Source organism: Cucumis melo, chromosome 8 (assembly GCF_025177605.1).
Source record: "Cucumis melo cultivar AY chromosome 8, USDA_Cmelo_AY_1.0, whole genome shotgun sequence".
In the NCBI taxonomy this organism is placed as follows: domain Eukaryota; kingdom Viridiplantae; phylum Streptophyta; class Magnoliopsida; order Cucurbitales; family Cucurbitaceae; genus Cucumis; species Cucumis melo.
Genome location: NC_066864.1, coordinates 8,031,616 through 8,172,263, shown reverse-complemented (window position 1 = coordinate 8,172,263; position 140,648 = coordinate 8,031,616). Strand labels below are relative to the sequence as shown.

The 140,648-nt window shown below is 31.8% G+C and overlaps 18 protein-coding genes and 3 non-coding genes across 31 annotated transcripts; 12 read left to right on the top strand and 9 right to left on the bottom strand.

The window, feature by feature from the left end:
* Positions 1–1,027: 1,027 nt before the first annotated feature.
* On the top strand, positions 1,028–1,562 carry LOC103500907 (protein SMALL AUXIN UP-REGULATED RNA 54). Its single transcript, XM_008464360.3, has one exon. It carries the CDS (start codon positions 1,111–1,113, stop codon positions 1,516–1,518), a length of 408 nt encoding a protein of 135 aa, XP_008462582.1. The 5' UTR covers positions 1,028–1,110; the 3' UTR covers positions 1,519–1,562.
* Positions 1,563–4,027: 2,465 nt separating this feature from the next.
* LOC103500908 (protein ORANGE-LIKE, chloroplastic) lies at positions 4,028–9,074 on the bottom strand. Its single transcript, XM_008464361.3, has 8 exons — positions 8,516–9,074; positions 8,173–8,290; positions 7,934–8,053; positions 7,312–7,398; positions 6,465–6,541; positions 6,232–6,359; positions 5,127–5,263; positions 4,028–4,313 (listed from the first exon to the last, which is right to left on the bottom strand). Exons 1-8 carry the CDS (start codon positions 8,743–8,745, stop codon positions 4,236–4,238), a joined length of 975 nt encoding a protein of 324 aa, XP_008462583.1. The 5' UTR covers positions 8,746–9,074; the 3' UTR covers positions 4,028–4,235.
* A 3,400-nt stretch (positions 9,075–12,474) lies between these two features.
* Positions 12,475–19,255, bottom strand: LOC103500910 (uncharacterized). Of its 5 annotated transcripts, none has more exons than XM_008464364.3 (10): positions 18,977–19,255; positions 18,310–18,551; positions 17,490–17,912; positions 16,782–16,929; positions 16,396–16,706; positions 14,740–15,671; positions 14,280–14,623; positions 13,861–14,124; positions 13,559–13,764; positions 12,475–13,368 (listed from the first exon to the last, which is right to left on the bottom strand). In XM_008464364.3, the coding sequence occupies exons 1-10, from the start codon at positions 18,987–18,989 to the stop codon at positions 12,649–12,651; spliced, it is 3,603 nt and encodes a 1,200-aa protein (XP_008462586.1). In that variant the 5' UTR covers positions 18,990–19,255; the 3' UTR covers positions 12,475–12,648. The 5 variants fall into 5 exon arrangements, with proteins under 5 accessions (XP_008462586.1, XP_008462587.1, XP_008462585.1 ...); XM_008464365.3 differs by having other exon boundaries at positions 18,310–18,500; XM_051089093.1 differs by having other exon boundaries at positions 12,916–13,094; positions 13,189–13,368; positions 18,310–19,214.
* Positions 19,256–19,368: 113 nt separating this feature from the next.
* LOC103500909 (uncharacterized) lies at positions 19,369–20,987 on the bottom strand. Its single transcript, XM_008464362.3, has 3 exons — positions 20,515–20,987; positions 20,369–20,422; positions 19,369–19,749 (listed from the first exon to the last, which is right to left on the bottom strand). The coding sequence occupies exons 1-3, from the start codon at positions 20,830–20,832 to the stop codon at positions 19,516–19,518; spliced, it is 606 nt and encodes a 201-aa protein (XP_008462584.1). The 5' UTR covers positions 20,833–20,987; the 3' UTR covers positions 19,369–19,515.
* Positions 20,988–22,940: 1,953 nt separating this feature from the next.
* Positions 22,941–29,491, bottom strand: LOC103500911 (sorting nexin 1). The gene is made up of 11 exons (XM_008464367.3): positions 29,325–29,491; positions 29,008–29,188; positions 27,718–27,853; positions 26,631–26,764; positions 26,161–26,235; positions 25,031–25,190; positions 24,775–24,908; positions 24,444–24,512; positions 23,963–24,042; positions 23,644–23,704; positions 22,941–23,561 (listed from the first exon to the last, which is right to left on the bottom strand). Exons 2-11 carry the CDS (start codon positions 29,149–29,151, stop codon positions 23,352–23,354), a joined length of 1,203 nt encoding a protein of 400 aa, XP_008462589.1. The 5' UTR covers positions 29,152–29,188; positions 29,325–29,491; the 3' UTR covers positions 22,941–23,351.
* Positions 29,492–32,106: 2,615 nt separating this feature from the next.
* Positions 32,107–37,779, top strand: LOC103500913 (NAC domain-containing protein 90-like). The gene is made up of 3 exons (XM_008464368.3): positions 32,107–35,671; positions 36,269–36,564; positions 37,140–37,779. The coding sequence occupies exons 1-3, from the start codon at positions 35,500–35,502 to the stop codon at positions 37,476–37,478; spliced, it is 807 nt and encodes a 268-aa protein (XP_008462590.2). The 5' UTR covers positions 32,107–35,499; the 3' UTR covers positions 37,479–37,779.
* On the top strand, positions 32,617–32,712 carry LOC127150788 (small nucleolar RNA Z266). Its single transcript, XR_007823369.1, has one exon. It is a non-coding gene; the product is annotated as a small nucleolar RNA Z266 (small nucleolar RNA).
* LOC127150789 (small nucleolar RNA Z267) lies at positions 33,058–33,129 on the top strand. The gene has a single exon (XR_007823370.1). It is a non-coding gene; the product is annotated as a small nucleolar RNA Z267 (small nucleolar RNA).
* Positions 33,261–33,345, top strand: LOC127150791 (small nucleolar RNA R44/J54/Z268 family). The gene has a single exon (XR_007823372.1). It is a non-coding gene; the product is annotated as a small nucleolar RNA R44/J54/Z268 family (small nucleolar RNA).
* A 4,692-nt stretch (positions 37,780–42,471) lies between the features above and the next one.
* Positions 42,472–45,197, top strand: LOC103500974 (NAC domain-containing protein 90-like). Its single transcript, XM_008464449.3, has 3 exons — positions 42,472–42,678; positions 43,633–43,979; positions 44,719–45,197. Exons 1-3 carry the CDS (start codon positions 42,507–42,509, stop codon positions 45,070–45,072), a joined length of 873 nt encoding a protein of 290 aa, XP_008462671.2. The 5' UTR covers positions 42,472–42,506; the 3' UTR covers positions 45,073–45,197.
* A 3,304-nt stretch (positions 45,198–48,501) lies between these two features.
* Positions 48,502–52,063, bottom strand: LOC103500914 (vacuolar protein sorting-associated protein 55 homolog). The gene is made up of 5 exons (XM_008464370.3): positions 51,874–52,063; positions 50,955–51,006; positions 49,736–49,775; positions 49,581–49,665; positions 48,502–48,889 (listed from the first exon to the last, which is right to left on the bottom strand). The coding sequence occupies exons 2-5, from the start codon at positions 50,985–50,987 to the stop codon at positions 48,706–48,708; spliced, it is 342 nt and encodes a 113-aa protein (XP_008462592.1). The 5' UTR covers positions 50,988–51,006; positions 51,874–52,063; the 3' UTR covers positions 48,502–48,705.
* A 2,540-nt stretch (positions 52,064–54,603) lies between these two features.
* On the top strand, positions 54,604–68,304 carry LOC103500915 (probable UDP-N-acetylglucosamine--peptide N-acetylglucosaminyltransferase SPINDLY). Of its 3 annotated transcripts, none has more exons than XM_008464374.3 (18): positions 54,604–55,239; positions 55,489–56,054; positions 57,644–57,805; positions 57,910–58,085; positions 58,229–58,304; positions 58,827–58,955; positions 59,130–59,249; positions 59,361–59,429; positions 59,525–59,606; positions 60,623–60,717; positions 61,706–61,770; positions 62,325–62,523; positions 63,180–63,374; positions 64,328–64,422; positions 64,581–64,716; positions 64,853–65,070; positions 65,912–66,039; positions 67,164–67,536. In XM_008464374.3, exons 2-18 carry the CDS (start codon positions 55,644–55,646, stop codon positions 67,244–67,246), a joined length of 2,439 nt encoding a protein of 812 aa, XP_008462596.1. In that variant the 5' UTR covers positions 54,604–55,239; positions 55,489–55,643; the 3' UTR covers positions 67,247–67,536. The 3 variants fall into 3 exon arrangements, with proteins under 3 accessions (XP_008462596.1, XP_008462595.1, XP_008462594.1); XM_008464373.3 differs by having other exon boundaries at positions 54,606–55,239; positions 55,494–56,054; positions 67,470–68,304; XM_008464372.3 differs by having other exon boundaries at positions 54,606–55,239; positions 67,470–68,304.
* Positions 68,305–70,180: 1,876 nt separating this feature from the next.
* LOC103500916 (casparian strip membrane protein 1) lies at positions 70,181–72,502 on the top strand. Its single transcript, XM_008464375.3, has 3 exons — positions 70,181–70,829; positions 71,060–71,183; positions 71,958–72,502. The coding sequence occupies exons 1-3, from the start codon at positions 70,543–70,545 to the stop codon at positions 72,174–72,176; spliced, it is 630 nt and encodes a 209-aa protein (XP_008462597.1). The 5' UTR covers positions 70,181–70,542; the 3' UTR covers positions 72,177–72,502.
* Positions 72,503–75,003: 2,501 nt separating this feature from the next.
* On the top strand, positions 75,004–82,219 carry LOC103500917 (mRNA-decapping enzyme-like protein). The gene is made up of 8 exons (XM_008464376.3): positions 75,004–75,506; positions 75,755–75,795; positions 75,940–75,989; positions 76,496–76,640; positions 78,147–78,203; positions 79,546–79,669; positions 80,697–81,170; positions 81,895–82,219. The coding sequence occupies exons 1-8, from the start codon at positions 75,348–75,350 to the stop codon at positions 81,949–81,951; spliced, it is 1,107 nt and encodes a 368-aa protein (XP_008462598.1). The 5' UTR covers positions 75,004–75,347; the 3' UTR covers positions 81,952–82,219.
* A 2,767-nt stretch (positions 82,220–84,986) lies between these two features.
* Positions 84,987–99,667, top strand: LOC103500920 (uncharacterized). Its single transcript, XM_008464379.3, has 19 exons — positions 84,987–85,366; positions 86,200–86,677; positions 87,576–87,667; positions 88,726–88,890; positions 88,973–89,366; positions 90,243–90,361; positions 90,443–90,515; positions 90,625–90,845; positions 90,954–90,998; positions 92,441–92,534; positions 93,399–93,590; positions 94,552–94,655; positions 94,795–94,867; positions 96,357–96,503; positions 97,070–97,195; positions 98,168–98,338; positions 99,054–99,113; positions 99,211–99,378; positions 99,479–99,667. Exons 1-18 carry the CDS (start codon positions 85,326–85,328, stop codon positions 99,328–99,330), a joined length of 2,715 nt encoding a protein of 904 aa, XP_008462601.1. The 5' UTR covers positions 84,987–85,325; the 3' UTR covers positions 99,331–99,378; positions 99,479–99,667.
* Positions 99,309–102,851, bottom strand: LOC103500919 (protein trichome birefringence-like 8). Its single transcript, XM_008464378.3, has 4 exons — positions 102,095–102,851; positions 100,278–100,667; positions 99,850–100,008; positions 99,309–99,735 (listed from the first exon to the last, which is right to left on the bottom strand). The coding sequence occupies exons 1-4, from the start codon at positions 102,508–102,510 to the stop codon at positions 99,411–99,413; spliced, it is 1,290 nt and encodes a 429-aa protein (XP_008462600.2). The 5' UTR covers positions 102,511–102,851; the 3' UTR covers positions 99,309–99,410.
* Positions 102,852–103,221: 370 nt separating this feature from the next.
* On the bottom strand, positions 103,222–106,186 carry LOC103500918 (uncharacterized). The gene is made up of 2 exons (XM_017047397.2): positions 105,928–106,186; positions 103,222–103,535 (listed from the first exon to the last, which is right to left on the bottom strand). Exon 1 carries the CDS (start codon positions 106,134–106,136, stop codon positions 105,948–105,950), a length of 189 nt encoding a protein of 62 aa, XP_016902886.1. The 5' UTR covers positions 106,137–106,186; the 3' UTR covers positions 103,222–103,535; positions 105,928–105,947.
* Positions 106,187–110,006: 3,820 nt separating this feature from the next.
* LOC103500922 (putative pentatricopeptide repeat-containing protein At5g37570) lies at positions 110,007–115,587 on the top strand. 5 transcript variants are annotated; one of them, XM_051089090.1, is made up of 5 exons: positions 110,007–112,088; positions 112,842–113,097; positions 113,629–113,987; positions 114,732–115,363; positions 115,442–115,587. In XM_051089090.1, the coding sequence occupies exon 1, from the start codon at positions 110,163–110,165 to the stop codon at positions 111,882–111,884; it is 1,722 nt and encodes a 573-aa protein (XP_050945047.1). In that variant the 5' UTR covers positions 110,007–110,162; the 3' UTR covers positions 111,885–112,088; positions 112,842–113,097; positions 113,629–113,987; positions 114,732–115,363; positions 115,442–115,587. The 5 variants fall into 5 exon arrangements, with proteins under 5 accessions (XP_050945047.1, XP_050945046.1, XP_050945045.1 ...); XM_051089089.1 differs by having other exon boundaries at positions 114,732–115,587; XM_051089088.1 differs by lacking the exon at positions 113,629–113,987 and having other exon boundaries at positions 114,732–115,587.
* Positions 112,791–115,351, bottom strand: LOC103500921 (IAA-amino acid hydrolase ILR1). The gene is made up of 5 exons (XM_008464381.3): positions 114,962–115,351; positions 114,058–114,183; positions 113,645–113,956; positions 113,306–113,434; positions 112,791–113,221 (listed from the first exon to the last, which is right to left on the bottom strand). Exons 1-5 carry the CDS (start codon positions 115,349–115,351, stop codon positions 112,856–112,858), a joined length of 1,323 nt encoding a protein of 440 aa, XP_008462603.1. The 3' UTR covers positions 112,791–112,855.
* Positions 115,588–119,224: 3,637 nt separating the features above from the next.
* Positions 119,225–120,437, bottom strand: LOC103500923 (short chain aldehyde dehydrogenase 1-like). Its single transcript, XM_008464383.3, has 2 exons — positions 120,227–120,437; positions 119,225–120,141 (listed from the first exon to the last, which is right to left on the bottom strand). The coding sequence occupies exons 1-2, from the start codon at positions 120,253–120,255 to the stop codon at positions 119,331–119,333; spliced, it is 840 nt and encodes a 279-aa protein (XP_008462605.1). The 5' UTR covers positions 120,256–120,437; the 3' UTR covers positions 119,225–119,330.
* A 17,131-nt stretch (positions 120,438–137,568) lies between these two features.
* LOC103500924 (protein GL2-INTERACTING REPRESSOR 1) lies at positions 137,569–138,510 on the top strand. The gene is made up of 2 exons (XM_008464384.3): positions 137,569–137,729; positions 137,826–138,510. The coding sequence occupies exon 2, from the start codon at positions 137,849–137,851 to the stop codon at positions 138,182–138,184; it is 336 nt and encodes a 111-aa protein (XP_008462606.2). The 5' UTR covers positions 137,569–137,729; positions 137,826–137,848; the 3' UTR covers positions 138,185–138,510.
* The last annotated feature ends 2,138 nt before the right edge of the window (positions 138,511–140,648 follow it).

Below are 140,648 nucleotides of genomic sequence, written 5' to 3'. Positions count from 1 at the left end.
AATATGTTTTTGAAGCTTCATCTTCGTCATTACTATCATTTGTTTTACCTTAAAAGTCTCTAATATTAATGAAAAGTAGTAGTCAATAACATAACTTGATAAATATAAGGTATACTATAGTTTGATTTCTCACATATATTGTCAAGTTGTCAACCAATATGCTATTGATTTTTTTTTTTGTTGACAAATTACAAGAATTATTCCTAAAATTAAATATGGTGATAGTTACACTTACACGCTCAAACTTCCAATAACTGTAGTTGAACTCCTAAATTTGTAGAAGTATTAAAATTGGACCATAAAACGTACAAAAATAGTAAAAGCTAGACATACAAGTGATGGAAAACAAATCCTCAAGCTTATATAATCGATACAATATGTAAGTTTGAAGGTGCAATTAAAAATTTTGGATAAGTTTGAGGACTTAGCTCTTACCTTTGAAAGTTTAAGAATATAATCACAACTACCACCATGTTTTACGGTTGATTTTAACAAATTGCATAAAAATCTTTAAAGTTCAAAATTTAATCCATCCATCAATTTTTGTAAGTTAGTGAAAAAAGTTATTAAACCAATGAGATATAGAACCTATATATATAATTGTAAATCCATTTCTAAAATACAACTATAATCATGATTATATCCTTAATTTTTTTTTTTTTTAATTTAGCATTCAAAATTTGTTAAAATTAGACTTTAAAACTTCAAATTTTATAATTTGAGATTTATTATAGGATTAAAGGTTGAAATTTTAAATTTATAAAAAATAAAATAAAATTTGATATTTAGAACGAAAAGTTTGAAGTGTATAATTATAAATATAGAAGGTAGTTAGAGTTTGTTTTGTTGTTGGTAATTTACACATTAAATCAAAGCATAGAATTGGAATAATTGAGACTCAATGAGTAACCGTCAAAGTCAATAGTCCAATCTCTGTTTTTTTTTTTTTTTTCTTTTTTTCAAATACTTTTTATTCCTCTACCCGCCTCCTTCATTTTTGTATAAATTCCTTTTTCAGATCCTCCATTTTCTCCATCTCCATGGATTTATAGCTTCATCTTAACAAAACCCTAACCCTAATCACCTCTCCTCTTTCTTCCTTCACAAAAAATGCTAGCCAAGAAAATGGTCTCCTTCAAGAAACTCGCCAAGAAAGTGAAGGCCGTCCGAGTCGGAACCGACAGCGAACATTCGCACAACGAATGTTTGCTCACTGATCGCTTGGAATTAACGGAAGATCATGACTCTAATTCTCCGTCATCTCCGACCTCAACGCCCACCGGCTACTTCGCGATCTACGTCGGCGACGAACGCCAGCGCTTCGTCGTTCCGACGAGTTTCCTGTCGCATCCGCTCTTCAGGATGGTGCTCGATAAAGCGTACAGAGAGTTCGGATTCGAACAGAGGAATGCGCTTGTGGTTCCTTGTAGTGTCTCTGCTTTTGAAGAAATTGTTAGCGCTGTTGAATGCTGCAATGGCAGATTCGATTTCGGTGAGATTGTTGAGGAGTTTCTATAGAACAGATGCAATGGCTAAGGAATATGAGTTCGTTAGAGTTTGAATCTCGTTTGATCCTTTCGGTTGTGAAATTCACGTCGATTTTTGTTGCAATATGCCGATGAGGAGGATGCGATGCGATGCGATTTAATTCGATTCGATTGAATTCGGCCGATTTTACTATTCGATTGGGTGTGGTATGTGAATCTCTTCATCTGAAAATTCAGATTCATATACGATTCGATTCGATGATCCATTTTTCGTCGAAAGTTGTAAAATCAGAGCTGTAATTATGGGATGAAATTGAATTTGTAATTAGTAATTTTACATTTATGTATGAATGTGATTGGTTTAGGTGATTTATTAAAAGTTGTTCAAGTGTTTTTCATGGCAGCTGGCAATGGAGAGAGTAAACGAAGATTACGAGGAATGAACGAACAAGAAAGATGTTAGATTTTTCCATTCTCCATTTTTGGCTATACTTATATAACTTCTCCGAGGTCGCAATTTATTTTACCTAAGTAATTAGAAAACAAAACACACAAATTAACTCACAAATTAGAAAAAAAGAGACATTAAGTTGGTGACCAAACTAAAACTTAAAGTTATGGGCGACAAATAATTGATTATTATAATCCTATGTTATTATAGTTTTGTAATAGGTAATAGTATAAATTCATATATATCCGATCATTTAGAAAAAAAAATCCCAACAACAAGTTAGAAGAAAACTTTTTTTTTTTTTTTATCTTTTTCAAAAATAATATCAGAGATTGATAGATGGAAACGATGACCTAATTTATTATAAGCTAGTATCTAATGATCTAGATTTTGAAAACAATGAGATTTTCATTCTCTCAATTACACTCCTTTATTGCTTTCTCCTTCCCCAACAACAATAGAAGCACAAGAAATCTTCACATCTTTATTCCTCGATAAACAATTGCTAAATAGATAAAAACCCATGTAATCGTGATGAATGAGAAACTGAATCTATGAATGGGCACTAAAAAGCTAAAGCCAAATATTACGCACAGTTTTTTCATTTTTGAAATTGAGGTAAATACTTTGTCTTAGTTTTTTCATTTTTTAAATTGATGTAAATACTTTTGACTTTTTTATATTTTCGAAAAGATCCGTCAGAAATACCATTTAGTTTCTTAAACAAAAGAATGAGACAAACCAAAATGAGGCGTAGTAGTAGCTGGCAGTATTTGGCTTTTTACATTGCGAAGAAAAGTCAAAGTACAGAGAACCAAGAGAAACAAAAATCAATCAATCAATCAATCAAAACTGTGTATATTCTTTTTTACATGAAATGTTCTCCAAATTTCAATGAAATGTTGAGACACTCAAAAGACTCATAACTAGGGTGTCATTTTTTTTCACAATGTACAAAGAAAATTTGAGTCACCAAAATCAAATAACCTACATAGATTAAAAGGTAGGTTCTTCCATTATTTCACATTAATGGTAACGAAACAAAAGAATTAAATCTTCCAAACATTGTCTTATCTTGAATTGAAGATAACGTTTTTAAAGAAAATTTTTGGATTTAATACCCTTATATTTTTTTAAAAGACATATTTACAAAAATAAATTTTCACGGGGGAAAGACTATTTGCAAAAACGGGAGTCCAACCTTAAAGGAGGAAGTGTGACAATAAATAATCCCACAAGGACTTTACTAGTTAAAATATTTTAAGGTTGACATTAATGATGTAACCACCTCCTTATAATTTTTTAGAAATGGTGGCTGATTAATAAAATTAATAGTTGCTTACATGTTGGTTTTGATAGTTATTGTCTTATTGATAACAATCATTGAATGACATGCATTTTACTTTGTTCTTATATATTAAATTACCTTCTTTTTTTTTTAATCAATATTGAATTATATTTTAAGTCAATTCCATTTTAAACTTAAAATAATAGATAAATTTTCTGCAAGTGTCCACAATAACTTGAACTAAACCTTTACATTATTATTTGCAATCACTATTAAGCCTTGGGGTGGTTTATTATATATATATATATATATATATATATATATTGTTGTCATATTACAAAGGAATTGAAATTTCTTTAAAATATTCAAATCTTCACTTCTAAAATTCAGTTATTGTATATAAATTGTTATAAACATATTAAATACGAAATATTTAATTTAAGTTCCTATAAATGAATGAAGCAGCAATTCCTTTGAGAAATAGAAATTTTATGATTTGATAATGCATCTTTTAGAAGCAGATCCATTTATTCTTTTTAATATGTTCAACGTGTGAAGCATTTTCATGAAACTCAGAGAAACCAAAAAAATTATTATCATCATTGTTTTTTCGGTCCAAGAATGTTGTTTGATATTAGAGATCCCACCCCTTTTTAAGAATCAACTCTTTTCTATTAGTAACATAAATAGTCTAAATTAAAAATGCTTAAAATAAAAATGCCAAATAATTATATATTAAAGCATTACAAAGGTTTAATCAATTCTAATAAACACTTTTTTTACTTTGGGAGATTCGAACAGTTTGGTTTAAAGCCGATATTATAAGTATTATGTTGGATATGCTCATTTTGACAATGTTTCTTGGTTCTAAAGTGCTACCTTACCAACATTTCTACCTTTATATATATGTATCTATGTATATATATATCAAATCCAATATTTAAGTGACAAACACGAAAGGAAACTTTGGAAGAAAAAAAAAGTTGCAATGCAAATGACAAGTTTAACCTTAGTCAAATGGGTCGAATCTTGGGTCATGCTCACTTGCCATCAACATCCCCGTGCAAAGACATGTTGGGCACATTACCTGAATCAACATGTAAGTTACCATAAATATAACAAACATACACATGAGTTAACGTACATATAACAAACTCAACCATACAACACTTATGAAAGACTTATATTCATAAATCAATGGAAGAAATTATTCAATGAGGCCACTACAATCTGACTGACAATTTTTTCCATTAGATAAATGAGCAAGAAGAACCTCGAATTTATACCCAATGGTCACTAGAGGCATACTGATTTTTTAATCCATATCAAACAATTATTATGAGACAGACACTATCATGTCAGCCTTTTGAAACAACTTTTCTTTAGAAGCAAGCTAACAAGTAACCCAACACTACAAAATCAAATATTTGACACCAAAACAAGAAACCAACTCAAGGTGAGAGATATGAGGGTGATGGATCTTTGCTCGTCTATAGTTTTGTAAGCTTCTATAAGCCAAATGGTCATGTTGACGGTTAGTACGAGTAAAGAAAACCCCTCTAAGTATTTAGGCCACAAACTTGACGTCATCGACAAAGAAAGCCACCTTCTAGTTATTTCTATTGTGTTCATTGATTTCTTCTCCATAATAATTAAAATATGTACTAGATTTATATCAAGTTGTACAAAAAGAAAACGCTCATTAATGATCATATAAACATTAGATTTAAAAAGAAAAAAGAAGAAGAAGAAGAAGAAGAAGAAGAAGAAGAAGAAAGAAGATGTAAGACATTAGCCAAAAGTTTTAAAAATTATACTTCCAAGTTGTTTTCAAAAGCGATATAGGTAATCTCAACGACTCTTGAATTAATAAAGAATAATTATGATTAAAACTTTGTACCTTTCCTGCACCGGAACAATTGAGACATCTTTGAGTTTTGGGCACTCGTAAAGGGCGGCTAGAAGAAGCAGATAGTGAGATGGGGTCAACATTTAAGCATACGCCACTGGAAGAACATCGAGCACAAGCCAGATACCCTGTCCATAATAAATAAGATTATGAAGGGATGGTTAAAATCTTTTAAGCTAAGGAAAACAATATGGAATTGGTTAACGGACAAAATTAACTTTGCCTACTGTTAATATGTCCTTGACCCTCAAACTTTCGGCATCTAATAGATCATTAAACTTTCAAGTTTGTTTATCAAGCTTTTTGACAAATTTGATATTTTATAGAATTCACATATCTCCAAGATAAAATTAGATGTGAGTTCAGTTAAACATAAAATTCAAATCTATATCTAATAGATCAATTAATTTTTTTTTTTAATATGTTAAGAACCTAACAGATACAAAATTGAAAGTTCAAGAGTCTATTAGATATTTTAAAAGTTCAATGATTAATTAAATACAAAATTGCAAATGTACGCTCAAAAACCTATTAGGCACTTTTGGAAGCTAGAGACCAAGTAGACATGAAACCAGGGTTCAAAAATTAAACAAGGAAAATATTATAGTTAAAACTTTGAAGGTTGTTCAGTTTCAATTCCTATACTTTCACTTGTCCAAATTTAGCCCCCGTAAGTCCTATGAATCTTAAATTTAGTCCCTCAAAATTAAATTTTAGCAAAATTTAGTAAATAATAATAATAATTTTCATGAATAGCATGTGAATATATTTTATGCATTACAGAAATCTTAAAAAGAGAAGAAAAACTCTTGTTGTGAACTAAATTTAAAAATTTATGGAAAGTATAGAGATTAAAATTTGACAATTACGAATTAAAATTGAACAAACTTAAAATTACCAAAACGGTATTTTAATAACTTTAAATTGGGACGAACATAAATTTAAACTTGGATATAAGATCTTTAAATTGAATTGAGAATGTGATTTTATCATACTACAGGAGAATAACAAACATTCGATTCCAAAAGTTCAAAATTAAACTATGAATTGGGCAGCAAAACTAATATATATAGGATCGCTTTAAATTAGAACATACCAGTTCCATGACAATATTTACACCTTTTTTTCTCTTGTTGCTCAACATTGTTAGCTTCAATTAACATCAAGGCCGAAATGACACCTACCGCTCCACCTGAAAATGACGCCACTATGGGATCCACTTGACTGAAATTGAGATTCAAAAAAGGGAAATTGAAGCAAACACGAGAAACAAACGTCGAATTAGCAACAGAATTCAAATTTGGAAAGAAACTGGATTTCACGAAATACCTTAATTGCATAGGCAAATGCATGTTGCGGATGAAATCTTCGTACGAAGTGCCGCCTAATCCCAATTTTAGCTCCAGCTGCCATGGGAAGGATTTTTTCACCAACATTAGATGGTCGGAGGCTCGGAACCACAAATAGATAACCGTCAAATGTAGAAATTTATTGAGCATGATCATCAAGACTTCAATAAGTTAGTTATGCTTTAATTGAAAAAAAGAAATTTCATCACCATCATTCAGAATCGATATCCTACCTTATTCTCCTGAAGCAGTTAATCAGTAAATATTAAATCTATCCAACCCAACTTGTAGCTCGCATGGTAAAGCATACAATATCTGATAAATATCCACTCTCAAGTCCCACATATGAAGAGTTCCTAATAGAAGATATTAAGATACCTTATACTCGATCAAAATCATGTTCTATTATGATTCATATTCTCACGAATCTTAAAAAAAGGGTCATCGTCATCCAAGTATATGTTTTATAATACAAATAAAATCTCTCTATTATTCTCAAGCTCAAAGATTGCGTCCAATGAGGAAAAATATTTTCTGGTTCAGTTTTGATATAAAACTCAAGAAACTACTATTCTCCAAAGAATACCAAAAACATCCATAAAACTAACAATCACAGCTAATAAATCATGCTGGTTTTTAAATTCAAGAAAGACATTTTTGTTTCGTTATTCTGTTTCATCTCTTCATTAACTTTTTGGGCTGGAGTCGAGAAGCAAATAAGAAACAACAACCCACATACAAGGGCAATACGCCATCAACAAGTCTAGAACAATCCGCCAGGGTGAAGAACAAGAGCCAAAAGAAGAGGATGTAAGAAATCAACTTACAGTTGGGGCAATAAAGCCACCAAATACAATTATTCCCCATATAACTGACAAGCTGGTTAAATATTGCTGCTTCAACGTCTTAGGTGTCTGCAAAGGAGGAAGGGAAAAAATCACTTTAGTCAAATATGAATAGATAAAACCCATCAATAAATGACCCTGAGTAACTAAACACAAAAGAGAGAGTGCATCATATAAGACCTTTTTCAGACTTGTTCACAACTGGATAGTAAACACAACTTTAAGTTCTTATGGGAATATAAAAGTAGGTTTCAGTTTTTCCTTCCAAACTATGACAGCAATCATCTAAATTATTTGTGCTGGTTTTAAGTAACAGTCAGGCACTAGCCTAGCATCTTTATTAGTGAAGCCATCTTCTGTAGGATGAGAATGTTTAGATCAAGTTCTCAATGTAGTAATGATCCTGAGCTTCCTGACGCTGGTAGAAAAAACAGCATACAGTGTTTCCTAACAAACGTTGTGCTGCTAGCCTGCCATAACTCAACCCTTGACTTACGAGTCAGAGATTTGAATCTCTCAAACCCCACATTTTCTTCAACTCAAAAAAGAAAAAGAAAATAACTCAATATGTCGTGCTTATACGATAGATAATTTTGCCACTTACCACGTGGGGAAGAAAAGGAATAGATGATGGAATTTCAGGCATTTCATACGCCTCTTCATTGTCATTCTCATCGATAGCTTTTAGATTCTTCAAGCGTTGTTGAATTCGTAATCTTCTAACCTAACCACCGTTCACAAATAATAATTTAGAACTGATAATTCTATCCATTAGGCGATAGCTTTACGCACAAATTACAAGGGAGAAAAAATTGAAGGATCCACTTCCATTTAAAACCTAACCTCTTCCATTAGAAGAAAAATTTTATTACGACGACTCCTTATGTTGTCTTGAATTTCCTGGAATTGCATCTGAACAAAATCCTGAACGGTCTCCGGTCCTTCTATGATACAAAAGTTACTGAAAAGCAGCAACAGAAAAAGAAAATCAATAAATTCCAACACGCACACATGAATTTCATCTACACAGACACCATAAAATAAATCAAACGAACTCCACAAGTAAACCAGTAGCTTCTTCGTAAAATGTTCTTTTCAACTCTCTGTAGATTCACAACCAATTACACATTTCATAGTCGCCAACAAACTTCAACTCCTCAACAACTACTAAACCCGAAAAACTAACCTGGGAGTGTTATCACTATCAGAGGGAACTGAAGCCGACGCGCCATCGGACGAAGAAGCGCAGATGCGCAGCGATCGTCGGGAAGTATTCCTAGAGGATGCATAGAGGGATTTGCAGCATCCATAGTCGATGGATAAGAAAATTGAAGCTCTGCAATGGCGAGAGGGCTTGAAATGTGAAATTGGGAGGGGAAAATGAGAGGAAGGAGCGAAGGTAGAAGGTAGAGACATCGAAAACAGCAAAAGAGAGAGATTAGGAGAGAAGAAAGGGAATTTCGAGGGAGAATTGGAAGAAAAAAGAAGGGGATAGGGCTGATGCGATTGTAAGGATTTAGTTTTGAGAATCGTTTGCCATTCTTGTGCCTACCTAACACTAACGGTTCCCACTTTCCATTTTTTTGTCTTTGCCGAAGAAGAAGATTGAGAGGATTGGCTTAACTGCAGACATTGAGATAGTTTCACTGAACTTAAGCCTCGTTGTGTGGCCGATTGGTTTTTTTTTTTTTTTTTTTTTTTCATTTCTATGTAATTTCTATAAATTTCAAAATTTCATATTGTTTTTGAGATGATACGTTAAAATTTCAAGTCTATTTGTATATATACTATCGAGGTGAACCAAGTTAATTCGAGCTCTTGCTTGCACGCTAGCTCGTTTTTTCTCTAATTTTCTAACTCAATCCAACAAACACAACATTTAACCAAATCCAATCCTTATAGTCTGGGTTGGATAAATTGGGGTGGTCTGGTTATCGGTTTTTTTAATACTCCTATGGTTTGGGTAAATCGAAGTGGTCGGGTTACTGGTTTTTTTAATACTCCTACTCAAAATTTTCGACGAAAATATCCCTAAAATATTGATTTTGACGGATTATCTCTCGAAGATTTATAAAAGAAAAATAATAATAATAATAATTTTAAATTTCTAAATAAATATTTTATAAATCTTAAATATGTCTATTATTTATATCATACTTACATTAGTAACAATTTATTATCTTATGAAATTTTCTACAATATAATGGAAATATCAATTTGATTTTAAACTATTAGAAACAGAAAATTATTGATATTGACGTATATTCAACTTGATGGAAAGCATATATTCACTGTGAAAAACAGAAACAAAGTTTTACTCTAATTGCATTTACAAAAATTTAAAGATTAACATGCATAATCTATCCTAATTAAACGAAATTAGGAATTATCGAAAACATAGCTTTGTAGTTTCCTTAATCCTCCTAATCTCCTCACACACTTGAAGGTGTGACTACAATTAAAGTTGACCTGCTATTCTTCAGACTTAGAATTGGATTTTGGGACTCGTTCTATGAAGGAAGTTTGAGAAAAAGATGAAATTTGGAGGGAGAGATAGGGTTGAGAATTTTTAGAAGATAGAATTTTTTAAAAATAATTTTGTAAAAACAAAATTAACAAAATTGTCAAAAGTTTTCACAAATTTGAAAAAAACACATATTTATAAGCAAATTACATGCAAAAATGCATGTAATTTGTTTATAAAATCTCAACAACTAATATTTCACTGATATTTAGTGAAACTTAGTGGGCTAAGTGTTTACATCTCATGTAGCCACTTATCCCACTAAGTGTTAGTGGAAAAATCCAACATTTTGTTCAAAGGCATTTTGGTCATTTGACCATTAAAGTTAAAATCAAATTGTGACTATTAAAGTCAAAGTCAAACTTTGACTTGTTTTAGTCAAAAGTCAACATTTTGACTTTTTATCATTTTGTTCGTCTTGACTAATTTTGACCTCCGAGCATGAATCCGCATTCATTTTCTGAAATTCAAATCATATTTGAATATAAAGTCGGTCAAAATTTGATTTTTCAAAGTCAAAAGTCAACATTTTGACTTTTTACAGGTTTGATCATTTCCATCAATTCCGAGATTCTGAATATGAATCTGTATTCATATTTTTAACATTTCAATCACATTTAAACATAAAGCTCTATCAAACATATATAGCCGACGACTATATCAAATATATTTGTCGGTTTCTGTCTCTTTATCTAATTCGAACAATTTGAATTATTCCAACGTATTGTTATAAGTTAATTCTGTATGAGCTAGTAGGGGAACCTAATGGACCTATATATCATGAGCTTCAACGATCCGAGATTAATTGGCTAAACTCTTTTAAATCGAGCTAATCAACATTCGTTAACTAATGGGTCATTCCACTAAAATCTCGTAGTTGCACTCTCCTCACTATAGATATATTTCTGTTCATCTGATATAACAATGATCAGTAAGTTAATCCTTCGCAGGTTGTTCGTAACCTCAGTTGGGTCAAAGTACCGTTTTATCCTCGAGATTACATATTGTTTCTTAAGTCTTACTGATCCACTATTAAACAATTGGTTTAAGGTAAAATCTATAAACTGAATGCCTCTCGAGCCAATGAGAGGGTGGGGGTCCTTGTTCAAGACTTGAATTCAGTCCTTAAGGAAACAATCTATCTACTAACCCAAAAAACGGGTAGAAGTGAATTTCGCCTTGCACCCTATGTCTATAGTTATCCACTCGCTCTTACCCTTGAAATGGGAGGCTTGTTTTGCCAGCGTAGTTGGCTATCCACTTGGTCAGCATCATTGGTAGGAGTGAATCCACCTTGCACCCTATGTCTATATCTATCCACTCGGTCTTACCCTTGAAATTGGAGGCTTGTTGGACCAGCGTTGTTGGCTATCTCCTTGTTGGGCCAACGTCGTTGGTAGGAGTGAATTCTACTTTGCACCCTATGTCTATATCTATCCACTCAGCCTTACCCTTGAAATGGAAGACTTGTTGGGCCAGCGTCGTTGAGCTACCCTCACCCATGCAGATCTAAGGATAATACCGTTTGAACAGAAGTTCATAGTTAGCCTAGGATTAAGATTAAGTTACCTAGGTCATAAAAGATTGAAATAGTCAGTTTTATATAGTCAACAGTGTTATAACTTAAAAGTGACTATTTCATGGTTCAAATGTTATATAAACTCTTTACATAGGATACCCCACTTCCATGTCTCTACATGAACGAATTAAAATCACATCGTTTGTACTAATTATAAAGCGGGTCGCATTCATAATGTTTTCAAAATAAGACGTTTAACTTTATTCATACATTGTAGACCGTTTGGGCTATATATTCGAAATTGATCCACGTTTATGTCTCTATGTAAAGTTTTAAGTCTATACTAGATAGCCTCTAGACTTTATTTTACTTAGATTAAAGATTATAGTATTCTAATTTCACAAATAAGTTTTCAATAACCAATTTATTGAGTATAATATTATTTAAACTCCAAACTATGAGTTTTATGATAAAAATTCCAACCGAGCTGACCTAAGAACATGGAGGATGAATTTGATTTAATCTCCCATCCCACACATGATAAAAAGAAGTCGCATCAAATGTCAATATCTGTAAAAGGTTAAACACGGATAAAAATTGAAAACTCAAGCTATTGTTTACTATTAATATATTTATTGTGTATATTATATTAGAGGAATGTTATCTTATTATTATTTTTTATATTTTATAAATTCTTTTACAATATAATAGAGAATATTGATTCATGTTGAAAAATGTATGTTGGTGACTTTTTTTAGAACCGTTTCGGTGAAAAATTAATACCATGAATTTAATATAAGCATTTTCCATTTATAAATTCGTTTTCATGTTGAGGAAATTGAAAATGAATCTTATATTGGCTTCGGATAGGTTTATCACCGTCCGTTTTTCTTAGGACTCCCGCTTTACACCGTTTCTCTCTAAACAAGAATTGCTGGTCCCATTTTTATCAAATTAAATGATATATTATTTTCTAAGAATATAAATTTACATATAAGCAAATGCACATTGTTTTCTGTATCATTTAATTTTTCTTTCCTTTTAACTTTGAAATATCCCAATTCATTTTTGGTTGCATCCATACATATAACAAGATAAAATCTTTTAACAAAAAATGAAATTCTATATTCAAAAAATAAAATCTTTTAACAAACCACGTCATTTTCTAGTTCAATAATAGGTGGAGTGAAGATTCAAACTTCCGACATCTTCACTATTATTGTAATGTCTTGATTGGATAAGCAACATTTAAGATGGCTTTACACGTTGAAAATTTTCAAGTGAAGAATGGAAACAATAACAAAACAAAAAGACATAAGAACATCCAAGTAATGACCCAAGGGGAAAACCAAGTAGCAAAGCCCCCATACTCATCATGAGGATCTTCACTCCAAGACAATGCCTCCCCCCTACTGCATCTCTTTTTGGCTTCACCAGTGATTGCACCTTCATTTTCAGCTAATTTAATATGTGACACGATGTGAGGGAATACTTCTTTACAAGACTTCTCTCCAATCAACAGATCGGAATGGCCATAACCATTCACAACCACCCTTTCATGTCTGAATTTTGGCTGATGCAACTTCATGTACTTGTTGGCCAGAAAGGAAGTGAGAGGACTTACCAGAAGACTCCTTCCACCTGATATGTATAGCGTTGGAAATGCCATTCTCTCTGGATGTATCAAGTAATTGTTATTCCCTTTGTCGTCAACGATGAAACCTGCTTTGCAAATTTTTCTGAGGTGAGGAAATGCTGCCATGGGGAGCACTGTGGAGCTTTCCTTGTTCAACCAGTGATGAACAGAAGGACTCACATTTTCGTGCCAAAATGTGTTGCCAAATATGCCGGAGAAGACTTCACATTCATTGCACGTGCACCTCTCATATCGTGGTAACAAATAGGCTATCAATTTTAGGAGCTGGTGCCTTCTGCTGATACTAGATGTTCCCAAGAGAGGGAGAATCTTGTTCTTGCCAAGTATAGCCATGGAGATCTGCATATAAGATTCAAAAAGCGCCAAAATATACTTACTTAGTCTTTCATTGACCCAAAGATCGATGAAAGTGAGAGTTGTCTAATTAAGATGTGTAGTCTAGACATCTTTCGGATCCTAATCAATCACATTTTGACACTCTTATTCAGAAAAGTAAGAACTCGAGCGAATATTAGAAAGTTGTACTCACTGGGACCACAGGAAGCCACATTTTGACCATCGACAATAAGGTTAGCACGAAAAACATTGAAGAGTTGGTACAAGAGAGAGAGGCCACACAAGAACTAGAGACATGTCCTCCCATGAGAGAAATGTGTGATGCCAACCCTCCAACACAATGTGCAACAACGTGTACTTTTCTGCACGACCCATCCATTTCTAGGATCTTGTTGATTGCTGCAGAAATAAATGAAAGACAAAAAAGCTCAATGAAAACAAAGTAATGTTGGTACTGAAAAAATCCGAGCAGTTAATTTTTTCTGAACATATTACCAGCAGGGATGTCAAATCTGCCAACATCTGCTATTGTGAAGTCATTAGAAGGATTTAGAGGGTGTAATCTAGATTGCAATAGCCAAACATCGTGCCCTTCTCCAAGTAAAGTTCTAGCTAAATCAATGGGTTCTGTTGGTAGATAGTAACTCTCTGTTGAATAGCCATTAATCAGGATAACTGGATTACGTTGTTTTCCTTCTCGAACCCTCGATGGATATTGGGCACAGCTAAACTTTGTGCAACTAATGGTAATTCCATCTTCTGCACAATGCATACGACAATGGCTGAGACTAGTTGAAAATCAAAGCAAGACAAAGAAATGAACATTGACATCTTAAAAACGGTAATTAATATTTTCTTCCAGGAAGTCTTTTCAAGTTTCAGTACTGCACAAAGCCATTAACCTTAGTTAGTACCTGTTGTTATTTCAATACGAGAAGTATATCCACAAAGGTTTTCTAAGAACCCCATTGGTGTTGAGTTTTTGTATGTCAACCGTGGTATCTGTAAGATATAGGTTCTCACAAAAGTTTTTAACAAAAGACTAATGAATTGTCCTCTCTTTTTTCCCTTAAGGCTTAAGAAACTCTTGAGAAGTTCTAAAATTGAGATGCTAAGTTCCCCTTCTAAAATGGAAACATCATTCATCGAATGGTTTTCTGAAACCTTTTCAATTCTCACTTGCAGAGTTGTTGTCTCTCGCCAAGCATATAAACCAAAGAGATAAGGATTCAAGGTCTTCTTCCCCTTCAGAATATATCTGCATTTTAACTTTTTAGAATAAAATATAGTTCTACAGGGCATAACAATGTTATCCATAATATAGATGATAAGTGGTATGGAAGTAGAATACATCAAACAAACTTAAACTCCCACCTTGCACCAGAAGAAGCTGCAAGGAGAAGATCATAAGTCATATACTGAGTGAAGGGAGTTCTGCAACCAGTATCACACAAATTGACTTCCCCGTCGATAATGTATAGGTTGTCCTTCTCAATGCCCCGAAATTCGACATATCCACCAACCTTTCCTCTAAGAAGTGGATGACATTCTCCAAGACTTTCTTTTGATTGATTGAAATCTTTCCAACTCTCAGGGTTCATCTTCATTATGAGAAAAATGGCACAAGGCATTCCGCCCACATAACCCTTCATGGTTTCTTTAACCATGACTATTGATCTCTGGGATCTATTTGTATTTGTTTTAGGCGTAGAATGCTTGTTATCATTGATAGCAGAAAGCTCAATGCCACGTTGGCACTCGTACTTGAGAATATCACTCACAAGATGCTTGCTTACATGTTCAGAAACAATTGTGATTGTAAAAGACGGGTTTACACCAACAGAACGTGGAATTAATGAAGCGTCGCAAACATAGAGTCCTGGATGCACAGAAGCAGGATTCTGGAGATCAAAAACCTGACCACTGGCATTGCAAACACCACGAGAAGGATCAGATGCCACATTGCACCCACCTAAATGATGAACTGATGTGCTTCGGTACCTTGGAATGAAAAGAACTCCCCCTAACTTTTTTGTGATTCTTTGGAAGACATTTACTTTTTGTGGTAGTAAAGAATCAAGTGGTGGAAAGAAAGAAACTTTATCTGTGTCCCTCTGCAACATAATTTTCCCATCGCCCTTGTCATAACCCATTGCGTTTAGAACAATTGCTTGGCTGGCTTTGAAGCTTAGGACTTGTTTCAACTTATCTAAAATTCCATGAAAGAACCAGTAGCCATTGGGCCATCCATAAGTGGTAACGCCTTTAAAAAGCAGGTTAGGATAAGCCGAAGGAAGCACTGCACTCTATGGCACAAGGAAAAAGAATTCAGTTAAAACTCAACAGAGCAATTTTTACAACTCAAAAGGACATTTTATGAACATAAATCAACCATTTGAATTTAAAATAAAAAAAGGACAAAAAATCCAAGCATGCAGGAAAAAAGTAAACGTTATTTGGGCTCAATGTCATTCATAGGAAAAGAAGTAATATTTAAGAGCAAACTATGGTTAACGGTTCGGTATCTCATCGCAAATTATAACTATAGTGGATGCCTTTTTCAATCAATTCAATGGCTCATCATTATAATACAGGATGTCTTCTCCAATAAGCCATCGTTCTTTTTGTAGATCTGCGAGAATGGTGAGTGAGCAACCAATTATCTTGACATGCCCAAGCGACTTGAGAGGCAATCCTTAAATAACTAGTTTCCAGGAAAGACGGGTGATCTATCAATTATTTTGGCATGCCTGTGAGAGGTAAGGCAATCCTAAAACCCTTAGTTTCTACTTTCTAGAAACATTGGTTCAAAAAGATCATAAATTATCGATAAACGGAAAAATTTTCAAGTTTTTATAGGAGATCCCTAGATTACTCTCGTGCAAGTCATTTGCTAATTGGTTACTTAGACCAGACTATCCAGTTTTCTCCATCCCCATTCATGGCAAATGAAGTTAACGATATCCTTAAGGACCTTTCCAAAGGAGCTAAAAGGGATTGGATATTATCATCATATTTATAGAATTCTACCTCCAATGATCTAAAGCCCAATATTTCCAGGTGAGAATCGAGCTTTTGCATGTAAAGACATTTATGCACCTGAATTGTGAATCCCAATGAAGAAGTGTACGAAGAAGAGATAGACGGTCCTGGCCGTTCATGAAAAGCTTTTTTCCATAGCTGCTCTCTAGATAACCCATAACCATTCAAGGGTGCAGGACTCCCAGCAAGGTAGGCCACAGCATTTCCATTACAGCTAAATCCGCAGCCAAGTGCTTCAGAAACTTTTAGTCCTCTCATTTGAGACCGAAAGAGTATCTCAGTTGTACCAAAAACTCCAGCTGAGAAGAAAAGATTAAAATGTAAGTAATCGTAAAAAGTCTTTCAAGTAATCAAATATCTTGCTTCTTCCTTACCCGAAAGGATTACAAAATCACAGGCTATAAAGTCAATCTCATTCAAGTAAACAGACCATCTTCTTTTTTGGGAGGTTCTGCCTTCTTGGTTAGGTGAATTTTTTACGACATACTGAACCTGACACGTAGTATGAACAACACATCCTGCCTACGAAAAGGAAAAGGACAGATTTCAATCATAGTGCTAATGATACATAAAACATGTTGTCTAGACATTATCCCATCAAACATGAGTAAATTCCTTGTTTAGAAAATTGAACAATGATGTAATGAAAAGAAAAGTCAGTGATTAAACAATTGACTTCAATTCCATGTCAGCCGAGCAACACTTGTGGTATTGCCAAACCTACATAATACAACTATTAAAAGTAGTTACATCCTAGGAGTTAGATGGTAGAAGAACAAGCTTGCAGGGGAATAAGACGAGCACAATGAAATGAATAGAATAGGTGTTAAGTAAAGGGGAAAGGGGGAGCCACTGCACACATTAGTACTTCGCAGAAGTTAATCATTGCTAGTCTTGTTGTATTTCAATGATCAATATAATTTTTGGTATAAAAGTTCCGGAAATCCTTCTTGTAACTTTTATTGATCAGCAATCTTCTATCTTATCAAAAGAAAAGCTCTTATGTACATGACACGTATTAAATGTACATACACATATATATGAGGGTGGATTTAGTAAATGAAATGCAGTGGAAAAAGTACCTGGATGGCTGTCAGTAAATAATTTTTGTCGGTTGAACTCTTGGCATTGTAAGGACATCCAGCAAGGCAATTTCCACAAGCTAAGCAGTTACCCCGCTGTTGGATTTTCCTTGAATTAGACAGTGATTCCTCAAGATCGAAGTTAATGCTAAGATTCAGCGAAGACTCAAAACATCCTTCAATCTCTTCGTCAACAATTTCATCTAAAACTTTGGCCGAAGGAAACTTGATGGGAATACTTTGAACCTTCAACATGGCTGTTGCAGCAGATTCACAGAAATTCCAATCCCTTTCCCATTCTTTTGGCCAGTTTGGATCCCTTCTAACAAGAACCGGGGTTGGAACCATCACTCCAGCATTCACTAGCGAACCTCCCCCTAGCCCACAGGCTACAGTAGCTATAGAATCATTTTGTTCGAATACCTAAAATTCAAAACATTTTATAAATATTCAATTACAAACTAATTAGTTTCTGTAGATGTAATGTATGATCTGGTTTAACTTTAAGCAACTCCTTTAGATAGTGATTGTCCCATAACTATATACAGATGTATAATAAGCAATAACTTCAAAGCCACTCTTTCAATATATCCAAATAATTAAAAGTTGCATTGCATGGCACTGCACATCTCTGGTTTTTCATGAGATCGTAAAATAAAAAATTTAATCATGATTACTTCATGACTCCCTAAAATATCATAAACTTGATTCATATCCTTATGTATGCATCATATATGCATACAAGTCATTTTCTTCATACTCACTCTGAATCTCAAAGGAACAACAATAGAATAACACTTAATAGTACGAACATAATTACCTGAAATAATGCATCTTTGGGACCAAAGCTTATGCCTAAATTGCGATTTTCCATCCTCACAGCCGAAGTTATGTTCATGCTGTCAGTAACGAAATCCTGAGATTCCCATTTGCGGCCTTTCTCAAGTAAACAAACTTTTATTCCTGCCATAGACATCCGACATGCAGCAACAGAACCACCATATCCTGACCCTATAACAATTGCATCGAAACCATTCTCCACTTCATCACCACGCATCACATCTGCAGTTTTCAGTTCTTCCATTTCTTTAGGTTAAGAAAGTTGTGAAAAGTTCATTCCAATGGTCTATTTAAGTATGCCATAGAAAGCAGATAAAACAGAAAAGAATGTTCATATTTATTGCAGTTGGTAAACTATATAGGCCCCCTTTGGTAACCAATTTGCTTTTTTATTTTTATTTTTGAAAATTAAGCCTATTTCTTTTCCATGTCTTACAAAGATTTACATCTTTCTCAATGGTTGAATTTTTAGCCAAATTCCAAAAATAAAAACAACTTTTTGAAAGCTACTTTTTTTAGTTTTCAAATTTTGGCTTAATTTTTTAAACCATTGGTAGAATGTAGTTTACAAAGGAAGAAAGTTGAAGGTGTAAGTAGTGTTTATAGGCTTAATCTTCACAAACAAAAACAAAAAGTAAAATGGTTACCAAATGGGACCATAAATGGCTGCTCGTAGCTGTCGTCATTTTTCCCCTTCTAAGCACGTTGTTCTCGTTTTCTGCCTTGGCAGGGAGTGCAATGGCCAACACCAACACAACAGCTAACTTTAATTTCAGTGTGAATAAACCAAATACTGATACTTCAAACAAACTTCCTTGTTTTTAGCTTTCTTGATGGCATGTTTCCCATGTCTCCATCAACAATTTGTGGATATTCCAAAAGTGGAAAGCAAGTGTTGTGCATTCTAGATCAGTAGAGGACAACTGAAAGGTCAGCATTATGCTGTCATGCTGTTTTTATTTAAGAGGATCTTATATCGTAGTTTTCTGAATGAGACTAAAGCCATAAGAAATAATTTTCTAAATCAAGCCACATTGAATTAGGACATGAACATATATATATATATATATATATATATATGAGAGCCAGATCATACATTGAAGTGAACCTTCACTGACAGTCATTTACATTACCTAATGACAGAAGAAAAGATAAGTTTGTTTCATTTACATAAACAAATATTAACTCATACTCTAGAAATTTCAACTGATTTTTTCAAAGCACCCAAAAGACTCCTCATAATTCTCGGTTCACCAGGAGGTGACTGGTCCTTTAAGCGTCCATTTCTTATGGCCCGAAAAATTGGACTAGTACTGGCAGTAGCAGGGAAAACCAAGCAATCTATATACACGAGAACTTCTGTCTTTCCGTCTCCAATTGTGATAAAACCAAGTCTAACTCCACTGGGTATTTTGTCAACCTGTTTGATTTTCATGAAAAATAAGTTCCCGCTAGAGCTTTTGCTGAGAAAGGTAATCAACTTATTATGTACGAAAACTCCCCATATCTTATGCATAGCAAATATTAAGAACGTGTAGACCAAAATAAAGCAAAGCCTTGTCTAGTTGTTAATTTCACAGTTCAAAATTATAAGGTGTAAATGTATTTGTCTCATTGCGCTAGGCAATGCTAATCAAGAGTCGCTCTGTAATTCTATTCACAAGAGAACAATTATTAGGATGATTATATCGTCATATAAATACATATAAAGAATCCATAAAACAGAAAGAACAAAAAGAACAGCTTTTGAACTTTTTTTTCTTTTTTGACCTATTACTCAATCCGGTCCTAAAATGTCCTGTTGTTTGGGTTTTGTCAATATTAAATCCAGTCAACTTCCTGCTCCTAGTTTTATATCGGCATTACCAAAGAGCCTCTTGGCTTTTCGTTGGCGACAGTATTCTCTTATGTAAAATTGGCCGGCATCATTAACTATGATCGAGCATGATGACGTCTAGCTTCCTTACAGAACCTCTAACATTACTTTATCGTTTAAAAATTGTAATCAGTAACCCACGTAATGCAAGCCCATTACTCACCTTCAATGGCACTGGAAGTGGCAAGTTAGCTCCCTGGCAAAGACTATTGGCCCACTGTTGCAATCCAAACAGCCAAGAAATCATTTACCTAGTATACCCTTCATGGGTTATTGAAGTAGGGAAAAGGGGAGAAAATTTTGACCTACTTGAAAGAGTAAGACCTGAAACCTAGCAATGTCAGTGTCCAAAGGCAATTTCATAGTCCCAAGGGATACTCCATCTTCAGGGTCATCTTCTGAGGGCACAATGTCGTTGTTCTCATCCGAAGACTTGGGCACCAGATTGGAAATCCTGTGGCATGGACCTGAGAATTGGGAGAAAGTGGAGATTTGGCGATGCCGCGTGTTCGAAGCGAAGAAAACCAGTGACGGATTATGAGACGGCATTGGAGAGAGAACACATGGGCGAGAATTGACATTTGGGTGACGAAAGAATTGGTTTGTTGAATAAGAAATGGCGTCCATTGATGGATTTGATTACGAAGAAGCAACAGGGAAAAGGAGCTGAGAGAAAGATAAGGAAGATGATTGGAAATTAGGAGAAGATAGTGTTTCAGCTATGGGTTTGACGGTTGGTCGGTATTTTTCTTTTTTCTTTTTTCTTTTTTTGAGAAAATATGAAGATGAACGGACTGTGCAAATATTCTAAACTAATAAAATTTGTAAATTCTACACACAAAATTTCATTTTGTTACAGAAATTTTTTAATCTAACAAGAAATTAATAAGTTAGGATTGTTCAAATAAATTGACAATCCCGGACTAACCGTTGGCTTGGTTTAGTTACTATTTTAGATTGGATTGTCGAATCTTTTTTATGTTTCTTCGGATTTGGTTGAGTTCGGATGATATTTTTAAAAATTTAGATCAACTCAATTCAATTCAATCTGAATTTCTAATATTATTAAAATATAAAAAATTGCAATCAGATAACAAAAAAGAAACAACGAATATGACAAGTAATTAATGGTATCAGACGACTATTAAAGTATTATCCGTTTTTAAATTTACTACTTTTGCAATTTAGAAAATGTAGAAACATAAATCCTATTATCATAAATTTTTTTTACTATTTTTGCAAATGTCCTTCATAATATAGGGAATATTATTATGCAGCTTGTAATAGATATATGGATTTTGATATTTAATATTTGAGTTTTAGAAAAACTTAGTTATTAATATGTATCATTGATAAATTTAAGTATTTTAAGTTAATAAAAAATATATTTAAAAACTATAAATAAATAATCCAAACACTCGACTCATAATTGTAAGGATTGGATTAGATTTAAAATTTTATTTGTGTTATTTGGATTGCCAATTTGACTAATAAAAAATTTCAAGTCGATAAAGAAATCCTAACCCAACTCAACTTATTTAGACCGTAGCAATGGGAAATGACATTTGGCATTATACCCTAGGTTGGAGTCCTAGTACTTCCATTAGTTGCACTAAAAAATAATGTTAAAAGATATAGTTGGAAAACAAGGAAAAATAACCATTTAGATCTTTAGGTATGTTTGGGGGTAGGGTTTTAGGGGAAAAAGGATTAGGAAATTGGGTCAGAGTGTGTTTGGCCCAATGATTATGATAAAGGGGATTTATAATCCCTAAATAACCCCATCTTATTCTATTTTTACTTTTTTACAACGCAACATTACCCTACCCAAATAATCTAATAAAAAATTTATTATTGTTTTTTAAATTACTACAATCATAACTCTTCCCCAAACACATATTATCATACCACTACTATCATAATCCCTCATCCAAACACATACTATCATAACACTACCTTTCATATTTTTTCTCCCAAACACATATTCTCATAAGACTACCAATAATAATCTTTTCCCCAAATACATATTATCATACCACTAGGATTATCATAATCTTAGGATTATTATAATCTTTTTCCTCCATTAACTATTTCTATTTAGTTCTCATATGGGTTTCGTTTTATATTTTATAAGACTAGAATTTAAAAAAACACCTATGTTTTGATAACTAATTTTAAACAAAAAAAATTGTTTTTAAAAATTAAAAAGAAAAATAGAAAATAGAAAAAAAAAACTTTCATAAAAATACCAAATGGTTTTTGTTTTTAATAATAATAATTTAAAAACAAAATCTATAAAACAAAAAAAAAATATTACTAAATGCAACCTAAAAATTTCATTAGATTGACTCAATCCTCGTCAATTAAATATTTTTACTTCATATATGAAAAAAAAAATATCTATAGAGAAATTATTGTAAGTGGTAAAACTATGATAGACTTTTCGATAAAACGTGAAACTTTATATTACAAATATTTTGATTCACTTCTCTATATTTGAAAATGTCCCTCATTCTTACGTATTCATCTACTAATTCAAATAAATTATAGTTTTAAGTATCTCCCAACTTAGTTGTGATATTACATGGAAAAAAAAATTTAAGTACCACCAACGTTACATTAAACTCAAAACTTTATGAATTATCTAAGAACTTTATATGACACAACCTCTTATCTAGTTGAGCTCACTTGCAAAAGAAAGAAAAAAAAAATTCACCAATAAAAATCCCAATGGATTAAAAGGAAAAAAAGAAAAGAATTAGCTATTTTGTTCAATCCTATCTTGTCAAAGACATCCACATATACAGACCAAAAACCAAATTGAACCCATAAAGCTCACTTCATCATTTCAAGTATCAAAGGCTATTGAACTATTTAGGTAAAAGGAAAATAGCAGAGTGAACCCACCACGGCAGAGAATAAACAGTGTGAAGAATGATAGCAAGTGAAGTGTGATGGAATTTGATATGCTAAAGATGTCTAAGACTACAACTCCATATTTAGATCTGTACAGAAGAAGATGGAAAACCAGAAGAGAACACACAGCCAAGACAGCATTATATAGGTGTTGCTTTCATTACTAGAATGCCTTCGTCTGCCATTCGAGATGACTATCAAAGGTCGTTGCTGTAGCAGGACGTAATTGTTCAGGAAACCGAGAGAGCCTCGAGCTTGGGAAGGAGACTTCGCCATGCATCGGCAACCCCATTTGCTAAGCGTGCCTGTCCTTTTGCAAATTCATGGAAAGCAAGCCCCATGTCTAGTGTTTTCTGTTCCTGGAATCTTATGGTCTCTTGATTCATTAGTGCTACTATTGTCTCAAATCTTTTTGTTGCTTCCTCACTTGCTGCCTTCAACTGTACAACGAAACTACTTCTAATTAGAACAAGATTCTGTTTTCTGCGTAGTAACCATTTATGTTCATAGAAATTCATATACCTCTTTGTACTCCACCTCAGCCTCAGATGCTTTATCGGATCTCATTAGCATGAGTTTGTCTCTGCAGACCATTGAACTTATACTCTAAATTTCTTATAAAAAATCAATCTACAAGCTAAATCAAACATTCCAAAAGTCTGAAGAATCTACGGAGGACTTAAAGAAAAGGTAAAAAAATATTCAATACTAGTACGATAAGCAGATAGAACTCCTGAATGAATTTTAGGGGAAAATTAAACACAGGACGTTGTGCTAGCCTGTTATTATAATAACATAAGTGAAAACAAATGAAAATAGGGATGAGTTGTCGGATGCATACAGATTTATCTCTTTCAGCCTTGTTGTTTCGGCAAGTTCACATTGCTGCCTGAAGGCATTGGCTCTCTCGGCTATGGTGGCCTGTTTCAAACAAAGAAAATAAGTCTTATCATGGACATATACCAAGCAAACACAAACTTACGTTAATCAATTCCACAGAAAATACATAGACAAGCTGACAATAGGAAGGTACCCGTACTCCAAAACAAATCATTTCAGCCCCTGCATGAAAAAGAAATCTAATTTTGAACCCAACTTGTACCAGCATCACGGGAACATACACTGATGCTTATGGTAACCAAGTCCAACTAAACTTTTAAGAGTACAGTATAAGGATTCAGAAAGTTATGCCACAAGCTTGAAAGTTGAATGAGTCAATTTCAAAAATCAACACAAAGGGAGGAGGAAAATTTTAGAACTCAAGGACATAGTTGTACAACCCATATCCTGTTCAAGTAAGGTAGTGAGAGGTGGGGAAATACCTTAATAGATTGAACGGTTCGAACATAATCTTTCAAGGGTTCCTCAAAATTCATCAGAAGTTGGTGAGCCTGCAGATATTCATCAATATAAGTACTATAACAAACTCTAGCTCCTCCATGCCAAAATTCAAATTTCCAAATACTGAATTTAAGTGGTTCAATATTTCAAAGATCACTCTCCTGGGAAATGAGCTTTCAAGAATTTCTGAAAGAATCTTTTCAAATCAATTTGATTTTATTAAAAGCGAACTTTATTTGTTACCTAACGTGGTAGGTTTTAGAAGAAACACTTTAGGTCATCAAGAAGTTATGCGAACACACTCAAATATACCTCTTTTTGCAACTTAATTGACAACATCTCTGATTTAGCTCCCATTTCTGAGAACCCCTTCCCAACAGCATTTTCTTCACAAGCACCAAGAAGTTTTGCAGCCTTTCCAAAATCCGATAACGCCTGTCCCAACTCTAATGCACAAGCAGAAACAAGCAGACATTATTCATTTGTTTTCTAATGAAATGAAGTAGTAATGAAAACATAAATTACAAATGCCAGCTAAAATTAAGCAATCTCGAAGATTTCCATATACCTCTATGCCTTTTCACGAGTCGATATGCATGCTTCTGGGCTTCAGTTAAGTGGTTTTCAAGCTCAAAGATGTAGTGTTTTAGCTTTTCATATTCAGGATTTGATTCTTCAACTGGTTTTTCTTTTCCAAGAACAATGTCACTCACTTTAGACTGTACATCCTGTTAATAACCATTTTTTTGGTGGGGAGAAAAACAGTATGATCAAATCATATGTGGATAGAAAAAACTAATGGAAAATAAAACCTCCCACATAGTCAAAGAAATTATATAAATCTCTCTAACAAGATAATAGCAGAGAAGACACATACCCGTTGAAGTTTTTTAGTTAAGTATGGACGACATCATAATATATTGAGAAAATACCTCTACCTCTTGATAAACTTTAAAAACGACAATTACATCACTGCTATCAAGGAGAAACTAGAACATGCAAACTACATTTTTGTTCTTAAAGGCACGATTAGAGGCCATCTAGGATACAAATTCCCCAAAATCAGCCGGATCACATAGGCTTGAAGGTCTGAAAAAGCCTGCTCCAAGATCTTCTATAGAAAGAGCATATGAATATTATTTCCTATTGAACTTCCATTTATTATCTTAGCATCTCAGTGAAACCAGAACTTGCATCTAGTAGAGCTAATCTAATTCAGATTTTTTTTTTTTTAAAAGAAGTTTCCAAGAATAATTTTTTTTCAAAGAAGTGACCCATCAGAAGATTTAATATGGATCCGCATCCCAGAGAGAGAGAGGTGTTCAGATTAAAAAAGAAGAGGAAGCAAAATAGTCAAACAGATAGATATTTATGCCATCAAAGGAAAGAATTGGGAGCAAACAAAAGTCAGAAATTTAGAATTTTTTTTATTTTCTTTCTCCCCTCTACGACTACAAGAGAGCTTTTAAGCAATCTCCATTTTTAAACTTGCATCTACAGGACATTTATCTTAACTCGATAGCAGTCATTGCTGCTATACTCACCTTATGGATAGATACAAAACGTTTGTGTCTCTAGAGTCTGGCAGTACTTCCCTTTTGAATAGAAATAAAGTTTCTTTTTCTCATTAAAACACACAGGAAGTAACAATAAAATCTTGCAAGGTGTATTTTGCCTCCACCACAACACTTATCTTACCTTGAACATTTGCATTAAATCAGCTGGCTTTTTCTTGAAAATTCCAGAGTCATGAGACCTCAACCTCTCCATGGTCTGCTCATAAGATAATATATGTGTGTCAGCTTAATGAAACTTCTTACTTTATTATCAGAAGATGGGCAGTATAACATTAATATGTGTTAGGTATCGAAACACAAACTATGGGAAACTAACATATAGCAATATCGAGAAGAAACAACAATAAAAACAAGTCATTTGAGGTATGTTCACCCTCCATTTTGAGATCTCCCTCAAACCTAATTCACTTACCAAATGCCTAACTCCCTCCTTCCTTGCTCCCTCTATTCATAACCAAACTCCACAACCACCTCTCTAGCTCATTACTAATACGCCCTTCTAATATCCCTAATTAGATTCCTAATAATACGAGGAACAGATAAAAAATATAAAAGGATGTAGCATATAACAAGGAAGTTCATGAACATAACCTCTTCTTCCGCCTGTAAGAAGGTTCTCAAATCCTCACTCTTCTGAAGCTCGTGGTGTGAAGCTATCCGATTTACAAATATATCCAAAGCTTGACGCCTCATTTCAATAAATTCAGCACTAAAACGAAATTTCTCTGCAGCACAAAAACTGAACTTATTTGAAATATTAATCGTAAATGTTTAACCGCATCAAATCTAGCTCATTTTTCTAATCGCTTTAGATGATCTGACAATGAAAGAAGAAAAACAGTTATCAATTTCAAATCTAGATCTTAAATCTTCTCTGAGTGCATGTATTTATAGAACAATCAACAAAAAAACCTTCGATGTCAAGTTCATAGAGTGTATGCCATGCAAACCAATACTACTTCAGCAAAAGGAGTACTAAGTAACCCAACTCAACAAAATGGGTAGTTGACATCTGAACACATTGCTCAAACATATTCTGGAACATATGCAAGTTCTAGTGGGGATATATGGGGAGTATTGGTAGGGTAGTATGAAAACCATAGTGGTGATTACAACCTAAATCACATTATTTGTTAATTTTTTAATACAAACATCTTAAATAACCTGCCACTGATCAGCTTTTCTCTAAGTCTTTTACTTTATATCTACAAAACATCTCTAAAAATGTTTCGAAATGACTGCTGAGTAATATGAGCCAGCCAAAAAAAAAAAGAAAGCAAGGCTACTACCAGGTTTTGGACATAACATAACTAGAAATCAAGATGCCCTTGCCTCTCCCTATACTGTCTCGCCTTCTTGCTTCCTTACTTACCTCTTGTATTATGTGTCGTTACTTGTTAGCATGTTAAACAACTAAAGTACACATATCCGAGTTTGTCCAAGCTAATTAATAGTCCAACAAAAACACTCTACTTTTTATGCTTCCAAGCATTTATAGACCTCGCCAACTACGAAAACGGGAAGGAAAATAAATATTGTCAAAGGAAAATATTTATCTACGAAAAGCAAGTTGGAAATACTATATTAGCATAAAACGGGAAATACAAAAATCATTTAGCAACACCAGCCGCAAAATAATGAAATGTGTGATGGAAAGGGAAACTTATAAACTTCTTACCTACAGCATTTTTCTCTGGAAGAGAAGGAATAAAAATGCCTTTATACTTCTCAAAAAGCCGGTCATGTAACCAAACAAAATCATTGTATCGCCGAATGACAATCTTCTCTGGACCTTGGTATTCAGGAAAATTAGTCTGCCAATACAAATTATAATAAGTGATCTGTTGATCAATCATTGTACATATTAAAAATAAAATAAAGCTAAAAATATATATACTATTTACACATGCAAAAGGAAAGCTTTTTGCAATATGAGTTAATCCTAGTTAATCGGTCACCTCACTGCAAAAATTTATCTGATGAATTTTTCTCTAGACAGGAACTCAAGGACCTATAGAATAGATCCTATCCAAGTAAGGTCGTATTTTTCTCTAGACGAGAGTACAAACAGATGGGATTCTCACATGTATATGAGATCACATACATTATATGAATTTTGTAACCTATTGAAAATTACCTAGTACGCAGCTGAGTTTTTTCCCCAAAACCTGAAAACCTTAGTAATTTTGTTTTAACATCTTGTTTCTTAAATAGGAAATACTTGGCAACCTTATTCCAAAATAACAATTGTTTTGTTGAGGACTGAGGTGGCGAACAAAAATGATCTTTTGAAGTAAAGATTTCCTGTCATGAAAAGAAATTTCTCTTTAAGATACAATTTCAACCCTTCAAATTACTGGCAGAATCCTTCTTCCTCATTTAGCGAGACAACTTCATGCCCCTTAAATTGCACTCTGATAGCAAATATGCTCTTCTTTTATTTTCCACCATGTACAGAACTTTTTCTTATTTACATCAATTTGTCCTCAGAGCTGCCTATCAGGCCTTACAACTTCCCACAAAAGGACATCCCAGCTCATTCTATTTAAAATGTCAGGATCAATCGTATCATCGTACATCGGTTTTGAAGCTCAAAATTACACGTTTACTTAGATGATAGCATTAATATCCAATCTGCATTCCTTTTTTTTTTTTTAATTAACGTTTCTAAATACCAAGCAAAACTACGGCCGAAATCAAACGAATCGGTCTCTTCCAGTTTCTTAGTTAAGTACACAATTACCATTCTTCAGTTCATATCACAGACAAAATTCACATAATTTTACATAGTTGGCAGTGAAATGAACACGAAAACCGCCAGCAGTTAGATGGCAAGTAAAAAATCTCGTGACAAGGTAACTTGAAACATGTACAACATCAATAATTTCCATCAAATGGAGCAAAATAAACAAATAATCAAAGAAGCGGTCAAAGAAGCATGGAAAATCAATTCTGAATGCAAAAATACCTTTGTGATGACTCGGTATGAGATATAAGCTTGAACCCCATTTCCCAATTTGACAGGATCAGTCACCGAAACTGACAGATAAGGCTGGGAAGACGGAGATCTAGGGCTAAGCGATGAACCCGGCAAACTTCTTTCCTGCTCCATGCTTCTATACCCCACTAAACAATGCGAAATCCAAAATCTAAAAGAAAAGATGAACGACCACGTTAAATTTCTCGCAGGTAATAGCAGAAACGATCATGGAAGACGTGGATGATGATTGATCGGGAAGGATAATAGTCCACTCCACGTTTAAGAGTCGGATCGGCGTGGCTTACCAATGTTGCTGCTGTTTCTAGTTCCCTGATTCCTATGCCATTAATTGAAGCTTATACAACATAACTAAATGAGGGGAATTGCCAATTTTTGGACAAATAAGTGGAAATTTAAGCTGATTTCTACGTTTTTTTTAGCTTCAAGTTAAAGTTTTCTTTTGTAAGGATAACCTCCGTTGGTTGTATTGTTTTTTAACTTGCTTTCCAAAAATATGATATATAACCCTTCCCATTCATTTTAGGACGTTTTTCGCCTTCAAATGTCTATAGCAGACAATTTGAAATTTTGACTCCGATAGTAAATCGTCTCTAATTGAATGACATGTTCCAACGCGACATCAAGATAATGCTTCACTAAATGCGTTAGACTCGCTTAGTCCTCCTATCATTAGCAGTTGTTTGCGGCAACACCTATTAAGATGTGAAGCTCATACTGGGCCGTGTCATCGAGTTAGAAACGATCTACCATCGAGTTCAAAATTTTAAATCGACCACGATGGGCCTTTGAAGGTGAAGACGCCCTATGACATAAGTAGAATGTTCAAAAAACAATAGGCTTTGATCACGTTTTTTGTATAAGCAAAACTTGGACATTGGGGAGATGGTGTCCATGAAGTTTTCTGCTTTTTTTTTTTTTTTTTTTTTGTGTTTTTCTCTTTTTATATTTGAAATTCAAGATGGACTTCTTTTTATTACTTATAAAAGTAGAATTTAATGTATACATATATTTTAGTTTGAAAACGAACAAGTATGAAACTTTTTGATTACTTAGATGGTCATCAAATTTAACCAAAGTTAATCGCATCGATGATTTGTTGGAAGTGATAATCAAACTTAGTCGCCAAAGAGAATTATTGAACTTAGTCACTATAGGTAGTTTTCGTCAAAATTGACAAAGTTAGTTGTCACGGTAATCACAAAAATTGGTTGCATGGGTGGTTTTGTTGTTAAAGTTGGATGTGCCATGTTCAGTGTGGTCTTCGCTAAAGCCAGGCACTAGAGTGATTAATAGAAAATGGTCATCGAAGTTAGTTGTTAATATTGGAGATATTAAAAACATTAGAGGAAGAGTCGTTTTAATTATTGAATTGCAAGTAATCTTACAATAATAAAACAAATACCATAATAACCAATACTCACCATTATTTCACACATATCCAAAATGCTCAGTGGACTATAATCCACCACCTACTGGTATTCCTAAAAATGAGATCCAATCGATCAAACCCAACTTCGGTTGAAACTAAAAAGATAGGTGAAAAGACAAAAATGATAACCTTCACAAACATTGCTAGCTTGCAACCAATTAACTCATTAAGAGTGAAAAAACTATACTTGAATACGATACAAAATTCAGTCGTGATTTAAAAGCATATTACATTAAACAAACTGAAAAACAATAACAAACTTAAATTAAAATATAATCTTCTTCTATATACAATCACTACAATAAAAGTATCAACCTAGAGGTTCTTTTAATCCAAACTTGAGAAATCTAATATACGAATACAAAAAAATAAAATACGAGCACAAAGTTATTATTGCAATTGATGGGTCTAAAACAGAATTGCAGTGAATAAAATCACCAAAAAAGTGTTTGATGTTTTTTTTTTTAGTCAAGTCGAATTGAAAATTACTCTATGAGAGAGTAATTTAGAGAATTTACGCAAGTAAAGAGGTGATAGATTCAAAGATATTTATTAGAAAAATATAGGCTTTCTAAGAGTAAATAATTTAGTTTTTTTTTTAATAATTGCAAATGTAGCAATTATATTCAAAATAATTAAATATATAACAACCTTTTAAAAAAAATTGAAAATATAGCAAAATCTGTCAAAATCTAAGAATGATAGGAGTCTATCACTGGTAGACCACGTAACAAATGTTGATCTATCAACGATAGAAGTCTATCACCGATAGACTTTACTATATTTACAATTTTTTAAAAATATTGTTTCATACTTAATAATTATTTTAAAAATTCATAGGGATAGTTGTAAATGTAGCAATTATATTCAAAATAATTAAGTATATAGAAACATTTTAAAAAAATTGTAAATATAGCAAATCAGTCAAATCTATCAATGATAGGAGTCTATCACTAATAGATCTAGATCATGTAGCAAATGTTGATCTATCATCGATAAACCACAAGAGTCTATCAACGATAGAAGTCTACTACTGAAAGACTTTGCTATATTTGCAATTTTTTAAAAATATTGTTACATACACAATAATTATTCTAAAAATTGCTAACTATTATAATTATCCAAATTCGTACCCATTATAATTGCCCATTTTTTTTGGGATAGTCGCAAATATAGTAATTATATTTAAAATAATTAAGTATATAGCAACATTTTAAAAAATTGCAAATGTAGCAAAATTTATCAAAATCTATCAATGATAGGAGTCTATCACCTGATAGACTATGTAACAAATTGGTCTATCACCGATAAACTATAGGAGTCTATCACCGATAGATTTTGCTATATTTATGATTTTTTTAAAATAATGCTACATAGTTAATAATTATTTTAAAAATTATTATCTATTCTAATTACTTTTTTTTTTCCTTACCCCACCAAATTTAACCGAGGTTGGATGACCAACGTCTATGGAGTAGACAATATCGGAAACCCATTCGCATATCTTACCCATAAATGGGCTCAATTTTGTAGCGAGGCCCACCAATATTGTTCAATAATCAGAGGCCCACAAAAGACAGGTGCATATCATTCCCATACAAGTCTATAAAACCCACTCCCATCTCCCACCATTTCAACTTTCTAGGGTTTATCTGTTTCTTACAGCCCCCATGTCTACTTCCTCTTCTAGGGTTCGTTTTTCATTGTTGTATTTTTATTCTGCATCTGTTTTTTTTGGTTCATTTCCATGTCTAATTTATTTGCGCAGCCCTTAAGATCGCCTTCCTCTGTGTGAAATGGAAGCGTCTCGAGTCATAGCTGCGCTACAGCGAATACTCTTTTCGGAGAATTCCACCAGGGTTTTCCTTTTGGAATTCTCTTCGTTTCCCACTTGATCTCGATCTCGAGGCATTTGTAATCCGCCTTTGGATCTCCTACTGGTTGTCTGAAACTCCAACGATTTGGCTTTTCTGCTCATTCGTTAGTTTATTTTCAGACAAGTTGAGTTTCAGATCCTTATGGATGTTGTCTATGCCTCACTCTACGGTGGGTTACATTTCGTATTCGCTTTTTGCGATATTTGTATTTCGTTTTGTTCTTGTTCACGTTGCTTTCTTTTTCACGCGCTCGACAATATGGATATTAATTCATGGCAAGGATGATGATTCAATTAGATGTGTGAAAGGATTATTCCTTTCTGAACTTAACTTTTTGAGGCATTTTCAATTGTCTGACTTGCTCGAGTTTTATCTTTTCTCATAGTTCGTTACTCTTGTCTGGAACTACCGTAGCGTGTCTTCTTTTTTCCAACTAGTCTTGGGAAAACCATACGTAATTATCACAATTGCTACTGTTTATATAATGTAAATCATATCAGCATGCTATTCATCTTAGGGATTATTTTTGCTCATTGTTTGTTTTTGATTTAGTTTCCGACGTTTCTATAGAAGCTGATTTAGTTAATTTTGTAGACCTTTGCAATAAATTCAACATAACATGTTTCTAAACTGAATGCCGCAAGTATTTTGTTGGCACTATACTTATTCGATAAATGATTTTTTTCATCTTACTTCAATTGTTCATGCTGCCTGCTGCCGGTGATGGTGTTAAATATACTTTGAGAAGAATTTCAGTGAAAAAATTTTGATCTGAGGCATCGAGGCTTTTTTGTCCATTCTTGTCTGTTTAAGTATTCGAGTTTTGTTCTTAATGTTTATTCCATGTATTGTTACTCTCGTTTTCTTTCTGTTTTTATTCTTTTAATTTACTTACTATCAAGTAATTTTAGAATAGTGCATATGATGATAAAATAGACAGGGACATCAGCACTCTGTATGAGGATGATGATTTGTCGATGGGAATCTCTCTGATGCACTATATTATTTATTTTTTATTTTATTTTATTTTATTTGGCCGATGATGCATATTTAATGCACGTATTATCAGAGTAAGAGATGATGATACTAAAGAATTGTCACTACCTCTGAGGCCCTGATTCAGTATAATTTTCCCCTGTTTCGTCTAAGTCATCTTACAACTTCTGCAAAAAGAACGAAAAATTAGTATTAGGTCAACGGGTTTTGATCAAAGTAGATTGATCGATTCCACTTAATTGCGAATTGCGTCTTTTATACTTGAGCCTGATGATTGTTTACAAGAACGGAGATTCGAATGGTGCTTTTTGTTGAAGCTTGGCTTTATGTTTGGCTCCAAAAGCGCTGCATGTGACAGATCCTACAAAACTTCAAATGAAGGCTTTGCATCCTTAGCTCCTAATTGTTCTGATGTGAAAAAATTAACTTCCTCTATTTTTTCTTTATTAAAATGAGTCCTATAATTGGATTGTTTCATAAACTGAATGAAATGAAACCCAAATAAACATAAATCTAACATATCTAATGAATAAAATTTTGATAATGTCCAAGGATTTGTTCACGAGTAAAATGTATTTTTTAAGGTTAACTTTGCATTTATATATTGAAAAGAAACGAAACTGTTAATGTAATATTTAAGAAAAGTAAGATTTTCAAGTTCTTCTAGAGATTAGCTATGAAGAAAAAGAGAGGGATTGGATGATTAGACAAACAAAATAAATATCTAATCCTAAGATTATTTTACTTGACTATATTAGATTCTTCGAATGTAAAGTGAATAATTTTTAAAGGAATCGTAAAATGTAAAAAATTGACAAAATATTTATATATTTTTTCTATTAGGGATAACATTGGGTTTGAATGATTGTGTTATCGGGAAAATTAAATGGTGTCTGATCTTGCTAAAAAATTGGGTAAGAAAATGTGGAATAATTTTATTGATATGTGATATTTAAAGAATCTCGAGGAGTAAATGAAATAGTTTCAAATAATGCTCAAAATATGGTCGAGGATCGTATTGACCATAGTAGAATTGACGAGTAAAATGAAATAACCTTACTAAAAATTAAATGATTTTGGCCATGCAATATTTTCGGAGAAAAATGTTGAAAATCAGAAGTAGAGGAAAGAGAAGTAACGAAGTACATTTTGAATCTTTTGAAAATATTTTATTGGCTTTATGGATTTCTATTTTTTAACCTTCAACGACAAATCTGAAAAGTTATTTAATTATTTTAAGTGTTTCTTATTTTTTTGTTTTCTGAGATTTATGGATAAATCTGAAGATCATGAAAATAGCTTATTGAAATATTTAATAGCAAATTTAAAAATGATGAAATTATCTTTTTTTTTTGTTTATTTTGTAAGTGTATTTATGTAAATTATCTGTGAACAGTTTCTTAAAAGTAAATTGCAATTATATACAGATATTGTTTTGTTAGGGTTATATGATCATATTGTTAATTTGTTATCGAAATAAAGTATTGTATAGCTATTGTTGTAAATTTTGTTCCAACAATTATAAATTGTAAAAAATATAAATTAAAATTGAGGACATATAAATTAGTCAATTTTAAATATATCATGGATTTTCGAATATGAAATAAAGTTTAATGGTGAGTGTAATTTTATTTTAAATGTTAAATATGACTCAAATAATTTGGTTGAGTTATAGTGTCATCTGCTTCCATATGCATCCGATTAAAAGAATCAAAGGATTATAGTATTAGAAATCAAATTTCAGACACGTATGTCAAAATGTTTGTGGAATAATAGGTTACAATTCATGTTGTAGAATGTCGCAACAAAGGCTTAAAAATTTCCAAATACTTTCTGTCATATTATTTTATTATTGCTTCCCCAACTGTACTCCAAACAACAACACATACTTATACAAACCATTCAATACGTTGTAACACTAAACATTTTCCATGTCTGAGTTGACTTGTTTGATTTATTTTCCCCCATTTTTTTTATTTCTTCTTTTTTTTGTACGTAATTTGCAATCACACACCGGGTTTCAAGCATTTGTTACTTGAAAGATCCCTTTGCTTTTCTTTTCTACTAATTAAATTTAGTACTCAGCTTGAAGAAAGACAATTTTTCATAAAAGAAGAATTAGAAGTAGAAGATCGGGAAGAAGAAGAAGAAGAAAGAATGGAAGGTTATACTTTGCCACCTGGGTTTAGATTTTACCCAACAGAAGAAGAGCTTGTTTCATTTTATTTGTATCATAAGCTTGAAGGTGGAAGACAGTATTTTAATGGTGTTGTTGATCAAATCATACCTATTTTGGATATATATCACTTCAATCCTTGGGATCTTCCACGTAATTATTCTACTTTTTTATCCTCTCATCTCTACTACTATATCTTTTGCTCTCTTCATCTTTCAATCCTTGAGTTGTTTTGTGTGATCTGTTAGAGGAAAATATATTGCAATTAGGTAAGCATGAACAAATATTGTTTTAGAAATTAGTATAGTAAAGTGATTTTGAAACCGTGAAAATCACTTTTTTTTCACACCTATATATTTGAAAAATAATCTTAAATTAATAATTAAAACATTTTTCTTTCTTGTTTGGTCTTTAATTATTGATTATCAAGTATTTTTTATATTTAATCATGTCATTTGTCATTTTTTATTTTGAGATTTAGAAAAGCAAAAGCGCATCATACAATAAACTCTTCTTTTTATATCTAATAATCTTCTTTATTATTACAAGCCCCTCTCTCTCTCTATCATCTCAAGGATGTATCTAACGTATATTTAGTAAATCATGTAAATCATGTACGAGTGACAAAATAGTGATTTTAATCATTTTAGAAAGTCAATTAAATCACTCTAATTTTGATGATTAACGAGATCACTCGGTTTGTAGGGATATATATAGATATATTGTATGTGTGTGTGTTTTTGTTGGTAGAATTTGCTGGGGAGGTGTGCAAGAGAGACGAAGAGCAATGGTTTTTCTTCATACCAAGGCAAGAAAGTGAAGCAAGAGGAGGAAGACCAAAGAGAGTGACAAGCAGTGGATATTGGAAAGCAACTGGCTCACCAACATATGTTTACTCTTCAAACAATCATAGAAGCATTGGAATTAAAAGGTCTATGGTTTTCTACAATGGAAGAGCTCCCAAAGGAACCAAAACTCAATGGAAAATGAATGAATATAAACTCGTTGCCGCGGAACAACCTTTTCCTTCTACCACAATTCCTAAGGTCTTGATCTCTCTAACCCTAGCTACCCCTACCTAAATATACATATACATATATATATACACACTTAAAATGTTTTTCATTTACTTAGATGTATCTTTTCTGGTCGTACTCCGACCACAAGATCTGATTAATTAAGTATGTTATGATTTGGGTTTATGAATCCTTATACGTTTCAATATTATTACTTTCAAGAGTACTATAGTTTATTTTTAGTTTCTATACTTTAAAAGCATTTCTAGCAAGATTTTTTAAACTTTCCAGGCGTGTTGTTTATTATTTCATTCATATACTTTTAAGTAAATGTCTTATATTAGTATATAAGCTTATAATTGTATTTGCGGTAATCCTTAGACCATGGGATGCAACTAGCTAATTTTGAGGGTGTAACTCTTAAATAATACAAATGACCTTGGTATGTCATGTGTGAAAATGTTCTTTAATACAACAAGACTTATAACAAATAAAAGTTTAAAGAATTGTATATTATAGAGAATACATACGATTAAAAAAATTCAGTTCAAGAACCCAACTTTCATGCATGGTTATTAATCTCCATGCATATACTTGGCATGCAGTTGAGCTTGTGTCGGATTTACAAGAAATCAAAGACAGTGAGAGCATTCGATAGAAGACCGCCACTACCGCAAGTGGAGGCTCCAATTCCGACTGAGCTACGAGCAACAACAACGTCTCAACAGAACGATATTGCTGGTGATCAATTTGTAGATGATGACCAGAAGTTATTATCTAATCCGCCATTAATGGCAACCGAGAGACCGAGCTCGCCGGAGTCTTTTTCCTCTGGAGATGACCATGGAGAATCGTCAACCAACAACAACGACAATGGGCAGGTGAAGATGGAAGTTGATAATAATGAGCTTGTGTGGGATTGGAACCATTTGAACTGGCTCTAGATAGTAGTCTTCAACTCCAAGGAAAAGGATAGAATTGACATTGAAGAGGAAACTTTAATCCTAGAAGTCAAATACCAATTTTAATTATCATAAAGTACTCTTTATATATTTATGAACTATCATAGACTATACACATTTATATATTTACGTGAGGACCGACATGACCATAGTTTATTGGTCTTCTTAAGTTACTATATATATATATATTATCTATATTTGAAGGGTTATTGTACTGATCAGCATAGTTTAGACTCATTATCCTATGGATACTCGAGGTCATATATATTTTGCATTTTTACCCTAATTTTTACTCATTTTTATCGTTTGTGTTGAACTTAAAACAGAAAATATAGATCTCTTTTGGTATAAATAGTTTGTATCTTTTTTAAATATCAAGCTTATGAACACCACTTCTATTTGTTGATTTCTTTGTTACTCTGACTTTTTGTTAAATATAATTTTTAAAATCGAAAACTCTAACAACTAAAGAGTGTAATTAAGGTTTTGAAATAATTTAGTCAACCACTTGAAACAATGAGAAAACAAAATGTACAATCTTAAAAAAACGATAATATATAGAAAATAGAGTATATATTCAATGGGATATGATAAGCTTCTCAAAATGGAACCACGGCTACAAATAATATTTTATCACTAGGTTTAAATTAGTGTTAAAATAATTAGGCTAAGTATGTATTTTAATTGATCCCCAAAATGTTTAAATTTTCTTCTTTTTGCTCGGTTAAGTCTAAAAGTTTCGATTTAGTTATATATGTCTTAACATATTATTCAATTTGTAATGTTTTCGGCCGTGAATATAAATAAAAAGCAAATTATTGGCATGAAACTTAATTAAGAAGAAAACATTAAGGCACAATAGTCAACATTATTTCTATAATTTCTTCGATACTTAGGGGAAAGGTTACAACTTTTTTATTATCCCAAAGTATTTAAAAGTTTAATTAATAAAGAGATCCGTAGTTCACGTATAGTAGCTAAATTATTAGAAAGAAATATAGTGAGACACTTCTAGAATTAAAAAAATTATGTATATATAATACATCTTTCCAAATTTAGAACCAAACTCGTAAATAACATATTATAAACTACTATAAATTAGGTTTTTGAGCAAATAATTTGATCCAATTGTCATAATAAAGACATATAACATTGTCCAATTTGTTTTTAAATTTAATTCGGGAAGCATGCCAAATTTTTATTAATCCCAAATACAATTATTTTAATAAATGATTTGTAATTGATTCCAAAATTTCTTATTCAACCAGGACAATTAAAATAAATACTCGAACAACGAGATTTTAATTTCAAGAGAATTTTTTAAAAGTCTAAAGTAATATATTTATGAAAATTAAGGGTTTAATTGATATATATAATTATAAAATTCATAAACCCTTCCTCAAGATGTCAAAATATAATGTCAACAAAAACTTACCTCAACTGTCATTATTGCACGGTTCCAAGACGAAAAAGATCTTTGACTAAAAAAAATCAAAATATAATTAAGGAGAAAAAATTACCAACTTAAATTAATACAATTATTACTTCAAAATTTTAAATAATAAAAACTCTCTCACGAAGTTTGTCTTTGATTGGTTGAAGTACATTATGAAGAAGTGGCATTGAATTGATATGTTGGGAAAGTCCTCTTTGCCTTGTTGCCCCCGTCAAGGAAATGTCTTAGAAACTTCTTTGTCACATCAAACTTGAGAATCCATCGAATCCCTTCTTCATTCACTTGTAACTTCTCTTCATTGTCTTTTCTTTTACATACGTCATTATCAGTATTACACATTTTTCACTTTATGTTTGTGCATTAAATTCTTGCTGGGATGCAAATATTTTCACATATTTAAAATATTCGAAACTAACATAAAAAGTAAATAAATTGATTTTTCTATTGTACCATAAGAAGCCGATGCATTAAAGGCAAAATATAGACAATTTTCTTACGACATGCGAGATTGATCATACAAACACTATGTCGATTGCGATACTTATTTCGACAACAAGTATTGTTTATGCGAGAATAGTATTTTAATAATAAACCTTTTAACTTATTATTTCTCGTATATTATAGCTTGTTTTAAAGGTAAATATTTAATTATTTACTGACATTTTATGATTTATTATAAATATTTATATAATTATAGTATTTGAGACTTCAACATTACTCTATAATTTAATTAAATTAAAATATATGTGTAAATAAAATTATTATTATTATTATTATTATTATTATTATTAACCACATTTTGAAAGAATATGTCAATTGACATTTTATTTAATAATATTTAATTTTGAGAACCAAATTCCTGTCTAGTAAAAAGTTAAGTCAAGGTCAAAAGTAGAAATAAATTTCTGTTTCCCAAAATATATAATTCATATTTAGAGTTTTTTAAGTAAAAAATATGTAGAGAATTCAAAGCTATATATATATTAATTCAACTGTGCTTAGTTTGATTTCTATTTTTCAAATTAACTGTTAGACTCATAATTATGTTCAAAAATGAAATTTCTAATCCATAATTAAAAGGAAAATTTTTTCGTCCAATTCCACTATATTCTATATTGTGTTTTATGTACACAGTTAAAGACCTAAATGAACTAATTAATTAAATTTAGTGAAAACTTGACATGCATCATCTTCTTCAAGATTAGAGGTTTGATTTTTTATTTAAAATTGAAAATGAAAAAGTGAAGGGCGCAGTCGTTGTGCTTTGTTTAATTTCTTATCATCTAAATATATTTAACATGTATTATAGATATCTACATTTGTGTATATCGTAAATATGTCGATTTATTTTATTCTATTAACAAATGCTCATTTATTAATAAAATTAATTCAAATTACAACAAAAATTGTTGTATTAAAAAAGTTCATTTATATTTATTTATAATTTTATACCAATAATATCACGTAATACTTTCGGAAAATGGTAAAAAAGTATCAAAGTATACAATATTTTACCCTTAAATTTTGGTTTCTGCTTTTAGTTTGTTTTTTCTATTAATATTATTTTTGAAAAAACCTGTAAGTTTTAACGTGTGAAGTTTATTTTTACTTTAGTAAGAAGCTTTTTGTGGACTTTGGCACTTCATAGAAACCTCTTTATATGAAATCTACGTGATCACTAATCAAATTTGATCTTTTTGAAAATATATTTAGATAATTTCTTGTTGTCACTTTTGTTCTTTTTCTAATTAACAATAATAGTCCAAAAAAATTATATATTTTTATTTTTAGTTATGATCAATTATCAATATATATTATTAAAAAAACCCATGAAATCTATGACCCAAATTCTATTTTTTTTAATCTAATTTTATTTTTATTTGTGCATGATGAATATTATGTGTTTGAGTTGACAATTTTTCCAAAAAATAAAAAAGGGAAAGTTAGTTTACTTATTTATTTATTTTGGAAATAAACTTCATTTTGACTCACTTTATGTACATGTTTTTAGAAATGAAAAAAAAAAAAAAAACTATTTGTATTTTGTAATTTGACTTCTTAGTGGTATTTATGAATAATCACATAGACAACTCTTTTTTGTTGCACCCTTTATAAACCTATCCCAAAAAAGATATGTTCTTTATTTCTTAATATTGAAAATTAAAGAAAATAGGAATTTTACAATTTTAAAATATTATATGTCGAAAAAATAATGCTAGATACTCAATATATATATCATTACATTTTTTCCTCAAACTTGAAAAGAGTTATAGCAACCCTCTCTCTCTATATATATTATTCCACACAAATATCTCAGCCTCAGTCACATGCACTTTTTATATTAGTAGTGATGTGCATGTGAAGTTTTATAAATTTATTTGAGTACGTATAGGAGAAAAAAAGTAACAAATGATTATAATTAATATATTTAAGTAGACTTAAAATTATGAAATTTGAAAAGGAAAAAAGACAGTGATTATATTATGCATATATGTATCAATCTATATGGTTATTCTAAGCAACACCCATATACATGAGATAAACCTCTAAATAATTTCAACGAAGTGTAACAAAGAATGAGACTATTTGTTCAAATATATTTCTATCAATGTAGATGATATGATCGTGATCTTTCGAACCTATGGTTTACATCAAACTCATACACAAAATATAAGTAGAATATTTGTAAATGAAAAATATGGTGCAATTTTTCGCTCATGTAAATGTTCCTACCATTAGATTGTAACGTTTCATATTTGTAGTATAGACCACACTCGTACATACAAGAAATTACACCACATTTGTGTATAACTATATTGACCTAAATAGTAGGTAATAGTGGCAAAGGACAAAAATAGAAAATTATAAAGAGTTGTTAGTGTAAATTTTAACCTTGTTTCCCATATGCTCAATCGCATGTCGTGTGTGCGCATGCGACTGAATTTGAATTTAATATAATTGTTGTACAAATTTTAACCTTTTCCTCTTCTTTTTTATTTAGATAATTAATTATTTGAGAAAATTATGTAGCTTCCATTTTGTTTACTAATTTTGTACCTTAGTTAAATTTTAGTCACGTGGAAAGTAGAGTTTGGACACTTAAAATTTAAATTGTTGATCAAACGGATCACAATAAAATAGATAATTAAACCGACTTCATATGTATCTAATAATGAAATGATAGGATAGTAATACATTACTTTTTTAGACAACACATCTCTAATTCATGGGACCTAGTTTTAGTTTGATATTTGAGAAAGAAAAAAACAAAAAAAAAATTTGGTTCGTATTCAAAAAGCTTGGAAACTTCAAAGAAATACCTAAACCCTAATTTTAATTTCCTCCTCACATTTCTTTAGGTAATTTGCTCTATATAAAATAATATTCTCTCTTTCCTTATCCATATAACTCCATATCTCTTTAATTCACCTCCATATATATATATATATATATATATATATATATATATATGATAATTGGTTAAAGTTTTAGAAGTGCATTTATTATTATATTATAAGAGAAAAAGAGTGTGTGATAGAGAGAGAGAGAGAGAAATGGAGAATTATTTGATTCCTGGATTTAGGTTTTACCCAACTGAAGAAGAATTGATTTCATTTTATTTGCAAAAGAAGCTTGAAGACGATGGAAGTGATGATTTGAAACAATTGATGGATCAAATCGTACCTATTTTGGATATTTATGACTTCAATCCTTGGGATCTTCCACGTATTTATTTTTATTATTTTTCTCCATCTCATCTCATATCATATTATTATATGTGTGTTCATATCCCTTTTTTTCGTCAATGATCTTTTTTTAATTTCATATTTGTTCAAGTGATTATTATATTTGGGAAGACGTTGTATGTTTTTTTTTAGATAATTAAAATGGTTAACTCAAAGAAAGAAATTTAGAATATATATTAAATTGTATGGATTTGCAAGTAATAATGAAGGTTTCTAGTGTATGGTATGGAAAAAAATTTACTCTATGTTGAAAATTTGTATACTCATTAGAGTTGTGATTAAGAACACAAAGTGAATGCATCCTTATTAGTATGGTCGTATAGTTAATTAGTTAGAGTCGTCATTTTTTCATATAAATTTAGGGTTTGTTGAGAGCCAAGCTTTTTGATTGCTCTAAACCTAGAAGTTTAAATTTATTAGGTTTGGAAAAAACCCATTACGGAAATTATTATAACATCTTTTGATAATTTATATTTTTTTTTCGTCTGTATTTTTAAAAAATAAGCTTTACAATATCTAATTCAACCCTACAGTTTTTTTTTATTTTTTTTGTATTACCTACTTTATATACATATATTTTCAAATAAACCAACAAACAATTTTTTTGGAAAACGCTAAGAATATATATCATTTTTGAAAATTTGGTAATCCTTCCAATGTGTTTTTCTAAGAAAGTTGAAAAATTCTTACCAATTAAAAACAAACATAAATTTTGAAAACAGAAAACATAAATCATTTGCAAAGACGACGAAGAAAAGGAAATTGTAAAGTGTAAGTACATTATTAACAACTATGAAATTTTAACTAGGGAGATGATAAAATTTGAGAGTTTCTTAATTAAAACGAGTTCTACTTTGATACCATGTTGTTTAAATTAATTAACGAGATTAAATGACTAACCCTAAGGGTAACGAGTGGTTTCGTTTAATTGCAGAGTATGCTGGAGAAGTGTGTCAGAGAGATGAAGAGCAATGGTTTTACTTCATACCAAGGCAAGAGAGTGAAGCAAGAGGAGGAAGACCAAAGAGATTAACAAGCAATGGATATTGGAAAGCAACAGGTTCTCCAAGCCATGTTTATTGTTCAAACAATAAAAGCATTGGAGTTAAAAGAACTATGGTTTTCTACAAGGGAAGAGCTCCCAATGGAACCAAAACTGAATGGAAGATGAATGAATATAAAGCCATTGTTCATCATGGTTTCATCAACGATAGTCAACCAGAACATCACTCAGCTTCTGATCCTAATCCTTCTTCCTTTGACACCACTCCTACTATCCGAGTAACTAAGTTTTCAGTTTGATGCTTAATAGGTCGTATTTTCGACGTATTAAAAAAGGTTAAAATTAAAATGGTTGATTTATTATTAATCTTAAATCTTTAATTTTGTTTTAATAAAATTTTAATTAAAAAAATTTTAGTTTTAAATTTATAATTTTGAAAGTTTTGTGGACTAAAAATTGATAGTCAAGGAAGCTAAGAATTTATTTATTGAACATGGTGAGGTTTTTTCTCCCTTAAATTCAGTTTGCTTGATTTTTCATTTTTCATTTTTTAGTTTTTTAAATCTTAACCAAAGTGGGGTATTTTCAAATATAACAAAGTAAAACTCAAAAGGTTTACAAAATATAGTAAAATCTTAAATTTCTATCGATGATAGATATTATAGACACAATGGTCTATTAGAGAATTTATTGATACGGATAGAGATGTATATCAAAATATAGCAATTTTTTAGATTCTATCAACGATTGACATTAGCGTTTATTTTATATATATATATATTTTATAAATATTTTTATCAATTTTATTTTTTGCAATATTTTTTTTTATTATTTTGTTTGATTAATATGTATTGTGCTCTCCTATATCGTACTTTCTACATTCTTTCGGTGGTTTCAATTTGATTTCAAGGAATTAGGTATACTATATATATATATATATATATATAGTAAATACAAAAGTTAGGTATACGTTCATATTTACTTTTATGATAACATGTTTAATTTATTATATGGCAGCTGAGACAAGAGTTCAGTTTGTGTAGAATCTACAAGAAATCCAAAACGTTTCGGTCATTTGATCGACGACCACGACCTCACGAACCGAGGACGATGGTTCAGTTCGCCCTAAGCACTCAAGCAGCGACGACTGAGCCATCGAGTTTCACCAATGAGCCTAACCCGGTTACCTCAACCGCTCCGTTAACAGCAACAATAAGCTCACTGGGCAGCTCTTCTTCAGGCGACCGAGTCGGGAAGTCTTCCCGAACGACAGCAGAGACCAGTAATGTTAATAATGAGGTGAAGCTTGTAGTGCCTATGGAGGCTGCTTATGAGCCGATGTGGGATTGGGAGCAGTTGAATTGGTTCTGAAAAAAATGACTATATATTATGGTATGGTTTTATATAAGCATATTAAAAATAACATAAAGGTAGCTGCTGAAGTAAATATAATTTTCAATTTAGAATTGTGTGTTTTCTATCCTTAATACCACAAACCTATTATATATATATATGGCTGAAATAAATATATTTATCTACTAAAATGTTTGTAACACCAAAATGTAAGTGTAGTCAGTGGATCTATATATTATATTGTATTAAAAGATGAAAAACGATCTAGTTTAAAAAGATATCTTGACTAAAATATATACATATATACATACATATCAAAGTCATTACAAGGCTCAAATCCTCTCATTCCCATATTGAAAGAAATTTATAGATATATAACTTTCTCTCTTGCTCGAATGAATTTATATAGAGTTCATAAGACATTCCGAGTCATTGTGTACCACATTTTTGTAACCCTAAGTTAGTCGAAAATATATTTTATATACAACGAAAAGTTATACGCAAATTACACGATCTTTGGAGATTTAAATTTTTGACTTTTTTTTATTGGAGTTATAAAAGTAAGATATGTTTAGGAGAAAACATAAAATATAAAACGTGAAAGGAATGCAAAGAGACTGTAGCCAAGTATATCGCTTTATAAAGAAATTAATGTACAATCGTTCATTTGAAGTATGCATCCATACGTACACATTTATATATATATTTTTAGTTGATAGGTACACAATTGTGTAGAATAATATTACTTTTGGAGGGTCTTTTTAGCTTTTATGTTCTTCTTTGGAAGGAGAGTTTTATGATCTTGTTGTTATTGTCAATGATAGACAATTGATCGTCAATCGCCGATGTGAATTCATCGGAAAACATCTCTACTATTACGTCAATTTTTATCTTTCATTAATAAATTAAGATAACTAAAAAAGATATAATATGAAAGATGACTTCGATGTCAAAGTCACACGATCAACTATTTTTTAGTTATACAGTGATACAATTAATTATAAGAAGAATGACTAGGGTTTGGATTTGATCTAAATTATTGGCCCAAGATACAGTCTTTTTAATTATATCTTAGACCTTTTTTTTATTCTTTCTCTAGGTTTTGATTTGGTCTATCATAGCATTATTTGGTATAATTTTTTTATTATGATTTGACATCTTAAGTTTAGGGGGACAATCTTTAAAAAATATTTGTTCTCCTTGAAATTAATTTCAAAAGCATTTGTTTAATTTTAAATATCATACGATTATTTTAAAAACGAAATAATTTTAAAAAACGAAATATTTTTAAATATAGTAAAATTAGTTCAAATTATTTAAAAAACAATAAAATTAACGTTATTCTATCACTAACACTATGCTATATTTGTAAATGGTTTTTAAGAGCTTTACCATTTAAAATAATTATCTTAAAACAATGATCTATTACAATTATTTTTAAAAATTCATGTACTAAAATATTACTTTTTGAACTCTCCCCAACGTACATCAAATATATATATATATATATATATATATATATATATATATATATATATTAATAATTTGATGACTAAGAGATACGACTTTAAAATTTTAATAACGTACCAATCGCACATATTCCTCAAAATTGAGGACAAATAAAAAGTTGTTTTCTCTCAATAATATTTAAAAATAGACAAACAAAATAAATATTAGAAATTGAGAATTAAAAAAAAAAAAAAAGGAAAATAGTGTCTTCACACTTTAACTCGAAGTCAATTTGGTCGTGTGGTGTATAATAGACGTAAAAAAACAAAAATATATTGTTGGCATTTTTCCACTAGAAAGTCTTGTGACTTTCCTACACATAAAAATGGCAAATGAAATTAGTACAATTCCTCTATTCTTTTCATCGACTCCTCTTTTCTTTTTTCCCTTCTTTTTAACTCAATTATTGCTCTCTTCACTTTTCATTCATTCTAGCTTCTTTCATTCTCTCTCTCTCTCTCTGGCTTTTCTCGTTTATTTATTTGCTTTCTAATATTAGAAAATTGAAATTTAACAAGGAATTGACTCATAAACCAAAATTCAAGTAAAAACTTTACATTCGTCGTCGTGTTGGAAAATGTTAGTTGTAGAACAAAGGATTTAAATATTTGATCAACCTCCCCGAATATCTCTACAATGGTATGATATTGTCCACTTTAAGTATACACTTCTAAAAGGCCTCATACCAATGGAGTTGTCCTCACTTATATACCCAAGATCATTCCTTTATTTAACCAATGTGGGACTATGGTCGGATTCACAATCCTCCCCTCAAACGAGTCCCACATTACAATCCTCCTCCCATCGAACAAATTACCACGATCCTCCCTCAAATAGTCATCCCATCCACCAAGCTCTATGAGCTAACTCCTCTTTGTGGAGCACCCCCGCCCATTCAATAGAGTCTAACCATGGATCTCATCACGACCTACTTTTGAGACTTTCGAGGCTTTACTACATCTTTGTTTGAGGATTATATATGGTTAAGTTAGAGGCATCACTCTGATACCAAATGAAATATGGACAGATTAAATGATATATGACTGCTGGAATATAAGGTTCTAACCAAGTTCGATGAAGATACATATACATATTGACTATATATTATGGTATTAATCACAAAAACACTAAGTATTGAATACATAGTTATGACTAGAGTAACAACACTTTACACTTTTGTTAAAGTACTGTACTAGAACTATTTCAACAGAACTGGATTATGATATAACATCATAACTAATCAAGAATTTGAAGCATAAACTTCAGTTGACTGGAAGTTTTCTTCCACTCCGAAGAACCTTTTGTGCTAGGTATTTAGGTATTTTTTTCTTAATTTTCACGCACACCCTCTAATATATACAAGATCTTAACTACTTTGAGCCATCTTTTAAGAAAAGAATCTTAACCAATATCTTAACCAATTTGTTAAGTAAAATAATATACAAAAATAAAAGAAGACCATTTTGTTAACAAATACTAATTGTATGTTTAGATTACATTTTCAAATGTTTAATTTTTAAAAAGTTAAGTTATTTTGAAAAAATTAGAGTGTTCGTAAATTACTTAAAAACATTCTTTTCTTTTCTTAGGTATGCCAAACGAATCCAAAAGCATGCTGAGTGTTTAATTTTAACAATCATAGGCTATGTTATTTTGTATCTCCTTTAAACTGTTCGGTTCAAATATTCATAAACATCATCATATTAACACACAAACTAGACGTCACATAATAATAATTAATCTGTTAAAAATTAAAATAGTGACAAGAACCATAAAATAGTTATTTATTGAAACTTCAAGACAAATAAACATGTGAAAGGAATCAAAATAAATAGAGGTTTTGAAAGTTCAAACCGCAGAATATACTCTTAAAATTAGTATTGCCTAAGCCTTTCACTTAACACAAATTTCGTTGGACATAACAAGAAAAGAAGGGGGTTAAAAAAGATAACTATTATCATACATTAGATTGATTTACATATGAGAAACTTCGAGCTCGGTTTCTTTTCTCCTGGGCAAGTTTCTTCTTGTTATACAATGTCTCGTGTCGATTGTGTTCAAAAGACGAGGATTAAAATTTAACAAAGGAAGGTTTTATAATCATCGGCATCAAATCTGCTTCACTATATTGGTCTGGAATTATCACCAATCATCTTCAAGGCTAACACGGTGGAAGCACAACACAGTGCAAACAAATATGAAGAAGGAAACGAATTCTATGAACATGGCTCCTGTGTCGATCATATGAGCATGCCTCAGGATAATAGGAATTGCCAAACTCCCGACAGTTGAGGCGCCCGTCAAGAACTTAGCAGCACCTATCCATCTAGAAGTTGCAGGGACAAGTACATGTGCCGAAAAGAAATGTAAAAAGTTAGGATATGAAAGTAAGGATTGGTATTCAATCTTTCCACACATTTGTAAGCACAACGATACGAACTTCTAAATGAAATGTCTAAAAGTAATAGATGTGAGTTTATGCAGGATGTTTGGTTGTATGGACAAAAGTGCTTTTGAAAATTTTCTGAGGCACTTTGAAATGAATACTCAGAAAATGTTTTATCCAAAAATACCTCATAAAGTGTTCAGCTAGAAAGTCTTAGCTTGATTTTTTGTGCACAAACCATTAAGACATATTTACAACATAAAGCTGAGTAGACAGAAAAATGAGACAAGGACAATGGAAAAATCCAGTTAAAGTGACAACATCACTTTTGGAGAATTTGGTAGATGAGGTAAGTGTTCAACAATTACTCTTATACTAAGGCAATTCAACAATTCCCATGATAACGAAGAGATATTTTACTCAATAATGTGAATATTGGACACAAGTGACAATACCAAGAGGTATAATGAAAACTATTGATATATTTGTAACAAGAACAACATATTTCTCAAAAACCACAACACAAGCATATCTAGATCACATGGATGGTGTATAATAAAGAAAACATCTGTAAGGTTACTTAATTTAATTAAAGAAAACATATTTTCAATATATATACTCAAGTACTCACCCTCCACCATCTCGGCTAATCAGAAACTGTGTGGACCCACCTCCAAAAAATAAACAAGGCATTGGAACAAGCACGTACATCAAAGCTGCAGAGAAATCGTGATTGGTACTCATTAAAAGTAATCTATGAGCAAAAAAAACAAACTTGGTGCTCACCTGATAACAAAGGCCACCAATTGTTGTATAGTGCACAAGCCTGCCATGATGATAACAAAAACAGATGAAAAACAAATCATATAGGGTTTGCAACTTCTCTCCTTCATAGAACTTCTTTTGATAGAAGTCTGTTCAAAATTTTAACAGTTACATCAAGAGTATTAAAAAGAATCCATCCTAAGAGAACCGTGGTGGCAGCAATAACAGGTTTATTAATAATGGGACAAATGCCTTCTAAAGTTCAAGCATCGATACCCTGCATGCTTATGATGATGGAAGCTCTTTACGGGGATCCTCCCAAGAAAAGAGTCTTTAATTGGCGTCAGGTGACTATGAGAACGGGTTAGTGCTCATTTTGCAAGGTCAATTGCTGAGCCTTTAATATGGTTGTTGGTTTCTTCAAATTTAACAGGTCTCTCAGTTTTAAGACTAAAGTCCCTTAAATTCACTACGGATTTGAGTAGGCGTATAATCCTGTTCTGAATGATTGAATGAAACTACAAGATCCTCCAACAACTTCTTTGAATTGTGCTATGCATCTATAACCTAAAGCATAATGCCTGGAATCTCTAAGGTGACTTTTACAATTCCAATCCCCAACTGCTTACAAATTAGTCCTACAGGTTGCTATTCTACAAACATATTCTGGATCTTTATGTGTTTCTTATCCTGAACCAACCTTTGGCATCAAAACATGTCACAAGGTTTGGCAAGAGATCAAAGAGTAATGTATCGTCGCTTGTCATATGAGTGGCTATCCTTTTTCTTACATTGTAAATCCAAAAATATGTATAAAGGTAATTGATAGGTAGATTAAATAAATGTATGTTGTTCAACCTAACCTCTTTAGGAAGACCAGAAACAAGATCATAAAACATGCATTAATTACAAAACTGATGTATTTTTTGGATTAAATACTATTAACTACATATTTCTTTCTGCCAATTGAATTTCTTTAAAATTTTCAATTTTTCCTAAAAATGGAAAGCCTTAAATGAATTTCTAGTTAAGGATCTATATTCTATGCCTTTCAGCTTCTTGTTAGTGGTTAAATTTGCACGATACAATCACTCCATATACAAATCATAAACTAATTATAATTTTTTTTTAAAAGAAAAAACATGTGAAAAAAAATCATTCATCTGTGCCCAACTTATGTCAAACACCAAAAAGAGTACTATAATATCAGCAAGATACACAAGTGCACAATAAAACATACCAGTATCTGTAGCAAGATGCTAGATGAAAACATAAACGCAAGCCCAGCTAACCTGCATGGCCAGGGGGTATTTTTTAGATTTCTTTCCATAAAGTTAAACACCAGAATACAGAACTATAGTTACAAAGTAAAAGTATTGATAAATTGAACTCACACTGCAAATATGAGATCCATCCATGTACACCAAACAGCAAGAAGCACCAGCCAACGAAGATATAGAACATTAGTTAACATTAAACGAAAGAAAAATCTAAAAGCCAAATTAAGCAACAAATTAACCAAATTGATCTAATTTTGCAGCTTATTATATATAAGTTTATCTACTCTCACAGACAGACTCACGCTTTGCACTCAGATAAACTCAATTCAGGCTGATGGATTCATTTTCAATCCTATACCCTATATAAAGGGTGTTTTCATTTTCTTGCTCCATATATCTTGTAATTATCTATGTAGGAATAAAGTATGCAAACGAAACAGACGCCACTTCTCCCCCCATCTTAACAAAAACTAAGAACACCAATGGAAATTCAACAAAAAAATTGAGATCAATGAAAATTTCTCCCAGACCAGCCTTTCTTATACAGACACGATTTTCCCCATGTCCACAACTTCATTCAAATTCGACCAACCTCGACGTTTTCTTACATGCAGAAAGGAGATAAAAGATTAAATCCCGAACAATTGCCCAATAAACTAAAACTGTTATTCCCTCAAATCCCTCGTTTAGTAATAGCTGGGAACAACTGAATTGTTAGTCAACGAAAAACCCATCATTCGAAAACCTGGTATAAAACTAAGCTAAGCCACATGTTTACATAGAAAATCTAAAGCGCTCGTCCCCAAAATCGACAAGAACATTAGACCCATCAAAATAATTGAGTGGAGTAAAATTATGAGGGGAATTAGGAAACTGTACCTTCCAATGTCATCGCCATTATAACAAGCTTGAAGTTCCTGGCGCAGTGATGCGTGATGATTCTTGCCCTTAATCGCGACGAAGAAGGCAAGATTTAAGCTGTGACCGGATAATTTTCTTTCCCTTTCTTTGGGATACTTTTGGTATATTTGAAGGCCGCTTATGAATAGAATGTGGCACGCTTTACACTTTGATTACCAATAGATGTTTTTATGGTTTAGAAGGGAAACATGTCATTTAGGTTTTAGATCTTGGTTTTCATTTTATCACTAAATTTCAAAATATTATTTGTTTAGGGGCGAATTTTGCATTAACATTGATTCATAGGGGATATGATTTTTAATATTATAGATTTGAGGTTTGATTTCTCATCTCTAATCATACTCGAATAGTACATACTTTTGCATGATGCAATATTTATACCTTTAACTTTTATTCAATCTTTATACTTTAACTTTGAAACAACTAAGTTAGATCTAAACTCAAAATATTACATAACATTTTGAGACGATGAAATTCTACTCCAAATACTTTTCAAAACTACTTCTCAAACTTTGATGTGACATTTAGCAATATTGATATAAATAGTTAATAATCGACACACGTACACGTATATGGGAAAGTCTATTATTTTGATTTATTTTATTATGTATGAAAATGTCTCTATTTTAAGATAGACATAGTTATAGTTTTTAAAAAACATATAGTAAAAAGTAAATTAATAATTACTAAACTGATATCTCATTAGGTATGTCTAGCTTATAGTTCTTGAGAACATTTAAAATACGAGCTTCTCTTGTTCAACCACAATCAAGGTGGGAGAAGGGCTCTCAATACATTTATATAAACTCTCCCATGCAAATATGAGTTTTTAAAACCTTATTTCAAATATTTTGTTTTCCCTACCCCTAATCAACCCTTCTTAATCGTTTGTTCTAAGAAAACCATACATTTCATAGTTACAAAGCCCTTTACCAAATTTATTGGATGGTTTTGGTCGAGTATTTAAGAAAAAAAGTCATTTTAAGTATAAATTGGATTGAGAGATTTGAACCTGTGACATATTGTCAATAAGAACATATGCCATAAACTCATGTGTGGCGTTTGGTTGGGTATTTAGAGCGTAGTAAACAAATTTTGATATTTTAAACGTTGAAATGTGAAAAAAAATTAATCATGTAGATTAAACTGATGGTTAGAAATGGTTGATTTGGATTGAAACCATCAAATTATATTATGTTTCGTATACAAATTTAACATATGCAAGTATTAAATTCGTAGTTTTTTCTATTTGAATAAGTTAATCTTTGATTTTGAACAAGTGACGATCGTTGAGTTAAATTTAACAAATATTTTAAATTTGTATTTATTTTGCATCACGAGATTCTACAAAGCTGTTAGCATGTAAATAGCAAATTCATCTCAAATCGAAGTACTTTCATTATTTTTATCTAAATAATGAGTTGGAGAATTTTGCCAAATTCAAGTAGTTGAAAGTAAAATCAGTAGTTGAAACAGTCGGTTTGGTGCTTGCAGTTGCAGCTTGAGCAAAACAAATCAGCTATCTTCGTTACAACGCTTATGCTTAACATGCCCTTTCCCACCTCATACTCAAACCAACGAATATCAAGTTTTTCTTTTACCTTCTTCCTTTTTGTACTCTCAAACATGTGTTTAAATGGCAACTTTATAACCTAAATCTATAAAAAAAAAAGGGAATGATATGTGGGAAAAGGAAAGAAGTGGATGAGTACGAAAATGTAGCTGTCTTTATTCTTATTGGTCATAACACACCAAGCCACCATCTTTCTCAAGCTAACATTTCAAATTCACCATTTCTCTTAACCTAAAGGACCCAAAAAGGCAATTTAACTTTTTTCTCCTTATATCTTAGCAAGTACGTTTCTATTTTACAATATATCGTCATAAATACGAATACAATTATTAAAATTTATTTCTTCATCTATAAATATATATACATGTCATACATGAAATGAAAGAATTTGAATTACAATAATAGATAAAAAGAACGTACATTTTAATCAAATTAACTGAACTAAAGAGAAAAAACCTTAAATTGTGTATCATTATATCACATTAGAAAATCAATCTCCTCGTATTTATAAGTGTTTTGTAAATTTGTCTTTTTTTTTTTTTTAATTTATAAAACGAGTCTTACTTTATCAATCATTTTATTGAACATATAAATTTGTTTTTTTTTTCCTTTTACTTTATCGACTATTTTATTGAATGTGCCTATAGCTTATAGAAGAGCATGTACAATGATTTTTACTTTGCCTACCACAAATAAAAGTAAGTTGATTTTTCATAATTTTATCTAAAAAGGATAATTTAATCCAATAAATTGAAAAAAAAAATCAAATATTACCTTTGTATGCAAATTTTCTATACTCTTCTATTTGACGAGGAGTGACATGTGACATTCATGATATATTTATATTTTATGCATTTTTTTCACCATGCATAGAAATATAAATAAATTAATAAATAATTTTTAAATATAATAAAATAAATAAATATGATTTTGATAAACCAAAATTTGCTTTTAAGGTTTAAACCAAACATCAATTATTATAGAAAAAGACGAACAACAATAGCAATTATGAAACAAATAGCAGATTAAAGGATAAAAAGGCATAAAACATGAAACTTAACCTAATATTTATTAAAAGAAAATATATGAATTTCTTACATTGTGGAAAACGAAATAATATGAAAACTAAATTAGGAAGAGAGAGAGAGAGAGAGAGAGAGGAAAATGATCGTGAATTTACAAAACATAGATAAAGGAAGTGGAGATTAGCGTGAATTGCAAAATTATCGGGGAAGGAGGAGGAGAAAGAAAGAAAGAACACAACCGAAAGCCATATCATATCTGATTCCCTAATTTCTCTAATCTGTTGGTTTGGATGTTATTAAGAATTAAGAAGAAGATTCTAAATTTTTTCAATTAACCGACGGATTTTTGGGGGCTATATCGAATCATCATTTGCCTTTTCGGAGAGAGAGAGAGTAGCAGAGCAGCAGAGCAGCAGGAGCAGGACCTCGCTACTTCTCGGCCTTGCTCCTTTTCTTCGCCATTTTCATTGCAAACCCAGCTCTCTCTCTCTCTTTATCTCTCTCTCTCTCTCTCTCTTCCTGTTACTTGGGTTGCCTTTTTCCTTCCTCTTCTCCATACCCACTTCTCCATTTTGTTGATTCTATTAGTGGGCTTGACGAAGAGGAGGGGGATTTTAAGCAGCTTCCGCTATTAGTGGATTAGTTTGTCGGTTCTTGTTCTTTGCCGTCAATGTTTAACTGGGTTTCATGATATTGAACTCGCAGGTGGAGGATTGAACATTTCGTGTAAGTTCCAACTTTTCTTTTTGACTCTTTGGTATTGGTTATGTATTATTGATCGACCCATTTTTTTGTTTTAAATTTTCTATGTTGCCTTGCTCTTCGTTTGATTAGTTAGTTGGGTTTAAGGTTTTCGGGGGTTTTATTCCTCTGTGTAGTGAATTTTGTTTCTGGGTATTGGGGGTTGTGTAGGATATTGTTGTTTTTATGATTGCACTCAAATAATAGGGTTTTCGGGTGTGTTTTCTGTGATAGGTTAGGGTCAAGAAGCTTCGGACTTGGTGGAGTGGGTTCTATCTTAGAGCCATAATAGGGTCTGTTTGCTAAGTTAGTTTTGGAGGCTTCAACGATGGAGTTTGTTACCAATGGTGATTGTTGATATTGTAATCTGAGTTTTCTGTTTGGCATAAATGGAGTGGACTGAAAAAGACGTCAGCAGTGGAAAGGAGGTGGTCCCTGTGAGAGAAAATGGTTTCTTGCAGGGATCACAGTCTTCCTCCAAATCGAGTTCATCTCTGGTGAGTATTGATTCAGATGAGAAGAAGGTTGAAGGAAAGGATGGTCTCTTCTTTGCCAACATTCTTCGGTCAAGAAACAAATTTTCAGATGCTCTTGTCCTATACGAGAAAGTATTAGAGCAAGATGGTGATAACTTGGAAGCTCATATTGGCAAAGGAATATGCCTTCAAATGCAAAACATGATCAAGCCTGCGTTTGAAAGTTTTGCAGAAGCCATCAGGTTGGATCCACAGAATGCTTGCGCCTTTACACATTGTGGTATTCTATATAAGGAGGAAGGTCGTCTCGTGGAGGCTGCTGAGGTATGCTTTGAAACTTAACATCTTTAAGATACATAACTTAACTCCCCATGTTAGAGCTATAAAGTGAAGTTCATTTGAAACCTATTAACGTGGCACCTGATTTCCCTTAAGTCCATTATTACTTGCTAATCTGTAATTGAAGTGTCAATTCCTTCATTCCTGACTTTATATTCAGAAAAATACCACATTTACACGTGTACTTTGGAAATGCTTTTGTAGTAATTGATTTTTCATGGAAACATCTGAAGTCTGAATGGCTTATTGGAGTGTTCTTTTAGAGATTAGAGAAGGCTACTTGCTGTTGACATGTTTATTTTTTGGTTTGATACTGTTACATGGTGCTTTATTGCACATTGATTCATTACAATGTTTGGTCACTTTATTTCCTTTGACTTCTCTCAATGTCTTTTTAATTAGCCTGGAAAAGTGACTGGTAGAGATTTGAAAATTTCCAGGAGGTGGTCTAATTGATTTTAGCCTATTAGAAAATCTTCCGTATTGATTGCTTCATTCTTCATTTAAATTTATTTGGCTTCATTCCTCATCTTTTGCCTCTTATTAGTAATAGAAATAAAGTAAAAACTCCTAACACCGAAAGTTGAATTACAAGAAACTTTCCTATTAACCATCATGGGTTAGCCTAATGGGGAAAATGAGACATAGTCTCAATAAATGACTAAGAGGTCAATTGTTCAATCCATGATGGCCACATACCTAGGAATTAATTTCCTACGAGCATATCAAAAAGAAAAAAAAAAAGAAAGTCTTATTTGAAATCGACAAAGAAAGACTAATTAAAAAATGTGTTTATATTTACACCAATACATAGCATGAAAGAGAAACAATTCCATAAATTAACCTACGGTACAAAAAGAATCCACGAATATTCTTACGTTCCTCTTGTCTTGCCTCAAAGAAACCTAAGGAAGGCCTTGTTTAGCAAGCCACAAGATCTTCTTCGCACCTTGGAAGGGATGCCCTACAAAAACGGAGGCAAGAATGCAAGAATATCATAAATGTTGTTAAGTAATGTCAAGAAGCATCCAAAAACATCAAAGACCATCCAACTCGCTGGATAGGCTTATTAGAAAGTTGCCTTTGTTGGTTGGACCATGTTCTTTGGACAAAATTTTGAAAATGTTACTCAAAGAAGGAGAAAGATGTTGTTAAGCAAGGCCAAGAATGCATAATATACCAAGAAGGATAAAGATGGAAATGAGGCTCATGCCTTTGAAGTAGATTCATTGTATTAATGGAAGTTGAATGAAGACGAAGATCCCATAGAAAGGTTTCTATCTTTTTGGGATAAACATCTATTCTAATCATCCACATAAAGGTTACTCGAAGTACTATCAGAGGCATCCACAAAATCTCCCGTGAGGGATTTTTGCTGACTAAGGTCTTGCTTTCTTGAGTATAGAATCTTTCTTGATTTTCTTTAATTATTACTTTTTGAATTGTTTTTTACTTCATAAAATCATTATGATTTGTTGCACTATTCTTTGTGGCATCACTAGCATGACAAAGATGATCGGTTAAAATCATATGTTAACTTTGTTGCAAATTCTTGATTAACTTGTTTTGGACAGTCGTATCAAAAGGCTTTGAGAGTAGACCCTTCTTACAGACCAGCTGCTGAATGCCTAGCAGTTGTTTTGACTGACCTTGGGACCAGCTTAAAGCTTAGTGGTAATAGTCAAGATGGAATTCAGAAGTACTATGAAGCCCTCAAGATAGATCCACACTATGCTGTAATCTTTGACCTGATCCTATTCTTCCTTCTGGGCATCTACCTTTTAAATTGTACCCTGCATAAAGTTATGTTCTTATACTTTTACTTTCTATGCAACTGCAGCCTGCATATTATAATCTTGGGGTTGTCTATTCTGAGATGATGCAATATGACACAGCCCTTAGTTGCTATGAGAAAGCTGCATTTGAGAGACCCATGTATGCTGAAGCATATTGCAACATGGGCGTAATATATAAAAACCGTGGAGACTTAGAGTCAGCTATTGCCTGTTATGAGAGGTAGTCCTACCCTTTCAGTTGTCTGATGCTGTCCTTGATTTCCCTCTGCTATTTCTTTGTTTAATTTTTTCTAAGATCTCAGGTATTTGTGTTTGTTTAATGCTGATTGTACATCTTTCTGATTCATTGCTCTTGGGTGTCAGGTGCCTAGCCGTTTCACCAAATTTTGAGATTGCAAAGAACAACATGGCAATTGCCTTAACAGATTTAGGAACAAAGGTTGTCTTCATTGCTTTATTATGGAGTAAATGTTCTTATCCTTTCTATTCTTGTAGCTACTCTGCACTTTTGTTCGATTGGAGAAGTTTACTGCAAGTTTGTAACTCCTTTGGCTTGAGATTCTCTCCCTTATGTAAAATTCATACATTAATGAAATTTGTTTCTTATCCAAAAAAAGAGAGTGAGAGGCATGATATTATCACGATGTAATCCAACGGCTTGTGATTTGGCTGCCAATCTAAAAATAAAATAAAAATCCGCAGACAAAGTTGATGAACTTGAATAGGTTCTGTCGTACGATAAGTTCTTTTTTGTCCTATTAAAATTATCATCTAGCTTTAAATTTGCTAGTACCAAGGAAAATCAATTAATATTTATATGTTCTTTCCCCTCTTCTTTCTCTATATTAGGAGTTAGAAGAAGCTCTAGAGCTACCAGTTTTATTTATTTTTAAAATGTAATTTATATTTCCCCTGAGATTTTGTTGAGGGTTTCATATTATGAATCTAATTTTATTTTCAGGTTAAACTGGAAGGAGATATAAACCAGGGTGTAGCATATTATAAGAGAGCTCTGTATTACAATTGGCATTATGCTGATGCTATGTACAATCTTGGGGTTGCATATGGTGAAATGCTTAAGTTTGACATGGTTAGTTCTTGTGGAGGACAAGTTCCTTTTGATTCCCTGCCTAGTGTTTCTTTTGAATGCAGATATGCATGCCCTTTCCAACCATATCTCTCTCTCCCTTCCACACAATCCCCTGTTTTTTAATTATTTGTTAATTGAAAATTTTGTGAACTTTTAATCTCTTTGGCTCTGCAGGCTATTGTCTTCTATGAGCTAGCTTTCCATTTCAATCCTCATTGTGCGGAGGCATGTAATAATTTAGGGGTTATATATAAGGATCAGGACAACCTGGACAAAGCTGTAGAATGTTATCAAGTACGGTTATGTGTTTCCCTAGTTATCCTCTTGATTTTTTCCTTCTCTTATATGAATTTTTATAATGTTGACATTGTGGATTTTCTATCATTTCTATGTCTTTCTTTTCAGCTTGCGTTATCAATAAAGCCCAACTTTTCTCAGTCATTGAACAATCTTGGTGTTGTCTACACGGTCCAGGTGCTTTTTCTAACTCTTGAGTCTTGACTGATAGTAGCATATTAGTTGAACTTTTACTTGGGATGCTAAATTCATAAAATTGCAATTATAATCAGGGGAAAATGGATGCTGCAGCAAGCATGATTGAAAAAGCTATCCTTGCCAATCCAACTTATGCAGAAGCTTACAATAACTTAGGTCCCTTCTGAACTTTTTCTCTGTTATGTACAATTTAATCCTTGAATGCACACATGCAAAATGTGCAGCTCTGTGATGTTAATGTGCCGGAACTTTCCATCCTCATTTATCTTGATTAGGCCTTGTAAATTGCTTTATGTGGATTGTGATTTTTTATTATCATTAATTAAGGTTTGTAATTCACCATGCACATGTTTATGAATTGTATATTTTATATAGCATCGGTGGTTTTTCTTTTCCAGATAGTTACTGGAAAGTATCCCAAGCTTGAAAATCTTAATAATGCTCAAGGATTTAATAAAGCTCTTAATTTTGTATAACATTTCTTATTATACATAATGTGATTGAGGAAGAAACGTGTTCTAGTCGAATTTTTAGCTGCCTCAACACTTTTTTTGCTGCATACCGCATCTTATTGTTTAGTTTCAGATCGGGCTCTTTTTAATTAATTCACCTAGAAAAATGATATTCATTTGGTTCGAGCAAATCAAGGCAAAGCTTGGATGAAACTGGAAAAATTAGTATAGAATGTTAAGGAAATGGTTGTAGTAGTTGAATTTTTGAACAAGAAGCAAAACTTTCATCGAAATAATGAAAAGGTCGTACTAATTGAGTTACAAAAAAGAAAAAGAAAACGCAGCTGGATAATTTTTCTTCTTGTGGCCATTGATTTACAGTCTAGATTTAGATTATCTAGTTTATTTATTTGTTTGTTGAAGAATTAGTATTATTTATTTCTTTTCTAAAGATGCACTAATCCTGAGATAAAACATTATCCATTCACTTTTTTCTTCTGCTCTGTACTGTTTCTCTGTGTCTAATTCTATCCTTGTCTTTCTTTATTCTCTAAAACATTTTCAAGTTAAATTATTTATGAACAAGAATAGTAGAGTTCTTTCTCTCTCTTTGTGGTATGCATGCTCCATTATATCTTGTTTGTAAACCCCCTCCCCCACAAATATATATATATATATAGATCTATACAGAAAAATAACCATTTGATTACTCGGGTACAGGTGTTTTGCATAGGGATGCTGGGAATATTACCATGGCAGTTGATGCATATGAGCGTTGCCTTAAAATAGACCCCGACTCCCGGAATGCTGGCCAGGTAGTTCTTTATTCATTTTGATGTTCCAATTGGGTATCTAGTGAGTCTTATGTCCTTTTTCTTTTAAAAAGCCTTGTAGGGTTGGCTTGTGCCTTTTACATCTTTCAAAGTTTTTCTTGTGTTTAGGTTACAGTCTACGACTCTACATAGATGACAAAGTTTGGTGTTCGGAGTCTTTGTGTTTTTCATGCAGTTCTTGCTATATTCATCTCATTACTTCCACTGCATTTCTTCCCTTTTCCATCACAATTATCTCCCAACCTAGATCTGGGAGAGTGATTGCGTTTTTTTTGTTATTTTTTCTTTCGTAAGAAATAGAAAACCTCTCATTCCAAAAGATTGAGGAGAACAGGCCAACGGGACCAGATATTCCTTCCATACAAACTTACAAAAAAGAAAAAACCTTTTAATCTATGTTAATGAGGAAGGTTGAGTAATTACAAAAATTCTGATGGTTACTCCAATTTGAGGCTTTGAATTATACAAGAATCCAAAATCGTAAGTTGATGTGGTAAGAGAAGTGAATGTCGTTCCTTGTTCACAATGTTATGTCAAATGCTATACTTGACTAGTATTTTAGTAGAAACAGATTTTCATTAGGAATAAACCCAAGTGCCTGAAATTGGAGTTTCAAAAAAGTTATCTATTTGGAAAAATGTAAGGTTATACTGTCATCAGGAAATGTCGATATGCATTTATGCCTATTCATACCCATTAAAAGGGCACTGTTTAAGAAGGTTTTGCAAATTCTGGGGAAAAGTTTGCTTCTCATTCTAGAAGGGCTAATTTATCCTCAAGCAAAACTGGGTTGGAAGACTGCATTGATTAGGTGTTTGGAGTACACCACTTATTTTATATTTCCATTTGTTGCAAAGGACATATTGAATTATGATCATTAGTCCTTGAATAAAAATTTTGTTCTGATTTCTAATTCTGTACTACTTCCTTAAACAACGATCTCTTACCTGTTCATTTCTTGTTCTCACAGAACCGATTGCTTGCTATGAACTACATTGATGAAGGGCATGAAGATAAACTTTATGAGGCTCACAGGTTTCAGATGGTTCCTTTACCCTAACCTCTACACTAACCAATCTTGCGCGCATGCATAACTTGGTTTTGAAACTGTTTTGATTTTATTTTCTTTTATTTTTTGCTGTTTCATAATTTTCTTAATATTCCTATAAAACAAATCAAAGCTTGTTTGACTGAATCAAAATGTAAGTTCATGAGAGCTTATGTCCAAAGTAGACAATATCATACCATCGTAGAAGGTGTTTCTTCTTATTAAAAAGAAAGTTAACGTTCTTTTTTTCTTTATAATATTCTTATTGATCTTTTTTTAAACAAAGAAAAAAAATTAATTGGAATCACTTGTCATTGATATCAATTACGGTGATATTAATAAAAAAGAAGAATTTTATCTGTTAATAATTACAAAAATACCTTGATTTAGTGATGAAGGAATACAAAAAATGATAGAACAAAAGTTGACGAAGGAATACAAAAGAAGAATTGTCACTTACATGTTGATGTCAATTGTTTTCTTTAGCTTTGATGTTAACTTGAGGTTTGATTGTTAACTAAGCTTGTTGGTAATTATATAGGGATTGGGGCAGGCGATTTATGAGGCTGTATCCACAGTATACATCATGGGATAACCCTAAAGATCCAGAGCGTCCACTTGTCATTGGCTATGTGTCTCCCGATTATTTTACTCATTCAGTGTCGTATTTCGTTGAAGCCCCTTTAGTTCATCATGATTATGCAAATTACAAAGTTGTTATCTATTCAGCTGTTGTGAAGGTATACAGTTACAATGTTGTGAGTTTTTGTTATAATGCTTGATTATATATATATATATTTCTTGTCACTTTGCATCATATATATTTTTTTATCAAAGCATTTCTCCTTACTAGGTTATTGGTGCTAATAGAGTTAACAGATCAGTTTTGTATTTTTGGAAGTTATTTGCTTTTCTGTTTAATTGTTATAAGTTTTGTGGTTTCCTTTACCTCTATAAATTAGCCCTGTACTCATTCATTAGTTGATGTGAAGAATACTTTGGCAATTTGCAGAAGATTATAACAACTGGTACTAAAAGTAATTTTTCTTTACATTCCAACTACTATCAAGCTGAATCAGAAATATTACGAAGCTTAGAAGTTCACAAATTCTTCCAATTTCTTCTCTTGTAAACATAGCCATGATTGCCAACCTCTAATGTTTGTACATTCAAAGTTCTCATTAACGTGACTTGAAATTTAATAAGCCTCCTAGACCTGTCGCTTATGATTACATTAATTCTTCAATCTACATATTGGTAATAACTCTGCCGAGTATCATTAATGTTACCTGTCTTTTCATTCTTGTTTCCTGGAAGTTTATACAAGAGAACGGTCCATTACCTGCTATTTTCACTGCTCCAGTTACAATACCGATTCCTTCATCTAATTTTACAGGCAGATGCAAAAACTATTAGGTTTCGAGACAAAGTCTTAAAACATGGTGGGGTTTGGAGGGATATATATGGAATTGATGAAAAGAAGGTTGCAAGCATGGTCAGGGAAGACAAAGTTGATATCTTGGTGGAGCTTACTGGCCATACAGCTAATAACAAGTTAGGGATGATGGCATGTAGACCTGCCCCTGTGCAGGTATGCTGAAAGATATATTTCTTGTTCTCTAATCTTTCTTTGGTGGACAATTTCTTCATTAGCTTGCATTAATGTTGGGTTTGGAACAGCTAACAGTTACATTCTGGTGTCCTGCTGTTTAAAATTGTTGTCTATATATTGTCGAATGTAATTTTGTCATTGGCATTGTGCCCCAGTGTCTACCATTGTCTAACAGATGGTGCGTGCACTGAGGTTAACAAATTTCCTTTACAGATGCTTTTGGCATTTGTCCTTGTCTTGGTGTCATGTTCATATTTTATACTGTCCTGGTCCTGTAGCAACCTAGTGCTCACATTTATTATTGAATGATTGACAAGTGTTCATGCTTAAAGATTAGGATCCAAATTGATCTGCTGGAGGCTCGTAAGAAGCTTAAAGAAAACTATTTAGGTTTTATTTTAGTGGAGAAGGGCACCAGGCGTAAACTATGTCTTCAAGGTTTTCTTTTGGTTATAATGATTTGGGCGGCTATGGAGATGCTTGAAATCTTGTGAACCAGCGTTTCTATAATTGGTTTTATATGATGCTAGAAGAGTTGTGGGAAGCTTGGACAAATCTTTTAGTCTTTGAACTGACTACCCTTTTTTACTTTTTTTTATTTTTCTCTTGGGCTCCCTTTTGGCAAAAAATTGAATGACACTACCATTTGGTTTTTTGTGTTTTTTGTTTTTTGATACAAAACCTGGGAATGTATTAAAGAACCTCATGATAACCTAATGATAAAGGGAAGGAGAAGAGACCTCCCGCCCATAAAACCTAAATTGGTTTCTTTTTCCAAAAGAAAAAAAATGCATGGATGGATATTTATACCTCAAGTCTCCGCTTTTATTATTGCATATTTCTTACCTAGTCTTAAAATTTTCCAGTTTCTAGTTGTTCATATGTTCTAATATTTAGTTAACTTTTGATGCACGGTGCTGGGTTTCATTTAGGTAACCTGGATTGGCTACCCAAACACTACTGGCTTGCCCACTATTGATTACCGGATTACAGATGCACTGACAGATCCTCCCAATACAAAACAGAAGTAGGTCACTTGCATCTACTAATTTAAGGACAAAACATGTGGAGTTGTTTTGTTTTACATCAATTATGTGTGTTATCATCTTGTTTGACATCAATTATGTGTTTTATCATGTTGTTTGACATCAATTATATGTGTTATCATGCCCTTATTTATCACAGGCATGTTGAGGAGTTAGTTAGGTTGCCAGAATGCTTCCTTTGCTATACACCTTCTCCTGAGGCTGGTTCTGTGTCCAGTGCTCCAGCCCTTTCTAATGGCTTCATCACATTTGGTAGCTTCAATAATCTTGCAAAGGTAAAGATTAACGGTAATTGTGCATACAAGCACGAAACCCCCCCTTTGATCATTTCTTTGAAGAGAGCTGCAACCATACAATTTCCGAACAGTTGTTAATCTGTGTTCTAATGATTTGGCCATTGCCTCTCATTAGATAACGCCTAAAGTTTTACAAGTTTGGGCAAGGATTCTATGCGCCATACCAAATTCTAGACTTGTGGTGAAGTGTAAGCCTTTCTGTTGTGATAGTGTGAGGCAAAGATTTCTTTCAACCTTGGAGCAGCTTGGTTTAGAATCGCAACGGGTTGATCTTCTTCCTCTTATTCTTCTGAACCATGACCATATGCAGGCCTACTCCTTAATGGATATAAGGTAAGATTTGAGATGATCTAACGTGGTTTGATTTTTCTCCCTTTTTGGTTAAGTTATATTGTTGAGTTGAGTATGAAGCATGAAATAGGACGTGATACAACATGATTATGACAATACATTTATTTTTTTTTTAAAAAAATCATAATATGGACACCTTGGGGAAATGTAGATTAGATTCTTTTGGTTTCATTTATATTTTTGCTGGTTCATTTGATGAGATGATATGATATTAAAAACAAAAATTAAACATAAAATGTAGGTGTTAAAAAGCATAATCAGAAGGAACTAGTAATTTTTTGGATATTTCGTTCAATCAATGAAATAATTTTACATTTACTGCTGCTAGACTTTTCTCTCTCTCCGAGGAATTAATTGGGCTTTCAATTAACTCAATAAAGACAGGTATCTGAAATCCTTTTTCCAAAGACTGAACTTTACGAGGATGGCTGCATGGAATAGCAATCTTCGTGCAAACTCTGTTCCTTTAATGCGTTCTTAAACATTTGTAACTCTCTTCTTGCTCAATTAAAGCGGGTGATTTCTTTTCAAATACATCAGTCAGTAATCTCATTTAGAAACTGTTGGGCTAAAGAAAAATGCAGTCTTTGACAATTTATATGAATGTTTGGACTATTTCCTTGGAAGAATTTATATTAAATACCCTCGAGTTTAATTAGTAATAATTGTATTTGACGTCTGTTTCTGTACGAAGAATTGACAAGAGAGAGGAGGTGATCAATGCTCGTGGTTGTTGTTGCATCTAGGATCTCAGATTTAACGATACAGTTTTTTCCTTGTCTTCTATGAGTTCTTTAAAAATTCTTATTTGTACTTCGTGCAGTTTGGATACCTTTCCATATGCTGGAACCACAACTACGTGTGAATCGTTGTATATGGGAGTTCCATGTGTAACAATGGCTGGATCCGTTCATGCTCACAATGTTGGTGTTAGTCTTCTCAGCAAAGTTGGTAGGCCTTTTATTTTTTGTTGCTCTGTTATTTAAATTTGTATCCTTTCATTTTTGTTTGCAAGATCTAACAAATTGAACAGAGAGAGAATCTTAAATGCAGTGGAACTCGCTTGTTGCTCTTTGTAAAATTAAGTTATAGTTCCAAAATAGAGAGTAGGAAGAAGCAGACAAAATGAATTGAATCCTGAAAACCCTTCCATTCTTTACCTTTATCTTGCAAAATTCTGAGATCTCTCTCCCGATTTCCCAAAATGTGGCACACAGTGCAGACACCTAAACTGCTCCGATCTTAGGATTAAAGGGGGCCCAATAAAGGAGTAGTTCCAAATAGAAACATCTCTTTTTTCGAAACACTAGTCAAAGTTCTTTTATGTATACTCCATAACCTCTTAGAATATTGGGAAGAAAGGTAAAGATTATTTCAATCTTCAGTATCCTTGTTATGCCGGAATGTCAACAAAATGGGTTCTTTCCTTCAAATTCTGTCTACTGTATTCAGCCCCACTCTGAAAGGTTCATAGAAGTCGTTTGCTTCCCGTATATAAAATTCAGCCCCACTCTTCAAAGAATAACTTAAGTTGACATGAATTTTATATACGAGACTAACTCAATTTTATGAATGAAATTACTAAAAAGGAGTTGGAGGAGTTATAAGAAACTTCCCCCACTTTTCACATGGATTTTTTTAGATAAGAAAATTCGAGGAATGAAATATCCAGATTGTTACAAAATGAGCCCATAATAGGATAACAAAAAGAAAAAAGAAAGAAAGAAAACCGTAGGCATAAGGCTAAAGAGTTATTTCTTTTAACGTGGATGTTAAAGAGTAATTACAGAAACCTCTCTTGTTCTTAGTATAATACTCTTGTACTTTGAGCTAAAGACTCTTTTATTAATAATAATTTAAGAGCCTTGTCTCCATTAAAAAAAAAGAGTAATTACAGAAACCTTAGGCATAAGGTTCCATGGTCGGTCTTCTCCCCTGTAATTTAGAGATCCTTCTATTCCCTTCCAATCGGGTTTGCCAAATTACCGCATAAAAAATGTATATCCACATATTCTTCTTTTTCTCTCTGAACCTCTGACTTGAAAATTTTTTATTACTGGTTGGGCGCTCACTAGGTGATGGTAGAAGGAAAAGGCTGAAGATAATGCTCCAAAGATGGGTAGGAAAAAGGCGCAAAACAGAAAGAGACGATAGATAGCCTCCCAGTCCCATTGTTTTGGACTTAAGTAGAAGTTGGAATTTTTCTTTTAAACATTGTAATTAGTGCTAAAAACTGAGGGACCGTAACATTAAATCGCAACTACGTAGATAGATTCAGAACATCTTGTTGCTTTCTCAAGTCTATATGGTCAATCCTAATCTGAATAATTGCAATCTGACGCCATAAATTAATATTTGACATTTTGCATGTTTCTAACCAGGTCTAGGACACCTTGTTGCTAAAAATGAGGAAGAATATGTAAAGTTGGCATTGCAGCTAGCATCTGATGTAACTGCACTTTCTAATTTAAGAATGAGTCTTCGGAATCTTATGTCCAAGTCTCCCGTTTGTGATGGGCCAAATTTCATCCTTGGTTTGGAGTCCACATATCGTAAAATGTGGCATAGGTACTGTAAAGGAGATGTGCCATCATTGAGGCGCATGGAAAGTGTACAAGAGCGAGAACTTATAGAAGAGACGATTACAACAACGGAATCAAACATTACTGCCTTGAAGGAGAGCCCGGCATCTACCCAATCCAATGGACACTGTCCTGTTTCCTCCGACGTCCTCGATCATTCCCCTTGTGGAGAAAATGGCGATCCATTGCCTCCAACCAAAAAACCAGGAAAGCTCAATTGAAACATGAATTAGCAATTGTGGAGTTCTTTTACAAACTCTACAGGAGGAGGCAAACCAGTGTTTGTTTTAGGTAATGGTAACATTGGTCAAGAATTCCAGCATCACTGAGGTTCCAAATGGTCAATATCTTCAACTTTTGCCTGGAGAAAAATAGAGATTTGGTAACTTACTGCTAGAATTTCTGCTAGAAATAGTTGTACTGCATTTTTTCGCCCACCGAATCATAGAAAATTAGGTGTCATTTGTATATCGTAGAGGTTTTTCTTTTCTTTAGCAATGGTTGCTGTGAAAATGTCTAATGGCTTGTCAGAGGAAGTGTCTGGTTGGGAACATTATAGAGTGTCTTATTAACCCTTCCTTGTGCTGTTATTGGAGATGCATTTTCCATGGAAGAAAGAAAATTAATGAGTTAATTAGGTGTAAGATCTTTCAGAATTGTAGATATGATTGGCTTTGGTGGGTTGGAACAGTGGTTTTATGGGAATGTTTGCATATGAAGTGATTGTTTGCAGCAATTGATGGCTTGTGAGTCACTGACTATGGAACATTCCTATCTTGGTTAAGTGGAATTAAACGGCATCTATCAATTAAAGATTTTTCTTCACTGATTACCAAAATTAACTGACTAGTATAAGTTGGTTTAATTTTGAGCTTAGACGTTCAAATGTGTTCAAGACTACATAAAAAATCCATCCTTGCGCGTGTTTTACAATAGGAAAAACAAAGTCTATTTTTAAAGGTTAAATTAGGAAAAGTACTCTTGGTACTTTTAGAAGTCGTAATACTATTTACTAACTTTAATTGAGACATAAAATGATGTGATAGTTCCTTTGAACGGAAGCTTAATTCGTGTCTTTTGAGGTTGTTGCTTCCGTTTAATGTTTTGGATTTTTATTTAAAATTTTAGAAGAATTTTAAGTTTGAAATATTTACGAAAGTTCAGGTTCGACAAAGTTTATTTTTTTTATTTGATCAAAATTTTTTAGTTCATCTTTTTCTTTAATTAAAATTTTAATTCAGTCATCATAGACCTTCCTCATTTATCAAAATGGGTCAAAGAAACTATTGATTTTTTTAATTCAGTCATTCTTGTTTGCTCATGTTTTCACACATTTCTCGAAAGAAACTTTTAAATTCTTGGTCAAATTTTTTTAAAAGGATAGGTTTGCAATTGATTTCAAATGAATAATATTTGGTTGCATCATGTTACAAAAATACTTTATGCAGTCTACTTTACAAGTTAGCCCTTTGACAACTGTTTCTTTTTTTCGAAAAAATATATATTTTAAAGGCACATTTGATTTTAATTTAAAAATAAAAAGCTTGTGTTTGGTAATATTCATTATTCTAGATAGTGTGAAAAAAACAATTTAATATGGCAAATTATTATTATTATTATTATTAGTTATTTTGTTATTGTTATTAGAGGAAAGGAAAACTGTGGAGAGAGATTGGAGGATGAATAAAAAAGAAATAAATAACTTCCAACAAGATAAAAGAAATGAAATCCTATGCTGAAAAGGAAAATATGACAATTTTGTAGAATTAATGTTTGTACGACAGGTTAAATTAGTGGTTTATTGATGTTTAAATATGTTTATGTTAATTTTTGTTACTGTTGGTTTGTAAAATTAACTCTTAATTAAAAATTTGACAAGAGATACTCAACTTTGAGAAAAAGAAATAGTAAGTTTTAGTGTGTAATGTGTACATGTAATTTGTTTTTTAAAATTGAGCTACGTTGAAGGTTAGTTTTTTAAAATTGTTTTCAAGTATAACAAGATCGTGTGTACGAATTTTTTCTATTAATGATATATTGGAGTAAGCTATTATTTGTATTACGATAGCCCCTATTGGTAGTCTATTTTACGATAGATTGTTATATTTGTATTACATTTGCATAGATTTTCAGCGTTTTTTGTATTTTTTTTAAATTAAAAATGAATCTTCAAACTAAATGGACTAAACTATTGGAAAAGAAAATGTTAAAAATGATAAATTGACAAAATATTTATACTTGATGATAAAATTGTGTGTAGTTTGTTTTTATTGTTTAGTGAACTTTCATTGTAAAATGTAAATATTTTGTTTTTCATTATTTAAAAAACTCTAAAAAAATTTATAAACGATAAATTAGCTAAAATATTTATAAAATTTTAAATATAATTAATGATACTATATTACTAAAAGGCCCATAAAAAATACTTAACATGCATTTATTTTTTTTAAAAAAAAGTATAAAGTATCATTTACAAATTGACCAAACCATATAAATAAACAAAACCAACTTCCAAGTTGCAATATGAAATTTGAAAACTAAAAAAAGTACATGTAATCTTATATTCATATATTGGATTAGCTAACTATTTCCTCAAACTCATTTTCCCCATCATCATCATCCAACTCTTTCTTCCCAATCAACTCTGTTTCTTCAAACCCACAAAATGGAGAAGGTTTCAATCAACAACTCCCTCCACTTCATCTGCTCCAACCCACCAACAATCAAACCCCCAATTTCTCCTCTCTATTTAAATCCCTACTCTCTTCATCCTTCCCATCACTCACAATTCCCTTCAATCAATCCTCAACACATTTCTCTCAATCCCCATTACGCTTCCTCACCTTCTTAATTCTCTCTCAACATTCCAAAAATGAAGACCGGCGAATCCACCGCCATTGACATTGCCCCCGAGACCAACAACAGTGGCCCAATTGGGAAGAAGAAGAGCACGACCCCGTTGCTGGCCGCCCCGGTGCCGGACAGGGGAACCCACCGGATGAAACGTGGGCTTGCGATATTTGACTTCGTTCTGAGAATCGGCGTTCTTGCGTCGGCGTTGGCGGCCGCCGCCGCTATGGGTACTAGTGAACAAACGTTGCCGTTTTTTACTCAATTCTTCCAGTTCGAGGCCAGCTACGATGATTTGCCTACTTTCCAGTTCGGTTATCTCCTTTTTCTTTTAAGCATATGATATAAAATTCTCCATTCTTATTTTAAAAAATAAAATAGCTCGATGAAATTTTACTTATAACGGCTACATACATGGATAGATTACTATCATTTATTAGTTAGTGTAATAAACTATAGTAATTTATGAGTGTCTAGTACAGTTAGATAAATGTGTTTTTCATTCGATACTATTGTCCTAATTGAATTGAAATTTTCAGGTTTTTTGTGGTGGCAATGGCCGTAGTTGCGGGATATGTGGTTTTGTCAATTCCATTCTCAATTGTTTGTATTATTCGTCCCCATGCTGCTGGGCCTCGCGTTCTTTTGTTGATTCTAGACTCGGTATGTAATGGTTTAATTTTTATCATAGATTTTAAATAGATATTTTTAAATTTATAATAATTTCTCAATTTTAAAACTAAAGTCATTGGTTTAACTTTAAACTTTTATTAATTCATGTGTCGGTGAAAATAAAATTGGTTTAAAACTTGATCTACATCAAGTTTTTAGATTTTGCAAAACTATCTAATCAGAATTTGTCTCTTCCTACATCTTTTGTAAATATTTTACAGATGATATGCATAAAGATAAGTACACATCAAGATGCATCTAAAATATTAGTTTTATTAAAATTTAGTGATTTTTTGAAGATTTGTTAAGTTAGAGGTGAATTAACGAAACATAATAATCATATAGAAATTGTTACATTTATCTACATCTAAAGTATAATCGTTAAGATGAGAACAAATTTATTCATGTTGTTTCACATTAGCCTCCTTTTATACGATTGCTTTTTGATATGGAGATATGTCTTTTACCATAACAACATCCTTCTCCCAAGAGGCGAGGAGGCAGTTTAGCTCCGTTTCTTTATTTGCCTTAAAAAAACCTACAATTCAATCAAATTAAGAGTTCAGGGTCAAATTTAACAAAAAAAAAAATTGTTTCTAAAAAATAATACTTATAAACAGGAGTGAAATAAAGAGTTATAAATGCTCTTTCTTTTGATTAAACAGGCAACAATTACCCCAAAATACATCAAAGAAAAAACATTTTTGTTTAGAATCAAAACCCAAAGTAGATATTGAAGAAAAAAGAGTCGGTATTATTTTGTAGGTGGCTTTGACTTTGAACACAGCAGCAGCAGGGGCAGCAGCAGCAGTGGTATCTCTAGCACACAGTGGGAATTCAAGCACAAATTGGTTAGCAATATGCAACCAGTTTGGTGATTTTTGTCAACAAGCGAGTGGCGCTGTGGTTGGCTCTTTTGCTGCTGTCTTGCTCTTTCTTTTACTCATCTTGTTCTCTGCTTTGTCTCTCAAAAATAGCCATTGATATCATTCTTCTTCTTCTTCTTCTTCTTCTTCTTCTTGCAGAAGCTTTTCAAAAAGTTTAAGCTTTTGTACACTTTTTCCATTTGCTTTGCTTTGTGTTTATTCCCATTTTATGCATCCATCCATTTGGGTTGTGTTTTTTTTTTTTTTCTTTTTCTTGTTTTGTTGGGAAAAGGGTTAAGGAAATCATTCTTATGTAACTTTTTTTTTTTTAAAAGGTTGTTGTTGGGTTTTACTTGCCTAAGATGATGAATTGAAAAGTTGTGTTATTATACATTGTATACTTGTTCGTATATAAATATATATATGTTTACAAGGTTGTGATTCTTCCTTTGTGTTGGATTTTGGATGTGGAATGTAATCAAATTTAGATCAGCACATATATATAATAGTGCTTGACTTGACACAGATAAGTAATGACTTTTTTTAAAGAACAAATTAGCAATGAATTCATATAATTATTAACCGATGAATTAACATATTTGTATTATGCTTATTTTTTTTTATAAGTTCAGTCAAATTCTTTAGACATTATCAAAATTTTGAACAAGAGTTGTGTTGTTTTATTTGAGACATCGAATGTTGTTCAATTGAGAATAGTTTTCAATTGTACTAACATTTATATATTTTGAGGTCTTTTTGGTAATAGGTTTACTTATGTCCATGTTTGCGACTTCTTTTTGTAGTTCCCGGGCATAGTATTCTCTACTTTATCAAAAAATCTTCTCTATACCTAATTTGTTCTTGTTTTAACTTATTTTCTTTTCAAATATTCATAAATGTATACGCACACATGAATTGACTTTTGGTACATTGCTAGTCCTCGTTCTAAATCCTAGCTCTTTTCATTTTATTGTGAATATTTAATACTTTGTCACCAATAGAAACATTTAGATCGAACTTTTGGATATTTCTTATATCTATAAATATATTATTAAAATTAGATAATTCTTTTTTTTAAAAAAAAAAATACTATTGGATGGTAGCTACCAGGAAGTACATGGGGCCAAGAAAACAAAGTGAATCCAAAATCCAAACATGACAATGACTCACATCTCAAGCATCAACAATTCAACTAAATGATTCTGATGTGATATAATTTTGAAAGTGTTAGTATAATATAGATTGATTATTAAAATTTTGAAAATTTTGTGATTTGTTCACTACACAATTATTCAACCACAACTATTATTTAACAAATTTTGCTTTTAATATATATTTTTTCTGTAATTCGTCGCAGACCGCAACAAAATAGGTAGAATTCGAGATTCACTTAAATATTACTCTGTCATTATAGAATCAGTTGAAAGATACTTAGATATATTATGCATTGCACCAATCTTATTTTTCTGTAACTGACGCAACTATGTAACCAGATTTTGCTTTACCACATTATTTTTTCATTAGACTATTTTTCAAATATAGCAAAATGAATCAAAATATTTATAAAATAACAATGTCTATCTATTACCATGTATCATAATAGATAAATATAGACTACTATTTATATCTATCGTAACAAACATAAATAATAAGTAGTTTATTGTGGTATTATATTTGATTGCGATAATTTTATATATTCATAAATATTATCAAAGTTTATGTTATTTAAAATAACTTTCATTTTTCTTATTCCTTTTATAAATAATTTTTGTTGGGTAGTTGAGAGGATGCTTTTGGCTTCCGCAATGCTACTCTGTTCCAATACTATAAAAAAACATAAAAATCCAATTTCAAATTATATACTTTTCTAATTTTAGCAATTTTCTATTATAATATTAATCAAATAGATGAGGTAAACTTGAAGAAGCTAAAAATCATATTCTAAGGTCTGATTTGATGACAATTTTATCATATATACATACACTCACATTGCATTTATTTTCATATCTTTTCGCTTTCTTAAAAATCCACTTGAATTTAGCCAATTTTTAAATGTAAAATAAATCTAAAGAATATAAAAAAGTTTTCCATCTTTAAAATTAAACTTCAATTTTTAGACGGTTTTAAAAGAAGGAATACATAACACATAAAAGTCTATTATATAAATGAATGTAGTTTTGAAAAAGTAATATATTTATTAAAGCAACTAAAATCTAGGAAAAGGTAACAATTTAAATATAAAATATAATTAAACTAAAAGCTTGAGATGTCAAATTACACATAAATTTATTTCTAAAAAAAAAAAAAAAAAGCTAAAACTACTTTAGATTTTTCAATCCAAACTTTAATAGTATCAATAAAATATATGAACTTGAATTGTGCATTGGTGGAAGTTAAACCACTGCAGTTCTTTTTATTAAAAGAAAAAAGAAAAAGAAATAAAGAAAATTAAACTAAAAACTATGAAGTTTTATGTATTTATTTTTGTAAAACTTTTTTATAACCTATAAAGTTTATCTTCAATATATGCATATTTTAAAAGAAAAACAACCCTTCCAACAAATAAATAAAGTAAAACAACATATATATATATATATATATATATATATATATATATATATATATATATATATAAGAGAGAGAGAGAGATTACTAAATAAATAATATGTTGGATCTAACCTAGTTTAATTTGTAAGTATTTAAATGTTCAAAATTTTCAGCAAAATAAGCTTAAGTTAAAATATTTGGTTGTGATGTTTAGAACCTCATCTCTACTAGAACTAAAAAAGACTTCGTGGTTGAAAAGCTAAAAGAAAGATATCAGTCAAATTTTTCTTTAAAACTAACCTAAAAATTAAGACAAACTATACAAAATTTGGGTAATATGTAGGGTTTTGCTTTTATTATATATATATAAAGACCAAATGAAAAAGAAAAAGTAAGGAAGAAGAAAAACCTAATTTGGACAAGAGAAAATAAGCAAAATCATAAATCTTTTTATTGAAAAAATTGAGATAAAGGATTAGAACGGAGAAGAAAAATAGTGTTGAAATTTTGTTGATGTAGGGAAACTGGAAAATCGAGAGAATTGTTGATGATCTATATAATTCAGCCGCCCACTTTCCATCTTCATCAGATTTCTCTCGTGTCGTTGCCTTCAACAAGCTGCTCTCGTTTTTCTCTTTAACCGCTGTCACTTTCCCGGGAAAAAAAAAACGAGAAAAAGGGCAGAGAAAGTTGAAGAAATCCAAGGGTTTTAGATAACGAAAGTCTCCTCCGTTGGTTGAAGATGACTCAATCCGGAAAGTTGATGCCGAATCTCGATCAGCAGAGCACCAAAATGCTTAATCTTACTGTTTTGCAGAGAATAGATCCTTTCATTGAAGAGATTTTAATCACCGCTGCCCATGTGACATTCTACGAGTTTAATATCGAAACCAATCAATGGGTTAGTCTCAAATTTTGCTATTTCGTTGTCGTTTGGGTTTTATTCGTAGCGCAAATGTTGGGTAGTGGTATTTAAGATCTTGTGTTTTTAATTCCTTTTCGATCTGTTTGGGTGAATGAAATCTACTTGGTAATTTCACTCGTCGATTTTTTTAATCCTATAATCTCTCCTCCTTGCTAATGTTAAATGGTTCATCTGGTTGTTTTATAATATTCTCGACTTAATCTCGTTTTTTTTAATGGTTGTAGAGTCGCAAGGATGTAGAAGGATCTCTTTTCGTAGTGAAGAGGTTTTCCATCATTTTTCTTTTTATCTTTCTTTCTATCACTTTTAATAAATTTAAATTTCTGGGTAAAGGTTTGTTTTGTTGTTACGGCTTTAGAGATTTTTTTGAATTCCCTAATTTTAATATACCTTTTTTTTTTTTTTCAAGAAATGCTCAACCTCGCTTCCAATTCATTGTGATGAACCGACGGAACACAGGTTAGTAATGAAATTATTGTTAACTTTAGAGAGTTCAATGGTTACTTTATTAGAAAAAAGAATTCTCAGTGTAGTCATTATATCTTGCAGAGCTAATTGCTAAACATGGTGGATTTTTTTGAAACTCTTGTTACATTGTACTACGTATTGGAAGACATATCAGATTATTGTGCTGGCCACAAATAACTTGCAACAGATTTTAAGATCAGCACATATATTATCATGGGAGTTGAGATCGAGTTTATATGAACTTTCTTATTTTTTCATTGTAGTGAAAAGTGTTAGTTATTTCTGTGTGAACATGCAAGTTGAATTTTTAATAGGCACCTAATAAGTGAATTTTGCATCTTGGATGCTGTAAACTGCATTACCCATTTTGTTCTTAACGAGATTTGAACTCCTAATTTTGTTGAATGAAATTTACACGCGATCATTATAGATAACATTGAATTGAACTGTTGTACTCTCAAGCCGTAGCTTCTGATATGTCCATTTATTTCATCCAGATAATCTAGTGGAGAATCTTCTTGGGGATTTTGAATATGAAGTGCAAGCTCCTTATTTGTTGTACCGGAATGCTGCTCAAGAAGTTAATGGCATTTGGTTTTACAATCCACGGGAATGCGAGGATGTCGCAAACCTCTTCAGCAGGTATGATACCTTTTATATTCATTGATATTTTGTTAGTTTGACTATGGTTATCATCATCAAACTAGCATATGAAGTTTGGATTTTGTGAAAATTTTATCAATTAGACCACTGTTATGATCTATATTCTTTGGAGGAAATGAAACTTTTCGTGGAGGGAAAGTAACAGAAAGAAAATTCAGGGAGATAAAGGCAGCCCCCTGCCAGAGAGAAAATTGCCAGAAAAATTTAAGATAATTAAGTGGATGGCGTGGTTACATGAATCTTTGAGTTTAGCACTCCAACAAGGATGTGTGCTGTACATTGTAAATTATCTAAAATGATTACAGAAGTCTATATCTCCTGTCGGGGAACATATTGCTTCTTTTGGTTCGAATAAAGCATGTGCAGAGGAGGAATATCCCAGCATTTCTCTACGGTATTCTGGCTTGACTATGAAGCTCAATCCAATGACTTGGAGGAGCTCTGAAACAAAAAAAAACTAGTATCTCTATGTTACCCCAACCTCCTCAGAGAAGTTGTTTTACATATTTAGACCTCTATGAATAAATTGGCATCCCAAAAAAATTCTATTTTTGCAAATTTGCGTAGTTAGGGCATTACCTTATGAGCTATGGTGTTGTTCTTGAAAGTATGTATGAGGCTTGTTTGTTATTTATAACCAATGCTATAGCTTTGAACATAAGTCTTTGCCTCTTCTTCCTTCAATTGACTTTTCAAGCTTAGCCTTTTCTAACCTCATCACATTCTTGAAGTTATTTAGCTGATTTTGGGATATATCATTCTCTCAAAGGCTGTCGTTGCACTTAAAAGTTTTTGGCTTAAATTGGATAGGTTGGCTACTAGTTCACTGTGTTTGGTAGGTGGGTGGTTATTTCACGGTTCGGGCCTTTCAGAGTTGCAGGCTGTAACCACTGGTTCCTCTTTTTGAGCCCTCGACATTTACAAAGTTGCAAAACTTGTGACTTTTCTGAAGGAGAAAGAGAATGGCTCTAATTCTTTAAACTCTTCAAAACATGTTGCCTTTATTCAAGTTTCTTAAAAGATAGCTTGGAGGATATGTCACGAGATGTTTTGTTGTGGATGAGGGTGGATGGGTTAGACACAGACCTAGTTCATTGGGCTATTGTGTCAGTTGGCGAAGGGAACTTGAGGAAAAAGAACTATGGTGCTTGACACCTTACCCACACACACACATTTACTCCCTACTAATCTCATTGTTCTATATGATTATTATTATTATTTTGGGATGGGGGGTGGTGGTGGTGGCAAAAAGAAGTGTTCTGTGGTTTCCTTTGCATAGTTTCTTTACCTAAGCAAAACCTTTTTTCCTCATGGCGCATACTACTCACCTCCATGGCTTGGACATTGAGTCTCTTCTTCACCTTTTGTATGAATTTTCTCTTGTTAAAATATTTTAACTTTGACCTTCGTTGTATGGTCAAGAAATTTAATAGAGATATTTTATGGTTTCTTACTTGAGATGTACTCATGCCTTTCATTTTGCAGGATACTTAATGCATTCTCGAAGGTTCCTTTAAAGTCCAAAGTTTCTTCAAGCAAGGGGTAACAACAATGCTTATTATATTAATATCAAACAAATTTTGTATGAGATTGAAGCTTTAGTGAGTTTCTAGGGCGTTGAGTTGACTACTATAATTCTAGGTTATTATAGTTTGTGGGTTAATATTAGTTTGGGCTATAATAGTTTATGTTTGAGGTGCCAACTATTTTCTTCTAGATTATAATAGTCTTCGTTTGATGTGTAAACTATTTTAGTTTGGTTAGGAAATAGTGAACACTATAACGAAAATGAAAAGAAATGATGAGTAGAAAATTGATGCAGCGGAAAAGGTATATAGGCCAAGTGCATAGCTGAACAAGCAAAATTCATCCCAAAGAAGAGAGAGTGCTCTCTAAAGAACAACATTCTATATTAAAATGTTGATAAAAGCTTCCTAATACAACCGTAAATTGGCTATTAGCCTTACCAGCAAAATAACATAATTAACCAATTAAACACTAATTAATCTAGATTAATAACTAAACTAGATATTAATTAAAAAATATACTAATTATCCTATGATTCTCCTCATAAAAAATAGTAAACATTGTAACCGTGAGAGATTCAAAATATTAATGTTGTAGCTACTTGTTGGTTATATTGTTGGAAACACCAACTACTATGATTGGAGCCCCAAACATGGAATAGACTTTTATAGCCCACTTCACCCCTTTGAAGTTGGGGGCCTAAACACCCTTTAGTTTCTACATTTGTACAGTGATTACCTTTTGGCCACTCTTCTGTATGCATGCCATTTACTTGTTGTATGAATTATTGTATCTTTGTTGATTGAAGCCACGGCATGTTACTCACAAAAATAATAAACGGGTCATATCATTTTACCTGCTTATGTGATTGGAATTTGGATTACTGGAAAGCATTTTTATTTTCCAAATTAATACCAACCTTCAATAAGATAAATGAAAGAATGTAAGAGGCCAATGGAAAATGAGCATATGCAGCTAACTACAAAAGAAAGAACGTTATGGGGAAAAAAGCTGCTATGGTTGAGAAAGTGACATGGAATAACCACTGAACCCTTAGCTTACAAACATCCAAAGGGAGGTGATGAACTCTACCATAATCCCATTTTTCCTCAACGGTTTTCAAGTAATAAATTGAAGAATTGAAGCTCCTGCTCCCAAAGGGAGGGTGGCCTATTGGTTTTGGAGTTCTCTGTTATTTGATCATGTTATCAAGCACAAACAGTGTCATGCTTTATCTGTGGGGCTGGATATAGTTAGTGCATCATTGTTTCTGATTCCGTTAGATATTTTTGAGTTCTTGATATAAACTAATTTGCTACTTTCCTTGTAACTCTCTTTTATTTATTTTCCTACCCAGTGATTTTGAGGAGCTTGAGGCAGTGCCAACAATGTCAGTGATTGAAGGTCCATTGGAGCCCTCGGCACCGCCCTCGACTGTCACTGATCCCCCCGAAGATCCATCCTTCGTGAACTTCTTTAGTGTTAGTGCTCTACCTTTGTCTTCCTAGTCTTCCCCCTTATTTATTTTAGTTGCTTTTTTGGTGGGAATATTTTAGCTTGATTTTCATGGACTTAATGTTTTATCTTTATATTATGGAACTTGTGCTACTGTTAGCCTTTTCTTGTCAACCTTGTTTGTATATTGTACAAATTAAGTGCTTTTGTGAAGCCGGAACTAACTCTCGTCTTTAGTTAAATGTATGAGAGATAAGAAGGAAAATATGAGATGACCAAATTCTGATGAAAATTTATTTTACTGAATGAAAAATCTTCCGACCGTGAAACAGAACCTAATTATTGTTCTGACATAGAGATGTCTACTGTCTCTTCAATAATTGAACTTCGGGGGTCAAATGGTTGCAAATGGTAACAAATAAGTTTAGGGGTTAGTGTTTCACCTTAGACCTAGAAATATATCAGCTGGTCTATTAATTGGCTTTAGAATTGCTTGTCTGAACACAAGTATTAGGGTAGTGATCAGACTTACATAAAGTTCTAATTCATATTTAAAATTCATTTTCTGGCTAATTTTTCTTGTCTCCCTAATTGTTCCATAGGTTAGTCAATTGCAAATAGGAGTCTAAGACTATTATCTTCTAGGTTTTCTTTAGCACAGAAGCCTGCAAACTATATAATAATAATTATTATTATATTGTTCCTTTTGTTTTAGTATCCTATTAAAATGTATGGCTAAACTTATCGACTTAATACTCATAATTCTATTGCTTTTTTTTTCCCTTTTAAATATGATGCTAAATATGTATGTCTCTCTCCCTTGCTGCTGTTCTTGTACTTACTCTCACCTCTAAGTGAAAATTGTATTTCTCTTTACATACGTATTGCCCCAACCAAGGTAATAAATTTATGTCGAATGACATTTATGGAAATGAAATCCTTTCTTGCCTTGTATTGAAAATTTATGTGGTCATGCCTTTACATTCTGACGAGCTTTCCTTTGTGCTCATTGTGGTCAATGGCATTTGATTGACCTTGATGTTATTTATGCAGGCGGCTATGAATATTGGAAGCAATGCTCCAAATATACCGGATTCAAGGCAGCCATATCATCCTTCTCCTATTAACCCTCCATCTTTGCTTGCTCCTAATCTTGTATCAGCTCCTGCACTGGCTCCACAGCCATCTTTTCCTATTGCAGCTTCAACTACGCTAACCTCTCCTTATGGACCATCTGACCCAAACAATGGCACTAATCAGGTCACTAATCTTGTGAAGCCCTCTTCTTTCTTTCCACCACCATCTTTCTCATCTGCACCAATGAGACCCACTTTGCCCTTATCCATGCCTATGCCTACCCTTCATCCTCCACTTAATTTACAAAGCCCATATGGGACACCAATGCTCCAGCCATTTCCACCACCTAATCCACCGCCTTCACTTACACCTGGTTCTGCTCCTGCTCTCAATGATGGGCCTGTTATTAGCAGGGACAAAGTTCGCGATGCACTTCTGATGCTTGTTCAGGTATCTAATATTATGACCATAGTTTTCGCTCGTTCAGCTCTAGAAGATTATGCTTTTGTATGATTTGTCTGCAAGCTACCTATGTTAGGATCAAGGATATTCTCCAGATAGTTTTGAAAAGCCTCGGATCCTCTCGTCAAGCCAAGCTCAAACAAAATAAAACTCTCTGTCCTCTTCCCTAATTCATGTCTACTGCCTACTAACAATTCCTCCTAACAACTCTGGTTGACTTTGACCTACTCACTAATTAATGATACTCTCAGGCTCAGCAATATCTTAAAAGAGAAAAACCATAATTGCGGTGCAAATTGGAACTGATTGTATTCTTATAGATCCTCCATCATTACTGTTTCTGTGTTCTGTCTAATGACCAACAATTTCAACGTTTTGAAATACATGGTCAAAGCAGTTTCCTTGAGAAAGTGTCTACAAAAGAGAAATTGTGTCGTTCCATTACACCCATAGAACAAATTGTGAATTCCTCTCGCTCTCGGTTAAGGAACTTTCCAATTTGAAGGGTGAATGATTTACATTTGTTGCATGTCCTTCCCCCCCCCCCCCCCCCCCCCCCCCCCCCCCAAAAAAAAAAAAAAAAAATTGTTTTGTACAACTCTGTTGTCCATTATCCAGTTAAGTCACACACGACATGAGTTTATGTGTTATAGAAACTATTATAATTCTGAGATGTGCTGGCTGACCTGTGTAAATACTGATGATGTGTTAGGATGATCAATTTATCGATAAGTTCTACCAAGCGCTGCTGAAGATGCACCATTCTTGAGTAACTTCAAGGGCCAAGAGGCGGGTTTCATTGAGTTCAAATGTGTGTGAATTAGATGTGTACATAACTCACTCTGAATTATGTCTAAAATTAGTGGTTCCTCCAGTGTAGAGTCTGTTCAGTGTAAAATTAAAAAGAGTTTCGGAGGTTCTTAAGCTTCCTTTTTTTGATTTGAGGTATTGGTGACAGAAACTCATGGCATGATGATATGCAATGCCCTCTTTCAGTTTGGTACTTTTATGCCACTCCTAAATTTGGTTCAGGTTTAGCAACTTTTGCTTCCTCCATCCAAGTTTTGTTGTTTCCAGGATTTCTCTTTCTGGTTATTGTTTTTTCGTCGTAAGATGAGTCTTTCTTGTTTTGGGAACTTTACATACTGTTTTGGTTTTCTTTTACCCATTTTAATCTAACTGTATTTTTGTAATTTTGGTCATTTGTCTGGTTTTTATTTAGATGATGTGGGGTTTGTAAAGTTATACTTAAAGATTAGGTAACTTGAAAAAACCACACTTATGGTGGAAGTCACAATCATCCCTCAACTTTCTATTGCATAAATTGTTAGTTCTAATTATTTATAGAATTGTTGAAATTGTACTCTTAAACTTACCTAATTGTGGAAATTGTGAAAATGGCATACATTTTAAGGTTTGATTTTTATTATTTGAAAATTGTGAAAATGGCATACATTTTAAGGTTTGATTTTTATTATTTGAGGGTTTATTTTTTACAACTGTTGTGAGTTTGGAGTTGATTTTTACAACGGAAAGTAATTGTAAAAGTGGATTTGTAATTTGTCCTTGTAACCAACCTCTATTTCTCGTTTAAATACTACCTTATTAAAAAAAAAAAAGATCTAATCTTGAAGCATGAAATTCTATTCCCTCCTTTTTATTTAAATAATCAAATAAACATGAATGCTATATGAGTGTTAAAAAGATAAGTGATGGTTTAGAAATACTGTTTTCAACTATTTTAGTGGGTTTTTAAATATTCAAATTCAGGGGTTGTTTGTGATGAAATAAGAAAAAAATGTTTTTAAAAAGTACATTTTTATTTAAATATTTTTTCTAAAAACTTTTTGAAAGAAAAATACATGTGTGTTTGGCAATTTTATTTTTTCAAATGTATTTTTAGACAAAAAATTTGTTTGATTTGTGATAGAGTTAAAAATTTATATTTATATAGAATTTGTCCATGGAGATTTTGATAGAAGTCAATAATCATAGAGGTGGTTTGAGACATTCACCGTAAAATGATAATTAGAAGTTGACGAGAATTGTAATTACAAAAAAAAAAAAAAATAGTTGTTGGCAGTTGGTCGATAACAGACATAGAAAAGCGACTGACAAAAGTTGACCGGTAAGGGTTACTATAAAACAATTGACAAAAATAAGCCAACAACGGTCACAAATAAATGACCAACTTAGGGACATTAAGTACACCGAATTTATTTTTCTAAAAGTTGATTTTAGGTATTTATCGTAAACGAAATTATTCTATAAATTCACTCTTTCAAAATTAATTTTAGGGGTTTCAAACACATGATATTTTTTTCAAAACAAATTATTTCTTAATTTAATCAATTGATAATCTAATCCAAACACACACTTAGTCATCTTATTTGTTATTGATGTTGAACTTTAACTTTAGAAAAAATGAATGGAAAATTTTTATGTACATGCAATAAAGTCCAAAACAAAAATAGACAACTAAAATAATACTTATACATATATACATTTATATTAGCTATAAAGTAGAGGTGTATATGAGTTGAGTTTGGCCGTATTAATTTTAAAATTTAAATTTGATTATTAATCTAATTTTTTCTTTAACAAAATTTCCTTACAGCACATGACTGAAACTAAATCTTATAATAAGTTCAAATGATAACAAACACATATCGTAGCGATCTTAAAAGAAAAACATTAAACAAAAGACAAAGAATACACACACACACACACACATTTTCGTTAAATTTGATAGAAAAAAGAAATGCAACTTTATATCCAACTTTAGATAAATGTCGGGCACTCCACTTCTTGGATATTATCCTTACCAAATAAAATTCCTTTTAATAAAAATATGGAAAACCTATAAAAATATTTGTAGTTTGGATTAAAAATATCCAACTTTTAAAAGTTTTAAAATTAAACTTTAAATTTTCAAAAAAATAAAAATTTGGATAAAAACATACTTCAAAACTATTGATAAATTTCATGATGGAAGTCGGAGCCACACCTTCCCGTATATACTTAAAAAAAGCTTTTAAGCAAATATTCTTATCGACTTACTTTTACAACAAATGTCTTAGATACCTAACATAAACACCAAACTTTTAAATTACATTATAAAATTCCACCAAATTTCATTCAATTCCAAAATAAAAAATTCTCCCTAAAACATACTAAAACAACAATTAGTTAAATAAAAAATATATTTATCTTATAATCATTTAATGTTTCTATTCTTCTCATTGGAGTTAATACATTTTACTAAAGTATGCCGTTTTATTTATTTGTATTGAACGAGAAGAAAAAACATAAAAAAAATAGAGAAGTAAGACGATATTAACAACCTAAGCTATATAACAACATACTTTTTAAAGCTTAATAATATATTTTAAAGTATTGAAAGTTTAAAGGGATTTTGAAAGAACACGTGTGCTAATAATTAAATACATATTTTTTATTTAATTTAATATTATTTTAGCAGAATTATGTTAGATTTGTATGTTTTAACTCAGATTTGTTGTGTTTTATTTTAGTTAATAATAAAATTGATATATAATTTGAATAAATATTTTTTTATTCTTTATAATTATATGAAACTTTTTAATTTCTTATTTATTTTTATTTTTAAAACTTTTAGTTAATAACTCAAATTGATATATAATTTGAATGAGTATTTTTTTTTATAATTGACATAAAAAAAAAAAGAAAAAAAGAAAAAAAAGAAATTAAGTTAGGACCAAAATTGGTTAGGTTGTATTTGTATGGGTTTGCGCGCCGATGAGAAATTGTAAAAATGGAAAAAAAGAAAACAAAAGAGGCTGAGAGAGTGTTGTGTTGTGAAGGTTGTGGCTATGGATAACGGAAAAAGCTTGGTTTGGCTGAATTCTCCTCTCAACAATTACTATTCAAAAGATAACGCCATTTTCCTTACACTTAATTCAATTCAATCCTGTGTCCATTCCCTTCTCCACGTATACGGATAATTCCTCACTCGCCACGCCACCTTCACTTTTTCCCCTTCTATTATTCTTCAAGATTCTCCCTTTTCATGTTTCTGAAACCACCTCAACTCCTCCCTTCTTCTTCTTCTTCTTCTTCTTCTTCTTCTTCTTCTTCTTCTTACACTCTACTTATCGCTTGCTTATGGCATTTGAATTGCAGGGCACTAGCTTCCTTCCCTCAAGGTATTATGATCTTATCATCATCATCATTTGATTCCATTGTCTTTCTTTTGTTTTTTAAGAAAATGTTGTTTTTTTGTTTGACTTACTATTTGTTTCTTAGTTATTTCTCTGTTGGGTTTGTTATTTTTATTGAGATTAGGGTTTTTATCTTGTGGGTTGCTACTGTTATCCGTTTTTTTTTATTTGCTCGTTATGTTTGATTGTTGGGCTAATTGATGAAGTGGAAGATGTTCTTTGGAAATCTTAAATGGGTGTTGCGTTTTGGGTTGAATTATATATATTTATATTAGTTTGCTTCAACCCGTGGCTTCTTTTTTTAATCATGTTCCTTTTTCAGTTTCTATTGTTTAACAATAGTTGATGGAATACAGGGATGGGATTTAAAAAAAAAAAAAATTAGATGAGGGGCGTGGTCTCAGTGATAGTTGAATGGATCAGAAATGAATGGGCAGACGATCAAGTTTGATAACCTACCTAATTGGTCGTTACGTTGCGATTATTATTATTTTAAATTCAACAACATTTCGAGTTAAAGAGCTTTTTGGTCGAAAGCATATGTTTAATCCCATTAAACTGGGTTATTGGTTGTCAGTTTATAATTTCATCGACTAATGTTCAAGACAAAGACTTAAACATATTCCTAAGTGGACAAAATGCTCAAATTACACGAGTGAAATATGTAACTTAGTCTTAGTCCCTTTGTTGTTTGGTATTGTGTGATACATATATTTGTATCAAGAAAATTCTAGAAAAAACTTCCTGATGTCGTTGAATAATTTACGTGCTTTTTATCCTTTCTTTTCTCGGCTCACTTTTTTGTCTCATGTCTTCAGTTCCTCAACTCCAAGGCTTCCACATAATTCATCTCGGACTTATTTTTCATGTAAAAAAGCTGCCCAGTTGGACGGCCTACTAAGGAGCTGGGGTAATTCAAGGAAGAGATGCCTTATAAGAGCTGTTTTCTCGGAAAAAAGTTACAGTAATCTTAATCATAGTTCCGCAGGCTTTAGGAAAAGCTATTTACAGCTTTGCAGAAAAAGAAACCTCTCACCCCTTGCTGCAGATGAGAGTGTAACTGTCAATGGGAGTCCCCAAGCAAGCACCAGTTCTGATGTTGGAAAAATGAGGATCAGATTAGATGACTCACGGAAACAAGATTATAGTGATGGCCTTGTCCAATTCTTGCATGATGCTGCAAGGAATTTTGAGTTGGCTATTAAAGAACACAGTGCGTCCTCAAAAATGAGTTGGTTTTCAACAGCCTGGCTTGGTATAGACAGAAATGCATGGATTAAGGCGCTTTCCTATCAGGTAATAACTAATAACTTGACCAATACTCTTCCAACTAACTTTTGCTTGACCTTCACCTTCCTCTTCTCTTTCCCTTTTCATTTTCTTGCAGCAGTAGTAAATAACATCTCTTATTATCCTAATGAGCTATACCTGATAATACAGCATCTTATCCAAGAGCTAAGAAATAAGGACCCAACCTACAGAGGTTGCAATTATGAATATTTGATGACATTGATATGACTAAAAAATTCAGACACAAATGTAGCAAAGACAAGCAAGACATACAGATAGATATATGTATTTTTAATTATAAACGAATATCTTCCTCTTCTTTTGTACGTCTCCTTAGATAATGAAAAGTATGTCTCTTATCTATATATATGTATGCAAAGGCTTCCCTATCGATGCATTTTCACATCCCACAGTGTTGGCATACCAATTAGCCCCATTCATCTTTGGTGCTAGAGCAAGCGCCCAATCAATGAGCTATTACACACCATTTCAAGGGTAGAAGTGATCTCAAGTTACATACACCTTGGGGAAAAGCACATGTTGCTATAGAATTATGGATAAAGCTTTTGTTTCAGAAAAGATACATTGGGCTATTGGAGGGTTTTAAGGAAAATGTCTTCCCCAACTTATTTATCTCACACTAATTCCAATTTGTAGCTGGGAACTTTCTTGTGGGTGTTCAGTGTTATTATTGTTTAATCGGGTTGTAAGCACAGTGCTCCTGATGTTATCTCCATGCTACTTGCATGATAGTTTAGTCATTTAGATATCTTGCCTCGTATGGTCAGCCAAGTTGTAATTTGTATAGCATTAACTTTAAATTAGCAGCTGAACTATTTTGATATCATTAGGTATCTCATTGTCAAACATTATTTCTGTTACCTAAAGGGAGTATTATTTACAGGCCTCTGTGTATTCTTTGTTGCAAGCAGCTAGTGAAATTTCATCTCGAGGTGATAGTAGAGACAGAGACGTGAATGTTTTTGTTGAGAGGAGGTAATAAATTCTGGTCTTTTTGTTAGATTTTCGTTGTTGTTTGCTTGGAGGAGGTAATAAATTCTGGTATTTTTGTTAGATTTTTGTTGTTGTTTGCTTGTGTGTGTGTGTGTGTGTGTGTGTGTGTGTGTTTTTTAAGAAATAAGAAATTTGTGTTGATAAAAAAAGAACAGCCAAGAGACGGGTAGAGAACCCCCACCCAATTACTTACAAAAAACCTTTTGGTCTAAAAAAACATAAGAAAATTGTAGGACTGTAAAGAAGCGCTCTAATTCTTGAAGGCATTAATTTCTTTCTTTCTACGTGTAAAGAAGTGCTCTAATTCAACCCCACAAAATCTTAGCTTTTCTCGAAAAGACATCCCACAAACATTCAGTCAACCAATCTTCTATTTGAAGAAACATAACAAAATGCCAGATTTCATAAATTGTTGATTCTACGCTCTAGTCTCAAAAGAAAATGAATAAGTAGATGATATACGGCCTCCTCATTTCTTAGACAGAAAATTCACACCAAGGGGAAGAGGGCCTAATCAAATAAACAAAACAAAAGCATTAGATAATTTCAGAATTTGGATTGCTCGATCTCTTATGAGAAAAAAGCTTCATCCACCCTTAATGAGGGTTCGTTGTTGGCCTGATACTTTCTTATTCGACCCTTCTTTGGCCTTTTCTCCTCTCCACTGTCACAGTTTTCTTCTGCATGTCTATGGTTGCGTCGGTTTGGTGTTCGTGGATGTGCTTTAGTTTGATGTTCCTTGGATTGATGTTTTGTTTGGTCTCTCTATTTTTTGTGGGGTTTTCACATCTCTCTTTTTTTTTTTTTTGGGATTGTGGGGTTCTCGCATCAACAATCCATTTTACATATCTCTCTCTCTCTCTCTCTCATCCTTTTTGTCGTTCCCTTCCCTTTTGGTATCATTGGTTCATCTTGATGGGGTCGCTCTGTTGGTTCATCTTGTATTTGAGTTATTGTTGTATTCTTTGTTTGTAATATTTGGATGTTTCATTTATCAATAAATCAGTTTAATGTAAAAGATTGTTACTTTCCTTTTGCAGTTTACTACGCCAGTCTGCTCCTTTGGAGAGTTTAATCAGAGATCAACTATTAGCCAAGCAACCGGAAGCTTATGATTGGTTTTGGTCTCAGCAAATCCCAGTGGTGACAACATCATTTGTGAATAATTTTGAACGTGATCCACGTTTTGCTGCTGCAACTGCATTGTATGTATCACTTTAATTGGTCCCTGAATGTTTCTGACTTTTTTGGTATGTGAAGGAATCATGCCAAATTTATTTGCTTTAGGGATGGTAGAGGATTAACCGTGGACCCTGGCAATACAAGTGACACATCACTCCTCATGCTTGCACTGGCTTGTCTTGCTGCTATCACGAAACTTGGGCCAGCAAAAGTTTCTTGCCCACAGTTTTTTTCAATAATTCCAGAGATATCTGGTAGATTGATGGACATGCTGGTAGAGTATGTTCCTATATCTGAAGCTTTTCAATCCATAAAGAGCATTGGTATGCGTCGAGAATTCCTTGTTCATTTTGGTTCTCGAGCAGCTGCTTGCAGAGTGAAAAATGACTGGGGTGCAGAAGAAGTAATTTTCTGGGTTGATCTTGTACAGAAGCAGCTACAGCAAGCTATAGATAGAGAAAGAATATGGTCCAGATTAACAACATCAGAAAGTATCGAGGTCCACATTAATTTTTTAACCTTGGAAATTTTAGAGCAACTCTTATATCTTACCCCTACTAAAGTTGCCTTACTGAATTTTATTACAGTTTTTTGGCGTATATAAACCGACTAGTTAGAGAAAGAATATGGTCTAGATGAATGTAATATTATCAATCAGAACTGAAGAGTATTGAGGTCAGCATGTAAGTTGGGACTGGAACTTCCATGTAGATAACTTATTGAGCTTAAAGTTGAAGAAAGAAGATGTTATTGGAAGTAATGTTAATATAAATTCATTCGATTAACACATTATCTAATAGCTGTAAGTTGATTCTATCCCACCTTTAACTTCCCCTACAGCTGACGCTACACTACTAGATATTGTGTACCTGAATTTGCTAGTCAACTGGATTAGCATGGAATTAAATTCCGGGAGTCTTGAGTGAAAAAGTTTTCCTGGACTTCGATTTTTATTGGACTAGAAATGATTATTTGTTGCAAATGTTACAAAAGGAATGAAGGTTTGGAATATTGAGTACTTAGAACGATGACTTCATAACTTAAAGTGTTGTCTCCAGAAGGATCAATCATATATTTTATAGAGGAACAAAACATTTTGTTCTTTATTGATAATATAACTAATTTCAGTTACTGAATTTTTAAACTGTTCTCTAATAAAAAAAAAGAATTTTTAAACTGTTCCATCCATATCAACGATTCCTCTTGGATGAATCCACAAAAAAAAAAAAAAAAAAAAAAAAAAAAAAAAAAAAAAGTATTCAATTTTTTTGATTAAGTTGGGGGAATGTGTTTTATTTTCTGCCATGTTTTCTTATTTTTGTAACTTTGAACCACATTTTAGATGTGAATGGAAGCTTGTATTAACTTAATGCAGGTTTTGGAGAAAGATTTGGCTATATTTGGATTCTTTATAGCCTTGGGAAGAAGCACACAGTCTTTTCTATCTGCTAATGGATTTGATGTTGTAGATGATTCTCTTGGAAGCTTCATTAGGTACACGTCGAGGATATCTCAAAATATATGGTTCTGGTTTTCAAGTCTTGGTTGTGCATATGGCTTTTTGTTCTAATGCAGGTACCTTATAGGGGGAAGCGTCTTATACTATCCTCACCTTTCATCAATAAGTTCGTATCAATTATACGTGGAGGTCAGTACTCATCTCACTCATTCTATAGAAAGACAATTCTGATTCGTTATTAATTTATGTTCATAAAACAAGTTTATCAAGGGCTTAAGATAAAATTTGAACTCTTCAGGTAGTCTGTGAAGAGCTGGACTGGCTTCCATTTTACCCAAGCAACCCTGGCTACTTAAAACCATCTCATGGCCATGTGAGCAAAAGAGAAGGTCCTCCAAATGTTGAAGCGATCCCGCAAGCATTAGATGTTTGTGCTCATTGGATTGAGTGCTTCATCAAGTATAGTAAATGGCTGGAGAATCCTTCAAATGTAAAGGCGGCAAAATTCCTCTCCGTAGGGTAATCAAACTCTCTTTCTCTCTTTTCCCAAGGGCATGACTGATATGGAATCTCATCAGTCAGTTGCATTTGGATCATGTTACTTATACCAAATCTTTTGAATGTTAGGCATACCAAGTTAATGGAGTGCATGGAAGAACAGGGTATTCTGAAGTAAGTTGTCATCTCCTCTCTCTTGGTTATACACATGTACGATCGCACAAATATAAACTGATACTTGGACAATTTGAGACGTAGGTTAGTCCCAACACTTCGCAAAATAGATAGCTTATGACTGGACTCTTTACGGTTAACACCATTCCCTACCTCTATCAGCTTGTCATCTCTCAGTTCCCCAAAGGAAATTCACTCTCACCTTCAGTTTTTCTTTCACCCAGTAATTTTCACGAAGAGAAAGGCGTTTTCCTTTAATTTTTGTTGGATGAAAATGGTATCCTTAATAATTTGAAATGTTTATTATGATTTAAAACCGTGTTTGGAAAAATAAAGTCTTCCTAATTATATATCACTAACACTCCACCTCACGTGAGTTTGAAATATTTGAAAGGCTCAACAAGTGAAAATTAATTTTTAATTGGGGAGGAAACAACAATGCAGGGGCTTGAACACAAAACTTCCATGGACCACCTGCTCTGATGCCATATTAAACTATCAATTCACCCAAAAGCTTAAGTTAGTGATTGAAACCAAATTTAATTATATATCACTAACATTATTATTTTCAAACAAGAACCATCTTTGGTTGATCTAGTGGTAAAAAAGGAGACGTAGCCTCAATAACTAACTAAAAAGTAATGGGTTCAATCTATGGTGGCCACTTACCTACAAATTAATTTCCTATGAGTTTTCTTGACTCCCAAATATTGTAGTGGCAGGTGGATTGTCCCATGAGATTAATTGAGGTGCGTGTAAGCTCACTTGAACACTCACAAATATAAAACAAAAAAAAAAAATGAAACTTTTCATCGAAGAAAAACGAATATGCTCAAGAGATACAAGCTCCAAAAAGGAGCAAAACAAAGAACACAATATAGCAAAAATTTATAAGAAAGTATTTTACGTCCTTGGAGAAATCGTTTCTCATAAAAGTAAGTACGCATTGTAAGAACAAATAAAGCATAGGTAAAGAACACCCATAGAAAAACTGGGGCACTACAAAGTAGCCAAGACAGAATAAGACTTCAAAAATTATCTGAGAATGGAACACCGCTTCAAGACTCCTAGAGACAAAACACTTCCTCCAACAGATAAACCTAATAAATGTTGGGAAAGGAATTGCAAAGTGAAGGAGAAAGACTTCCAATGAAGGCCAAACTTGCAACTCAAAGGATTTGGAGCTTTGAATGTGAATGAAGCTTGAAACTGAACCCAAAACCATCCCCTAATCAATTGACTTGAGATTTTCAAGAAAATTTGAAATATCAACTTATAGAATGATAAGACTGTCACTTCTTGATGCAATTACTTTGTCTTTCACTTTTTTGCATCTCCTCGTCTGTTTTTAGTTTTTATTTTCAGGAACTAATAACTCTGTATTCATTGGAACTTTAGACTTTTGTGTTTTACCTTTCTAACCTACCGAAAATGTCTTTCAGGAATGAGATGCTTGAGAGAAATACCAATATTTCTGTTGAAAAGACTGGATCGAGTACTTCAACAACTGAGTGTGAAACTGAATCCTTTGACAAGGTCTTCTTTTGAGTATACTATATATTGCTTTTTCCATTTCAAATACAATGTTTTAACACGGTCATGTCCCATGTCAATTTTAAGTTTAACTGCATTCCTTCTCTTTCGATTACTCATTGGATCATCTTTTTTTAATGAAACGACTTTCACTCAGTCTCCATATTGTTTTGATGATAAACTAAGCTTTCGCAGAGCGAAAATAATAGGATGCAGTCATGAAAGTCATTTCATCGTCAATGAAATTGTTTATCTGTTAAAAAATGGTTAAGGACTGTACATCTAATAGTCTATAGGGAGTGGAAAACAGAACTGCAACTATATTATAAGATTTGGCAATCATAAATGAACCAGAATTGTCTTTCTATGGAATACATTCATTAAAATCCAGATTAAAATGTTAGTATTGTTTGTCATTTTGAGTTTTGATGATCTGACTACTTCTAAGGGTTCCTTTTTTCCATTTGTTTGCTGGGAACTTGTTCTTTATAACAAGTACAGATGTACTTGTTTTTTGTTTAGATCCTAGTGTATATGGTGCTTATCTTATCAGGAGTTCCTACCCTTTCTTTTCCACGTGTTGACCTACATGCAGTGTTTTGTATATAAGAATATAAATATTGTATTGCAACGCATATGCTTTTGGAGAAAAATTGTTTTGATAGGTTAGCTCTTCATTTATTCATATTATATTATTCTTGCCTTTTCTAATCTTTTCAATTGGCATAATGGTTTCAAGAATTTATTGCCAGATATTTAATGAAAAGAAGTGATGAATTATAATTTATGATATTTGCCTATCCTAAATTTTACGTTTGGGTTTTCTGTTTTTTTCTTGGACTTTACTGGATGCTTCTGATAATTCAGGCTTTGGAAAGTGTTGAAGAAGCATTGAAACGCCTTGAACAGTTGCTTCAAGAACTGCACGTATCAAGTACAAATTCTGGAAGAGAACATTTAAAAGCCGCTTGTTCAGACCTTGAAAAAATAAGGAAACTAAAGAAAGAAGCTGAATTTCTGGAGGCATCTTTCAGAGCAAAAGCAGCTTTTCTTCAGCAGGTATTCTATTGCCTCATTGATTTCTGGCACGCTCTTGAACTTAATGGTAAAAGATCAGTATTCGAAGTTATGTTTGGTGGATTATCCTGCAATAATACTGAGATAGACGATCCATGCTAATATATTGTGTCTTTGTTAGACTAAATCTGGTTGGATGGAAGAGTGAGAGCACTCATGCTCAAGTGTTAGAATCCAAAATACAAATTTATGTCATATATATGTGCGTACATCAAATAAGTTAGGTTTGACAATCTAAGTTTTCTTTCCTGTTGCTTAGAATTAGTGGACTTGATCCATGGAAAGATTTACCCTAACTGTCTTTCCTTTTCTATTCTACTATTTATTTTTCCCTTTGTATCTTTTGTTCATATGAGAGAATAATAAGAAAGTCGGATCGTGGTTTTTTTCCTGGTACTCGGGTTTCCACGTAACTCGGATGTCTATTTACTTTTACCACTTTTAATAATTTATCGTATTCCTCAAATCTTGGTGTCCACAAGGTATCTGAAGATTGGAGAGGCGCACTGATTGCAGCATGAGTATATTACCTTTTTAATCAGCTTTGCATAACAATGACATATGTTTAGTGAGTGCTCATTCTCTAGTCTACAAAAAACTTTCGGTTAAATTAAGGTTGGTGGATGTACAAAGGTAACTGGGAAAAAAATAGTTCAAAGTATGTCATAACAGGCCTGAACTCATGAATGTCATTCACAAATTCATCAAAGTCTGCAAAAACTAGAACCTTATTCTTACTGTTAAGCTTGCTAGAGTTTGTAATGTCGATCTCACATATTTTCTTTGCAGTACATCATTTCTTTCATGTGGTTTTAATTGTGTCAAAGATGATATGTCTCTCTAATTCATTCATTCTCTGTTATCATATCTGCTCCGTGTAATAGATGTTAACAGAACCTTACTTTCTGACACGTTATTAATGATCATCTGTACTTGATTCCAGGAAGATGATGAAAGTCTTGCACAATCTTCCAGTAGCAGCCAACATGAATATCTGAAAGGAAAAAGTAAAAAGAGGGCCAAGACAGTTATCAATAAGAGCAACAGGCAAGAACATCCTGCCTGTATTGAAGAAGCTTCATTGAATGACTGCGATTTTGTTTTTTCTTTCTTCATCAGCAGTTGAGTTTTCCTTTCTTCGTTGCTTTTATCTTATTTAAAGTAACAAAACTTTCGTTTTTGGCAGATCTCGTAGACTATGGAACTTCTTGGTCCCTTCCACTTGGCAACCTGATCCCGAGTTAGGCCTTGATGGATCAGTATGTCTCCTTTTATTTATTATTATTTTCTAATCTCGTTCCATTTCTTACATTCATCCGACTATATTGCTTTTGTGTTTTTATGATTACAATATCGTCATTGTTATTCCATAAAACACAAACATTTTTACACCAAATTTGTTTAGGCAGAAGTAGCATAACATGTATTTTATTCTGTGCATTGTACTATTAGTTCATATATTTGTTACCTTAATTGTGGTATTATTATGTTTATATAATGCTCGTGTGTATATTTCTTGTCGTTCATAGTATGTAAATTCCTGCGTTCCTTCAGTAGTATAGATTATATTTTTTTTTTGAAATGAAGACAAACTTCTTTATTAATAATATAAACTCAAAGTACAAGAGAGATATACATCGAGTGTAATAAAGAAGCCTAAAGAGATCAGAAAGTGCACCTGGACATTTCAATACTATAGATTATAATTAATTTATAAATTTTCTTTTGACAATAATCTGGAAGAAGAAGTAGAATCATCTCTAGTTGTTTGAACTGCTGGTCTGTAATTCCTCCTCTTGATCGATGTATCACAATTGTTATCTCAACCACGTCTCTTTATTGTGTATTTCCTCATGACCCTTAGAACCCTACGAAAGTTATTTGTGAAGAATTGAGGTTGGAAGGAATGAAGTTCCGTCAGTTAACAATGTACCAAGTTCCATTTTCAAAAGATTGAGGAATGCGATTTTCCAATTTCCTGTTATAGAATGAGTACGGGCCTCATTTTCCATCTTCCTTGCTCTCTCTAGATTCCTCACCAAAACTTGCTGGAAAAATTATTTGTCTTCAGTCATAACAGAAGATTGTTTATACTTCCAAATTGCCCTGAAAATGAATCAAACTAGAAGAGGTCAGATAGAGGCTGTGGGGTGAGACGTGGGACGTGGGAGTGGATAAGACGTTTAGGATAAAGCCACTCTTTAATTTTTAATCAACTTCTTGTTTCTATAAAGAGGTATTAATATTTCCCCTACCTAGTGTGCTATTTAAGTTAGAAAATAGTTTTCTCGTCCCTAAAAACAGATATAGTTCTTCTTACATACAATTTCTCAAGAATGTGTGAGCTTCTGATGTGATTTATCTCAATAAAAAAATGTTTATTTTAATTTAGACGCACTTGCCTTTTTTTCTTTTGAGAAAAATGGATCTAGAATTTCAAACATGGAGTTAGCTTACTAGAGCTGCTTACTTAGATGGGACGAAGTCAAATAAAACTCTATTTTCTTTAATACCATCAAAAGAGAAATACAATCAGCTTAAGTAGGCAGCTAACTGAAAACAGCTTGTGACTAACAAAGAATAATAACTAAAGAACTCACAAGAAGTGAACACAAAGGGCTCTCTAACTAACCCTAATCCCAACAGAACTTAAAGATTATACAAGAATTACAAAGAAAGTCAAGATCTCCAAGACTGACTAAAGATGTAAATCATGTGCTTTATTGAAGTACCATTTTACATATGCAGGAAGACATCATTGGACGCCACACTTCTGATGTAGGTATAACGAACACAGAGTTGAATGAGTTCCATCGTTTTGAACTTCTCAGAAATGAGCTAATGGAACTTGAAAAACGGGTACAGAGAAGCTCTGAAGAATCAGAAACTGATGAGGTGCGTTATTAAATATGCCTTACACATCTTAATTCATATGCCATTGAGGTGATGACTTCTCCACTTCCCTTAAAATTAGACGGTCAGAAAAGTTTCTCAGGAACTGAGAAGCTAGATTGTTTTTTTTGTCGCTTTATTTTTATTTTCTGGCAATTTCTATGCACAAATTTGGGCTTGCAACTACAATAACCATACACACTCTCATGACTTGCTATAGCGATAAGCATTTCCCTAGATGAGTAACAGAGACTATAAAGTAAAAACTTTCGGCTCAACTAAATAGGGCTGAACGAAATGTTATCCATAATCAACTGGACATTATTGACACCGTTTCTGTTAATTGAATTCTTTCTCATTAGACTCTAATTTAAATATTTTTTAAACAATTCAAGTAAGTAAATTTTCCTAGTTCTTCAATCATATCCACATTATTTACTTTCCCTCTTCAGAAGCTAAAAATAACAAACACGTCAAGAAATCTAGGCTTTCATGAAATTTGATTTATTTTTTATTTTTATTATTTATTAATTTATCTTTTAGTTTTACACATTTCTTTCCTTCTCCAGGATCTAAAGGATGCAGATGATACTGGAAGTACTTTCCGGAATTCTGAGAACAGTCAACTAGTGCAGATTCAGAAGAAAGACAATATCATTGAAAAATCTATTGACAAGCTAAAGGAAACTGGCACGGTATGAGTTCATACAAACTTTTAACTTTAAATTAGCTACTTTGAGATGTACTCATTTCATTATAGTCCTTTGTACGTCTTTTAATGTCTGCTTTGATTTGACGGTTTCTTACACAATGATTTGTGCCGTATTAGATGGCATAGTCGTCTTTGGACAAGTTATGCTCATATTAATGGTACAAAATGATCAGTCATGAATCTCATTTGTTAACCATTTTCATGAAATATAGGATTTCTTAGCTTGATTAGATTTCTTGTTTTCTTTCAAGCATCAAGTTATTAAAGGCTTAGGGCCTCTTGACTTGGCCATTGATAATCTAATGATTGCCTCTGGTTTAAGAAAGTGGGAATGCAAGTGAATTTACTCCAGTTGAGCCATTTTTACGTGGATCAACTAATTTTATTATACTATAGTTTAATCTCTTCCTTTTCAGTATCTGTCTCTGCCTACGCATTCCGGAGTGTTGTAACGTTTGTGTAATGTCTATTTGCTAGCAAGTCCCTCAACATCGTTCAATTTTTTCTGTTGTCATTGACTGATAGTAATTCCTATCTCATTCTTCTTTTCATGGTGGGTGACCATCCTTGATATTAAAAGATTTTGGATTATATGCATGACTCACATAAGGTATTCCTTCCCTTTCCTTGTTCTGTGAATGAAGCTCTTGGTTGTTACTTATGTTGCTCATTGCAGCCTATAAAATGGTAAATGATTCATGGTTGCTACCTACCATCTCAATGTTTTGGGAGTCGATGAATATTAACTTTATCAACATAAAATATTTTATGGAATGCTTCAAGTAAACCTGAACCATCAACCTGCACCAGTTGTCACCATCTAGCCTTAGCCACTTATTTTTATATTTTTACCCACTCGCCTTTTCTCTTGTCATGGTGTTCTGGTATGATTGATTGGTTTCTCTACCTCTGCATTTGAAAAATGTAATTAATGGAGGGAGCGTTTGATTGGCAGGATGTATGGCAAGGCACTCAACTCTTGGCCATTGATGTTGCTGCTGCTATGGGATTGCTTAGGAGGGTCCTGATTGGAGATGAGTTAACTGGGAAAGAAAAGAAAGCCCTACGAAGAACCCTAACTGACCTGGCATCCGTTGTTCCAATTGGTGTATTGATGCTGCTTCCAGTACGTTTCAATGCTCTACATATTTAGATTAGCTTTCATGGTTGGTAATTGGTATGATTAGTTTCTCTCCCCGTCACTAATCAAAATAATCTGTTTACATCCTGATCACATGATTTGGTGGGTTATATACATATATATAATATTTATATATAAAGGGAAAGCTTACTTCTAACAACTACACGAGGTGTTCCATCTAGAAAGTAATGTAGAATATCTAGTGGAGAATACTTAGAAAAACAACTCCAGGAGAATTCTACAATAACAAACTTTCTCCAAGCCATGATTGTCGCAAGATAGCCTTCACATAAATGATTCTGATCCTCCCACTTGAACAATGTATCCATTGATAAGGGGAATCTGATGATATAAATATCTGAGAACGTTCTACTCAAACCCTCTTAAGCCGGGTTTTGTTAACTTGTGTCAATTTAGTCAGCAATGTGAACCTATTAGGCATACCCACCATTACTCTTTCACCCACTCTGAGACGGGAACTGTATAGAACAGACCATAGCAATTTTGGCTCCCTTGATAGTGATTTTGGCAGCACTCACCTTGCACTTAGAATTCCCCCAGTTTGTAAATTCTTTTTGGTCGTGTTTGTAGTATGTTATTGGAGGAAAAGCAGCATCCTTTAAAGAACTGTTAGAAACATGGTTGATTGATTTTACAAGCTTGGTTATATTTTTGTGACTTCATTTACTTATATTTCCAGGTTACAGCAGTTGGACATGCAGCTATGCTGGCTGCTATCCAGAGATATGTTCCATCCTTGGTATGGCTTCCAAAGTGCTCAACAGTTCCACTCCTGGAATTAATTTTCAATGCTAGTGTGTATGAACAATGAAACTAATATTCTCAATCTAATACAGATACCATCTACATATGGACAAGAAAGGTTGAACCTCTTGAGGCAGCTTGAGAAAGTCAAGGAAATGAAAACTAGTGAAGCGAACTCAGATGAAAACACTGAAGAAGAAGAAGTGGAGTGAAGCAACTTGCATTTGTATGGCTATGGGAACTAGAGTTCTAAACATGAGGTTGGTTATCTTTCTTTTTGACGTACTTAGCACTACTTTCTGAATCCATTTGATAATAGATGAGCATAAACAAGTTCATTCCACGTATCTGGTACTCCAGGCAGGCACCAGTGACTACAATCTTGTGGAGCATCATCTGGTGTGCCGGGCTCACGATTCTTTGAAGGGTGACCATCCTTTCTGAATTCTGTTAGATATGTAATATTCAAGAACTGAATTTTATGCTTTACAGTATCCATTTGTTTGATTACATTTGAAATGAAAATGTTGTTTTCTGGTTCGTCCTCCAGTTTCGTGTAGTCTCTTTCGGGCTCTTTGTCAGTGTTACAGTGACCACCTTCACTCCATGTCCCACCCCTGCAAGTTTCTACGTCAAAAGATTGTTTCACAAAGCTACTAACCATGAACAAAATTCATTCATCTGGTCTTACCATGAACAACAATAGGTTTCATTGACAATATATAACTTACCTGTAATGAACAGGGGAATAGCTGCGAAAGAAAACACGAGTTCTGTTTGGATCCAATTCTTCCTCCACCCATCGCTTCCATGTCTGTAATGACCTCCGAAATGCTTCCATTACATCCATACTCATATTCAACCTCCCCCCTTCTTGGAAATAGTAACCCCTGAAACAAAAATGGATGTTACTTTTTCTTTTCCCGTTTATGGATAGAAAGGTAGGTCTACAAGTCTTTAAGTTAGCTTGATGTAGTAGTCTGATCAAATATTTACCTCCAAGTCGAAAACCATTTGGATTAACTACTTTTTAAGTGTTTGAAGATATATATATTTTTTTATTTAGAACAAACGTTAATGACGTGTTCCAAATAAAGTTGTTATTTGACTGGTTTGGAAAATTTGGCTCAAGAGCATTTTGAGATTAGGAAACTCTTACATTTTAAAGATCTTGTACTTATTCCACCAGTGACCATCATTGAAAACTAAGACATCTGCACCAACCCATCGTTTGGAATACCAATGCAACTCATCAACTCGAATGCTGGCATTAACTTGAGTTGATGAGTTTGGAGGAGGTCGACCAATGACAACCAGATAAGGAACTCTATAATATTCAACTGTAAGATTGTATTCCTGAAATCGCATGGTGAGAAATCCTTTGTGTTTGTTTATTGGCTTCCCATTTTCTTCATATATTGTTGAAATGTTTGAAACTCCCTGTGTTAGCATGCATAGTAGTGACTCCCACTGGTTTCGTCCGATTGAATCGCCAACAAACACGATCCTTCTGTTTCGACTTCTCTCTAATAATTCACTTGCATTGAATCTAAGGTTGTGGAAGAAGACAATAGCAATAAATTTAGATACATTCAAAGAGTTATTGATAGTGACCATCTAGAATATAAATATCTTATGCGATTTTAAAATTGGTTAAAATTATTTGTCTAAAAAACGATTAAACCAACACGAACATTCGCAATTGCATTTATGAAAGGATAATAATAATAATTATTATTATAATGATAATCCAAATGGCTTAGTGAACTTACATTTTTAAAAATAAATTAATGTATACACTGTGTAACGGCACGTTTGTCTTTCCTCTTGTAGGTTTCATTTGATTATTAAAAGTTAAGATTATGATGGAGTTTATTCAATTTGTTGCTCATGCTAAATTTCAAAATTTGAAATAGTAATTGTATTTTTTATTATGATCATATTTTTTTTAAAATTTGGCTATTAGTTCAAATTTTAGCTTAAGACATTAAGATGATTTCTAACAATATTATGAAAGTCAACCACCTAGAATGTTAATAGCTTATACAATTTTTTTTGAAAAAAAGAAGATCATTGGTTAAAATAATTAGTCCCTAAAGATTAATTGACATACATGCCTACAAACATGGGTGTGCGTGCATATATATATACCAACTTGAACATTTGCAATCATAGATATGAAAAAAGAAAACTAATTCATCGAAGTTTGACGAAGGATGAAAATCAAGTCCAATAAAAAATTATGAAAAAACAAACAAGTACAAAATAAGCTGTTATTAATTTACTTTCAATGGAATGTAATGTAGTAAATAAAATTAATGTTTAAATTGAGTGTTTTGAGCTGTATTGTTATAAAAAATTTAATATGTTTCAGTAGTTTTCATTTGCAATCTAACACCTCATTGCATTCCAACTTTCCAAATACTCCTAGAAAACAATCTATTTGAATCTCTCTTGAGAATTGTTTTAGAAAGTTGAAAATCACAACAGAAAATCTAGATTTTCCATATTCATCCAATTATTTGGTAAGCTCCCATAAAATTACCCTTTTTGGTTCCGCAACCCTTCTTCATTATTTTGGAAAGAGATGGAGAAAAAGAAATTGCCTTCCCTACCTTATTTTTCCAATTATATTTACTTTTTAAAATCTGAACACTTTTGTACATAAAGGACAAAAAAAGTGCCGTATAAAAAATCCATACTCCCAAATGAATTTGAAGGTTTACTCCAAATTTTTACTTTTTTAGAAGTTGCACGTCTTTTGGAAACTCATTATCATACCAATTTGTTTCGTACATGTCGTTCAGATTTACGTAAAAGGGTAACTTTTCTATGTTACCGATTGTTTTTTTTTTTTTTCTTTTTTCTTTAGACAATTTCCTAAGGGTTTTAAAAGAATTGTATAAAAAGAGAGGGAAAAAAAATCCATGCAAGAACTTCAAGAACAAGAAACTTATAAGCAAATATAATTCATACCTTGGGAGATTGCAACCTTCAGGCTGCCACCGCCACTTCCGGTAACCTTCATCTTTCCGACCATTTTGGGTACACCGGAATCCTGGATCAACAAAGGGACAATTCTCAGTGTAAGAGTGGAATGGATAATTTTCATCCCAAACCCATTTGCCATAGGAGTAATCGCAAGGTCTCGGCAATGACGGCGACAGGGACGGTGATGAGGCCGGGATGTTTTGGGGGAAAATTTGGGAGAAAAAGTGATGGAAACGTGAAAGATCATAATATTGGTAATTGGAAGGAGTGGTGGAGAAGTTGAAGATAAAAACGGAAGAAACAGAGAGGATTAAAAAGGAAAGCGCAAAACAGAGAGGTTTGCTAATGGGGAAAGAAAGAAAAAGAAAGGGTCTTTGATGAAATTCAGTTTGGAGATCCATTGGAAGAGGAAGAATGAAGGACTTTATATTTGAAAGGAAATGAAAATAGAAACAAAAAAAGGTTATAGAGTAAAACTAGGAAGGAGGGAGAGGAATATATGCATGGCCAAATATAATTGAGGAGATTCATCAAATGACTTTTTCCATATAGGAAAATAATTATAAAAAGAAAAAAAAAATCATTTTAAATGACAGGTATTTTGCTTTACATTATTATATAAATAATATAGCCTTTTGTGTAATTTGTAATTTGTAATTTGTAAAATGTCAAACGTAACTAACAATGTCCTTTTAAGAGAAACAAGGAATTAGAATTATCGTCCGTTACCAAATTCATATCAATAATATAATAAATCTTAACATAGGAACTGACATAAAAAACTGGTGTACTATATTTTTATAAGACATTTTCTCATTGATGAAGAATTGTGTGCATTGTGGGTGATAATAATTTGAGTCACTTGAGACTTAAGAAAGTGGTAGTTTTTATTTGATAAAACTTCAATAATTTAATAACTCTATGGAAGGGTTTATCACCCGAGAAAATCATTCAAGAATGTTGGTAAAGCATGCTATTGACAATTTTATATCGTTAGATGCAAGAGAGAAAAACAAAGAATCAGAATTATAGATCAATGTTAACGATGCATCAAGCTATAATCACATCGAGCCTTTTGAATGTACAAATATTGCTTACTATGGCCAAGCCTATTGAGCTAGCTTAAGCTAGTTTTCTTATTGAACTGATCAAATAATGGTAGTTAGGTACAAACTAAATATCTCAACAAAAAGAAAAGATATTCAATAATTGAAGTTAAGTAATACAAAAGAGTTTGCAAAACTATACACGAGAACAACTCAATTCACATACGATTGTATTCTTGATCCTAAAAGAAAATCCTAAAAGGTGACAAAAAGAAATGAAGAGGTAATTGAGGCATATAAGGCTCCGTTCCAAGATGTCTCTCCAATGGTTGCTTTGCATCTCCTCTTTCCGAGAGGCCTCAGAGTCAACTAAATACATCCTGAAGATCGCATATAGAGTTATGTTATGGCGCCTAGCACTCGGGAAACTCAGTTCCATATTAAAACTTCATACTTTTGTATTATTGTTCTTCAAAGTTAGATATTCTTTGTTAACCTATATAAAGACTAAAATCATAAATACCTACCCTAAAACTTTCTATAAACTAAGCAAAACAAGTTTTACAGATAAAAGTATGAACATCTGACTGTCAAATAATCTTCTCAAACTAAATACTTTGCTAGTGATTACTCATTAAGTAAAAGAAAACAAAAAGTCGTGCAACATATAAGGCTCGACGAAGACTATAATACAAAAATCAAAAGGAAAAAGGAAAAGAAAAATCTCAACTAGAAGCATATTTCACCCATCCCATTGAAGTTTCGTGTGGGTGTAGTGTTACAACCTACTTCAGAAATATACGTAGTTCAGTTTAATCTATACATACAGAAGAGTCACTTAATCACTAATGAACTCTACCCACCTTTCTATCAAGTTGTATGCCAAATAACCGTAAAGCAGAACAAGTATCCCAAACAAATTCTTTCTTTTAAAACAATGGCTTAACATAAATCCATGGCAAAAGCCCTTGCTCTTGATGGTCCATTCTCTACTAGTCTACTTATTTGTAATATCTAAACTTCAAATGATTGTTTTAATTAATCAAATGATGGTAGCTCTTTCTACCTTTGTTGTTGTTCAAATTTTCTTTTTCATACTCCTCTGAACCTCCTTTTATTTGCATGATTCCTTATTTCAAAATCATGCAAAGAAAGGTTACTGAAACATTACCTCAGTATCTAAGTTCACTTACGAATCACAGAACCTTGAAGTTGTAGCAAACGTTCAATTTTAAACTTAGGAGGAAGAAATTGCCAACATAGAAAACATGGAAGCTTCAAAACCAGCCTTTGGCTAGGTGATTTTCCATGGAGTACGATGCTTTGTGGTGTCAAGTTCTTATGAGTAAGTATGGTCTACAACCCTTTTGAGTGGGTGCTCAAGGCCGTACCAAATGTTTTGATAAAAACCAATGAAAGGTTTAGGACACCGACTTCCTTCCCGTCCTTGGAGGCACTCGAGTATAGCTTGATTACTAGGCCTTATTGTAACTATGATTTTGGTGTGATCTTGTTGAATTGGAGTTGCTTTATGTGATCAGTTCTTGGGCTCTCTTTTTTGTTGAGCTTGCTTTCAGTATGGCCCTCGTAATTCCTTCTTTCCCACAATGCAAACTAAATTTCTAAAGATTCTATCTGAATTTTATTTTCAACATTTCTTATGGAGTCTGCTTCAGTACTTAGTTTTACCTTGTCGCCATAGATAGCACATCTTGACGAAGAATTGAATTGAATTTGAAAGGAGAAGCTTAGTCATACAAAGTTCCTCAAATGGAAGGTTGCGATTTTTCAAAAACACTTGTTGGAGCTTGCGGTCATCTACTCCAACTTCTATAGGTAACTCGATGTTCACACCATTGCTTGATGTTAATGTATGAGATCTTCCGTGAACTTTGTAAGTATGTCATTTGTTATGGTTTGCGGAATCGCTTCTCTGTTGTTTGTTAATTTATCATTTAGGAGTTTAGTTTATATCCTTTGAGTATTAGTATCTTTTCATATTTTCAATGAAATGATTAGTCTCTTGTTAAAAAATGAAAACTCCGATTTCTAACAAACAAACGAAAACGAAGACCATGAGACTCATCTAAAAACTGTTCTTATCTTAGTAGAACAATCGGGACAACATGTATTTCAACTTGATGGTCAGGCTATCATCCTTGAATGGCAAACTGGAAGAAATGTATGTGGAACTAACAAAAGGATATATAGTGAAAGGGAAGAAAGGTAAATTTAATAACCTTAACAAGACCAAGGAAGCCCTTCCCCTAGGTCAGAAATTGTGACCTAGGGGATCAAAGCCACTCCATAGTTTCATGCTCCCGTTCTTGAAGTGGGGAAATCAGAGGATCTTAGGTGTACAAAATTGGATTCCTACGGAAATGAGGTCTTACAAATTGATCGTCGATCATATACAGTAATTGGCTCTCAAGTACTGAGATCGTTTTGTTCAACGATTAAACCCAAAGACCAAGTCGAGCACCGGAGAAACAGAGATGAACTACACCGACAACGAAATTGATTGAATTCGCTGTGTTCGGAAACGAGAAGTAAAAAGATGGCACGGTAAGACGGACACTAAAAAACGTCCGATTCGTATAGAAGAAAGAAAACAAATCAAGATTAAGACACTTCCAATCCTTTCTACAAACTCGTCAAATTGCCAAAGAATCAAGAACGATTTAGTAAATTACAGTAATCATCCACAAATATGATGGACTCCTGAGAGAAAAATTGAAACTCTGATAGAATGAGGTGAGATTGAATGCTGACCGGAAACAAGTAGATGCACATTAACCGTCGTGACGCTTCCTCAAACGCTCCCTGACAAAATCATCACGAGCTTTGGTTCGAGCTTGCTGAGGGCCGATGTTGAGGTAAGAGAGGTGAGCTCCGGCGGCGAAGAGGGAAACTCCGACGATGAAGAAGCAGGCGCTAGTTCTTAGCTGACCGCGAGGGAGAGGGTTCAGCCACAGTCCCATCTTTCCTCAATAGTTGCACTTCGCCGCTAAACATCGCTATTCCTTAAGAAGGTTTCCTTGTCAAAAAAATAAAAATAAAACAACAAAAAAATATTCTTGAAAAGAAATTGCTATTAACTATTAAATTTTTATTAATAGCAATTTCTTTTCGGAAATATTTTTTGCTTCTTATTTAATTTTCACTTTCAAATATCTTTAAAAAAAAAATCATTTTTTCACTTAAGTTTTTAGATTATTACTTAGTATGTATTTATTTTAATTAATTTTAAAGCCAAGTTACAAAACAACTTTTTTTTCATTGTGACAAACTTTTCTAACATCTTTTAGTTTTCATTTGTTAAAATTTCTCTAATAAATCATAATACTTTAGACTATAGAGTCGTTATTTTGAAAAGAAAAAAAAACATACATTTGATTTTAATAGATCTTATATTTAGGAGAGTTATTCTTAGATTCAAGTATAATAACTAAAATTTCAAAATATAATTATAATATTTAAGATATATTTACAAGGCTAAGAATAATTTTGTTTTGTATTATTTTATTAGATGGTGTCCTTGTATATAATTTCTAGATCAACCACTCACAATATGATATATGTGATATAACATTAATATAATATTTCTTTTAACATATATGCATGTAAGATCTATTGGATATAAATTTTAAATGATAAGAATTTGTGAAGTATATAGTAAAAAGATTTTAATGATCTATCGTACATATTAAAGTTTCTAACCCATATATAGAAACAACCGTTACCTAAACTTTTAATTTTATTTGAAAATTGTGTCTCTAACTTAAAATTATTGCTATACGATTGGTAGAGTTAGCTTAATATTGATGCAGAGGGTAAAAGAAGAAAGAAAAAAAAATATTGGTAGTTATTTTAAGTTCAATGGAAAATTTGACGAAGTTATTTAACATCACTATGAAGTCAATAAAATTAGCACTCACCTTGTTATATAAAAAAAATTAAATATTAAGTCGAATGATAATTTTTAAATATAATAAAATAAACTAAAATATTTTTAAAATATTACAAATCTATGGTTGTTTATGATGAATTGAAATTGTACTGTATTTTATAAATATTTTTAACAATTTTATAAATATTTTTAACAATTAGCACTCAATCCAAATGCTAATAGAAATAAAAGTAAGCAGTAAATGTATAGAACCATAACAATAAAAAAATTATAATGGCATAAATGATAAGATAATCCCTTACCTCATCCGCCAACCACCGGCGACACATAAACAAGTCTCTGAAAAAAACCTTCGATTTTTTCCCATGAAAGGTTTCACGCACCTCATCCTCTATACGCTTGTCTGTAATCCAAGCTCGAAGTCTATCTAAATTGACGTCAAGTATTTTGTGCATAGGATCATAAACAATTGATTAAGGCTGAGAGGTTCTGGTGGTTGATGTCACAGACCGTTTAGGTAGAGTTGTGAATGGGGTTGATAGGTAAACACTTGCACGCTTCCTACGGGCGGGCCGAACGTGTGGTCCTTGAGTGAGAAATGGTTCTATCTCTGTGACGTCGTCATCGTCAACGACATCTATTGGCTCCTCTAAACCAATATCAACCTTCTTCTCCAACACATCTTCGTTGCCCTATGGAAGCTCATAATGTATTAGTGTGGATAATGATAGAAATTAAACATCAATATTAGCAAGAACATGGAACCAAACCTTCTTTTTAAGTTCAATGTGTTCATCCTCCTTTGGCATCCTCAACCAATTAGGGGTACCGCCTGTATCAACATCTTCGGTCTTAGCATCATCCACTTCTTTACTTTCTAATGTATGATCTACTAAGCCTTCAGACACCTTGCGGTCCCCTTCGTCATCCTATGAAACCTCAAAATGAATTAGCGAGAACATGCAACTTAACGAATGAGTAATTACCAAATATGAAACAACTAACGTCAATACACTTAACAGTTTCATTCCTAACCTTTCTTTGAAGTCCAATGTGCTTCAATATGGTTGACATCATGCCCTTCAATTCGCCAATATCTGATTTTATACTATTAAGCTGCCCTTCAACAACCGCTACTCGATCTTGGAGATTCCGAATAGCCTTTTTTATCTTAGTCTTGGACTTCTATTTCTTACTCTTTTTGAAGTCATCTTCATCATTAACAACTTCTCTTACTCTTTTTGAACCACCATTCTTCGACTGAATAATGGTAGATGAGCGGAAGTTTTCAAAAAGTTCACCTAAAGCAATTTTCAACTGCTCCTCTTCAGGTGTCATCTCAATGACCGCCTTAATTATAAACTGCAAATAGAAAAAGGCAAATGTATTTAGGACAAAGAAATAAGCACAAAATCACGCGATCCTTAAGTAAATTACTATTGCTTGCTACTTACCATTGGCGAGTCAAACACCTGGCTTATAGTTTGGGACTTTGGTGATTGTTGGCACACCCACCTCAGCATTCGTGGTATGGCATGATCGTTTACTTTATCTACACCACATCCAATGATGGTTGGTATAGACTCATATGCCCAAACCTATTTGACATTTGACAAACAAGTTTAGGAAGTGCCACAAGATATATATAGATATATAAACAAGTGGTTTCACAATCGTTTGAAAACAACTAAACGATCGTTTAAAATAACTAAACGATCGTTTAATTTTAAATGTATGCATAAGTTTTGAAGTAATAAGTAAGAAGTCACATACCTGTAATGCATGCGGAAATCCATTGATAGTATATTTTTTTGTCTGTGTTGATTTCTTCTTTCCCTTGGCATATTGCTTGTCCAAGGCTCTTTTCAAGGCACTTAACGTGCCTACAAAAACAATCCGACCCCAATCATAATTATTAAATGTATTCCAATCATCAGCAATATTGAAAAAACCAATGTCGACTTTGGTTCGCCTATCTTTTCCCAACAAAGATATCTCTATAAAGTAGACTAAAGCTAATTTCACAATATCATCGTCATCACCCTCGTATTCTAAAAATATATCCTCTAAGTCGCTAACATAAATACACTCCTTGTCTTTGAAAAAATTCTCCAACAGTCGACTATTCCCAACCAACTGAATATAGTCCTCTTTAGGACTCCATAGTCCAGTTATGATGTTAAACTCTCTCCTACCGAAAGTACAAACAACGCCCCCTAGTAAGAAACTTATAGAATCCTTTCCTTCATCTTCCACCTCCCTTAACAGTAAGTAGTGAATGAGTGGCCCATTAAAGACAATATTTAGGTCTAAAAAGTGCCCAAACTTTGTTTTCCTAAATAAGGCTAATTGATCGGGTTTGAGTTTGGTCTTAATATTATGTGCTGTTTTTTCTAAATGAGACAAACAACTTACTAGGGAATAAAAATGATGGGAAGGATTAATCTTGTACAAGGGTCCGTCGGTCGATGTCGATGTCATGATTGAAGCCTGAAGAAAAAGGAACAAATTCCAGCAAATAAGTCGATTCTAAAACCAAACATTTACAGCAAATATATTGAAAATGGGTTACAGATAAAACTCACTGAAATAAGCGAAAACGCTCAAAGTTGATTCTTAGGTTCGAAAAGGAGAAGCGACGAAATGCACTGGAGGACCGACGACAGATGAACAATCAGAGTATTTTCGAAGAGCAGAGCGGGAAATTTCAAAAGCCAACAAAAGGAGATGTTTTTTTACTTCAGGTGTTCTACGCGAAAGAGAAGGGAAAGCGAACGTGGGTAGACGAAAAATTCAATAGAGAGGGATAGAAATTTAATGAAGGACATTTTTGTCCATTCACACCCAAATTGTCCTAAAATTCTTTCTTTTGAAAACTTGTACCAAAATTCATTTAAATATATTTTTGGCAATTTCCCAACCCAACTTGGGTGCGGCTTATTTGAAACTAAACAATCAAAATGTAAGAAAAGTTCAACCCTTTTCCGCTTATTGATACAGAAGTTTCGGGGCGAACCCTGTGTTGAACTTGCGTTGAATTCAACACTGGGCCGTGGAGCAGCTGCTGATAAAGGAACGATTTCGACGTTCATGTGGCATGCAAAAGCTCGCCAATGCGGGCATGCCGCCGTACCTCTGCTGTTTCTCTCGCTTTTGTACAACTACTAGCTTTGCTAAAACCACTAAGCCAAAGTCCATTGTTTCTCTCTACTCAATTTCCGCCCTCCTCAAGCTCTGCAAGACCCACATCGACCTCCAGCAAGTTCATGTCCGTCTCATCCAGAAAGGGCTCGAGCAAGATACTTTCCTTGTGACCCAATTCATCTCCGCTTCCAACTCAGTTGCCCACATCTCCTATTCTACATCCGTCTTTGATCGTGTTCTCTCACCCTCTACAATTCTTTGGAACTCTCTCGTCAGTGGGTACTGTGCGAAGTTGCAGTTTGTTGATATTATTTCGCTATATGTCCGTATGAAGAGGGAAGACGGCGCTCCCGATAGGTATACGTTTCCTTCGCTTCTCAAGGTGTGTGCAAGTGAGGGTAAGATGATGGAAGGGATGGCCCTTCATGGATCCATTTTGAGATGTGGTGTTGATGAGGATATATATGTGACGACGAGTTTAGTGAACTTGTATGGGAAGGGTGGGTTAATAGAATGTGCTCGTAAGGTGTTTGATCGAATGTCAGAGAAGAATGTGGTTTCTTGGACGGCTATGATTGTTGGGTATTCGAGCGTTGGGAATTTGGTGGAGGCAAAGAGGCTTTTCGATTTGATGCCGGAGAGAAATGTGGCGTCGTGGAATGCAATTATAGGTGGGTACATGAAAATGGGTGATGTAAAGAGTGCTGAGAAGGTGTTCGATGAAATGCCAGAGAAGAATGTTGTATCTTTCACAACAATGATCGATGGGTATGCAAAAGCCGGCGACATGCTTTCTGCCAGGAACTTATTTCAAAAAGCACCTGAAAGGGATATTATTGCATGGTCGGCTTTGATATCTGGGTATACACAAAATGGTCAGCCAAATGAGGCAGTCCAGACTTTTCTTGAAATGAGTTCTAGGAATGTGAAACCTGATAAGTTTGTATTGACAAGCTTAATGTTAGCCTGTTCTCAGTTGGGTAATTTGGATTTGGCCAAATGGGTTGACTCATATGCTACCGGGTGTTTAGTTGATTTACGTGGGGCACACGTTAGGGCAGCTCTTATAGATATGAATGCTAAGTGTGGAAACATGGAGCGAGCCATGTATCTGTTCGAAGAAATGCCTAAAAGGGATCTAATCTCCTACTGTTCAGTAATGCAAGGTTCGTCAATCCATGGGCATGGAGATCAGGCTGTGTCACTCTTTGAGAGGATGCTAGATGAAGATCTAACCCCCGATGACGTGGCCTTCACAGTCATCTTAACAGCTTGTAGCCGTGCTGGACTTGTGGATGAAGGCTGGCATTACTTTGAAATGATGAGGAATAAATACTCCATGGTTCCCTCTCTTGATCACTATGCATGTATTGTTGATCTTCTTAGTCGATCTGGGAGGCTAAAAGAAGCTTATGAGCTCATAAAATCCTTACCTGTTCAATCTCATGCTGGTGCATGGGGTGCACTGCTTGGGGCCTGCAAATTATATTGCGACTCTGAGCTTGCAGAGGTGGTAGCTTCTCGACTTATTGAGCTTGAGCCTGAAAATGCTGGCAACTATGTGCTATTATCCAATATCTATGCTGCAGCAGATAGGTGGCTGGATGTGTCTGCTGTAAGAGACCAAATGAATGAAAGAGGGCTTAGAAAAATACCCGGTTGCAGTTGGATTTAATGTACGACGACCTTACTTGACTTAACAAGATCTATTCTATAGGTTATACAAGTGTGCCATTGAGTTCCAAAGTTGGATTTGGTGTATGGCACTGCCGATGCAATTTTATCTGAACCAGCATGGATCTGTCTCGGTTTATCATCTTAATTCATTAGACTGTCAATATCATTGCTATGCTGTTGCTGGTATTCAACAATGAGAAAGGTTAACTCCGACTATTGTCTTTCCTACACTTGGTACTTTATGTTTTTGGTGGTGAAACGTTCTTCTTTTCTGTGGAAAAGTTTTGTTCCTTTTTGGTCGTATGGGGTGCAATATACTACCAGGAAAACTAGGATTGTCGTTGCTTTTAGTGTCCTTCGAATTATACTGCAGAGATAATGTAAGTTTCAAATTTGTTGATAAAAGTGGTTCCAGGAAAACTAGGATTGTCGTTGCTTTTAGTGTCCTTCGAATTATACAGCAGAGATAATGTAAGTTTCAAATTTGTTGATAAAAGTGGTTCCAGAAAAATGATGAAAAACATTTTATTAAAGATACCCAAAAAAAAGAAAAAAAGCATGGAGTGATGATTTTGGACAATCGTACAATATTCCAGAAATCTGTTTATCTTAAGTCTTCAATGTAACTATACATTGTTTGTCCAGGAAACTATTTACTATAAAGTTCGAATTATTGTCAAATCATTTTAAATTTTAAATTTTTTTTCCAAAAACGACTGTATATGTGTGGAAAGCCCAGATAAGAAGGTGCTTAAGGTTGCTTTACTTTGTGCTGTTTATGTTTTGGTTGCTCCAAAGCACGTTCCATGTTGTACTGTTATAGATAGAATGCCCAAGTAAAATCTCTCAAAATTTTCATTTGTGGTAATGAAGTGCAATTCTATATCTTAATTTGGGAAATATGTGCATCCTAACTTTGGCATGTTTTATTCCTCAAATATTGTTTTGCTTACAGAATTGAAATTGAAGTTAATTGGTGAAAACTGAATTGTGTTCCAAGTAAGTCGTGGCCACAGCAGCATGAAGAGCTGCTCCAATTGGAAGAGCCTCTTCATCAAGGGAAAAGTGCGGTGAGTGTACTGGCCGATTTGATCCCAGAGTCTCGTTCCCTGTCCCAATCACATATATGGTAGCTGGAATCCTCTGTGAGAAGAAGCCAAAATCTTCAGCTCCCATGGTCCATGGAAGGAGTTGCACATTGGATTCTCCAAGTAAGCTATTTCCTACCCTATTTACATGTTCAAACAATGCTTCATTGTTAACCATTACTGGTGTATCCTCCATAAACTCCACTGAAGCATAACAGTGGTGAACTATTGCTTGTGTGTTGATGACCTGTTGAGAAGGAATTTAGTTTTGTCCAGCTTCAGAAGTAAAATTGAAAGTTGTTAAGTTGGTCAACTGAAATACATGTCATACCTCTCTGATCCTTTCTTTGAGGTAAGACAAGCCCTCAGGCGACAAGCTCCTAAATGTTCCCCCAACTTTCACGGTTTCAGGAACTACATTTTCTGCTTGCCCTCCGTCAACAAATGCAACTGTCACCACCTACATTGCTGATTATTAGTTAACTACATTGTGTTTTCAAGTTGCATTTAGTTTATCGAGTGAACTGGCCATTTTTTAGTTGTTTGGACTGGAGTTTTGAATCTCGTTGAGAATATAATAATTTTATCTCATATTATTCTGTCCTTGTGGTCTTACGGTCTTAACAAATTGATAAGATTACGCACTTGATTTAGAGAGTGCAAAAATTACCCCAGCCTCGAGAGGATCCGTCTCACGGGATACGATCTGTTGAAGAGCCTGAATTATGAAAGCTGTTGCCAAAACTGGGTCCTTCGTCTTATGTGGGGTTGCTGCGTGTCCACCCTTTCCCCTGATCAAGGCTGAAAAGTGTCCTGCTCCAGCACATACTGGACCAGGCCTAGAGGCTATGACACCGGTTGGTAAGGAGGGCTGTACGTGCAGTGCAAAGATTCCATCTATGCCATCAAGGGCATCATCTTTTAACATTTGATAAGCTCCATTACACTCTTCTCCAGGCTGGAAAACTAGCTTCACAGTTCCCTTCAGATAACAACACATTCAAACAATCCTGGTCAGTCTCCTTCCCGGTTAAAAGAAAAGGAAAAAACAGGATTCACAATCATTAGTCTGAAAAATTTTACCTTCAATTTCTCTCTTATACTCTGTAGTAACCTTGCTGCTCCTAATACCATAGCAACATGTGAATCATGACCGCAGGCATGCATTTTACCTTCTACCTTGCTTTTGAATTTCCATTCTACCAGTTCCTTCAAAATTATGATGAGATAAACTTTATGTTAAGCTTGGAGAATCTGAAACTTCTATCAATTGTACTCAGGTTTTGCACTACCTGGCATGATTATCTCTATTGAAAACAATTAGCATAGGTTGAATTTCAATTTTTCAAGTAAATGAACTTTTGTAATGATTAGATAGGAAGGCTATAGGTTTAGATGAAACTGTTGCTTGATATGCTATTCTGGTGTGGAATTGTACGAAATCATCTCAGTTTTAGTTTAGAGAATTAATTTATCAAATCATAAATATTTTGGGATCCAGTTTCTTTTGTTTGCTTTATATTTTCCAAGCTGCTTTTTGAAAATTACTTCTTTTCATTTTATTGTGTTTGATCGACATGCCATTTTCCGGTTTCCTCTTTGTCCTAAAATTTTGCCATTTCATCTCCTATATACTAAATTTTATCCATTTTCGACGGCAGCCACTCAAATTATAATTACAATTTAAAATTTTGAAATTTAGTTAAGGCTTCGAAATGTTACATGGTATAAACATCTTGTATTCTTGAGTATTTTAGGTGATTTTCCAAGAGAGGAATACAAACGTACTAGACTGCATTCTTGGAATTGAAAAGACAATAGATATGGTTTGTGTTTATGATGCTTCACTTTGGAAAAGCATAACTCATAATCTCCACCCATGTGACTTTTGTCAACATCATGCATGATGGAAGAATAAGAAGAAGAAGAAGAGAGAGAGATAAAGATATATATGTATATATAAAGAGAGAGATAATACTAATAGTACCTGAAGAGGAAGTGCATCCATATCTGCTCTGAGACCAAAAACAGGTGTGGAAGAAGAAGAAACAGAATCCCCTGTAATGGAAGCCACCACTCCAGTCTTGGCAACAGGCCATCGATAACTGATTCCAAGCGAGTCGAGCTCGGACCTCACGAGTTGACTCGTTTTGTACTCTTCAAATCCCAGTTCTGGATACTCATGTATTCTCCTTCTAACTCCTTTTATCCACTCCATGAACTCCCTTTCCCTCGCCAAATCCAGAAAACTTTGGGTCAGTGAGTCGAGCTCCGACCCATCTCCGCCATGCTCCCCCGCCGCCGGCCGCCACAAGGCCATCCCAAACACCATCATCCAACACAATGATTTGAAGCTCGTGCCGCCGCCTCCTGCCATCCTAAAACAAAGGTTTCTGATGTTTATTTTATTTATTATATTTGATTTTTGAGTGGTTATGAACTCATAATATATACTTATATATTATAGGTGCTTTGTCAGCTTTGATGAAGAGTAGTTGACAACCAAATTGGGCTTCTTTGGGAATTTTCATATTGAGATTGAGACTATTGCTATGTTATGTTATTCCAAAATACCTTTGTTTTTAAAATCATTTTAAATGATGTTTATTTTCATTCTCCTTTTCTTTTTAGGGGTGAATTTCATCTTTTTTTCAATGCCAAAATTCAAGAGAACAAGCTTTCACTGTGGGGTCGAATCATGATTTTCTTCTTTTATTTTTGTTTGATAAATTCAACTTCTCATCAAGTTTCAATGGACTTTCTCCTCTCTAATATATTTGATAGAAGAAAAAAACCTCGTGTTTAGAGAAATTTGTCCGTGTTTTAATTCTGTTGATTGCTATTAATTTTTGTTGGATTACAAAAGTGGTAAACTAGAAATGTTCTACAATCCATTGTGGAGTCAAATCATGAATTTCATCTATTCTTTGTACATAAATTCAAATTCTTATCGAGTCCTTTTGGACTTTATTATTTTTATTGTTTCCTTTTCTTTATTTGTGATTGAGATTGATCATTGTGTTTTATCTGTAAACATTGAAGTTGGAAGTTGGAAGTTAAAATTTAGTTACCTCAGTTAAGTACAAGTAAAAACTGAACTCATCCTATCTTTTTACGAGTAAGATGATTAATGCCTAATACCTAACAATTACTCACTAGTCAACACTTGAATTTCATACTTTTTTTTTTTTTTTTAATTTCACCCTTCAATAAACAAAATTATCCAATACTTTTTAAATATTATGATTTCTTTAACCATACAGAATTATAAAAGAACAAAAAGATAAAATAAAACAAAATATTTTTTTACAAGTGGGGTATGGTGAATTGAGTCTCCAACTTTTAAAGAAAAATGAATATCACATGGGTGATTATGAATCAAATTTACGATTAAGATAAAAATAGGAAGAAAGGTTTTTGGCTAGAAATAGAACTTTAGACCCATTTTAGGTCTAGCCAAACATGAATAATTGTACGTTCCTTGTCCCATTGTCCCATTGTCCCATTGAATAGAAAGTTTACCCTAAAGCGAATCTAAAATCCTACAAGACATTATAGGTCAACAACTTCTATTAATATATCATTGTAACTTCTAGAGAGGTAATCTAAGAGTGCATTTCGATTATCTATGAAAAAAGATGCTTTTCAAGAATACATTTTCTCTATTTTCTCTTTTAAACAAATTTACTGTTGGTGTTACGTGAAGATTAAGAAGGCTTCCTCTATCTAGACTTTAACATCAACAGAAGGAATCATCAACAAAAAAGGCATCATTGAACCAAAAAAATTAGGAGCCTATTCTCATAAACTTATTGCCCCAAATTCTAAAATGTAGGCTCTAGTGATCAAGACCATTAACCAAAGAGGGTCAAGTCGGGTCCTTGAATCTTGATCAATTAATGTTTAAAATGTTCTAATGTCCTACTTTCGTTTAATTATTATTGAGTTAAGTTTGTTTTGATGTCTAAACTTACGTCATTAAATATATCAAAATATATCATTTATATTAAAAGTATAATGTTCCTTTTATTTGGATTACTTAATTAATAATATTATAATTTATTTTTATATTTGCTAAATAGCATGTGGGATTTCTTAGATTTTTTTAAAAATAACATACTTAAATAAACTATAACCGTGGAGACCATTTTTTCTTAAACGTTGATCAATCAATTTAATTTAATAAATTTTCTTTATCTTATTACATTTAGAGGAAAAATAATAGTTGATTTTTTCTTTACTTACTTGTCATTCATATATTGAAAAATTTCAATAGTAATAGTTTATATTTTATTTATTTTTTACTCAAATAAATATAAAATTAAGTAAAATTATTTCAGATAACAAAAGCTAAATTAATTTGAATAGCTTCTCATCACTTCTAAAACTAAATTCAAAATTTTACTTTGCAATTATTTAAAACTAACTAATAGACCTGAAAATGAATATATAGTAAAAAAAATTAAATTGAAATTAAATTAAATTTTGATATTTTTAGAAATTAGGGATTAAACTAAAATCTAAGCCAAATTTAAAGGATTAAAGGTATATTATTTTATAGCTAAAAAAAAGAAAGTAAAACGTTTTTAAAATTGAAATAAGAGGGAGAGAAAAAGGGTATATTTATTTTGGTTTTGAAAAGAAATGGTCAATAATTTAGGAGTGTTGGTTATTCCCACGCAACTGAAGACTGAAGACCTCCACCCGTCCCCTTCACATTTATTTCTCCAATTTTCGCACGTGCCAAATAATATCCTCTTGTTTTTTCCATTTTCTTTTTCCTTTTTTGCAATGACAATTATTTTTACATTTCATATTGTAATGTTTTCATGTCAATTTCTATTTTCTATCACCCAAAAACCTTAAAATTTTATTTATTTATTTCCTAAATTTTGAAAATATCTATTACAAATTAAATTATTTCAACTTTTTGCTGTACAAATGCTCAATAATATTTATTCCAGTCCATAAACCATAACACAAGGTTTTGGCTCTTACTTCTCCTTTAATTTTAACAAACACAAAAATTTAATATGATTCCGAATCGAATAAATTAAAGATGAACATGTTTTGGGTGTGGGTTTTTTAAATTTTTCTTAATTTTAATCCAATTTCCGAATACAAAATTGATATCACAAGGATTATGTTAATTGAACTAAACAAGCTAGTTTGGGAACAAGTAAAAATGTAATATTAGCTATCGTTAAAAATGTAACAAAGGCCAATTTAAATAATAGTCAAAGAAAATAGAAAATTGTCGGTATTGGCACTATCAAGTTTTTGTATTATACAACTTGTACATTTTTCTTTTTAAATCATTCAAAATAGTTTTCGATGGTTTAGTTCATCTTGGATGAAATCGACATCGAGATTTTGTTTGAAAATTTAAAATTTCCAACTTATAAGTTTAGGATTGTTTTGAAACCGATTGGTATGGAAATTAGTAATTAATGATATAAAATGAATAAAGATTTTGATATGGTATTTAGGAAAGGCAACGAAATTACGAAAAAATCAACGGAAATGTATGGATAAGGAAAACAAAAAATATGTGGGAAAAACAAAAGTTGTAAGATAAAAACAAAATTAAAAATAAAGAAAGAGAAAAGAACAATCTAAATATAAATAGTTTTAGGCACGGAATATATAGAGTTCCGAGTAATGCGGGCGGCTCCAAAAGCGTGTTTCGAAGGAATGCAGCAATTAAAGCTCACCGTTTCCTTTCAATTATGACACTGAAATTGATATCTCAACCACTACTATACTTGTATTTTCCATTTTCCAATTCACCCCCTCAACTTTTCATTATTTTAATTATTTGGTTTTATATTTGGACCTTATAGTTTTGAATTTTCTCTTTAATCATTATTATTTGATTTTTTATATTAAATTTGGTCTTCATGATTTATATAGAGTTTAATCTTTTAAAGATTTTTTTTTTTTTTTTTTTTTTATCGAGACCGAGCCAGATTATAAGATTGAATATTGTGTTATCTAACAAATCCACAAGGACAAAAAAGATGTAATTTAATGTTAAGTTTTGTTCTACATCGTGTTTTACTATTATTATTATTAAAATACTTCTCCCATAATAATTGCTTATTAGGTATAACTCATCCAAAAGTTGTTCTGAATATCTATATTAGGAAGCATCTTATAATATGAGGTTTTGTCTTCGAACCTATGAATCATTTTGATTCTTTGAATGGACAATCTACGTAAGAGTAAAAAGTGATATAATTATACAAGATTGTATTAAAAAAATATTTTAATTATGGTAAAAGTAATTTTGAATAGAGACAAAAAAAAAAAAAAGGAAAAAAAAGACGATACACCCACCCTGATTGCTACCATTTCTAACCTTCAAAAGCAGACGACACTTTTCTAATAACGGCAGCAGAGAAAGAGCGGTTAGCAGTACTATATCCACCGTCGACCACAAGGTTATGCCCACTTATAACCCTTGATTCATCACTACACAAGTAAAGCGCTGCCTCCGCCACATCCTCCGCCGTCGCCACCACTCCTTTCAATATCGCCGACGACCGGACCACCTCCTCCAACTCCTTCTTCGTAAATCCCAACGCATTTCTCAGCAGCGGCGTCGCAATAGCCCCCGGAGATACCGAATTAACCCTAATCCCAAATTCTCCCAATTCCACACATAAATTCCTCATCAATCCCACCACCGCATGCTTCGACATTGCATAAGCATGCGGCGACTCCCCACTGTTCACCGATGCAACACTCGAAGTGAACAGAATCACTCCACTCCGATTTGGAATCATAACCCTAGCCGCATGTTTTGCTCCTAAAAATCCTCCGTACACATTCACCTCAAAAACCTTCTTGAAATTTTCTCCATCCGTTCCTAAAATCGTGGGATCCATTTGGCCGGTGATTCCGGCGTTGTTGTACATTATATCCAGTTTCCCATACCTCTCGACGGCGAAATCGACGGCGTTTTTAACATCGGAATCGCTCGTTACGTCGCAATGTATGTAGGAAACGCTTTCCTCTGATCCGAGTTCTTTGCAGAGTGGTTGGGCGAGATTGTCCTGGACGTCGGCGAGGACTACTCTGGCGCCATGTTGGACGAACAATCTGGCGGTGGATTTGCCGAAACCGCTGGCGGCACCGGTGATTAAGGCGACTTTGCCATTTAATCTGCAAAAGGGAATAAAATGATGAAAGAAAGGATTTTGATTATTGGTCGATGGAGATCATGAGGGCAGGAGAAGGGTGAATTTACCTTTTGGAAGAAATCATGGATTGGTCCATGGTGGTATGATATGAAGCAAATGAAGATTGTGATTGGGGATTTTTGAATTAGAGTGGAAGAGTGGATTTTTTGGGTGTTTATATAAACTCAACTACCATGAACATGAGCTATCAGTTTTCAAAATAAATATGGGTTAACAGAAAGACCAAGTTGGCCATGTGTTTTAGATTGGAACACACTTTATTGTTTTCAAAAGAAAATTTTACTTTGGATTGGGGAATGACTCAAATTTGAATAAGGTTGGATTCTCAACTTCTACGTGTCTATTTTTGGTTCAACAATTTTCATCCCATTTCATTACATCCAATTATGAGTTTTACTCCAAAGTTTACAATTTTACTTCAAGATAATATTTGAGTTTTTATTTTGTGTAATTTGGCTCAACCCTAAAATCCTCTATATCTACTTTACTCTCTTTTTCTTTTTTTTTTTTTTTATCATTATCAAAAATAAATTTAAATTTCACTTCTTAATTATTTTAAAATAAATGACTACCGAGATTGAGATAGAGTGTTTATTAAAAATTGATGTAAAAATGTAAAATTTGAAATGAATGTTAAAATAAAATGTAATATTTCGAAATTCATATATTAAATTAGATTAGAGTCGAATTCAAAACTTAAAACTAAAAAAGAGAAAATAAAATATAAAGTACATTTTCTACTAAATAAGTCAATTAAAATAAAATTGGAATTTAATGATAGAAAAAAGAAAGTTAGATTGAAATGTCTAAAGAAAACAAATGCTCCCAACTACCCTAATTAAGGTTAGGAGAAGACTTCCCCCTTAATAATTTCTTTTCCTTCCATAGAATAATTTTTTTCCCTTTGCAAAAACGGTCTTATTCTTTTGTTTATTTAAATAATTCTGGTTTATCAAAGCGAGCTCATGTTTACTTATTCATAACAAGATTCAAATTTATGGTATTTAGTTTATTTCTATTGCGGTGTTTACTAAAATCAGAAATGAGAATAAAACGTAAGTTATTTCACCTCAAGTTTAAAAACTTTATTCCACTTTATCGATTTCTTTTAAATGATAACTGGTTACATTTTTGTTCGTTATTTTCTTAACCCATGGTATGTATACGTGTCTGTCAAAGATTTCGATCAACTATGTCATATTGTACATGATTATTGTAGACAAAATATGAATGCCACCTAAACATTGAAATAATCAATCTAGTAGTGTAACACACCTCCACCTCGAACAAATGCATTTTATCTTAAAGAGTCGTGTCCTATCAACATTGAATATACTAAGTCATCTAAGATTTTAGTTAAAAAGTCACAACCACTCGATGAGGGGTAATACATGAATTAACAAAAAATGAAGAAGTAAAAAGATTTTTTCTATATATATAAAGATTCTTTCTATATATTCTCTTTTAATATAGTAAAGACAGGTAGAAATACCATGGAAATTATAGTACCCAAATACGTACTTGAAATTTCAACACAGACACCGATCAATCAGAAAGACAAAATATTATTGATTAAGAAGTGAAAGATTGGAATTTTCAAAACTTGGGAGTTAGAGTAGATAGCTATTTAGGTGAATGTGCTATGAGTTTCCAAAATAAATGCCTATTGGTGGGATTGGGAAGAGTCAATTCTAAAAAGAATAGGTTGAAAGTCAAAGCAATGTATCCATGGCTGTCACTGTCACTGAAAGTGCAAACCAATTAATGTTCAATTATTGCTTCCCTATCTAAATTACTAATAATGAGGCCAACAAACATCAAAAAGTTAATCATTTTGAAAATTAAGGGAGATTAAAAAAACAAAACATAACAAAATCAAACAAAACATTTATCCTAATTTGTTTGTCTTTAGTGATTTTTCTTAAAAAACTCTCTTGGAATATCTTTTAAATCTTCAAAATAAAATTACACATTAAATTAATCCCAAAGTGAAAATGTGTTTATGTTGTTATCAATAATGAAAAAGAAACTAAAAATTGTTAACTAAAACAAATGACAAACTAAAAATTATCAAGTCGAATCATTTATAGACATGACAAAAAGGAAAAACCATAAGAAAAAAGTTATATTGCTTAATGTAATACCTACATTCATAGTTTAACATGTTATTCAATTATATATTAATTTACCTTATAGTTCTTTCCTATTATTTTATATTATTCCTAAATGCTACCAATACTCTGATGAAGAATGAAGGAATGTATGTTAAAAAAGAATTCCATGCCACAAATTAAATCTGCACATGTGTTGTTAGAATTAGAGGTGGTTTAAAAGTAGAGGCCTTTAATTTCTTTGGCCCCAATTTAGTTTAGGGGTTTTGTTTGTTTCTCTCAAAAATTAAATAATAAAAATAGTTCAAAATCCTCAAAGTGTAATCCCAAAACCAAACCAAGGGTCAACCCCATTATTTGTTTGTTGTTGTTATTATTAATTTTAATTTTCTTTTTTATTTAGAATGAATGAAAAGATATGTGTTGGGATTAGGGATATCTAAAACAATAGAAATTTGTATGGGGTGGTTTTGGGAATATTTTAATAAAGGGTGTTTAAGAAATGTTCATTCAAAAACATATATTTAAACAAATATATTAGATTCTGATTTTGTGTTCCCAAATTAATGGTAAGTTGTTGGTTGAACAGAATGATGTGTATTGGTTTGAAATATGTATTTGACAATATTTTTGTATTTTGTTGTTTAGAGATATATATATATATATCACAATGTTGATTTGAAATGGATGGATAATAAATAATTACTCTGATTTGGTAAAATAAGAAAAATATATATAGTTAGTCAACCATTTATAATCGATGAGATGGTTATGGTTGAAATAGCCCTTTTAAAAATAATAAAGTATTAAAATTATTTATACTCTTTCGACTTAATTTAGGTTTTTTTTTTTTACTTTATTTTGTAAATTATTTTATTTTCTTTTGTATCTATAACAATTACAGTATTTTCAAATATAACGAAATGAACTAAAATATAATAAAATTTTAGATATATTACCGATAGATACTGGTAAATTTTTATATATTTCTATAAGTTATATATGTAAATTGTTTTGTATTTTATAAATATCAATATTATTTTAATAAAATGTCTTTCAATATTTACTATTGATAGAATTTGAATTTTTTTATATTTTGTAAATATTTTCAACAGTTTTACTGTCTGTCTCTTTTTTCTTTCTTTTTTTTATAAATCCAACATGTTCAAATCAATATTAAACTTCACATCTCTTGGTTGAAAATATTTGAGTTGGTTGAAAATATATTTAATTAATCTACTTATGTTTGAGTTGGTTGGTTAAATGGAAGACAAAACGAACTTAGCTCAATGATAATTATTGTGTGACATTTCATCTTCAAGATGGAATGTTTGATTATTCGTATTCACTGATATTATACTAACAAATAATTAAACCAATTTACAGGAAAAAGTGATATATTGCATTATAACTATTTACAAAATAAACAAACTTATCATTTTTTTTTTAGTAAATAAGGTGGCAGCATATGTCAAACTTTGGAAGTTATGACATATAGTTTATATATAGCAAATTCAAATATTGACATTTTTGTAACATTTTAAAAAAGTTGTAAATATAGTAAAATATTTAGACTAATGATAGATCATGTTGTAAATATTAGTCTATCATAGATAGATTTTACTATATTTACATTTTTTTCTAAAATATTATTATAAGCTTAATCATTATTCATAAAATTGCTATCTTATCATATAAGTGATTAAGGTTAATGATAATTCATTTTAATTTTGTTTAAAACTTCGGCCTTTTGGCCCGCTGGGGTTACACACATGTGGGCCTAATAAGCAAGAAATCCATCACGAGGGCCCAAATTTGTGGGCTTAAAAGTATGAAATGGGCCATTACTTCGACCATTTTGTTTGGGCCTAACAGGCTCTGGGGAAATGCAAATCTTATTTTAGATTACTTGGAGATCTAATAAGTCCAAATAGCACAATACATAGAAAAATGTAACGATGAAAGTGTAAAATGAGAAGTTATAAGTAAATCATTCCTAACATTAGGATTCAAAAGTTATAAATTGATAACAAAAATTAACAAAATCAACAGAATCTAAAACTTCCTTTGTCCTATGGTTAATTGGTAGATTCAAAATTTAAAATATGAAAATGAAAAATTAGTTTATGGCTCAATTTTTTAAAAACCATCAACAAAGTGAAATGAAAGATTTAAACATATGAAACTCTGGATCGAATATACATTTTTTATAACAATTAAGTTATAAGTTCATCTTGGCAATACATTTAAACTAAGGTTAACCCTTAAATTACTACTTCCTTTTTGTCGGATGCTCTACTCCAAACAAGGCTTTTTTTTTTCTTTTATATAAATAAAAACAAATATGGAAAGAAATAAATATAATGACACAAAATGTAACAAAAAGAAAATGACCAATTGGATAAGGTTTTACAACTCAGAAAAAAAGGAAAAAAAAAAAAGAAAAAACAATGATGTTGTTTTTATTATTTTTATTTTATTAGCACACAATGATGTAAATATTATGAAAGGTAGAACATAGAAGGACCATAGTATTCCATAAATGAAAAAAGAAAAGAAAAGAAAAGAAAAGGAACATAAAATTTAATTTAAAACGTAACGGCTAATAAATTCAAATATTTGAGGAGGAAAAGAAAAAACGGCAGACTCGGCGGCTGCCACGCGCGCGCGTTTACTTAATAAATAAATAATAAATTTGGTATATCCTTTCAGCCTAAAAATAAAATAAATTAATTGAAAAAACAGCCCATAAAGCTTTGGTTCTTCTAAATCATAATTACTAAATACACTCTTCTTTCTACCAATTTCATCGTTTCATTTATTTCTTACATCAATTACTCATCCACATATATATATATATATATAATGGTAATTATTCATATGGGAAAATGTCTTATAATTTTTGTTATATATTACTATATCAATAATTGTTATAATAGCTTTGTTCTGGATAGATATCCTTCTACATTTCAAAGAAAAACAAAATGATAAGATATGGTTTAATTTAAATATTTTATATATTAGGCTTGTTGAAGTTTTATAAAAATCACTTTGAATGGATTTTTTTTTTGTTAGTTTTGAGAAAACAATTATTCTCTCTAAGATATGGTTTAATTTAAATAATTATGTATTTTTCGTAATTAGCTATTTTGAAGAAGGGAACAAGGAAAATTGACAAAAATAGCACATTTTCTTTTTTCATTTCTAAAAGTAACACATTTTTAAAAAATTCGTAAAATTGTTTTTCTCGATCCATCTCGGACGAGATCGACCATTGAGATTTTTTTTTAATATTAAAATTTTTCAACTTATAGGTTGCTTTGAGTTTTTTCGGTACATCTCGGTAGAAATTAGACCGTTTTTCTTTTATGAGAGATAATCATCCACAAAATTAAAAAACTAGAGTAAATAATCATTGTCTTAAAGAAACAACATGAAGGTATTGGGTCTAGATTTCCTTTCTCAATTGTATATGATATTATTCATATAACAAATAAGTCTTACGTTTATTATAAAAATTGTGAGAATGCCCTAACTTTAATTTTTATAACTTTCGTTTAGAATCATATATATCTATCCAAATTGATTTTTATTTAAAATATTTGATGAGAAATCATGAATCTTTGGATCCTAAGTTCTGAAGTTCACACATTATACTTCATAAGAAAAGGGTGTAATGTGAAACACATTGAATGACCCAAGGATTCATTAATGTCTAAATGAAGAAAGAAAGAAACACAAACGACTTTGATACCTTAGTTATTTATTTTTTATTATTAAAAAAAAGCAGAGAGAGAGAGAGAGAGAGAGAGAGAGATCATGAAGAAGAAGAAGAAGAAGAAGAAGAAGAAAGTTGATGAGAAGTTAAAAAGGGTAATGAATGAGTGGAGGGCATAGTTATTGTCAGATGAAAGTACAGGATATTTCAAAGAGTTATTGTCATCTAATCCTTTTAACTTTCACTTTATGTGATTTGATGTTGTTCTTACCTCCTCTATTTTCTCTTCTTTTTTACTTTTTCTATAATTACATCTTAACTTCATTCAATTTCTACGTTGTATCTACCTGTCTTTTCCATAAACATCGATATAAGTCCGAACAATGATTCGACATTTCAGTTCTTTATATGTTGGAGAAAAGTAGTTTCTTATGGTTTGGAGAAATTTAGAAACTCTTTGTAGAGTTACAAAAATATAAAAAAAAAAACGTAAAATTATAAAACACGAAAACAAGTGAAAAAATAGAGCTACGAAAAGCTGTTGGAACGGAATGAATTTTTTATTACATTATCATCTTATTACAGCTCACCAAACAACTCTACTTTGATAAAACTTCTTATGGATTTGTATATGGTTATATGAATGTGTTCATATAACCATATAGCATAATGTTTGATTCATCCACTAAGCCAATTATTTTAGGATAATTGTTTTTTTTTTAAATTATTTTAAAATGATGAAACGATCATGTATAACTTCAATTAATTTAAGAATATTTAGTATTTTTTTTTTTTGAGAAATATTGATAGAAAAGAAAAAGAAAAATGTAAAATAATTAAGGAAAGAATAAATATTGGGTGTGGGTTTGAAGTTATGATTTTAAAGAATAGGATGGTTTTGGTGGCGTCCTTCCTATTCACATGTTTGGGTTTCTAAAGTGAACTCAATTCAATACACTATTTAATATTTATGAACCTCTCCATTTCCCTTTTTTCATTTTACTACTACTACTAACTACTATGTTAAATAATATAAATTTTAGTCTTAAATAAGTGTCTTCAACTATATATATATATATATATATATATATATATATATATATATATATATATATATATATATATATATATATATATATATATATATATATATATATACTATCCTTAAAAATGTCTAATATATTTACGTGCGTTTTTTAAAATGTAAAAGTAGCAAACTTAAAAACGGATAGTCCTAATAATCTTTTGATAGCCTTTTGTATTACTTGTCATATTTGCGATACGCAAAAAATAGACTTTATGATCTGTTTTTTTTCTAACTTTTTTTATTATTTGATGCAATTTCTAGTACATTTATGATATATTTAAATATTTAATTTGTTAACCGATTTATGGAAATTCATGTTTTATAGGATCTTAAATTTTCTCTATGTCAACAATTTATAGTTTAAAAAAACTAAATTGGTCAAATATACAAAAGTTAATATTAAAGTCGGACACAAAATTAAAATTTTTATTAGACAACTTTTAAGAGTTTGTTAATTGTAAGTTATTTATTTTGAGTACACTTTAGTTACTTTTTTAAAGGGAAAAGTTCTTTTAATTATATTTTTCAATCAATTTACAATAATTAAAATGAATTAAAATTAAAAATATAGGACTGAAGTAGTATTTTTTTTAAAAAAAATGTAGATATATATTTTTATATTATTACTCGTTTTATTTTAATTTTTCTGTCATTATTTTCTCTCTTTTTTTTTTCTTTTAATTCATAGCTATTATTTAAATATAAATAGAGAGAGAGAGAGAGAAACAATGATTCCTTTTAACCTTTTTTTTTTTTTTTTTTTGTAATAGAAAAGAGAGATTATTGTTTCTAACCTTTGTACAATTGAGTGTGTTGAATTTAATTCAAAGTTTGGACAGGTGTGTGAAACTATTTCCCCTCCTCTCTTCAATGATTTTATTCATATTTATACTTGTGGATAATTTTGATTGTTCTCACCATCACCATATGGCCATTTTTGTATATAAGGGTTCTTCTACGCCATCTGCTTTTAGTTTTCTAACTTCCATTTTTATATTTTACACATCTTTGTACCTACTCCTTCTTGTTAATAAGCTTTTGTGATTACGATCTCTTTTAAACTTTTTTATCGACATCGATGCTCCATCAAATGAACAAAATTAAAAAATATTTGACTTCTTGATCTGTAACATGTGTATTGGATAGTATGAGAGATTTATCTGGAAACTAATTGACAAGGAAAGTAGTTAGCCATTTATGATAGTGTCTCTTCTGGATTCACGAATGTATATTATTGATCAAATCTCAATTCGTTTTATTGGACCATATAATCATTCAAGTTTTAAGGACTCTTATATCATATTTGAGAGTATAAGATTTCTATCTCAAAACTAACTGACAATGAAGAGATTAACACTTCTATCATTATGCACTCTAATACTATATTTGATAGCTTATCTACGAATTCAAAAAATATATATTTTAGTTCTCGAATTTGGCCATTGAATTTTTAAATTGTACATTTCTAATCCCAAAATGCAAGGGGTGTTAAGAAAAAATCGGTTAATTAACCTCAATCCAATATGTTGAGTTTGGGTTCAAAGAAATAAAAACTTTATGGGTTGGGGTTGGATCGTAGGTTTCCCGAAATAACTAAAACCAAACTCTAACTTATTATTAATTTTATTGTGTATACAATATTTATTTAATTCCATTTAATATCTTTTTGGATTTTATTTTAGCTCCAACAGCTTAAAAAATAAAATTTTAAGCACTTTGGAAAGAAAAACTTTTATAATTTAAATTCGGTATATGATCATAACCACTATATAAACATATATTTTACACATTAATGTTCTACTTATTTTTAGAACAAAAATTGAAGAATGGATCCGAATAATTTGAACCAACCAAACCCAAATATTTCATGATAGATTAATTGAAGAAATTTACAACCGAACAACTGGGTTGGATCTAAAAAGTGCTTCAACCAAACCACAAACATTCATGTTCAAATATTTAAGAATAAGTTTGATTTTTTTTAAAAATAAGTTAATTCTTAATTTATTTTAATAATTATAAAATATTTAAAAGGATTGTTTTTAAATATAAAAATAAGTTAACTTATTTATAGATATAGAAAAATTTTAGACATTTATTACTATCACAATTTTTCATCGATGGAAAATAAAATCTTACTATATCGATAAATATTTCAATAATTTTTTTTCATTTAAAGTAATTTCTTAGTTTAAAATTATAAAAATATTTATAGAATTAACTTTAAATAGCAAAATATTGAAACTATTTACAAAATTTTCTTATAATTCAATTAAAAATTTTGATATTTTTTTAAATGGTTTTATTGTTGTGCTATTCATCACAATTTCTCTTATTCTCACCTCAACCATTTAGTTTTAAATTGTTTTAAATATGTAATTGAAAGAAAAATATTTGTACAATATTATATATATTCTAAATAAAATAAATATTTGAATAACTTTAAAAATAATAGATGGTTGTTTGATTATTTTAAAAAATGACAATAAATGAGTTGATAAACCCCACTTAAACCTATAGCTTTGAAAACAAAAAAATATATAGCTTATAAATCAAATACAAATATTTTTCAAAGCTGAAAGAGCGAGAGTGTAATTTTCACATAAAAATTAACTTTGAAGTTCCAAAATTAAAAAAAGGTGTTGATAAAAATAGAAAAAAGATTATGATAATAAGGTCCATGTGAATATATTTTTAAATTATAAAAATAGTAAATTTAAAAGTGAATAGTCTTTATAATCCTCTAATACAGCTAATTATTTATCATATTTGTCATATGGAAAAGAAACGTAGTATGAGTTGTTTTTCTCTAAAAATTTTTTTTTATGGTATGATTGCAATTTTCCAATTTAAATTTTAAGCAAAAATATTTGAATATATAATAATAGTATATTGAGAAAGAAAAGAAAAGATTGCAAAGCAAAAAAGCCCAAATGGAATAAATGAATGAGATTTGTAAACATTTGAAAACGAAGAAATATTAAATGCTATGCATAGTTTTTTTTTTTTTTTTTTAAAGAAAAGAAGAAATAATTAATGAAATAATTTCATTTAATTTAGAGGAGAGGGGAAGGGATTTCTTATTGTTTAATTATTGTGTGGGGAAAAAAACCGTTGCAAGAAAGAAGAAAAATAAAACATATGGTTGGGATATAAATAAAATAAATACGAGCTTATCTTTTTGAAGAAAATAGAAGAAAAAAAAAAAAAAAAAAAAAGAAGAAGAAAAGGAATAATGATAAATTACTCCAAGTAGGGTTTTAATTTGGTGGCTCCCCATTTAAAGCTCCCACTTAATTCCCATTAACACTCAAACCCACCCTTCCATTTTATTTACCTTTTTTCTCCACTTCTTCCTTCTCTTCTCTTCTCTTTCTTTCTTTCTTTCTTTTCTTCTTCTTCCTTTTCCCTTTTCTTTTCTTTTTAATTAATCATCAAATATTATATTATTCAATAATAATAATAATAATAATAATAATAATAATGATGATGATGATGATGATGTTAGAATTGATTGTTGAATTTAATCGTTGAACTATTACATGTAACAATTTAATTGTTGAACTTTTTAACTTGTAACAATTGACTAATCAGTCAACAATAACAATATAAAATAAAATTTAATAATATTTGATGTTAATGTTTTGTATTTTATGATGTGCCCGTTATTGTATTTTATAAAATCATTGGGTCTTTAAGTACTATAGTGATTTATCTATTTATGTGAAAAATCACGTTAAGTTTTCACAATTATATAAGAAACTAAATTGTTATAAATTTTAAAATATAAAATCTAGATTGTTAAAAGGAAAAAGTTCATAGACCAAGCCATATAAGATTAAAATTTAAAATTAGATTATAAAAAAGTAATTCTAACTTTTTTTTTTTAATATAAATTTGATGTGGGATGTTTAAAGTACAAATTATGTTAATTTGGTTGTGTTTGACTTTAGAATGGGATCTTTGCACTTTTAATTGTCTCGTGCTTAATGTTTGATAACACAAAACTTTCAAATTTTTGTTTGGGCTTGTATTTATACTTGTATTTGTAGGCATCTCTATTCTATTAAATAAATTAATAAATTTTAAGTAATTTTGGATTTATGTCATAATAATTTAAGGGTCTTTTAAAAAATATAAAAAAACGACAAAATATTTATACTCTATAGAATAATTCTAAAAACGAAAAAAGCCTAGAGGTCCACCGTTTAAAATACCAAAAATGCCCCGTATACTATGCTGTCAATAACGCGCGCATAATATATTTGCGATCATTTAAGTTTGGTTATTGTTTGATATGCTATGACTACAATTTATACGCGATCGTTTATATATTATTCAATATGTACGCGATCGTTTAGATATGACTATAATTTATACGCGATCGTTTAGATATGGTCACAACGCGATCGTTTAGATATGAACGCGATCGTTTAGATACGACTATAATTTATATTTTCAATTCATTGTTTAATTTTGTTACATAATCCCCAAATCTAAATGATTTTTTTTTAAATTTGGTACACGATTTTTTTAATACTTTTTTTTTACACGATCATTTACATTTGACTACTCCAATCCAAACAATTTTTTTTCAAGATTTTTAATACACGATCTTTTATTTTTTTTTTATAGGATCGTTTAATTTTGGTTACTTCAATCTAAATGATTTTTTTTTCAATATTCTTTATACACGATCTTTTAGATTTTGATATTTTGTTGTACACCTAACCAAATCTAAATGCGGCAAAAAAAGGAAAAAAAAGACGATGGAAAGAAATCAAAGCGAAAAAAACGAAGAGGAAAAGAAGAAAAGCGATGGAGAGATTAAACAACATAAATAAAGATTTGAAAAATAAGAAATATGATGGAAATAAATCGCAGAAAAAAAAGAGAAAAGAAGAAAGACGAAATCGCAGGGGAAGACGAAGAAGAAGAAATAATAGGAGAAAGACGAATCCGAGAAAAAGAAAGAAAGATGGAAGGGTAAACCTGTAATATTTAAAGAATGACTAATCTGATGGTATTTGTTACACGGGCCGCAAATAGTTTACAGTTTTATTCGATTTATGTTAGTTTCCCGATAATTTATTTAAAATTATTAGTTAAAATTTGCTTATTATTTTACTTGTTTCTTATTTACTTAATTAAAAGAATCACACTAAATAAAATTTAATTATCTTTTTCTTCGCACAAAAAATCAAATTTAAAAACATAATTGTTGATACCTATAAAACTTAAATTTGAGAAGTAAAATTTCAAGATTATGAAGTTTATGAACTAACAACTGAAATTAAACTTAAATTTGAAACTTAACAAGTAGTTAGAATCAAAACTCAAAATTGTCCCAAAAGTTATCATGTTCTTCTTGGTTCTTGTTTTTTAGAATAGTAGTATGTAACAAAGTTCATATATTAAAGTGGAAAAGTAAATAAAAACAATCAAAGGTTGGAGGGGCCCATAAAAATTTAAAGTGATACATACATCAAAGTAAAAATATATATATATATATATATTTTTTTACAAAATGAAGAATTTTGTGGATATATAATTTTGATAGATTTCACTTACTTTTTCTATATAAAGAAATTAAGTATTAGGTATTTTTTCATGATAAACAATCCAAATATTTACAACCCAATAGATTTTCTTTTCATAAAAACAGAAAAAAGAGAAAATAAACTTACAACTGAATCTATAACACAACAAAAATGGAAATTTTATTATTATTATTATTATTATTATTATTATTTATTTTTTAGTTTTTTAGGTTTTAGTTTTACTTTTTTTTTTCTTAAAAAAATTTGGTACAAAGAAAAGATAAGTCAAGAACTCATAGTTGTGTTAATTCAATGCATAGTACTAACCCTAGATAAGATTTAGAGAGATTTGGTCAGAGTCTGACCACTTTAATGCTGTATACTAAAATATTTTACTTAACCCATAGTTTTTTTCATTCATGTGAATGTATTTTTAAATATTTAAATACCTTCATATAAACTAATATGGTTTAATAATTTCAAATGTATACACAAATAGATTATATACTCTATAAGAATATAGTGTAAATAAAGTTCACTCTCATAATGGTGTGTCTTAGAAAAGCTAAGAGGGTATATTTACATTGTTTCATAAAATATAATGAGAAGTACTTTCACTTTTTTTTTTTCTAATTAACTATTGTTTGCATAAATATATAATAATAATAATTTTTTAATTTATAACCTATGTCTTAGTCAATTAAGTTTATGCCAAAATAATTAACATGATATATAAGTCTACTAATAATGTGACATTATTATTTATGTTTTTCTCTTTCAAAACACCAATGCCCCCAAAGGAAGTTGGTTTATCGATGGTAAAGATGGCACTATAAGCTTAGGTTTCTATCAATTTGATGAATTTTGAAAGTTATAATTTCAAATTAATACATTTGAACAAAGTAAATTTTCAAAACATTTGGACAACTACCTCTTTAAGCCATCTCTAGTTTCCTTTTTTTTATTTATTTTTTATTTAATATATATGTGTGTATGTGTTATTTTATAAATAAATGGACACTACTCTTCTAAATATATGTGTGTGTTCCAATTTCCATGCATGTTCATATGTAGAGTCTAGAGACATTGTTGTTTCAAACAAGATTGCTCTTTATCAAAATCAATTCATCATTAATATATATATATTTCAACAATAATAACAATGCATTTATAGATGTATCATGATCATGTTAATTATAGTTGAAATATAATTGAAATAATTAAGATGAAAATTAAAGAAGAATGGCATTGCATGGGGGGCTGACAAGGAGATACCAAAGGGGGGCAATGGAAGGGAGAAATTAAACTTATAATTATTATAGGGTTTTTAATTTAGAGGTTGCTGGCAGGTTCTTATCAATGTCATGAAGTTAATAACTTGAAGTTGATGCAGAGATATATATATATATATATATATATATAAATAGCTAGGCTTAAATAAGATAGTGTGGCTTTACCATTCAATTTACTGTTTTACCCTTTCCAAATTTGTAATATATACATTATTATCAAATTATCACTTCTAATTACCATTGATTGGATTAATGGTGGAAGCTATAACATTACTACTCTTCTTCCTTCTTTATAAGTTAATTTGTTTGAGTGAGTATATCGATTAACATTGCGTGTGAGAGTTGGTTTATTTGTAAGGCAAAGAGATCTCGTACACCAGTGTGATACTAAATTAAACGATTTGAATTTCTTGTTTGTAGTGCTTTAAGTTAGTGTTTTAGCGATCAGGGGTTGTTTTAACCAAGGATGATTTTTTCTATATTAATATTTACATTTCTGCTTTATTAAAATTATAGGAAAAAAAAGAAATGTATTGTTTGGTTATTGAGTTTTTTTTTCTTTTTCTAATTTTTATGTTTTTAAAATTTTTGAATTTTATTCTTGAGTTAATTTTTATTTGATCGGTAAGTTTCAAAATATTATATTATTTTTATGCTTGAATTTTGAATCTTATTTTAATATTTGATGCTAAAAAATCTCCAAATTTAGGAGTTAAACTTTGATTTTGGACTAAATATTCAATTTTGGGTTTTTTGTCTAAATTTTTATTAATTAATTCACTCATATAAAATCAATTAAAAAGTTCAATTTGTAATTATTTTAACTAATTCAAAATTATGGGGCCATATAGAAATGTAACTAAAAATTTAATGAATATATATATATATATATATATATTTTGAAAGTGTGGATTATTTAATTTGTTTAAAAGTGAAATTCGACTTATTGAATAAAAATTATTTTTAAATTTTTTAGAACAAGAAAAATTTATTTTATTTGAATAATTAAGAAACAACCTATTGAATGAAATTACATTTGGTTTTTATTATGTCTACCTTGACTACATCTAGTCACGTACAAAATAATAAAAAAATTCAATCGGCCTCAAGAATATTGTTATAAAATAATACGCATGATATATTTTAACACAATTAACTAATTGATCTCTCCATCAATGCATGAAGAGTATATATATTTTATTATTCGAGATGATAGTTGTACAATTATTACTGAATTAAAAATGATACAATGTCTAATTCGATCTTGCAATTGGATCCGTGATATATAAGTCATGAGATGATCACCAAAAATTGGATTAGGCTACAATTATGATTGATATATATAGAGCATTTTCAAGCAATCGATATCGACCTTGATCTTTTTCCTTTTGAGATGTGTAGGATCAAGCATTTATGTAAATGGTTGAGTGTGTGCTCCTAGTCTAAGATAGACGATTTTAAACCTATTACGTGTTAGATACGTCTAACTAAGTTTATTTGCCTCTAAGATACATATAATATATCGGTAGAAAATTTATGTTGATTGATAACCGATCGTTCATTCAACCATATTTTATATATTAACATCAATCTTATCAAAAGAATTAATGTGTTTGAGAGAGACCATGCAATTTGAAGCCCATACAAACCTACTATTGTATTTATTAATAAATGAAGTCTGTTTTCTGCTTTTTCTTATTAGCTCTCAACAACACAAACTAACTAAGTTTGCTTACATTCATTTTCATTCATTAGTAACACATGCATGCAAAAGTCCCAAGAGAGAATAAATAAAGAAGGTATTTTTTTTCATTAAAATTAATATATGATTTAAAATTGAAAATTGGGAGGCAAAATATCCTTCATGGTGAAAGAAATTGAAGTTCTCTCTTCTCTATCTCTATAAAGGAAAAAGGAACAGAAGTGATATTATTGCAAACCTATTGCCAAATTTTCCAATAGAAATAAATAATAAATTAAATGAATTATTATTATTATTATTATTATTATTATTATTATTATGAAGTTTTATTTATTTATTTATTTATTTCTGAAAAAAGTAATGTAAACATTTAACAAGTTGCCCTTCCCTATGCAATTGATTTAGTGCTATAAAATTAAATTTCGCATGTACCGTTGTGTTTAAATATTTTTGGGTGCGGTTGAAGGGGTTTTTAATTCTTGTTTAGCTGTTACTCTTTATTTATATATGGATACATATTTATTTTATTTTGGTGTTTTCTATTCAATTCTTAGCTCCCTTTTTTACCCCATTTTTCTTCTTCTTCTTCTTCTTCTTCTTCTCTTTTACTGTGTTACAAATCTATCTCTTTTCTTACATTTTTACTGCAGCTTTTTGGTGTGTTATACATATACATATATATATATATGCATGCCACCCCTTAAATTAAAGAGAAATCAATATATATAAGATAAGATAAGTAAGTTTTTGTGATGACGTGACAGTTGTTCAAATAATACAAAAAGTTGACAATTGACATTGGACGGAAAACATGAATTGGTCCACCACGAGAGGGAAAAGAAAAGACATGAATTTGGACAACGTTGTAAATTTATTTGCGTGTGAAAGTCTCCGAGAAAGAAACATGAATTTGAACAACATTGTAAAGTACCTAACAAGCGGCTGTAGCTCCATAACTTCCATACTATATACCTTCCAGAGTTTAATTGGCACCAAATAATGACTCTATGCTTAATTAAAATATATTAAGTCCCGTTAACATTAACTAAGACATTTAAAAGTGTTCTTAATTAAAAGTTGATCGGATACACAACAATATAGGGAAGAGAGAGATGTTAAATTTTTTTTTTTAATGTAAACTTTTAATCTTTTTAATCGAGACATTGTAATGTCTTATTATAGAGTTGTGCTCGCATCAATTTGAATTTGAATTTTCTCTCAATATTTGAACGATATAATTGCTTTTCTAAAAATGGCAATATTATTTTGAATATTTGACTATAAATTCAAAATTTAAAAAGATTCGTTTAGTTTTAACGTCCATAAAAATTTATTGTCAACATTACTGAAAGAATTACCAATAAAACTTAAAGTGTTTCTCATATATATAATATAATTAAAAAATGATTTGGTACATCTCAAACTGCTAGCATTCACGTAGGTAGAGTTCACTAATCACTAATTGTGTTAGAAGATAACTTTTCATTCTATAGAGAACAAAACTTTTGAAATATATATATATTTTTGAAGGTGATCCAAGTATTAGTATATATAATTTATCCATCAATAATGGATAAAACTATTTGACATTTGAGAGATGTTTTGATCTCTCTCTCAATATGTTATCTCACTCTACTCTAACATGGAGAACATGGAGTGGACTACCTTAATTAATGTTGAATTAAATACAAGAGAAAGGGCAAAGCCATAGACTTTTATTTATTTATTTATTGTTGTATATTATTCAAAATAATAATAATAATAATAATAATAATAATAATAATAATAATAATTTATAATTTTGTAAATTCTTTCCCCTCACACAATAAATAAACATTACATTACATTACATTACCACACCCTCATTTTCAACTCATTTTCAACAAAAGCTCTTAAATTTATAATTATTTCCCCTCCCTTCTCTCTAAAATTAAATAAGGCCTAAAAAGCAAACAAACCCCCACTTCAATTTCTTGCCCTTATAAATAATCCCTCCTTACACTCCCCAATTCCCCTCCACTCCCAACTCTGTTCCCTAAAATTCTCCTCTCTTTTAACTTCTTCTTCTTCTTCTTCTTCTCTCTTCCCCCCCTTTCTCAGGTGAATTTCATTTCAATTCTTTTTCCCTTTATTATTTTCATGTTAAAGCTTCAAAATTTAACAAAAAAAGAAAAACCCATTTTGATTTTTATGCAGATAATTGATATTAAAAACACAAGATGAATCGAAGAAACAGTGGAGGAGGAGGTGCAGCAACGCCAAAGCTTGAGCTGAAATTGAACTTATCGCCGCCGAGAGCAAACAGGGGAGTGGAATCACCGAGCCGGTCTGCCACGGTGTCGCCGACGTCGCCGCCGAGTTCGTGTGTGTCGTCGGAAGAGGAGATGAGATATTCGAACAGCCCCGAAACAACGTCGATGATGCTGGTGGGATGTCCACGTTGTTTGATGTATGTTATGTTGTCGGAAGAAGATCCCAAATGTCCCAAATGCAAAAGCACTGTTCTTCTTGATGTTCTTCACGATAACGCCGCCGTCAAAACTAGAAAAAACTAGACTCAAAAAAAAAAAAAAAAAAAAAAAAACAGAGACAGAGAAGAACAAGTTCTAGAGAGAGTTCTCTTTTTTTTTTTTGAGGAATTTTCATGAAGGTAGTTTAGTTCTTTCACTGTGTTGATAGGAAATTAGAACTGTAGAAGGATTTAGAGAGAGAGAGAGAGAGAGAGAGAGATATCAAGAAGTTTTTTTTTCTTCTTTTTTTTTTTTTGGTGGGTTAAAGAAAAATATTTAGGTTTAAGATTTTTTTCTTCTCTCCCTTCTTTTAGTACAAGGACTATGTAACCAGCGGTTAACTACAAGTGCCCAAATGTTTTATGTTTTTTCTTTTTCTCTTCCTCTCTTTCCTTTTTTTTCTACTTTTGACTTTTATCAATTTTTAATTTGGATATGAAACTAAATATGAATTTTTCTAAAAAAAAAAAGTTTTCAAATATAATAATCTGTGTCCACTAATTTACACGTATGGCAAAAACTGTTTATCAGAAATATAATTACGTGATAAGAGGTGTAATTAATTAATATTTGATAATTATTATAGCGTAAATTTGAATGGTTTAACTCAAGATTGAAATACTGCCACGTGTCGTATATTTGTTGACTTATCGCTAAATTAGAGGTTTTTTTTTTTAATGTTCTAACATTGATGTTATCTCCTCTAAAAACAAAGCTAATTTAGATTTTATTAATCAATCTTTGTGTGGATGTAAATACTAATAACAGATTTAATAAATTAATATGGGAGTAGCTTAATCACTAATTTATATTTATTGATATCGATATTTTTGTTGATATAAAAATGAGTAGTTATTAAACACACTCTAAATAATAAATAGTTATTCAACTTGTCCAAAGCTTTTCCTTTATTTAGTGTCACAGTTTTTTTTTTTTTAAATAAAAAAATTAAGTTAATTAAATCATCTTAAGATTTGAAAATAGTAATATTAGAAACTAAAAAGAGATGGTTCAATATCTAAAAGAGTGATTAATTAGGAGTGGTGAAGGAGGTGGGGCCAGTGGGGTCGAGTAATTGAAAGGAGTTGGGAGTGAGGGGGCCCAGAGAGGATGAGATGGCAGTGTCCGATTGGGTGATGTGTAATTAATAAACAACGTAAAAGAAGGTAGGTGATTTAAACATTCCATTAAATCATGTGCAGTGCATGGATTCTTTTTGGGCCATAAAATTAAACATCATTTTTCAACTAACTCTAAACTCTTTCTCAAATATAATTTCTTATTTTATTTTTATTTAATATAACTCCATCAAAAACAAAAACCAAAATAAGAAAGAAAAAAAATAAAATAAAATCAAACGTTCACATTATGTTATTCGATAATTTATATTTGGTTTTATTTAAAAATAAAACTAATGTACTAGATACCATTTAGGAATTTGTCACATTCAACCCTCAAAGTTTAAATTAATGGTTTGATACTTTTTAATAAAAGATTTGATATATATATATATATATATATATATATATATATATATATATATGAATAATTGCATGCACTTGTTTCACATGAACATTTACTCATCATGTAAACATATAGAATAGGTGGTAACAAATTAATAGAAATGTCTTGTTTTCTCCACGAAATATGTCTTGTTTAGAATGATTTGATCAAAGATATGTGAAAGAAAATTACTAAGTTTATTATGTGAGAGGGGGGAGAGAGAGGGATAGATAATAAGTATATTTGTAGGGATGGATGAGAAAAAGTACGTATGTAATTAAATGATGAGAAGTGGTTCGATAAAATTAAAGAAAAACATAAAATTAAAGTGTAATGGGGGGATGGAAGAGGGAGTAATTAAATAGGCATTAGATTGAAGAAGGGAGGCATTAATTAAAGAAGAACATAAATGCAAGAGTAAATTGAGGCGGTTGAGAATAATGAAACCAAAGCCCTTTGAGAACAAGAAAGAGTGTATTACGTCAATATGATAAATACAAATTTAATTCTACTTTCTCTTCTTTCAATTTCTATTTTACTATTTTTGTGAAACCCTTTCTTCTCTTCTTCTTTTTTTTTTTTTTTATTCATTTTTCTCTTCAATAATTACAACAAACTAACTCTTTCTTTTTGTTTTTAATTACTTTTTTTTTAATTGATTTAATATAATTAAGGATTTGTGGTTGCATGAGATATAATGCTTTTAGATATAGGTTTTATTTATCAATGATCACATTTATGTTTTCTTCTTCTTTTTTTTTTTAAAATAATTTTTTATGGGTATGCATAAATATTTCTTAGAGTGTTTAATTTTTTATCTTCTTAAATTTTATATTCTACGATTGGTTTGTTTATTGAATTAGGTGTGATTTATGAGTTGGTTCTTAGGTAGTTCTAATGGATGAACTATTAATTGTATCACATGTTAGAATTTAATTTATACAAAGCTAAATATATATATATATATATATATATATATATATATATATATATATATATATATATA

Coding starts and splice junctions, on each gene's coding strand:
- LOC103500907 (XM_008464360.3), top strand. CDS start 1,111: ATGCTAGCCAAGAAAATGGTCTCCTTCAAGAAACTCGCCAAGAAAGTG.
- LOC103500908 (XM_008464361.3), bottom strand. CDS start 8,745: ATGTCTCTACCTTCTACCTTCGCTCCTTCCTCTCATTTTCCCCTCCCA. Junction 6,542..7,311: donor GTGGCTTTATTGCCCCAACT/GTAAGTTGATTT, acceptor TTCCCATGGCAG/CTGGAGCTAAAATTGGGATT. Junction 6,360..6,464: donor CATTTGCCTATGCAATTAAG/GTATTTCGTGAA, acceptor TCTCAATTTCAG/TCAAGTGGATCCCATAGTGG.
- LOC103500910 (XM_008464363.3), bottom strand. CDS start 18,573: ATGGAAGAACTGAAAACTGCAGATGTGATGCGTGGTGATGAAGTGGAG. Junction 15,672..16,395: donor TGGGCTTTAGATCATTGGAG/GTAGAATTCTAT, acceptor CTTGTGCCATAG/AGTGCAGTGCTTCCTTCGGC. Junction 14,125..14,279: donor TCGTATTGAAATAACAACAG/GTACTAACTAAG, acceptor TGCATTGTGCAG/AAGATGGAATTACCATTAGT.
- LOC103500909 (XM_008464362.3), bottom strand. CDS start 20,832: ATGGACGCCATTTCTTATTCAACAAACCAATTCTTTCGTCACCCAAAT. Junction 20,423..20,514: donor TTCAGGTCTTACTCTTTCAA/GTAGGTCAAAAT, acceptor GGATTGCAACAG/TGGGCCAATAGTCTTTGCCA. Junction 19,750..20,368: donor CACTTCCAGTGCCATTGAAG/GTGAGTAATGGG, acceptor AAAATCAAACAG/GTTGACAAAATACCCAGTGG.
- LOC103500911 (XM_008464367.3), bottom strand. CDS start 29,151: ATGGAGCAGGAAAGAAGTTTGCCGGGTTCATCGCTTAGCCCTAGATCT. Junction 27,854..29,007: donor CATACCGAGTCATCACAAAG/GTATTTTTGCAT, acceptor TTGTATTGGCAG/ACTAATTTTCCTGAATACCA. Junction 24,909..25,030: donor ACTCGTGAAAAGGCATAGAG/GTATATGGAAAT, acceptor CTTGTGCATTAG/AGTTGGGACAGGCGTTATCG.
- LOC103500913 (XM_008464368.3), top strand. CDS start 35,500: ATGGAAGGTTATACTTTGCCACCTGGGTTTAGATTTTACCCAACAGAA. Junction 35,672..36,268: donor CAATCCTTGGGATCTTCCAC/GTAATTATTCTA, acceptor TTTTGTTGGTAG/AATTTGCTGGGGAGGTGTGC. Junction 36,565..37,139: donor CTTCTACCACAATTCCTAAG/GTCTTGATCTCT, acceptor CTTGGCATGCAG/TTGAGCTTGTGTCGGATTTA.
- LOC103500974 (XM_008464449.3), top strand. CDS start 42,507: ATGGAGAATTATTTGATTCCTGGATTTAGGTTTTACCCAACTGAAGAA. Junction 42,679..43,632: donor CAATCCTTGGGATCTTCCAC/GTATTTATTTTT, acceptor GTTTAATTGCAG/AGTATGCTGGAGAAGTGTGT. Junction 43,980..44,718: donor ACACCACTCCTACTATCCGA/GTAACTAAGTTT, acceptor ATTATATGGCAG/CTGAGACAAGAGTTCAGTTT.
- LOC103500914 (XM_008464370.3), bottom strand. CDS start 50,987: ATGTTTTCATCTAGCATCTTGCTACAGATACTG. Junction 49,776..50,954: donor GCATCTTGCTACAGATACTG/GTATGTTTTATT, acceptor TCATCATGGCAG/GCTTGTGCACTATACAACAA. Junction 48,890..49,580: donor ATTAGCCGAGATGGTGGAGG/GTGAGTACTTGA, acceptor TGCAACTTCTAG/ATGGATAGGTGCTGCTAAGT.
- LOC103500915 (XM_008464373.3), top strand. CDS start 55,644: ATGGAGTGGACTGAAAAAGACGTCAGCAGTGGAAAGGAGGTGGTCCCT. Junction 59,430..59,524: donor GTGTTGTCTACACGGTCCAG/GTGCTTTTTCTA, acceptor AATTATAATCAG/GGGAAAATGGATGCTGCAGC. Junction 65,071..65,911: donor TACTCCTTAATGGATATAAG/GTAAGATTTGAG, acceptor TACTTCGTGCAG/TTTGGATACCTTTCCATATG.
- LOC103500916 (XM_008464375.3), top strand. CDS start 70,543: ATGAAGACCGGCGAATCCACCGCCATTGACATTGCCCCCGAGACCAAC. Junction 70,830..71,059: donor GATGATTTGCCTACTTTCCA/GTTCGGTTATCT, acceptor TGAAATTTTCAG/GTTTTTTGTGGTGGCAATGG. Junction 71,184..71,957: donor TTTTGTTGATTCTAGACTCG/GTATGTAATGGT, acceptor ATTATTTTGTAG/GTGGCTTTGACTTTGAACAC.
- LOC103500917 (XM_008464376.3), top strand. CDS start 75,348: ATGACTCAATCCGGAAAGTTGATGCCGAATCTCGATCAGCAGAGCACC. Junction 75,990..76,495: donor GATGAACCGACGGAACACAG/GTTAGTAATGAA, acceptor TATTTCATCCAG/ATAATCTAGTGGAGAATCTT. Junction 76,641..78,146: donor GTCGCAAACCTCTTCAGCAG/GTATGATACCTT, acceptor TTCATTTTGCAG/GATACTTAATGCATTCTCGA.
- LOC103500920 (XM_008464379.3), top strand. CDS start 85,326: ATGGCATTTGAATTGCAGGGCACTAGCTTCCTTCCCTCAAG. Junction 88,891..88,972: donor TTTGCTGCTGCAACTGCATT/GTATGTATCACT, acceptor TATTTGCTTTAG/GGATGGTAGAGGATTAACCG. Junction 90,516..90,624: donor CGTATCAATTATACGTGGAG/GTCAGTACTCAT, acceptor TGAACTCTTCAG/GTAGTCTGTGAAGAGCTGGA.
- LOC103500919 (XM_008464378.3), bottom strand. CDS start 102,510: ATGGATCTCCAAACTGAATTTCATCAAAGACCCTTTCTTTTTCTTTCT. Junction 100,668..102,094: donor GAAGGTTGCAATCTCCCAAG/GTATGAATTATA, acceptor CCACAACCTTAG/ATTCAATGCAAGTGAATTAT. Junction 100,009..100,277: donor AAGTACAAGATCTTTAAAAT/GTAAGAGTTTCC, acceptor TTTTTGTTTCAG/GGGTTACTATTTCCAAGAAG.
- LOC103500918 (XM_017047397.2), bottom strand. CDS start 106,136: ATGGGACTGTGGCTGAACCCTCTCCCTCGCGGTCAGCTAAGAACTAGC.
- LOC103500922 (XM_051089088.1), top strand. CDS start 110,163: ATGCAAAAGCTCGCCAATGCGGGCATGCCGCCGTACCTCTGCTGTTTC.
- LOC103500921 (XM_008464381.3), bottom strand. CDS start 115,351: ATGGCAGGAGGCGGCGGCACGAGCTTCAAATCATTGTGTTGGATGATG. Junction 113,957..114,057: donor GTATAAGAGAGAAATTGAAG/GTAAAATTTTTC, acceptor TGTTATCTGAAG/GGAACTGTGAAGCTAGTTTT. Junction 113,435..113,644: donor CGGATCCTCTCGAGGCTGGG/GTAATTTTTGCA, acceptor TCAGCAATGTAG/GTGGTGACAGTTGCATTTGT.
- LOC103500923 (XM_008464383.3), bottom strand. CDS start 120,255: ATGGACCAATCCATGATTTCTTCCAAAAG. Junction 120,142..120,226: donor TCCATGATTTCTTCCAAAAG/GTAAATTCACCC, acceptor TCCCTTTTGCAG/ATTAAATGGCAAAGTCGCCT.
- LOC103500924 (XM_008464384.3), top strand. CDS start 137,849: ATGAATCGAAGAAACAGTGGAGGAGGAGGTGCAGCAACGCCAAAGCTT.